The sequence below is a fragment of the Myiozetetes cayanensis genome, unplaced genomic scaffold (assembly GCF_022539395.1).
Source record: "Myiozetetes cayanensis isolate MyiCay16 unplaced genomic scaffold, myiCay2020 scf2-11, whole genome shotgun sequence".
Taxonomy (NCBI): Eukaryota; Metazoa; Chordata; class Aves; order Passeriformes; family Tyrannidae; genus Myiozetetes; species Myiozetetes cayanensis.
In genome coordinates this window covers 40,940,128-41,083,530 of record NW_026087411.1, presented here as the reverse complement: position 1 = coordinate 41,083,530, position 143,403 = coordinate 40,940,128, and the positions used below count along the sequence as shown (strand labels likewise).

The window sequence follows — 143,403 nt, the reverse complement described above, 5'->3', positions numbered from 1 at the left end:
AAGTCACTGCACTCCATTCCTCCCTGAGGAATAAGCAAGGATCAATTCAATTTGCAATCTGAAAAGCAAATATCCCTTACTCTCCAATTTAGGCATAGGAAGAAAGTATTGAATTCTGCTTTGCTGACTCTAGAAGGAAAAGAGATTTCTCTCTCTCTCCTTTGTTATTTAATTCCGAGGTGGGTTAGGTAGAATCAGAGGCTAAAGCAGTAAGATTTATTTATGGTTGTGAACATCATTTGTCCCCAGTGACATCAAGCAGTAGGACCTATGGTTTACTGAGATGTGGCCCCACTGGCTGTTTCAAACCACCTGCCTCACTGTTTCCTGTGTCCCATGTTTGAGTAAACCCCTGAAAACTGCAAGACCAATTTAGATGAATCCACACAATTTGATCAGGTTTTATCAGGCATCTTGGAGTTGTTCTGTGAATGTTCAAAGAAATCACCCAATGACCCAGACCTCAGGGTCCTATGCAAATTTTGTATAGCTGGGCTTGCTTGCATTCATCTTCTCTCTAAGCCTTGTGCCCAGAAACTGGGTCATGGCATCACTGGTCATGGACAATTAGACTTCCTTAGCAAAAGAAGTTAAGTTTAGTTTTGCACCAGGGACATGAATGGGGACTTTGCAGAAAACTTCACTGAGCTGTATTATGAACTCAGAGGTTTTTGATCTGGCAATTGAAGGATAGATCTACCCCAGTGCATCCAAAGGAGTGATATCCTTTTTCACCAGAGGTATCACAGTGCGCTTAGTCTGGGCTACATGCTATAGCAACGGGTGATGATTGCTCCCTTTCTGGCCCCCATCTCCAGGGTGGCTGCAGCCAGCCTATGAATTTCTGTGTCCATGGGGCCTGTGGGAAGATGCAGAGAAATGAATTTCTCTCTTGAAATCACAGCCATCTACAGAAAGGGACTGTGCAATTGTTTGTGCCTTGAGGAGTACAAAAAGGGCCCAGAACTGAGATCTGGTGCTGGGGGCTGCTGCCACCACAGGAACAACAACCAGTGGTAGCAGACAATAGCCTTTGTCTGCTAACAACAGCTAGTAACAGCGATGGGGGCAAGCAGCTCCCGCTTCTTGTCTTGCTTTCATTTTAGGAATGCAGAGCAAACGAGATCCTTTTAAGGGGAGTGAGGAGGACACAATAGCATGGGAAATAAAGTGATTCAAAATTCTCAGTGTCACTCCGTAATTCTACTTTTTAATGGCGTAAGTAAACTGACAGTAAAACCCCAGATTCCCACCAGAACCCTCAGCTTATTGCTTCTAGACAGCTCTTTCCACCACCTCTGAAAAAGTGGGTACCTTTTGTAACCTGGAGCATGTCCATGAACCACCTTGTAGTCTGGCTCAAGGTGGATTCTTCAGGTGACTTTGCTGGTGTGACAGGCTCCCAGGCCACAAGAGCTGGATGTGTTAGCATGTTTGTGAAAGGTGACTGAAGCTTTGTTAAAAATCCTCTTTCAAATCCATTTTCACTCACAAGTCTATGAGAAATCATGGATCTGACCTCCGGGAAGTTGCACAATGGGTGATATGGGAGGCAATAACTAACGGAGGAGAAAGGTGACATTTGCTCTAATATACTATCAGTGCTATTTCAGGCAATGCAGGAGCCTGCTGGTAGCAAAGCAACCTTATTTGCATAATAATCTGTGTGCTCCACACTTCTATCAGAATCATTTATTGCTTAATTGGATGTAGTAAAAATGAAGGTATCAGCAGGTTGCATCGTTAGTTTTCCAGCCACTTACTCCCTGTGGTGCCAGTCACAGCCCTCACTATCCTGCAAGGAGAAAATGCCAATGTAAAAAGGTTCTGTGTGGGGAATTCAAGCCAATTCATTCAGAGGGTCCAGGGTTCAGTGGAAGGGGGTAAACAAAAGGGCAGCCTCAACCTTTGCTCAAAAGTCATCCCTGATATAAGGTTTGATTCCTCCTGTCCTTTTTATATAGCTTGTGCTTGCACTTTGACTCTTCTGCACCTCTTGTGGGGTTGACTAAATGGACACCAGGAAATACAAAATAGTTTCTTTAATGAGCTTCTTAACAACTCTTCCCGCTCTGTTTTCATGAGTACAGAGAGACAGACAGCTTTCCTCATAAGCAGACCTGCTAAAGCTAGGAGTCTGTTCAGACTGTGGCTTTGCCCAGTACTTCCTCCACAACCTCAAGAAATCCCTTAAGCTAGTTGGGCCTCTTTCTCCCATCTCTAACCCATGGAAGCTGAAATGTTTTACCATGTTCCCTCTAATAAAGAGCCATGAAATCTACAAATGGAAGCTGCTGGGAGTGTATAATTTTGAGGCCAATCCAGCCCTATATTGCAGGAAAGCTTGCAATCTGTTTCTCCAAACGGAAACTAATCCGTGCTATTGTTTTTTGGATTCATCTTTCTTTTCAAAACATGACCACAAAACTTCAAGTGAATTTGAACCTAATCCTCAAAAAAGGGCATGTTTGCACAGCTGAGCAGAGACCCCACTGAAGATTAGTGGCATGTTTCAAGCGGACTACAAGCACAGACCGGGGACTTGTCTCATCCATGAAAAACACCTGCTTCTTTGAGGTTCCTCTGCCTGCTGTGAGAAGAGGGGTAGGCAGCAACTCTGACTAGAAAAGCGTGACTCAGGAAAGCTTTTTTCTGCTCCTGTAGCTGATTTCCACATGTGTTGTATATTACAAAGGATATGAGTTTGATGTTTTCTTGTTCCTGATATAAAATGAAATTTTTATGTATTATTTTTATTGGACTCAGCAGATCCCTGGTTTTCAGTCAGGGTCCTGTTGCATTAGACACAGTACAAGACAGGACTCAAGAGCTTATTGTATCCATAAGAGGAATGAATGAAGGATACCCCTTTGATTTCAGTGTGGGTTTTAATGTCCTGCTAAGGAGCACAGTCAAGATTTGTAGCTAGGAAAACCATACACAGAAGGCTTAACCCAACAAACAGGAGAGGTAGTCCAGTGCATTCCAGGAACTGTTTTCCATGATGTTTTCAGAAGGTGCCATGTCGAAGAAAAGCAGCAGCTTCAGATAGTGCCCGGCAAGCAGTTCTGGGGCAAAGATGGGCTAAAAGAGTCAGGTCAGAGCACTTAAATTCCTGAGGCACCACCATTTGTAGATCCCATAAACCATGCTCTTGCTGCTGTAACTGCAGAAGCCATTTGCCTGCTCTCACAAGCTCGGGCCCTTTCTATGCTCACAGCCAGATGGACTTTGGTGTTTAGGGGGCTGTGAGGGCTGTGCTGCTGGAACAGTGGAGTTTGCCCACAGGCCCCATGAGAAATAAAGCAGTGGGATAGTTGTTGTTTGGGATGTATAAGAGCAGGGAACACTCCCTAATGCACAGATTTTTAAAAAGTTTCAGATGCATTTTTTCAGTGATAAACACATGCTGTTTCCTTCAGCAGCAAATGCCTGCAAGGTTCTTGAGAGGGCTGGTCACCGTTGTGGCTGCCAAATAGGACCAGGGGTTTAGGAAACCTACTTGGAAGATACCTTGTGTTTCATTTATCATTTCTTGCTTTTTTTACCCGGTGGTTCAGAGAGTTTAGTCCCCAGTTGTAACTACTGTGATCTGTGATCAGCTGGTGCACCTCCAGTCTTCTGGGAAAGGATTTCTAATGAGGATGGAGGCCCTGGGGCTACGATGTGAAGCAGAGACTGCTGCAGCACAGCAGAGTAGATAAGATCAATAGGAAATGTAGATTTGCAACATGTTGGAAATATGACAGCTTCCACACACACCCTGGGGAAAAGATTTTTGTGTCTTTTAAAGGAGTGGCAGAAAGACTACATCTCATACCAATATGTATTTATATATGTAGGTATGTGCACAGGAGTGAGAAGGAATCTGCCACCTCACTTCTAAAATATTTGCTGAGGATTGTGGAAATCTTTACCGGGTTGGTCCAACTAAACCAACTTTGTTTTCCTGCAGGAGATGTACACTGTACAAATCCACGTCAAAAGAAGACATGATAAGGAGTGGGAAGCAGCTTAAAGCCGGTGCAGTGCTGCAGAGCCCATGGCCACCAGCATGCCAGGTCTCTGCAGGGCAGCGTCCCAGCTCACTCCCTGGGCCAGCAGCTGCTGCTGTGGCTCCTGGTGGCTGCTGGATCAGTCAGAGAGAAGTGTTTTAGTCTACCCTGCCACTTGTAGTTCCCCAGCAGTTTACAGAGCACTTGGCAAACGAGAAGTTGTGAAACAGCAAAGTATGAACAAGAAGTGAGGTGCAAGTATTTAACAGCCAGGACAAACGACTGCTGAAAGCATTCACTGAAGGATGGTGTAAAGCTGCCACCTGTAAATTTCAAGAGTAGATCTTCTAAATCATCAATTCAGTCACACATGACTCAAGCTACCGGAGTGAAAACTGAAGTGAAATTCCTGTTTTATGCAGATGGACTGACTATGTCTCTCCTGGGCTGAAAGAGTCTATTGCTGTAATGTACCAGAAGGTACCTGAGGAGTAATTCAAGTGTTGGCATCTTATCACCTGGTCTATCAGCATCTGCCTTCTGTCTGCCTGGTGAGTTAGGTGCAAGAAATATCATGATCTATTTGAAATGTATTTAAAGTCATGCACATGCACTCTGTAACCCCCTGCAATGAATTTATTCCTGCTGGGAGGGAAGCCGAACTCTGCTCAAATGCTGAATGCAAGAAACAATTGCCTCATTAGAAAAAGTGTTCCCTTCTCACCACAGTCCCATAGCAGGAGGGCCTGAGATCCTGTAAACCCCCACCTGACTGCAGCTCCAGCCCAATTCCACATGCACAAGGAGGTTTGATTATCCACTTGGAGATACTCCTCTGGAAAACCTGGTTCAGGGAAATGCGCTATGACTGACACTGAAAAATCCCATATACTCTGAGATCAGAGCGTGCCTCTGAAGACATGCTGGTTTCAGTATGTTGTGGGGTGAGAGGGACAGAGCAAGTGACTTGTATCTTTCCCTGATGTGAGCTGCAGATAACCTGACACATCTCAAAGTCAGTGACCACCTTTTCACTCCTGCTTTGGGTGTGCTGTTGTGACACACCCAGTCACCACATTGCTGGATGAATAGTCCATACTCCCCTCACTCCAGCTGAAGTCATGGTGTTAGCCTGGACACCCTGTGAGAGGGTCACCTTTGCCTGAAAGGAAGAGCTGGGGTAGCTCAGCTCTGTCAGGAGCCCAACATCCTCCTGTGCTTGGGGTGTGAAAAGTTGGTTCTGTAATTAACAGCAGACGACAAAATTGTCGTGATTATGTTATCACCAGCAAAAGAACTAATGATTTGTCCTGTAACCCACATAACCAGCTCCAGCGTGAAAACTAGTGCTGCCAGCTGCCTGGCACAACTCTCCTCTCCTGGAACTGAGAACAGCATTCCCGGCAATGCTAGGCTCCTCTACGGCTCCCAGCCAGCCACCCGAGCAGGGCACTCACACTTGGCAAGCACTCTACACATGTCTGTCACATTTCTTAGCAGGAGCTGCCGTGATGTGTCCTGCAGCCCTGCAAGCCGAATACTAAATGCATCAGACAGTGCATTTGTAGCTAAAAATATCGCTGAGCAATTTGCCTGAGAAAGGAGCCTGTTCTCCCTGGCTGTCAGCCAGACAACTTTGCCTTGATTGCTGCAGCTCAGGCTGTCTTGTGCAGTCCTTGTGTAAAACTGTTTCAAATATTATAGTGTGATAACGTTGGTGGTAGAGTTTAATCTCCCAGAGAATGGAAGCCGTGGATGCTAAATCCTGGCACAGCAGAATAAGTCCAAAGTGCATTCCTTCACTGAAATTATGAAAGTGTGACTGTCAGCCCATCCTTACACACTTATGTTGAAGTTTATGGTGTTAAGCAGATTCTCATACCACAATTCTCTTTGAGAACGTCTGTGATTGAGGAAGTAGCAAGTGAAATCTCCATTCATTCATCAGATTACTGTATGGTCATCACTTGTCTCCTAAATAGCTAATAATTACAATGCATGGCACTTTGGCAGTATTTTTTATCCAAAAGTTTCAAACACTTCAATAAAGCCCTCTAACACAGCTGAGAAGCAGGACCAGGAATGCACTTTCCCAGTTAATCATTAATGAGATTTCAGTGCATGATATATAGAGGTTAAAAATAACATTTTGTGAATATAATACATGATCTTTATAATAGAGGTAGAAATAATCTTATTCACTGCTGGGCAAAGAACCTACACTAGAACAAGTGTGAGGCTGCAACCCCGCTGTTTCCTGCCTCTCCAAAGCAATGGGACCAAAGCTGTGTAAGCATCTCAGTAGAATTAGGGAAAACTCGCTGCTTGTATAAGCTCTCAGGCACAGAAAGAGAGAGTTTTTTACCTGCAAGCCACCTCCAGTGAGCCCCATTGACTTTCCCTATTGCTCCCCTGTTCTTCCATGCCTGATTGGCCAGGAAGCGGTGGGCAGTGCAGGGACATGACAGAGCAGCCCTGGAAAGCTGGATGGCCGAAGATCCTTTGAGACTTTCTGACTCCCAGAATATTTAAGGTAACATGTGAAGGCAAAGAAGACAGGACAGATTGTATTGCCAGTGCAGTGCTGTCAGCTCTCGTCATGAGTTGTAGCCCATTTTCCTCCAAGTCCTGTTTTGCCATGGGAATGGGTTATACAAATCTCTCCTTGCTACTAGAAACAGCAGCACAGATCTAGCTCACCCTGCAAAATAAGAAGCACAGAAATTGCAGACTCCTAATACCTCCACAGCTGAAAAGTCAATTGAAAGGACACCTCACTGTATGATTTTCAAGTAGTCTTGTGATAGTTTAGGAGTGTGACTTATGTTTTTTTTAAATACACATTGGCAATCCAGCTTTCATTACCAAGATGAAGGCAGATTTAATGTGCAAATTAACTCACAGGTGCACTGAAATTATTTTTCTTTACCCTGACCTCAGTGCCCATGCAGATATAAATCCCCAACTGTGAATCAATGGTACTTAATGTTCTTCCATAACCAGGCTGCAGCTTATCTCCTGCTGCAAGAGCAGCAGCATCCAAGGTGCAGTGGTTTGCATTTGTCTCAAGAAAAATTACCAGTTCGGGAAGCAGTGAGCCGACTGACTGGGTTAAGTGTACTCTTGGTGGAGTGAGTTAATGTTTGATGGACAGGTGATGGAGTAGGCTAATATTTGAACCTCTGGAGATTTAACTTCAAACGCCCGCCGGGATTTGAGTCAGCTCTGATCTGTTGTGGCCAGCTGCCACGTCAAAGGACTTCTACACAACCAAACAGACTTCAGTCAGGCTGGCAGGCTCTCTAGCCATCCCACATGGCTTGTAGAGGGCACTGTGTCCCCAGTGACCTCACAGTTCTGTCCCAAAAACCAGCAGATTGTCCCAAGGTTGCTGTAACAAAAAATGTGCAAGTGAATTGGCTCCAACATGTGGGAAAGGGGCAGATCCAGCAATGCTGGGAATGAGCTGGAGTCCTGGATGTTCTGCTTCAGTGCTCTATTTCTAAAGTATTTTCTCAAATTGGAGGAGGAAGTTTGAAGTAAGAGTTCAGATACATCTTCCAAGGAAGGAATTAGCAGAACTGCATGGGAAAGTCTGCAAAGTACTTAAGAGCAGAAAGGACTTTGGGATGGCAGTATTATATTGGTTTTTCTCATGATTTGTGTTTTGAGAATAAAAGATGTCTTTAAACAAACATTTATAAGTGTACAAGGTTTCTCTCTGAATTTGCATTTGTTTGATCTATATTTCTCTGCTTCAGCACAAAACCAATCTAGTTTATTCCACATTCTACACTCCATCTCTCTAGCTTTGATGAACTTCAGTCAGAACTAGCAAGCAAAGCTCCAGCTCACAGAGGTCTGTTTGCTCAGCCCAAATGATCATAAAACAGGGACATGCCTTCCAGGCCTTAGCCTCTTCTGGCCTTTCTGTAGTAGGAGAGCATGCCAGCTCACCAGCCTCTTACTCTGCTCTTCATATTCTCCTTGTATGGAGAGAGATCCAGGATCTGCAGAGGACCTTTCACAGCTCTCAGCAGGGCACATTGATGGAAAAGAATCCATTAAAAAAAGCTGGAATGGGGGGTGGTTTATGCTGGAGTAAAAAGGATGGGTTTGAGGTTTTGCTGTTCTAATGGTGATGCTGCATTTAAATGTGGCTTACTTAGAGAGCAGCATATGACCCATGTGTACCTTGTCACATCCAATAGATCTCATGCGAAAAGCTGAAAGCTCTCAATAGCAGCTGGGCCCCAGGGACCATCACAAGGCTGAGCTGTGTGAATTAAATAACCAAGAGCAAAACCCACAGCTCCTCTGACAGAGCCAGAACTCTTGCCAAGAGTGTGGGGCTGCCCCAACCCTGCCCCTCTCTTTCAGCATGCATGGAACCAGACCTTCCCAATATGACTTTCAATGCTCCAGTGACTCCAGAGGAACTACAATAGTTTAAACCAACACTGTGTCTGGCCTTTTGTCTTAAATCTCCCACCCAGACTTGATTTTACAGACACTCAGGGTCGTGGCAGAGTCCTCATCTATCACAGTCAGGTTACTTCCCTCCTATCCTAAATCAAACAAGCCAACCTGAGGGCAGCTCTTTTGTGGAAGGCTTTCTGGGCTGGTTTCACCCTCTTCCCTCCCTAATTGCTCATTAATGCACGTAAATGATTTAACCAAATAGAGGCTAGAGTTTCCCGTAGGAAGGGAAGTTTGTTGGGAGAGGGGACAATCTCACAGATGGATTTACCTGTATTTGATTCTGGGTAAATATTTATTCTTCTTTCCCTTTTCTGCACCCTGCTCACCCACGGGAACAATGACAGATTCTGCCTGGCCACAGGGTAGCAGGGAAATATTATTACGTCCATTTTACAGATACATAAGTGGAGCAAAGGTGACTTAATCTGAAACTGGGGAAAGTCAGCGGTGTTTTTACCACTACTTCCAAGGGACTTTGAACAGGAGCAGCTGGAGTAAACAGCCAGCGCCAGTCAGACGGGGGGCAGGAGCCGAGCTCTGGGGCTGCATCACCAGGCATCCCAGGGAGTGCCACCATACTCCCTCACAGGATCGACCACCACTGGCCTGAGCCATAGTTCCTCTCTGGAGGCTGATTTCATCCCCTCTGACTTACCTTGGGGAGGTGCTGGGAAGTTTCATTTATTCCCATTTGTAAAGCGGATTTAGAATGCTGCCTACAATGAATTCTTTGTAGCAAGAGCTATGGCATTCAGCAAGACAAAGAGGGCAAAACAATCCTGTGCCTTTTTTTTTTTCTTGCCTGTTTTGTTTTTGGTTTGGGCTTTTTTTTTGTATTTTTGCAAAAGGGAAAAATCAGTGTTAGGTTTTTATCACAAGACAACAGACTACAGCCACCCTTTTTTCCTGGAATAATAATAGTAATAATACATTACCCTAGGTTAGTCAGTAGTTTTCAGTAATCCGCAAGACATGCACTGTTGACCTCTGAGGTAATTTTGGATCGTGCTCAAGCCAAATAAAGGCAGATTTGTGGTTGCAGGTGAGAGATCCTCTGAAAAACCATGAAAGTAACCACAATGTCCTCTAGTGTGATCTGAACTCAGCCTGGCCTTCATCGGTTCTTCTGGCACTTGTCCAGAAGTAAGACAGATTAATGATTTAAAGGCATTACTCTATGATATGATGCAACTCAGAACAGCGTGGCGGCTTTGAGAAGATAGTTTGTAGTAAGCACCCAGGCAGTAAATCATGGACCACCACTCCTGGATGGTACCTTGCTCTTTGGAGGATGTTATGGGCTTGACCGGAACCATTCATGGCATGAATGTGTCCCATGATTACAGGGGCAAAGGAATGTGCCCTTCTACAGGGCAGAATATGCTACACATCATTTTCTGCCTCCTGAAGGAACAGAAAAATGGTGGCTTTGGTGGAATGATGAAAATAGTCAAGGGAGAGAGTGGTGAACCCGTGAGGGTGGTGGCAGTGCCCATGTCCGTGCCATGACATGGCATGCTGCATGCCCAGAGAGCTGTTTGCAGCTCTGGCAGCAGTGACTGTATGGCCTTGGCCTCTGCATGGTGCCTTCTGTCATCTTCCCAGCCACTGCTTTTTGGGTTCATTAGATATATCTACCAGGAGCCCACTTACCCACACTGTAATCCTTTGTCTGAGTAAGGCCTGAACACCTGTGTTAATCCTGAGCTTGTATAGAAAATATTCCCCAGCCTGTTATGACTACAGGTCTGCCTGAGCTCTAATAAATCAGCAAGGCTCCAGTGGAGTAACACAGAGCTTGAGGGAGTGCTGGGTGGGGAAATGTATATAAAAGGCAGTCCTGATCTTCCTTTAGCAACCATTAATTACAGCCAGTGATGGGAATAGGAAACAGCAGTCGTGCTGGGACACTGCTGTGTGCAACTCAGTCAGAAGCAGGCTGAAACCTGAAGACAGAGAGGATAGGCTCTGTGTAATGGACTGGGGAGATACATAAAGTTTAAAAACAATCTCCACTTGAAATTAAGGGTTAATGCTTGTTTAAGCATTTGGCCTGTGAAGTGACATCAGTAGGCACAAGCCCCATCACTTTATGGCAGAGGCATGGGGAGAGAACACATGGGGGCACATTAGTATATAGTGCCAGCCCTGAGGAGCAACAGATTGGCACTGGCCAAGCAGCACCTCACCACTTCCACTTGTAGAGGCACTCGTGTTAAACAGCAGTCAGCAGGGACTTTGTTAAGGAAAGCAAGTTTCCTGGCACTACAGTTGTGGTGAGTCATCAGGAGTAGACAAGGGTGCTGAGCTGAGGTGGGTGTTGGGTCAGGGAGCAGGGAGGCAATGAGGAGTCAGGGCTGCTCTGCAGCTGGTTGTTTGAAAAGAAAGCTTGGGAAATCTCGGGAAAGATCTTTTTCTATTTATTAAGCAGCTTGCAAAGCAGCTTAGTCAGTGCCTCTATAGCAACTTGACACCAGCAGCACTGTGACAGCAATTATTAACAGCGGAGGAGAGGTAGAGCAGTGTGGCAGATTTGAATAGCGCTCTTATGAAAGTGCTTTCAAATCGGTGGTCAAACCATGGCCTCTGCTTCATTTAAGCGACAGCTGCCAGTGCATTTCCTCCCTCAACAAATAACTTTCTTCTCCATGAGGTCTAAGTCAAGGAATCTTCACTGCCCAGCTGGAACAAGTCAGGAGCACAGGTACAGCCTGTCCTGATGGCTGAGTGGTAGCTCCTTGTTGTGCCACGATGCTTTCTTGGCAAACTGCCTTCCTTCCACCGGGGTCACCGTGCTCCCGCCAGCACTGAAACGTAGCCGTGCAATGGCAGAGCAGAGACATCCAGCTCCAGATCCTGGCGTTATCCTGTGATTGCTCTTCCTGACATTCATTCAGGCCAGGCACAGAGGTTCATCTGGCCAATTTGGTACTGGTGAATGTGCTATCAGTTCGAGGCAACTTGGTACTTTGTCTAGTATGGAGGGTTTGGCTCTCCCCCTGGCTCAGTAAATTTCCGTGTTGGCTTTGTATGATGTGACTCCTCTATGGCTGGAGTGCTCCCACTGTCTCTGGACCTCCTTCCTGACCATTTCTGCACAGCACGAGACACCAGTGCTGAGGTGGCTGCCTTAGGAGAATTTGGAGCCTGGAACCTCCTGAGGTCTTTGAGAAGATTTATCCTTAAAATATCTCTGGGCTAAGAAGGTGTTAGGACCTATCTCTCCCATCTGCTTTTTCATGTAAGACCAAGACGTGCCAAAATCCGCTGAGAGGACTGTAGAGGAAAAGCCAGGAAAGATGCCTGCAGCTATCCCTCAGGCTCCTGCACACATAATGTTTCACAGATGTGAAGTCATGAGTATGGTCATAAACATTTTGAGACACACCTGCCAAATAGTTCTAGAGTTTTCTAATGAGAAGAAATCTTATGTAAATGTCAAGGGAAAAAAATCAGGAAGATCCTCGTTTTATGTGTGGATCCAGCAAATTTTCTTTCTCTCTCTCTGTGATGAGCACAGACTGTCATCTTCACTCTCTCCTATAAGCTCACTAACATTTACTTAGCTATGTAAAGCATGAATTATGGGAATATAAAAAAGTATGTTCCTGTCACACACATGCTCTACCATTCTTTTTTTCATTGCCTCTTCCTATCACACAAATGGGAGTTAAAACAGACAGATGCACAGACTTCCATGCTCTCATTTCTCTATTTTTAGATCCACATTATGACACCTTGGTCTGTGAGTTATGCTGGATTTGCCTTACTCTCTGAGCTAAGACTCTCAGCACGGGTGGCTCACCCTGGCCTACACACACACACACACACACACACTTCTTGTCCTTTCCTACAGAGAGAAAGAGCAGTGAGGGAGCTGCCAATAGGCAATGGGATAGCTCCCATCTCCTCGCATGGCTGGTGGCCCCAGTCCCAACAAGGCTCCCACATGCCTACTTTGTATCTCCACTCTGTGCAAGTCTCTCTCTAATGGTCTTACCCTGGTGCCTCACCCCCCCAGAACTGTACACTTAATTGTGGCAGTATCTGGGTTCAGAGACCTAGCCTGCTGTAAGCAGGCAGACGTCTGCCCCTAAGAACTCATCTCTTGGCACAACTCCCCGTGTCATACTGTGATGGAGAGAGGGCTCCTGCATAATCCCCAATAGCTCTGTCCACCTTTTAATGTGTTTTTAATCACAACAGAGTAACCATCATGCCAGTGGTGGCTGAAGGGCATAGGACTCCTTAATCTTCCTGGTGTTAGAATTACTCATCTGTTAAACAGGGACAGTTTCTGCAAAGAGGCATCCTCCTGGAGCCCTTCCCCTGGGTGAGCTCGCACTATGCTGAAGACCAGCACAGGGCTTGGGGTCAGGGGGACCCCATCGGTGGGCATTTAAGTGTCACTGAGGCCTTCTGCCGACTAAATGTCTTTCATTATAATATCAGCAAAAACGCCCTGAGATGTTTTAACCTCAGCTGAAGTGTTTTACAACCTGCTGGGCAGATAAATGGGAAAATAAAAGGTATAATAGGAAAATACAAGGTATGCTGCAGCAGGACAGTGTAGCATTGTAATTAAATGGTAGTTCAGTAACACTACATCAGTTTATAGGAATAAAAGAAAAATCTCTCTAACCTATGCTCTTCTTGTGTTAGCATAGCTACACAGGAAACTATATAGTGCTGCTGATACAGCTTATCTCCATCAAAGAACAGGTTTGGACTATACCAGCAGGACAATCTGGATTTTGTTTGCCAGGATGGAGCTGTATGTTCACTGGAATGGCCCAGCAAGCCCTTTTCACCATAGACAAGCCCTTAGTCTGCTACCTCTCATGTTGTAAGGGTGAGTAGCCTTAACATATAACCTCTCCCTTCCTCATGTGCAAAGCTGTGCTGCAAGGAGGGGTATGAGAAAAAAGGTGGTTGTGAACCATTTCCAGCACCAAACACCTAGTCTGAAATTAAAGACTTTTCCTTCTACAGAGAAGTTTTGAGTTTTTTCACCCTTTTACTGTGTCCTGTCTACTACTTAATGCTCTGTTCTCCAAGTGGTGCCTTTCAGGGAGGCTTAGAGATCATCCAGCCTTGGCTGGTAGCCTGACCTGCTGAAGTTCTGCTAATTGTGCCCATCCAGGCTGCATCCCCCTTCCCAGAGGGGCTTGGAGACTCAAGCAGTGAGTGCACAGCTGTCCCACACCTTGCTCTGGGGGAGAGGAGCCAACCCAGGAGCTGCTGCCCAGATGCCCCAGGTCAAGGTGGGCAGAGTGCTTTAGGGAAACTTATCTGATTTGCTGGAGGTGCACAGAAGGGAATCTACACTCCTCCAGACAGTATTCCCCTGCTCCATCTCCCACCTGTCCACCTGGTCACAGGTAGAGGCTGAAGCCCTTTCAGTCTCTGTGTCCTTGCTCACCCACAGGTGAACCTCAGTGTAAGCCTGGTGCTATGGAGGAACATACCTCCCACTCCTCACCCTCGCTCAAAGGCAGGGAGGCAGCCCCCACAGTGGTCCTGTTCTGACAAGGAAGCAGTGTCTAGACACAGATCAGTCAAACTGCTAAAGCACAAGACCAGACACTCGAAAACCACAAAAAAAAAAAAGAAAAAAAAAGAAAAATAGAAAAAAAGCTCCCCAGCTCTGTCCACCGTTGGTTCCTGTGAGATTTCAGACAAGGAAGGGAACTTCTTTAGGTCTTTGTCTTCCTCACCTGTCTAGTATGGGATAATATTTCCCTTTCTGGCAAGGCTATGGTCAGAGTTAATTAGCATTTGAAAAGTGCTTTGAAATGGAAGATGCATTTAGAAAACTGAAGTGTTATTGCAGCAATTGAGTGAGTGGCTCTCAGGGTAGGGAAGTATTTGACTTCTTTTTCCCTGTGGACAGAATAGCCTGGATAATACTGGGATTTCTTCAGATTTATTAATTATCCAAGCATCTAGTACATATCAGATATCTAAAACAGAACTCGGTTTGGATATTTATTCCATGAAATATTGGATTGTGGATACATGAAATCGAAGCTACGTTGTCCACACAAACAAATCACATGACACTGGGGCTCTTCCCCTACTGGCACCAGCTCTCCTGGCATGACCACTCGAGAACGGGCATTTAAAATCTGTTTTTCATGACTCCTCACGCAGGATTTTGAAATATACTCTATGTATGCCAGTAAAACAAGCTCTTGCAAGAGTCTCCAGCAAGCAAAGTGAGGCCCCTGAAACAAGCACATGTTAAAAAAATGAATGAGCTTTGTTTGCTCAGGCCATGATTCTGCAGAGTATTTTAAAGTATTCATTAGTAGTCTCCTGATTAATCCTAGTGAAATGAGTAAAACTCTTTCTGGGCAGAACCAGGCAGATGTTTAAATACCCTGATGAATACAGCTTCCAATTATTATTTCATCAACTCGTGTGCTCTTGTTCTGTATTTTAAAGACTTCCCCTGTATGCTCTAACACACTGCTGAATCTAGGTTGGAAAAGCACTACCTCTGTTACCTATGAAGCACACATTAGTCTATTAAAAAATGTGTTACTATTCCAAGAGACCTCCAGTAAATTTAAAAAAAAAAAAAAAAAAAAAAAAAAAAAAAAAAAAAAAGAAAAGAAAAAGAAAAGAAAGAAAATAAAAGGTTATGGGACGTATTTCCAAAACCCTGCTGTGCTGGGTTGTAGGGTTGGCAGTTCTTAGCTTCATGTATCCCATTAATTTCAGTTGAAATTACCTGTCCACCTATACAACTGTGGCACCGTATTCTGAAAATCCACTCCAAAAGAGAGTGGATTCTGCTTTGTTTTGGAAACAGAGTCGTTCCTGTGTAGACACAGGGGCTGGGACTGACATAAAGTTCACACATCCTGAGCCCAGCTTGTTTTGATTCTGTGGAGTTGAGTGGTGCTACCCCAAGTGATTCCTGCATGTACACAAGGCAAATCGTGCATATTTTATATGAATAAGAATGTGATTCAAGTATCTAGCAGATCTTACTTGGAGAGAAGAATCCAGGTTAAATCAATCTACTAATCCAAACCAAGGGGTTTCTTTTCTTTGGCTGAGCCATACAAAATCAATCACCAGGCAGTCTGAATCAACAGACTCCACCTCATTTGAGAGAGGTACTGCAGATGGGGTCATCAGGAGATACTTAGACTGATTACCTAACTGCTGGTCCCCTCGCTGGCTCTGTGCGTGTCTTTTTCGAGGCTTGGGGCAAGGCCCCCACCATAACCAGACATGGGTGAAGCAACATGCTTTGCAGCCACCAGTCCACAGCCACAGCCTGCACCCTGCACTTGTGTGGTGCTGCACAGCACAGAGGCCAGGAGGAAGACCAAGTCAGGGCTCTGGACAGGTTAGTGTGGTGGTCGGCAGGGTCACTCCCCCAGATTTCAGTCCCTGAAATATTGACTGCAAAGGGACCTACAAAGGCAAGCCCAGGGCTATGGCTGTATACCCCAGGGAAGGTGAAAGCCATGGACACTGTACCACAGCTACCTGCAGTAGCTGCCTACACTCATGGCTTATATCATCACACAGGTAGATGAGAGGCTCCTTAGCTGCCTGAGCCGTTTGACCTATCAGCAAGTGGATGCAGATGGGCATTCACCACAGAATAATGCACAACATGGCAAATACAGCTTGGGAGACTCATGTTCTCAGCCCCTAAGCCTTTGCCTGTCTTCATCTCCTTTCCCCACTAGTTCTCTTCTGGATTTCTGTGGAGTTAGCACTGCTATCTGCTGAACTGTATCTAGGGCCGGTGGCAGTAGAGACGCTGTCCTGTGTGAGGAGGGACAAATGCCATCACCTGTATGTGTCAGAGCAATGAAGTCCGTAGGGCAAAAAGCAGTGTCACCTGCTATGAATCATAGCCTGGGAGGTGCCCAGGGTAGCAGTGGCCAATTCCTGCATTGGCTCTGCCATGGGAAGGCATCTGCACCATCCTGAATCTGCTTGGAGCAGGTAGCACAGCACAGGGAGGTCACATGGTTCCCATCTCAAGCGTCATCATTGAAACCACTTTTTTATTTTTCTTTCTGCTGTCTGATGTTGGACCTAAGTCCCTGTGAAATGGCCTCTCTGCCTAACCATGCTGCAGTGCTGAGCTGGACAGAAAGTGATGTGAACACCAAAGCAAAGCAGTATGAATGGATGCTCCTGGGGCAGCTCCATGCCTGTTTAACACAGCCTCTCATCTTAGGGACACATACCTCCCACTTCACTCTCAGATGCCAAGCGAGGGAGTCCCAGTGTAAACCCATTGCTCCTCTGTTCCTCTGATTCATGGTTTGGGTTGTACATGCCAGGGTGTGTTTTATTCCCTCTCCTTACAAAGCTTTCTCCCACTAGTAGTGACAGGAGTGCAAGTCAGTGTGGTCCACAGGAGGCCCAGCTGTTTGCTGTTAATGTTTAATGACAGCTCTGCAAGCTGGAGATATTCTCAGACTCTATTTCAGCTGGTCAGGTTTCATACAAACTGTTTTCAGCAAACACTGTAAGTCTACAGAGCATTAAGTTACTGAGGAACACTGGGCCAGATTCAGAGGAGACTTAAGGAAAACTTGGTATGATTTAGCACTTCCGAAGTCTTTCCTGCATCCAGACTTAATATTTTTCACATACGCAAATCTCACTGTCTCTTGCTGTGGCATTTGTGTGGTAGCAAATATGTATGCAAAGTCCACACCAAAGCTTCAGGGCTGAACAGGATGCAGACGCCTTCCAGACAGGTTACTACTCTGTCAGCACAGTCCTGCACCAAGAATAGTGTCAGATGGTTTCCTAGAGTAAATTAATGCAGCTCCATTATGTTAGGCCAACTGATATCAGCAGAGAATTCAGACAGCTAATTTTTAACCTTCTCCAATTTCTCTTTGGCTCATGAAACTCGTTTCCTGCCCCAGTCCCTCTGACAGTCCCCTGGTTCTCCTCCAAGCATCTATCCAGTGGACAAAAAAAGCTAAATGTGAAGTATAGGAAGGTCAAAGCTTAGGATCATGCAAATAGGATCTGAGTAACATTAATGATCCAAAACGGTACTAATTATATGCCCAGTCAGGAGAAACAGTGGGTCAGAACAGAAATTTGGACCCTTAGACTAAACTGCCTTCATCTAAATCTCATTGTGAGCCAAGAGGTATTACAGGTCAGGGAGAACATGCTGCCTCCACTCTCCACTCCCACCCTGATCAAGGACTGACCTGAGATGCATGTATTTTCTGTGGATATTATTGGCAACTCACATCCAAGAAAGACAATTGTAACTGCGTGGAAATTTTGAAGTATAAGATATGGCTATGGTTGCCTTGATGTTCTGTGAAGACCTTGAAAAACCTTGTAAAGGTCAGTGCTTTGACTTCCCAAAGAAGGTGATCTTGTACAAAGACTTAGGAAATTCTCTTGGCATGCATCGGTGGGTTCACCACAGGGGTAGCTGCATTTGCCAGCTGTGAACTTGGGAACTGTGAAGGCACCAGGCCAGTGCCTTTTGGGTGCAAGGACAAAATGGAAAGAAGCCTGTCTGAGTCATAAAGACAAGTCTGAACCCTTTATTCTCTTCTACCTTCCCTCTTTAAAACCCTGAAGACTATTAAATGTCTGCTGAGGTCTATTCCATCTCCAGCGGAGGATGGGGCTGAATGGTGACCATCTGATTATGACAGGAGGATATCAGGGCAGGGACAAACCCCAGCCTGGCAGGCTGCCTGCAACCTCAAGTACTCCTGGCCTTATGTTGCTCAGAGAGCCAGAACCTTCCCTGTGCTCTTCATTGTCACTAACAGGGACAGGGTCATCTTTCCCACATCCCTTGCTGAGCTGCTTCCAGTGATGAGGAAAGAGAATTCTTCTGCATGTGTGCAGAACCATGCTGCACTATTACAGAATGAAGCTGTGCACGGAGATTGCTTGTCCTGCTTGCTCTGGGATGTGCTGGGAGCATGCAAGATGGCCTCATCCCTGCTCTTTATGGAGCAAGCTGTGAAGGTGAATTTCTATCTGCTGGAGCCCAACCCTTCAAAAGCCAGGGACTGTTTGAACACAGGGTTCATAGGATAAAACCAGTGCCTAGTGCTGATTTTAGGTCACAGCAAGGGAGAGGCAAGCAAGCATGGTGCAGAAGGTAGGAGCTGGCTGGGGTGGGCAATGGGAGGCTGGCACTGTGGGAGAGCTTCTGTTGATGACGGTGTTAGGATGTACTTTTGGCCACAGGTGAAGGTGTCGATTTCTGTTGAAGATGCAGAAGATGTGCCTAAAATGTGCTGCTACTTCTTTTCCCTTCCCTCAGTCCTGTCTGAAAGCATCCCTTTAGCAGGAACAAGATGCTCTGTTAAACTAGGAGCGTTATCAGTGGCCCCTGTAAGAAACCACAATAATCTGTAAGGCAATGTGCAGCTCTGATGTGCAAATGGGACTTAGGGAAGCCTCACTAACAGGAGAATGCAGTCAGCATTTAAGCTGAGTTTCAAACTGATCATAACGCTTCACTTGACAAATATCTCGGTTTGAACTTCTTTAAGCCTTCAGGGTTTTAAGAAGAGAATGTCAGTCTCCTGCAGAATAAGTCCTTAATATTTTGGGCTTTCCTTTAGGAAGAGGAAAAAAGCTCTAAGCAGAGAAGAATCCAAAAAGAATATCTGATTTCATTGCTTTCATCGTACACCACTACATATCATTTCTTTTCTCTCAGAAGCCAGGGGCATATCTTCTCTAAATATTTAACTGCTTTCTTTCTAAGGCCATGTCTTCATGTCAGCACGCTGATTTGTGTAGTAGACGTACCCGCCTTACTTTGGATCTAATATATTTAATACATCCAGACTTTAATAGCAGACTAATAAAATCAAGGTCTAATAGTTACAGTGTGAGGTCAGGGTAGCCTGCAACATCTACTGGGAATTTCTTCCAGCCATTGCTCTGCACCGAGCCAGTCACACTAGCGCCACACCACACGGTACTGCAGGTCTTGCAGTGGAACTGGGGACAAGTGGGTTTTACCAGATGTAGAATTTTGGCTACAGTTTAGCCTCATGGCTCATTAATGCCTTTCCAAAATGGAACCACCTCCGACAGGTCTCTCTCTCTTGCCTCCATATTCACCCACCAGTCAACACACACAAGCAGAGGCTGTGCTGTTTCCATCCCTGAAGGCTTTCAAGCCCCCTCTCTTTCAAGCCCTGAGCAACCTGACCTGACCTCAAAGCTGGCCTGGCTTAGAGCAGGGCTTGGTTTAAAGAATCCTGAGGTGTCCCAACCAGAATTATTCTGTGATCCCATGATTCTAGCTCAGAGATGCCCTTCTTGACATCTTGAATGGCTCTGTTCAGCTGTGTACAAGCAGCAACTACTAGGCTTTTTAGTCTGAGCATTTTCTACCTCAGCATCAGAAACCAAAGGAATGATTATATCAAAGACATTTTTTCCTCCCCTCACTTTCTCACAGTCAGCTAGTACTGATGTCTCCATCCTAGAAAGGAAACTGAGGCACACTCAGGTGTCATAAGATGGCTCTCACTGAGGAAGTAAAACAAAGTTTAAGTTGACAGATGGCAACACTCATGATGATTCTTTCTAGTCTGATCAATACTTTGGGTGGCCTTTGCTGTATGTTAATTGAAATTGAACAGAGATTCCTGTTCAAAAGGACTCTTCAACATTTTGAATGCAAATCCTGGTGCACACCCCACTTTCTTCAGAATCTCTGATCATATCAGCCATCTTCCTGCTGCCCTGAAAAAACAAAGTTTTAAAATGCTTCTTTCAATTTTTTTTACCCTCTTCTCTTCCCTAAATTGTATCTATCTTGCTGTACATGTTGCTGCATAGATAGTCTGAAAGACTCAGTCTTCCAATATGTGTGGCACAACCTACCAAAGAAGTAGAGGATGGGGGCTTGGAAGTTATAGCTGTCTTCCCACTCTTGCTTCCTGGTTTTGTGTGATCTCATTTACAGCAGTCCTTCCCTCTGCTTCCCTCTGTAGAAGGTGGAAACAAGTAACAACCTCTCAGTGATACTAGGGTGTGAACATCTCATGCCCTGAGCTGGAAGGCGCAAAAGAAAAGCAAAGCACTCTTCATTGTAACAGCCCCATGGCCTTACCTCCTCTTCCCCTGAGAGGACAAATCTAGCATTGCTAAACGTTCTGCCTTTCCTCCACCCCCTACATGACTCTGGCTGTGCTCAACTGGATATTGTCTACTTCAGTAGGCTCCCCTCTGTGGCAGCCAAAGACACGCACCTCCTCCAAAGGCAGTCACAAACCAGCCATGGCACTTTGCTAGCCTTTATTTTCTTTTGCTAGGCACTCTTTCAGAAACTTTGGGCAACACTTAGCAGTTAGCTAGTAAGTGTCCTGGCCTTTCTGCCTTCACCAGCTTCCACAGACAAGCTGCTACAGCCAACACTCTCTGAAGTGCTTGTGCTGCCACCAGCACTGTCCTTTGAGCTCAGCTGCCAATACTTCATTTCTGAAGGGAAGAAGGAACAAAGACTTCCATGATCATCTAGTTAACATAGGAGAAGCATTTCAGAAACCTTACTAGCCATGTTTTCAGTTGTTTCCTTGAAATCTAAGAACCTGTTCGCTTAGCTCTTTGTTAAATGGGACTGGGGTCCTCTTGGGAAATTTGCCTGTGGTGTCTGCCCAGACTTTGTAGTAGAATTGTCTGAAATGTCTTTACATGTGAGTGACATCTACATGTAAGCCAGATACCCTGGGCTCAGTTAAAAGAGATAAACAGGCATTTACAGGAAACAATTCATCTTCTCCTGTGGTAGATACCTAAAATAGCCCACAGCAATCACAAAATGATTGCTTCCCTCCACAGACTATAGATTTAATCTGGAAAAGCAGCCCGACACTGGATTTCAGTTGGCTGGTGCTTTTTGAGCTGCTCTATCTCATTTTAGACATTCACACAGGCAGACAGGCATGTACATATATGTACAGGAGCCTGCAGGAGAAAAATGCCCTTCCAGCCTGTCTCCTGCACACCAGACAAAGGACCTTGGATTCACTGTCTTGTTACCAACACGATGAGGGTTGCTACTTTCAGATTGGTTGGAATAATTTTCCTCCATTGCACCCTATATTTATATCTTACATGTTAACATAAATGGTCCATGCTGGAATAGCTGAAAACCAAGATTTTGGCCCACAGTGCAACACAACAAAGAAATTATTAATAAAGTAATAATTGATTTTATTAAAAAGTAAATAAATCAACTGGGTTTCATGGCATCATGGCAAATGCCAGATCAATGTGTAGGAGTATCATTCCTGTTCTGCAGATAACTACCCCAACCTGGAAATGCGTGCAAGATGTCACGTTACAACTGTTACATCATCAGGAAAAAATCTCAATGGCTGATCATTGCCTGAGGGAGATGTCAGTCTTCCCAGCTTCTGTGCAGAGAGAAGTCTTACAGGAATTAACTCTTTCTTAGGTGACGAACACAGCTAGATTTTACCAGTATTTTTCCCACCTTGTTTGCCCAAAGTGAATCATTATTCTCTTACTTTCTATTTCTGTCTTTCATTCCAGTCATAAACTGTGACTTTGCAGTGACAGCTGTCTATCACATTCACTGTGTGACTGAGGACTTCTCCTCCTCCACCTTGCTAGCATATTTCTGCTGCACACTGGTTGGTCACCACACACGGTCATTCCCATAGAAGACAATAAATGTTATTTGCTAAACACATGCCAGGTAGGCTCCCTGTTGTCTGGAGAGCAGCCCATTTTCTTCCAGGAAGAAATACTCCCTGTGCATCACCAAAGTGGCCCATCCTGTGGTAATACCCAAGGCAGTGTGAACATACATCTGCTTTCCCTTAAATATGTTCTGGGGGATGCAATGATAAAAGGGTTTTTACCAACTCAGAGATCACACACTATGGGTAGTTACTGCTGATGTTAAGGACTAGTGCTGCAGGGGTCAATTCCCCCTGCAGCCCCATGCCTGGACAGGCCAGACCATTCCCAGCAACAAATTCCCCCCCTGTCCAAAGGAGATGGAAGTGATAGTGCCTTTCTCCAGCTCCATAAAAATGTCATTTCTAAGTCAAGAGAACAATGGATAGAATATATTTCCTTCTCCTTGGTGTTTTATACATAGAGATGCTGTTCTCAGTCTTCAGCAGGTGCCAAGGCATGGGAGCTGCTCTTCATGCTGGATTGCTGTGGTTTGTGCCTGGTAACTGGAGTCTCAACAGTCCCTGCTATTAATGCAGGCTCTATCCTGTTGAAAGTTAGCCCCTATGCCTTGGGCCAGGCTCACAATGAGCAGGAGGAGGTGTCCTGTAAAACAGAATTGCCTTTAATCTCTTCCCTCCCACCTGCATTTGTTCTTTGTTGTTTGGATCCCTCTTGCTCTCTCAGTCAGGTAGGACACAAATTCCTAAGTACCTTGCTTCGTTTTACTGCTTTTTTTCCTGATGCAGAACTTTGCTGCTACATCTCTTTTTCTCTCCAAACCCTCCCAGCTGCCTGTTTTATGGGCAATACAGTCTACCTCCCCATCTACATACACTACTGAGTCTCTTCTTAAGTTATATTAAAGCTGGGGTCTATATCCAGAAACCCACTGCTTCCCAGTTACCCAGTTTGGCACTGCCATTCTTTTTGCCCCTGTATCTCACTGAGAGGCCCAGTAAACTTGTGCTTACTTCCTCTGAAAGACTTCCTCTCTTTTGTCATCTTAATCACATGCCCTCCTGTACACAAGTTCTTGAAGACACCACCTTGATTTTTCCTTCTTGTGCATTCAAATACCAATTCTCCCATCAGAACTCACATACGTGCCTCCTCTCAACTTCCTAGCTGCTACCTCCTTCCAAGTTGTGCCACGCTGTAGTCACTGAGAAGAATCTGGAGGGGCTGATTTCCCTTCCCGATCATGGTCACATCTTTCTTTCTTTTTCTTACTTTTCTTTATTTTTTTTTTCCTTTATTTTTATTTCTTTTATTTTATTTTTTTCTTTCCCTTTCTTTTTCTTCTTTCCTTTCTCTCTTTCTCTTTCTTTCTTCCTTTCTCTCTTTCTTCCTTTCTCCCTTCCTTTTTCTTTCTTCCTTTCTCTCTTTCTCTTTCTCTCTTTCTTCCTTTCTCTTTCTTTCTTTCTTTTTCTTTTTCTTCCTCTTTCTCCCTCCCTCACTGCCTTCTTTCTTTCCTTCCTTCTTTCTCTCAAATTCAATTATTTTATTCCCTTTAATGCTCTGCATGCTCCAAACAAATGACTTACTTTCCTCCAGAGGAACTAAAGCCCCTTCTGCCCAGCACAAAATACATACTGTGCTGCCCCTGAATGTCTCAATTCAAGAAGCTTTGAGCTCCCATTGTTTGCAGTTCACAGAGTTCACCTGCATTTTAGTCTCCTCATCTATTAAAGAAAACAAAGTGGAGAGGAGAGAGAAGGAGAAATACGGCTGTAAAAGCAGCAGTTGGTCAGAGAACCCTCGTGTTCCTGGTACCAGTTGTGGGCCAATCAATCAGTCTCAAATAGCCCACTGGAGAATAACTGCCCAACTTACCCAAATTTATTTTCTTTAATAACAGAATCCTCCTGTGACCCTGCAGTTATTGCTGACACAAAGCAAGGCCTGCTTGAGCCTGATATCTGCTCCCTTGCTCCCTGCTGTGTGCAGAGCAATGGAGCCATCGTCCCCTTGTTTTCTGCAGATAGCAGCTTTAAATCACTGACAGCCACTTCTGTCTGTGAGGGCCGGGAGAGACTTTCCTGCACAGGTCACTCACTTGCGACTTGTGTGTGTTCACCCTTGTGTGCTCAGGCTTGGTAAAATAAAGATCAATACGCCTGGGAATGTCTGCTTATTGCTTGAGTGCTTGGCTCTGCAAGGGCTGTGAACACTCTCCAAGGTGATGGAGGGAATGGATGATTACACAGATACTCACTGCTGGTGTGCCCCAAGCAGACAGACATTGAGATTACACAACGGAAGATGGAAACTTCGGGATTGTAGGCCAGGTCTGTATTGTGGGCAGAGTCTCAGGGCACAACATCCTGTGTAACGCATTTATTGGAAAATGTGATCCTTCTTTTGGGGGTGTTCAAAATCCTTGTGAGAAACACGGAAGCAAGTTTTTGGAATTCTGAGAGAGGAATCCTACTCAGCCCTCCAGGTTCAACTATAAGGCAAGTCTTTAGAAGGTAAATGCAAACTCTTTAAAGTGTAAATGAAATTTTCTTAGAGGTGAAATAAAATCCACATTGGTCTTTATGTTAAAAAACAAAAGGTGTCTATAGAACATTTATAAAAAACTTATAGAATGAAATCTGCATTTTTCAAAGACTCGCAGGTTTTTCTCTGTATTTTACAAACTCAGGGGAGACACTTCTACAGATTTTATGCCACATTTGAACCCTGCAGTGCAACCTCAGAGCAGGAGTCCAAGTGCTGCTCTACCTTCTTACAAAGATTTGGTCATCCTGGAGGAGCCTTCTGCTGCTAGTTGGAAGGCTCAAGGCACTCTGCCACTAACACAGCAGCACCCACAGGCTTTCCCTCAGGAAATCCCAGGTGCTGAGTATAGGATACACACACTGCCTCTGCTATTGCCAAGGCAGGACACAGCTCCTATGAAATGCATTTCCAGGGTGCCTCGCACTGCATGCCTTGCTTACCTACCAAGGTACGAGAGTGAAGTCCAGATGTTTCATACCAAGGGCTGCCCCAGATACACAGCATCCCTTCCCCAGCAAACAGCTGGGTGTGCTTGGGACTACCCGCTCTCTTCAGCTGCACAGCTTGGAGCTGGACAGGGATGGGGAGTCTGTATGTCCCAGAGCCCTCCCTATCTTCATGCACCCCTCTGCTCAGAGCCACCCTGGTGGGAAGACCTTGTTCCTGGGGCAAGGCTGAGGCAATGTCCTGCCTGCCTGGGCACCCTGAGAAAGGATAGGGCACCCTCAGCAATGCTGCTTGGATGTTCCCATTGCTCCTACCTCCCTGCCAAAAGTCTCTTCCTGTGGAAACAAAAGCCTGCATTACCACCAACCATACAGAAGTTTCACTGGGATGAATTAGGGCAGAGGCTGTCATGGCTGCAGTGCTGCCTGTCACTGAAAGGGAAAATTCACATATTCCTCTGTACAACTGATCTTTCTGCTGGAAGTAGAGTACCCCAGATCAAACTCTGATTTCAGTTCCCATCTCTGAGAACAGATCTGCTGCCCAAGGATGGAGAGAGATCATGTCACCCACTGAAGGAAAAAGAGAGTTTTGACCCTTGACTTCTCTCATTCAGTGATACGGAAGGCCCAGGATACATTTTCTGGGCATTTAGGTATAAAGAAAATCTCATCTTATGGTCCACTGAAAGCAGGATTTATAAAATCAAAACATGGGTCAGCTTGGATGCCTCCCTTCAGTGAGGGTTTTAAAATCCTTCCCCTTTAAAAAGCTGCATTTTTTTCTAAAGCTCAAGGACTAATTACAAGAGGAAATTTCTTCACTGTGCCTGTACTGGAGAGCAGATTCTGGGAAAGGAAAATGCACTCCAAAACTGTAGGAATGCCCGCAAGGCAAAGTTTCTATCCAAATCCAAATCTTTGCAAGGTCCAGGAGAGGACGTGTATTCCCTGGGAGGGGAGAACAGGGCCAGCCTCTGCCCTGCCAAGGTTAAGCAAGACCTGGAGAGAGAAGAGAGAAAAAGCTGGAACTTAAGGAAGGGAGATCACTGTGGGTGCTGGGTAAGCCTGTAATGAGGGAACACCGTGTGGTCTACAGGTATTTCAGGTATTTCCAGGTGAGGCAATGCCCTTCCTCTTCTCCTGGCCTGTGTGGGCAGGGTGTGTGCTGCAGCACACCCCAGGGAAGTCCTGGACCACATAGTGCTGCAGCGACTGGGAGTAGCTGGGGCAGCACCCAAAGCAGGGAGCTTGGAACTGGTACATGTCCTCTGTGCAGCCATAACCCAGAGATCCAGGCAATTTAGGTTTGGCACATCCTGTTGGCAGCCTCTCCTAAATAGAGCAGCATAGGGGTCCTTTTGCAAGACACATGAGGAAGCAGGGCTGCCTTTCACTCACCTGGTAGGGCTGCTGCTGCTCAGCCCCGTGCTCTGTCCTCCATGGCTCTGTCCACGGGGTTGTCCTATCATTCCATCTCATATGGAACAATTAATAGACTTCAAGCTAAAACGCTGGCACAGGCTGTGGACAAATGTGTTTTTTCCAGCCATTATCTTGTTTGCACTTGGATGCAAGCCAAAACGTATAAACCTTCCTGGGGACATTAATTGGCTTCTGATTGCCTGTCCCTCAATATGGCAAGGGCTGTTTGGCTTTTCATAGGTTTGCTCAGTCCCCTAATCTTATGTGAAAATTATCTGGCATGAATTCTGCAAGTCAGAATGGCAAAAGTATAATTAATTCCCTCTGTGAAGTGAAAACAGCCAATTTTCCACAGCGTCAGCTTGAATATCAACAAGTCATGGAAATAATATGCAAAAAAGCAGACAAAATTTGCACACACACCAGATAGACTGAATTTTTATGGGGCAGCAGTGCCTTACATGCTGCTGGATAAAAATGTCAATACATACCCGAAGAGCTCTTCATTCCTGTAAGTATTCAGCTGAAAGACTGGACCAGCCCTTAAAGAAAACCTCCTTTTCTGATCAGTAAAAGGAATTTGCTGAGAATGCATGCTTATGTAATTTTTTTTCTATCATTTTGCATATCAGTCCCCCACAGATATCTCAACATAGAATGGTAATGAATTTTCTCTAACCAGGGGTAGGGATTTAAAAGTAAAACATTTCTGAATCCCAAGCCCATCCCTTCTAGTACCTAAGGCTTTCTCTCCTCATAGCAGACTCCGTGTGCTTACATGCTGCCTTCCTTCCCACCTTGTGTTTGATCCCACCTTGCTGGTCAAGAGCTGGGCCCCTGTACCATTAGAAAATCATTTGCACAATCTGCACCTGACTTAAACTCTGACAATTCTAACAGAGGACCTCATTTTTCCTTGATGCCTCAAAACAGAGCAGTCACCACTGTACAGTATGGCTGTCCTGGAAACCTGTTGGATAACATGCATATCTGGAAGCCCACTAAAACAGTCTCTGAGGGCTAGTCCTGACCCTCTGACCACTGGTTGCTCTGTATGGCTGATAACTTGATTTGGAAAGGATGGGTTTCCAAAGGAAAACTGGAGCTGCTGGTGCACCAGGGAAGCTACGCTGCATTACTTCTCATAAAGAGTGGTGTTGAAAAGCACCTCTCAAGTCTCCATCCGTTGTTTTGCTACAGGTGAATTGCAGAGCAAAGATGAAAAGCAAGTTATGCTCACACAGCGTCAAATACAACTTACTAACTGGGCCCTGGTGAATATCCGGAACAGATGTTACAGATATATGTATCACCTCTCCATGACCCTGATGACACTTCCTGTTATATCCTGGGACGGTAGGGAAATTAAATATCAGCACTGATGTCACAAAAGTCAGCATGCACAAACAGTAAACTGAGATGTCTTATCTCTTTTTTTCTTTACCAGCATACTTACTTATAATAATCAGTAGGTAGTGCACGTATAGGGTATATGTTGGAAAATATGGATTCTTGGATGCAAGTACTTCACTATGTATTACATGGACAGGGTTCACAATGTCATTCTTTGTGTTACTGCAAGCTAACAATTTCAAATTAAAATATCTAATAAAGAAGGCCTGTATTCACCAACCATTTTTCTTTCCTTTACCTGTATATAGCCTTACTAGTGGGAATAATAGAGAGAGAACTCCATCTTCTTCCATCACCCATTTTTACGTTACACTTTACACATCCCAGCAGCTTCCTCACCTTCACAGCAACCGACTTCACATGTCTCTGAGCTGAGCAATTCTTAGCAAAAGGCCATGATAGCTCTTTGTGTATGTAAAACATAGCAGAAATATTAAACCAAAGATCAAAGGCAGTTCTGTTCCTCAGATATTTTCCCTGACCCTTTAAACTGGCTGGGTGTAGAATGAGTAATAAGGACCAGACCCTGCCATCAATTAAACAGAGTTAAATCCAGAGTGGGCTGCTGTAAATCAAGTTATTTTAGAGTTACACAATGTAACCAGGAGCAGATCTGCATCTTCAGGCCAAAGAACCAGATCTCAAAGAGAAAACCCCAACTCTCTCCATCTTCGTTTCACCTAAACCTGCTGTCTCTTCACATAAACAGCCCCGTCTGCCTGCTTAGAAAAGCACACAAAGTTAAGGCCTTCGTAAGCTACCCAGTCAGAGCAATCCTACCTCTTAGCACTGCCATTTTGCATCACAGAAAAATCAGGTTTTTATTTAACTAATGTGTCAACATGCAGCCCAAAAGGACTGTACAACATCTAATTTTTATCAGCAGCTATAAAAGGTGGAGGTTTGAATAGCCTGGGTGCAAAGCTTACTGGAGGAGAAATAAAACCAAAAGACCTTAACTGTTAAATAAAATGTATTTGGAAGCACATTTATACAATAAATTCTGTCTCTTCTCTTTCTCCTCACATATGATGCTTCTCTGCCTCACACAAGCCTAATGCCATAATCCTGCTAAATATTTGCAAATTGGCACCACATCGGATTGAGACAAAAGAAGGGGAAAAGCGAAGTGATGCAAGTCATGATATACTTCTTATTACAGCGATAGCATTTCACAAGATTAAAGAGGATTTTCTAGGCAATGGAGACAAATCCAGCCCCAGCTTTATTGAGAAAACGTGGCAGATACTTCACCCGTTAACATGTGGTAGCGCAAACAAAGGAGATTATCTCCTTTTCCAAATGAGCACCATCGATGCTGCCGTTCCATTTATTACGCATTTTCCCACTCAAGTGTTCGCTTTTGAGAGGTAGTGTGCATTGGCTGTGGGGACCTGCATGAGGCAGTGGAATAGTCTTTGAAGCAGAAGCTCCAGCCTGGTTGCAGCACCCAGGGAAATTATTAATCAGCAATATTGCTCTTGGGAGTAACACTGCCAACTAGAATAGGAAGAGGCAAATGGGGAAAGAAAAGCAACACCAAAACCTTCCATCATGGGGATTTTATGGGTCATGTGTCCTGAGAACCTTCACTCTGATCAACCCAGGGAGACAAAGCTATTTGTAAACATCAGATTGGGCTATCTTTTTGCCACCTTGATTGCTAATCATCAGAAACAGAAATGCCTGGGTGAGAAATACAGAGTGTCAGGGAAAATGAATGGGAGCCCATGCAGCAGCCTCTGTTCCCCAATGGAAACACGCCTCTGAAGCCAATAAACTGGACTACAAAGAGAATGGGGGCTTGCATTAAATCAGGACCCTAGGATCTAGCACTCCCCAGCCCCAAACCCCTTTTTATTCTGTCTGTTACAGAAATAACAACTGTCAGGACTGAGAAGAGCCCCAGTAGTCCCAGGGCACTGCTTGGTTGCAGCCCTGACCCTGCCCACTGTCACATCCATTTCTTTCGCTGTGCCACTCTCCCCTCTGTGGTCCTCTGCGTCCAAAGCGTAGGTCAACATTTCAAGCCTCATAAATGTTAAGACTCTCAGCTGTACAGTGAAGTGACACAAAGGACTCATAAGAAAGCTGCTGTGACATGTTGATTCACTTTGAACTGTTGCAGATGGATGAGGGTCTGGGGCTGCTTCCTGGTCAGCCAGTTCTGGCTCACACCGGAAAACTTTACCAGCAAACACATCCCCCAGGCAGAACCACCTGGTCCCAATTAGGATGGATTTGTGGCGCTTTAAAGGGGTTTAGTGGCTGCTTTAGCTGACCCTTCAGATGAAGAACTCAAAAAATCTGGCCTGGATCCCAAACCATAACGGTGCTTCTCAAGGCATCCTTCCATCATCAGGCCTGCTGCCAAGTGCCTCCTGTCCGCTTCTCATCAGTATTTTGATGTTCCTACTTCCAAAAACATTGAATGAATCAGCTGATTTTCTGGATTCACAGGGGTAAAATGCCTGACCATCTCCACAGTCTGCTCCCTACATTGTGACAGTAAGCTCCCAATGCAACAAGGGAAAGTTTCAACTCTTTCAAAATCAGGTTAGAGTCCAACCTGCTTGCTTCTTTTGCATTTTCCTGCTAAATGCATCAGCTACAATAATGTCATACTCCATTATTTCCCTAGCCTGGAGCAACAGTATGTCAAGACTAAATGTTCCCATTGCCTGAAGTCAAGCAACAGCAGATATACATTGCTGAAAGCCTGGGATCACAATCTCCTAGAAGATTAGGAATATTTTAAAATTACTGGGCCAAGTGCTCTCTGTGACCCCACCAGAAACACTGTATTTCCACAAGTGTCTCTAACAACCAAATTTATGATGGGAACATTTTCAATGTACTTTTGATAAAATCTGCTGAGTACCCACTGTAACTGGGCAAATGACACATTTTGCACAAAATATTTATCCAGTGTGTCAAAATCAGTTTTAAGTTATACTTTGAAGAAGGACATGGTGACCTCTCTCTCAAAGTGCATTGGCAGAAGAACATAATTTTGTGCTGCTGCTCTGCCTCCTACCTCAGGCAGCACAAGAATTTGTAGCCTCCTAAGGACATAATGCAACTGGGGATTTGTGCAATCACACTTTAAATAATGATAAAGAAACTTTATTTCCATTGGGTCAGTGATCAGCAAAACTATTGAACAATCTCTGGTGAGCTACCCTGCAAAGTGGCAAAGACTTGTGGCACACCTGAAAATCTTGGCCTAGGGTACTGGAGCCTTATAGTACTGAGGCACAGTAGGAAATTTTCACTATCTGTGTCCTCCAGATGGATGGGATGATGGCAGAAAGCAGTCACTTGACTTTGATACTTAACTTTCATACTAAAATAAAACATCCATAGAAAAAAAATGGATCAGAGGAACCCCTGGGCAGTTTCTCCTTCCCAGTACTACTCTCACAACAAAGATTATTTCCATATGTTCACATGGAGGGTGGATGCTACAATAAAGAGTAGCATAGTGGACCACATGGACAATACAGTCTGTTGGGAAAGTGCCAGTCTTCTGTGAAAGGAAAATCTTCTGGAAAGCTGCTGCAGTTGTAAGGGGTAAAGGCATGTTTGGGGATAAGGGGCGTCCCAGGGACAGGATGGCTGGATTTCCAGAACATTTCCACACCAAAGTTTGTTGAAACACCGCCAATAAAATGTTGGGCAGTACCCCAAAGAGTGCTGAAGAAAAAAACGTGGGATATAGACTTGCCTACATCTCTGCTCTCTGCCCTTTAGCAATGGGTTAGTGGGGTTAGGGGAGACCCAGAGGGACAGCTAATAAAATGATTTAGGGGATGGAGCAACTGTTCTATCAGGAGACACGAATAAAGGCAAGGATTTTTCAGCTGAGGAGGAAAAAAGCAAACACAGGTGGTTTGGTGGTTTACAAAACAGAGAAGGTGGTAGATCGAGTCACACTGCAATTTACCTTGTCACTTGGCCACCTATTTTACCTGTAAGCTGCTCTATACTACTTCCCCAAATGCTGAAGCTAGGGGGTTTGTGATGGATTGAATGGGAGCAAAGAAAAGCAAATAATTATTTACACAATACTTCTCTACTGTGTAATAGATGTGAGATTTCTGGGGCTGGCTATCCTGGGCAGCTGGCATCAGCAAGGGAGAAGGCAAATCCATGAGTAACAGCTCCGTGCAGATACTGAAAAGACTAGGTAGGCATGTACCCACAAATGTCTGTCCTCATTCAACTGCAGGCTTGAGTCAGATGCTAGAAAACGGATTGATTGAAAGCCCGAGGTTTCACATTACTTTGCATTTTCTGCTTGAATCCCTGTGTATCTTCTCCGGTGTCAGCAGCCCAGGTTTTGGCCTCCTTCTGGGTTACCCAGCCTGGATAAACATACGTGCATGTTGAAACTGTTTCCAGGAACGCCTTCCTCTCCCTGCAATCTCTTATCTCCCGGAGGAGATTGTCAGAGGGTACTTCAAAGCCCTTTGAAAATGGCCAGGGCTCTGCCTGTAGCCCAGCAGATACAGGCGCCCTCACCCCAAGAAGTCAATGGCTGCCCCACAGGCAGGCGTTCGGAGCCGCCTTATCACCAACACAACAGCCAGCGCTGGGAGAGACTTCACCCCCTCACTATCACAACCCAGCCTTCAGTCTTTGCAGTATGCCGCCCATTGTCTCCCCAGATTCACCCAGGTGGGTTGAGGCAGATTACGAAAATGAGGGGAAAGAAAGAGGAGTGGTTTTGCTCAGCCCTGAGGACCAGGGAAGCCTGAAGCCTGCTGAGCTTGTAATTAAAATGTGGAAAGGCCATGACAGAGCTCAAAAGATGGAAGAATGGGATGCAGGCAGCAGAAAAATGCTGAGCACCAGGCTTCAGGCAACACGCCGTTTTGAATAAAAAGTAAATGAAAAAATTGCCTATAGAGAGGGGAATGCAAGGAAGAGGCAGCTGTGGAAAGAGCGTGGCAAAGCGGGGCCTATTGTTCAAGCACTGCCCTCAGATAAATCTTGTTCGGTGTTCCTCCACCAAAAGACTGTGAGATGTAGTGAGGCAGAGGAAAGCTGTGCAGCTGTTTTATGGTGTTATTATCCCTGCTGAACTACAGAAGAACAATTGCCTGTCAGGACAAAAGACAGGACAACATGCACGCAGTTCTCACCCCATCAGCAACTTGAAAATGGAAACCCCAAATAAAAAAGTCACATTTCTGCCTGGAACCTGTTTTCTGCTCCTGTTAACAAGTAGCAGCACCTCAAGGGCTGGCATCATTGGAACAAGCTGCCCAGGAAAGTGATGGAGACACCATCCTCGGAGGCATTTAAAAGACATGTAGATGTGGCACTTAGGGATATGGTTTAGTGGTGGATTTGGCAGCACTGGGTTAATGGTTGGACTTCATGATCTTAAAGGTCTTTTCCAACCTAAGTGATTCTGTCACCAGGGTCACAGGCAAGGTGGCCACAGAGGGCCCATGACACACACATGGCCAGGGACATTCCACCATGATAGGAAAAGTAGCAGCTAACTGGACAAAGACCATGCTTTATCCCATGTCATATTTATCCCATCCATATTAACCTCAATAGGCCACTGCTGCTAAAATTACCCTCCCAGTCAGAGAGGCTTTAGAGAGATGTTTGTAGTTAACTGAATAAGCTGTGGACTAGGAGTCAGAAAAATCAGATAGGTACATGGGAGGCTGGTGATGACAACATGCTTTCTGAAAAAGGTGACCAAAATACTTTGCAACAGGTGTTGTGTTGGGATTGCACAAACCAAGTGATTACGCCTGTCCTCTGATGAACAATAACCAAAGAACCCCTACGTGACTTTGTTAGGCAGACACTAGAACCAGCTCCTTCAGATAATTAATACTTATGCACAGAAATGGCAGGCTTAAATTTACACAGGACTTGAAGTGGGTGGGCTGGGCCCAGGGGACCACAAAGAGCAGCAAAACTCTGAGCAGTAGTAGAGGATGAATATTTATCCATCCTAGTGAAGTTAGGAGGAAAGTGCCATACAGAAGCAATGTCATTATAAGCATACCTGCAGCACCAGAAGCTCAACAGGCATCCCTGCTTCAGTCTTTTTCAACCTAAATAAAGCTTTACAAGTCTACAAATCTGCTGACCTAGAGGAAATGATTTCTTTTTTGCCTCCAAATAATAAGACCAGGACCCATCGTAACCGCACAGTCCTAAGGAACAACGGATGTCTCTGGGGACACCCTTGCATTCAGCACGAGCATCTGAATCAGTGTCTGGTGCAGGTCTCCTTGAGCCAGGGGAGCTTCTCAGGAAACCAGTACAGTCTCTTGCAGATCAGCAGGGCTGCTCCTCATCCTTCCTTCTCTAGACACGTTTCCATTGCTGAATTAAAAAACCTGGGACTGAATTTAAAACCCAGCTCCAAGCTGGGGTTTTATGCCCTTTTACATACACATCACTGATTTATCGAGTCTGTTAAAACAGTGTGGAGAAATAAATCGGGAATTCTGAAGAATACTCTGCCTAAGATGGTAAAATTCATTGAATTACTCAACTGCTTGTTCCCCAGGTTATACAGAGGGCTGCACTAAATGGGTAATGAACGACCCTCATCCATTACATCCTCCTGCTGGCCGCCAGCAATATGGGAAGCTAAAGCTTCAGAAGGACCTATTGGATCTTGGGGCCCTGCTGTTGGCCCGAAACCAATCCTGCTCTTTGAAAAACATTAAATACACTGGGACAGGCTGATTGATGCCAAAAGTCCACCTCATCCCACATCCTGTCCCTAGTCAGCACAGATGCTTGGGGAGAGAATGTAAGAACCAAGCAAACAGAGTGATTTTTCCCTATAGTGCAGTGATATTTCCTCCCAGCTTCCAGCTATCCGCAGCTTTGAGATTTCCTAAAGGAAAGGCTGTACTTTTATACCTAACAGCCCTCCTTGGGGCTGTTCATTTCCTCATGCATTACTCTAATTGGGCTTTTAATCTGCTTATGCCTAAAGTAGGTAAAAGTAGTGTCTATTACTCCCCATTGCCCAGGAATCCCTTTGCCAGTTCTCTTGAGGTTTACAATGTCGCAACGCTTTCCTGTGCAGTTGTTTTTCCCCTCTCCTCACCTTGCTGCATGCCAGGGCAACGTTAAAGGCAGAAATTGTCTGTCCAAACCTCTTCTGTCCAAACCTCTGAGCAAATGAATTACTAGAGCTCAGAATGGTTGCTCAATTGTAAGGGCACTTAAGTGCTTCAGCAAAGTTCAGTATTTAAGCATAATACATATGGCAACATTAGATCAGCTGTTCGTGGTCATACAAAAACACCATCTCCTGCAGCAGTTTCTCCCTCTCTGTGGTCAGTAGCTGATGTCTAGAAAGAAAATCAAAAGCAAAGAATGTGGTGAAATTTCCTCACAGACACCCTCTCCCAAAACTGCCATATTTGTCAATGTCTCACCTCTAGTCAATCCTCAATCATACCCTAGAAGTATGTCCAATCGAGAAAATACAGAGGGAGAAATTGTAAAGGTGACTTTTTTCTCCACCAGAAAAAAAAAAAAAAAGTTGAATTTTTCCTAGAGCACTTAAATTTTGCATGTATGAAATAAAATAAAATTCACTCTTAGGAACTTCCATCCATCATGAACCAGCAGCAATTTCAGCACTCCTGGAAAATCTTATGTACAGTGGGCTTACTTCAGAATGACCTTATCAGCCTCATCTCCAGATGCCAGAAAAGCAACGCCCCACAGGTAGCAGAGGAACTTTTCTGCCAGGTCTTGGCAATGGCAGGTTCTGGTCTCTCAGCTAGCACAGCCTCCTTTCCTGCTAAGTTAGCATGCAAAGGTGGGGAGACTCGGTCCCCAGACAGTACATCCCAACTTCACGCTGTCCAGTGCAGAAAGCCCATGGAAGTGGTTCTTTGAAGGCACCAGCAACAGCAGTGGTGATTCAACACCAGGTACTTACCAGAAAGGAGCCTGCTGGCAAGTTGGGTTCTCAGGCAGGGTCACTGTGCTGCAGGTAGAACAAGGTGAACCAGCTTCCCGGCAGTCCCCAGAATCACAGTTAAAAAAGCAGAAAAGAAGCCAAGGCTTTGCTTCAGTGAGGAACCAATAATGGGAAAAGGGAACAATCTCCTTCCTCTAGTTTGTGCAGGTTGTGTGCATTCTGATGATTGAAAACGCATCTGCCTCACAACCCAAGAGACAGGCAGGATGGGAGGGTAACCTGGTATGCCAGCCCAGAGAGCATGTCTGTTCCTCTCAGCTCCCAGAAAACCAGACACAATGGGGAAAGTTTACAAACCTTCGTCCAGAGCAAAGCTCCCTCTCCGGAGCAGTTTCAGAGCAGGACACTGTCTCTGCAGGAACGCTTGGGGAGTCTAGATGCTGCTCCCCACTCAGCTAACACAGTGGCACTGAATTGCAGAAGGCCTCTCTGCCATGGCCACTCAGGTCCTGGGCATGAAAAACCTCAAAGCTCACACGCCTTGGCCCTGGCATGAGGGATAGGACCCAGGAAGGAGTGACAAGACCCTTGGTGCCAAGAGGAAATGGGCTCCGCTCTACCAAAATGCCCTCTGACTCCCTCAGGACATGTGTGGCACAATGTGCAGCAGGTAAAAGACCACATCACCAGTCTTGGTGTTCCCCCAGCTGTCCCCAGCTGTGCTCCTCCTGCTGCTCACCTCACTTTCAGGGGCCAGGCACAACGAGCCTGCCCATGCCTCACAGGGCCACAGCAAGATGCTGCTGTGTTGGCAGGGAGACAGAACGCTGGCTGTCATACCATTTCCACCCAGCCCAGCCTACTGGGGATGGGCAGTGCAGGGAAAAGGCTGTATTTTTTGAGCAGAGGCCTTTTGATGGGGCACTGGGAGTGCAGTCCTAGGTTAGCAGTGCAGTTGCCTCCTTCCTGCTGGGTATCAGCACAGTGCATGTCCAGGGACTGCCCTCCAGCCTCCTTGAGCAGGTAGCAGAGGCAGACACGTACACAGGTCAGAATTTATTTTCAAATACCTCATTTATATCATTCTCACATGAAATATTTCTTTTGGAATATAGCCTACACTTAGAAAACAGAAGAGAGGTTTTTTTATAAGGCACATCAGATTATAAACTACATAGAGACATCTCCCCCTCATTTGCGCTCATAAAATACTGGTAATTTTAAAAGTAATATTTCTAAAACCTAGACCCTGTGTAGCCCCGTGTAGAGAAGTATCCATAAAGTTATTAGACCTCAGTTTACACACACCTAGTAAAGGGCTATAACAAGTTGTATATAAATCACATCTTCAGAAACAGTCACAGCTGGCTATATTTAAAAGTAATGCTACTCCAGACTATGAAACAGGCTGCTTATAAAATATAACCCACTGCTTCCAGTATGGCATGATACCAAGCACTATAATCTGTAGAATAAATTCCGTTATTTTTGCAAATGGAAGCTGCTCAGATTTAAGCCTGTCTGCTCCCCAAAACCACATTTTCGATCAACCGAGACTGTTTTTTACAGACACGCAAAGCACCCAAGAGAAATCTGGCTGGTTTTCTCCAAGATGTCGGTATGACTGCATATCTGAAATTCTGTAAAAGCATTTAAGTAAGAAATACAAAGGCTCAGATGTTAGCTTCATGACCAGTAAACACTAAACCATTACCAACCAGATGAAACCAACTTAAACGCATCCAGCTTCTGTGCTATGGAAACTTTTTCCAGGCTCTTCCAGTGCAGAAGCCAACATATTTTTATTGAATTAGGCCCTAGGTAAAGATTTCCATCCCATTTCAAGTTTTCAGCAATGGAACATTACCCATTCTGCACTCATTCTGCTGTAGAGAAGGAAAAAATATTGCTTGTGGAGCCTATGCCAATTCAGCCCAGAATCCATTCACACAGTGTTATTTTCCTTAATGGGCCAGGAGGTAAACTGTGGTCAGCTTTATCAACTCAAATGGCCTCCACAGTTCCTTATATCAGGCATTGATTCATTTCTGATAAAAAAAGGTTCCGGCCTTCTGTCACTGCAGTTTAGTTTAAGAATAAGGAAAAGGTCACTTCAAGGCTATGGCCAAAGGAGAAAAAAAAGGAATATGATCTAATCTTGAAATATCTAGGGGAAAAGAAAAAGTAGTTGTGGTCACAAAAAGGCAGACAAACAGCACAAACCAAATGTCCTCTGCAGAATAAGTTTAAATACTGATTCTTGCAGAGTTGCATTATCACTCAGGTCTCTCAAACTCGCTACAGCTGCAGTTAGGCTTAGTTCAGTAGAAACCAGATTCAAAGAATGGGTCACACTCAACTCTACATTGATTCCCCAGCTACATTTTAGGCACATTTCAGTTAATCTGTTGAACTGATTTGGGAAAGAAAGAATTATTAGTTATACTTCCAGGGTGGCCTCAGCCAATTTCACAACTATAATCTTGGACAAGATTCAACCACAAGTGACTGTTGCCTTTAGAATGGAAAGACTAATTGGTTGAAAACAGCATCATGAAGAAGATGCAGCAGCCTCAGTTTCTAGAGTCCAGTTTGTTATAAATCCTAATCTGCCTGATTTGTTACTTGTTTAGCAGCCTTAAAACACAGGGAGGGGCATCCTGAAATTCCTGACTGTAGACTTAAAACCAGATGCTGTTCACATGGTGCTGTATGGATATTTGTTACGTCGCTTAAAAAACAAAACAAAACAAACAAACAAAAAACCCCCACAAACAACAGTATTTACATTCCTTTCAACTGAAATAGATGAACTGTCGTCAAGTCTGCAAAAATACAGAGGAAATCGCCACTGCTCGAGGTAGCGAGTTAAAGCTTGGTCATGTTCTTGGGCTTCCACTCGGCTTCCTGGGAAAGGCAGGGGAAGGAGGACAGAAAGGACTTTCACAAAGTCAGGAGGTGACAAATGAGATGTCAGCTCCATAAGGGATTAGGTTCCCTCACCACAAGCTGAAGGTATACTCTTGACCTTTTTAACTATGGCATTTGCGTATAGATTACACCTCTTGCATACCCTTTTTAAAGTGATCCCTAAGAGTGTTGGCTTGGGAAGACACAGAGAAGGGAGCAGGAGTGGGGTTTTAAAGCTACAAATGTCAGTTAGGAGGCACAGTGTTATTTTTCCCTTTGATCGTCCATGTACAGAGCTCTATCCTTCCACCGTTACTTGTGCGTTCCTCCTGCGAAGCCCTGGTAGTGAAGGCCTCTGGTGTGTGCTCCTCCCAGTCAATCCCATACACCTTACAAAGACAAGAAGTTGAATCCTTTGGACAAATCCTTCTATGCTCACAGACATACGATGCCTTTTTTCCTTAATGGGAAGTTTTAGTCACAAAACTGGATGCCAGACCTGATTTATAGCAATTATTCAACTAAGAATCCTTCTGCAACCCTCAAAAGGGCAACTGAGATATCCAGTAGCAACATATACACATACATACAGATCTACACTATACACTCGGGATGACACAAATTGAGATTTCAGCTAATATAGCCTCTATTCGATTTCCTCAGAGCAGCACTCAGGTCCTTGCAACCCCTATACGAAACAGCAGTATTTTTTCCACCAGGATTTGGAGAGGTTTTTCATCTTGTCTGGAGTCCTACACTTGGATTTCTTTGGTTGCTGCTGGGTATCCGAGTACTGAATACCAGCCACAATGGCTGCATCAAAGACCTCCTTGAGGTTTTTCTGAGTCAAAGCAGAGCACTCGATGTAGGACGTGGCTTTTATTTCCTCGGCACAGAGCTTCGCAGCCTCCTCCGAGACCGGCTTTTCTTTGCACTTGTCCAGCTCAATGAGGACTTTGACATCCTCCCGGAGGTCCGACTGTGTCCCAACCAGGATAATGGGTGCCTTGGGGCAGTGGCATCGAATTTCAGGAACCCACTTCTCACTCACATTCTGGAAGGATGAAGGGCTCACCACACTGAAGCACAGCAAGAAGATGTCCGTGTTGGTGTAGCACAGAGGCCTGAGCTTGTCAAATTCATCCTGCATGGAATAAAATTGCATTAGCACCCCACAGAAAGAGCAGCTCTAGCCTACTTTGGGGAAGCTGAGGATCACCTGCCACTGCCCCCCCGAAAAGCACCTCAAAATGAGCACCCAGAGTACCCAACAAGGTGTGTTACAAACAGAAGTTGCCTGTACTCAGCCTGAGGTCTCATGGCTGCCAGCCAGCAGGCACTCTGCCACTGCTGGGCACACAGGACTAAGGTGGTGGCTTCCCTGCGTACCTGAGATATTCTGATTCATGCCAGAGGTTATTTCAAGTGCTTAAATATTTCCTTTGCTCTTTGTACAAAGGCCTTCTGCCCTACTTCAGCAAAGAAGCAAAGCTGCGGGAAGCAGGTTACAGCACAGAAAGCCAAAAATTGAAGAGAGAGAGTACTTTCTCCGGGGCCACCTCTTATAGGGGTGAGTCAGTGAGCAGCTCTGATGAAGAGCACCCATGTACCTCAAAGTTGCTCTGCTGACACACCAGAGAGCAGGCATGTGGCAGCAGGTACCTTTCTGGGTACCTTGCCTGGAGTTGGCTTTTAAACTGGTAACTACTTAACAACATCCTACAGGATATGGGAATGATTTCCCTGCCATTGTGCCCAGGGATTTAAATCTGAAGGGAGCAATAATGGTTTACAATGTGCAGGCTTAACATGCCAATTACATAGAGTAAGAGCTTTACCTTTCCCTCCCACCCATGCCACATCAAACAAACTGCAATCAGGCCTCCCAGCACTACCTTTCTGTGTTTTTGTGGTTTTTTTTCCTTTTAGTACAAACTCCAGCAAAGCACGGCCCTTTTTCAGCTTCAAAATCTAGCCACAAGAAAGCCAACATGGTAACAAAGGCATCCTGATCCTCAGGGAAGAATGCAGCTAGAAGAAAGGGTTAACTCCAGGCAGGCTGCTTTTATGCTGACAGCAGGATAAAAGCAGGGTAACACTAGCAGTCTGAACAGGTAGGATTTGCCTCAGCAGCAGTGACATTTTAATTAAAATGGACCATTTTCTCAGAAGCTTGGAATTGAAAGTGCACAGAAACGTAGAGCTGAAAACATCTCTTCTGGTACCAGCAGTTTACTGTTGAATTTCAAGTTCCATGATAATTTCTGAGAGGTGAGATTTTGCTTTAAAGCCTCCGGAGGCCCAAGATAAGCAGTTTAAAGACCCTTGGAAGCCTCAGAAGTCCTGTTCCACTCAAATGAATTTCTTCTAGCAGTATCTCTGGGAGCGACAGCGATTTATAAAACATGAGTCAAGAAAGTAAGCTTCATTAGCTCTCTTGATTCTCAGGTTAAGCCTCAGAGGAAACGAGGCTCTCACTGCTTGGCTCGAGAAAACCCCCACATTTACTGAGAGATGCTGTGCTGAACAACAGGGCTGTTTGCAGAAAGGTACCTTGCCATATAATTGCCTCTTCTTGCTACATGAGAAAGCTCAAAAGCATTTTAAATTCAATGGGTTTGGAAGCCAAACCCAGATCTTAAGGGTTCCACCAAGATGAAATAGTGCCCTTTATATTCCAAGTACACTCCTGCTGTTTCAATGGCAGACACATGGCCTGCAGAGACTCTACTCCTCTTTGGGCTAGTGAGGAAATAGAAATAGAAGCTGAAATAGAATTTCCCTCTGTCTGGAGTGCTCTTTTAGCTGCAGATTTCAGCAGCCATCTCCCAGCAGCAGTTTCACCAAAGTATCCACCTAGGAATCTTTTACTCAGGACGACTTCTGCCAGTTTAGATAATCCCTTCATTTTAAAGGCAGTGACTCTACCCATTCCAGCTGCCCTTGGGCAGCCATAGCAAACATCTTAAGCATTAATGGCAAGAGGTGCCGGGGTGGCCTGCCCATCCCTCCTGCAGCTTGCAGCTGCATTTCCACAGGCATTGCATATCCACAGGCTGTCACCCGACGGCAATTTCACCTGCCACACTCTGCATATGAACACCCAGAACCAACGATCCTGCCTCTTCAGTAGGACATGAAATTAGGGGACAGTTTTTCTGTTTGACTTTTTATTGGTACATGCAGAATGCTATTTGTAGGATTTTGGCACTGGTTTGTAGGGTGCATGGGAGTCCTATACTGCTGTCGAGGACTGCATAGTCCTTCAAACCTGTTTCCTAAGTAGGACACTCAATTATTACTCATCTAAATGGGTTTGTATGTTAAGGCCACTGAGATTTTCCAGCGTGGTTTTGGTGAAGCTATAGACCTAGGTCCACAAAGCTGCGCAGCATCCTAACTCCCGCTGCCTTCAAATTACAGCGAGGTAGCAAAATATTTTTGCCAACTTTTGGTTATCCAGCCTCGACCCCTTGCAAGCAGTGTTGCACTCTGCTCAGGGTGGTACAAGCCATGGACTTGCAGAAAATATAAGGCAGTAAGAAATGGGCTCTTTTTATGTATCAGGCAAACTAGGAGATGAGAGACATTAGCTACCCTCATCTCTTCAGCTCTCAGATTACAGCAAACCTCAGCTTCACGGCAGCATCACTTTTTAAGAGGGTGAGAATGGCAAATAGGAAGTCTCCACGGACAATACCCAACAGGACTTTTTTCTCCTTTCAGCCTCTGTCCCTTCAAAATCACAATCTATCTCTGGACAGCTAAAGCTGTGGATGCTTTGCATGCGTACATCCTAAACACCCTGATTCTTAAACACAGTTATTAAGCAAAAATAAAGACAACTGCTCAAAGTGACAACTGCTCAAAGAGAAAACCAGGTGGCCGTTGAATCCCCAATATGTTCAGCCTTTCTAGTCAGGCTAAACACAGCAGCAGGTTGAGCCAGCAGAGCAGCAGCCTGTGGCCAGCCCCTACACAGAGGCACAGTATGTCCCCCCTCCCTTCAACAGACACCGGACAAAGCAGGGCGTTAAGCAGCAATGAAAATGATAGCGGATAATAAGATGATCAAACACCGGGAATACTTTCAAATCCATGAAGTCATTTGCAGGACTACTTTGCGCAACAACTTCTCCCCTCCCGCTGTCACTGAAATCAAATAAGTAGCTCCACTGACCTGACCAGCTGTGTCACAGAGCTGAAGTCTCACCGGCTTGCCATCGACAGACACAACAGCTTTGGAGAGAAAGGAGGGAAGGGAAAACTGAGGTGAGTCCAAGTTTGCACGTTTTACATTATAGAAAAATTAAAAAATCAGCTCTCATAGCCTTTTCTTCAATTAGTTTAGATTCAACAACTTAGCAGAGCTGGAAGGGAGTTTGTCGCTAACGCTTGGGCACACACAAGCCCTTCAGGGCTTTCCGATTCATTTCACTACAAGAGATGATGTAGGCGGTGACGGTACCAGCTCTCCGCCAGCAGCGCCAAGAGCTAGCCCAGCAGTCCAGAGTCTTATTCTGCTACAAGGGTTTAGTTTATTCTCCCCCTCGTACACCTTCAGCACGCCCAGGACACAAAAAGACCCCGCTGAACCACAGAGAAACCCCAGAACCTCCCCCTTTGCACGGGCTAGAGAAGGTATTTAACCTGATCTTTAAGCGCTTCCGATACGCCCGAGAGAGCTAAGCTTTACAGCGGAGAGTTCCCAATTAAAGCTCGGCTCTGGCCGCACCGCCAGGCACGACACTCGCTGCCAGCCCGGCTCCGTTACACCGGCGACTGGCTGGTGCTGCTGCTGCCTGCGATGACAGCCTGACAAGCTCCGGTCCTGCCCGGGCAGGTTCCTGCTACCCACAAATAAATAAAGAAATCACCGAAGCTGGACATCACCCCCTCCCAGCAGCCCAGCCACGGCCCCGGGAGAGGCACGACCGGGACGCGTTCCCCGCCGCCCCTCCCGCCGCCTCGGTCCCCGCGGCCGCCCCGGTCACTTACCGGAGAAGTTGTCGAAGGCGGTGGGGATGTACTCGGTGGGGTACCCGTTGGTGGTGTAGCTCACCACCAGGCTTGTCTTGCCCACCGCGCCGTCCCCCACCAGCACGCACTTGATGCTGCGCCGCGGTTCCGACCCCGCTCCGGCCCCGGTTCCGGCCACGGCCGCGGCCCCGGACCCCGCCGCCCGGCAGCGGCCGCCCAGCGCCGCTCCCAGCGCCGCGGCCGCCCGCCCGCTGCGCACCCTCCGCGGGGGCACCGGCGGCACCTCGCAGCCGCCCGGCGGCACCGGCTTGCTGATGTACCCCGCCTCGCCCTCCTGCTGCGGCGGCATCCGCGCGGCCACGCAGAGCCCCGCGGACCGGGGGCGGCGCGCTGCCCGGGGCCGCCGGCCGGGGGGCGGCGAGGCGCGGCGGCGGTGGCGGCGGGCGGACGGTGCAGGGCCCCGGCGGGCCGGCAGGAGCGGCGCGACCGCCGCGAAGCCAGCCCCGGCGCCGGCTGTCTGTCCCCGGGCGCGGGCGGCAGCGGCGGCTCCCGGCGCAGGCGGCGGCTCCCGGTGGCGCTGCTACCGCCTCGCGCCGCGCTCCCGAGTCCCGGCGGCCGGCCCCGCGCCGCCGCGTGACATAGCGCGGCGCTGCGGGGAGGGGCCGGCGCCGCTCGGCCCGGCCCGGCCCGGCACGGCACAGCCCGGCACGGCCCGCCAGGCGGCGCCGCAGCGCCCCGCGCCGCCCGCCCCGACGGCCGCGGGAGCGCCCAGGGGGCGGGCCACTGCCGCGCGGCCTCGCCTCTCATTGGCCCGCTCGCCCAGCCGGGAGGCGCCATTGGCTGGTTTGGCGGCGGGGGCGGTGCCGCTCGCCCCGCGGGCCCCGGCGGTGCGGCCGTGAGGGGCCGTCCTGCAGGGAGGGCGCGTCCCAACCGCGGCGCTCTGGGGCACCGCCCGCCTCGGCAGCGCTTCGCCGCGGCACGGGGGCTTCACCGGAGCCCCGGAGGCTCCTCGGTGCGGGTCTGGGCCCCAGCTGCCTGCGCCCCTCTCCCGCAGGGGCGGAGCGGATCGCACTTAGCAGGGCGAGAGAGCCGTGCGGTTGCGGCGGGGTGCTCTCGGCGTGTTTGCTCCGTGAGCTCCCACCCGCGCGCGTGTGGAACGATAACATGGGCCGCGTGCCGTGGGAAAGGGGCGCTTCATTTTTAGCACCGTTGAAATAAGTTGGCCGTGGGAGGTTTTGCAGTCGAACACTGGAAATGAAAGGCTGATGAATGGCTTGGCTCTGCCCTAAATTGGGAAAGTTATTAACACATTTCTTCTGGGAACCTTAGCAGCACTGTACAAACCGTGCACTGTACATGAACCGTGCCACCTGGAGTATCTGGGATACCTCCCTTGGCAGGCATCCAGCGCGGATGTCTTAGACAACTTACCCAAATTAGTGCTGATAAGTCTATGGCAGGGTGGGGATTTCAGTTTACCATTTTCAGCATCTGAGTTCCCACTGCGCCCTACTGTTTCCCTCACTGAAATGGAAGCCTGTGTGAGGCAGCTGGTTTAGTACTGCAGCACATGCTACCTCTGCCCATCATGCCCCATCTGTCTGTCTCAGGGTAAGTGGGGGAGCTGGAAGTGTCAGGCCTGTGGGGATGTCATCTTCCAGCTTCAGTGAAAGCTGGAGCTGTGTGGTCTGACCACTGAAGGCTCTGCAAAGGCTCATGCCTCATGGAAGTAATTGCTCTGTACAGCTGATCTTGTTTTCCTGAGTGCCCTGGCTTCTTCCACTGGAAGCGTCACTGTGGCTCTCCATAGGGTTGTGGCACTTGTGCACTTGGACGTTTTGGGCATTCCAAAGCAGGGCCAGACCCAAGGTTCTCCATGGATGAAGGCAGCTGGGAAGACCCCAGGTTGGATGCCCTGTGCATGCAATTGAAGGTGTGGGGAAGGAACATTGCCCTGGAGCCACGCACCAGGGCAGTAGCACCCACTCCCTGCAAGGAGCACAGCTGGGCAGGGATGGAGCACAGCAGCCAGCAGAGCACAGGGACTCAGTGTGATCCTCATACTCAAGACCCATAGGGGTCATTGACCCTCTCATGGGACACTGTAGTCCTACAGAATTACATTCCCCTAAATTAACAAAAATGGTGCTACCACATATGACATTAGCCCCAGAGAGTCATCACAGTGCACCCGTCTACAACCAAGAAGCTTTTCCCCATTGGGTGCTTTCACACTTTTATCCCTCTGTGATGAAGCCTGAGGGTGAGGAGATCACCCAGACAGCTGAGGTCTGCCAGGAGTGACAGGTAGAAGGATTGCAGTGCCTGCGCTCAGGCATATACTAAAATAACAGAAATGGCTTAATTCATACCTTTGGTTATTTTGGTGCAAGTCCTCGTGGGGATGCTGAGGTTAGAACAAAAGCATTCTATTTTTATTTAGTGTAATTATAGCTTGTCTACTTAGAAAAGCTGAATTGCTTTAACAATACTATTGCAGCTAACTCCCCAGAGTATGGATGCAGTTGTGCCAGGATAATGCTAATATAGCTTATTCTTGTTGGGAAAGGGGAAAACATTATGTGTGCAGATGCAGGTTCGCTTTCAAACAGCTGCAGCTGTTTGAAAGGTTACCACCAGGGCAGCCTGTTGCCACGCTTGTTCCTGGGGCTCCTCCCTCATAGCAGAGCCTTAAAGGCAAGTGTGCTCCATGGCCATCTGGCTGCAAAATTACAGTGTTTAATTCAGTATTAGGCACCTTCAGCCCAGCAGGTGTTCCACTGAAAGGCATGAGAAGATTCTGCATGGCTGCTCTGCTGTAATGGTGAGGGAGCTCAGAGCTACCTGTAGTGTGGTAACAGCTTGAGCAGTGATGCTGTTTCAACAGTGAACCACGCAGCTTAGTATAAGCGTGGTACAGGCGACAGTCACATCCCTGACCAAAATCAGGTACCAATCCCTGTACCATAAATTGTTACAGGTCCTTCTTCTCCTTCAATGGAGGCAAAAGGAAAGTGGATGAATGGCACAGACTTGTGTCCCTTCTTCTAAATTGAAAACAAATCACTTTTTAGTGAAACTCTGAAGGTAGCAAGGATCTGCACAAGACAAGGAACAGTATCTTCACTCATTTCTGGAGAACTACATGGTGCATGGAGGCTGGATGCTATTATTTCTGGTGCATTTCCTCCCTACTCCTCTGTGCAGGGGCAAGAACCACATTTGCAGCCCAGTATCTCCTCCTTATTCTGCATGGTTCTGCAAGTGTATGTATAGGTGCATCTCTACACAAGACAAGGTAATGCTAATGAAAGACACGTACAATGGGAAGAGGTACAGCTTTTAAGACTGTAGTTCCCACTGAGCAGCACCCAAGAAAGTTGTCTCCCACACACATTAGCTTTGATAGAAAGGCCCCTTGTGCCTGAGGAGCAGAGCTGTCATGAGGAGTCTCCATCTCTGTGCCAACATGCTTGTACCCTTCTCCTGTTAGAGCCCAGCAGTTGGTAGTTTTCTATCTCTAGAAATCCAGGGGAACTTTCCACCTCGGGGAACAAGAAATTGGAGAAAACTCAACAGACCAGACGAGGTTCATACCACATTTATTCAAGGAAAGAAATAAAAGGAGTACCATAATTACATTTTAACTACATTTTACTCTTAGTGGCATCCCATAAATCATCTACCTTGTTGGAATAGCCTATGGAATAGCTGGAAGTCAGCACACAGTAAATACGTTGACAGTAAGTATAGTGAATACTGTTTACTAGTTGGCTTTGGCCATCTTGGGCAATATATCTTGCTGAAGTCGTGGAAGCCGATGGATTTTTGCCCCCTTGGTCCATTTTGTCTATTTTTGGTGAAGAGAAGGTGAGTAGGTGTACTGCAGTCTCTGACACCATGCCGGAATATGGCACAACTGAGGACACAGGGAGGCACGAGCAATGTCACCTCTTATCTGCAGTGGCAAATGGCGAATTCATGTCCTGTCTGAGACACTGAGAACTCATTAAGAGAAAAGATGCACAACCACAAGGAAAAATGCTGTAGGTGGGAAATGAGAGGGCGGGCGATATGCACTGGGCGACAATCCATTTGAACGGCATCGAAAGATGGTGTGAGAAAGCCCTTCATGCAATGTTGCAAGCGAAAAATGCCACATGTACATTTTTAAACACCTTCAGCAGACAAATACAGCCAATGCATTGAGCTAAGTAGGCTCCAGCAAGTGAACTATAACAGCCTGCATTGTTTCTGTGCTCGGGCAGGGGGGTGTGAGTGAATTCAGAGCTGCATGGTTGCCCTATACTGTAATGTACCCTACCCAGTACTGTAGCCTTTTGTGTAAAAGGATGAGCTAACCAGTTGTTTTGCAAAGGGGGGGACCTTTTACACCACAGCAGCAAGTCAGAGCAGCTCCCAGGCTGCCGTGGTGGCGGTGGGCTGAGGGTGCATTGATGGAGGGATGCTGTAACAGATAGCCCCTGTTCCCAAGCTTTTGGCCTCAACCCTATCACATGCACACATCTTACAGGTTTGAACCCAATTGTTTTCAGAGCTCTAATCTGGGGGATAAATAGGCTTAATTCCACATAGGTCAACAGGGTGGCAGTTGTCTGTCTCAGGGCTGAATTTGACACATTATCAGCCAGTTCACAGAAACGCTGTTCCTCTATCCTACGTGCTTGTGTTAGTCAAATATTATTCTTCAAGGAAAATTACAGAGAGAGGAAATTATTTTATCAGGATGTGAAGTAGGTCATTGTTATACCCTGTCTTATCATTTTCCCTGTGATACAAAAACTATGAACTGGATACTGGCCTCGTAGAATGAAAGCTTTCTTTTTTCTTTTCTTGCAGAAACTTGAAAAGCCTGACACTGAAAGAGGCGAGGGAGTGAGGCAGCACGCTCTGAGCATGACGTGATGCACTGCTGCTTGTTCCAGGGAAGGGTATGGCCTGATCTGCGCGGCTGTCACCAAGATCCTATTCTTTAATGAGAAGAGCAACCCTGAGGTCTGGAAAAAAAACACCATCTCTGATGCACCCCTTCATTTTCCAAAAATCAGGATCCTGGTGACTTGGTGGAGTGGGTCAGTGGCATGTGAGGTGGTGAGAAAAGAAAGGGGAAGGAAAAGGAGGGAGGGAGAGAGCAGGGAAAGGACAGAAACCTGGGAAAGAAGGGGCAATTTATACAAAGGAGTGCTCTGTCTCTAGAGAAGTGTCTTTGAGGCTGTTCTTTGAGAACTGTGAGGGAAAAGGGCTAGAGAACTACAAGATACTGCTGCTTTTATTATATATTTGATCTGTAGTTTTAAAAAATTGTATTTTGCCAGGGCTTTTTTAATAACATTTTCATGCCCAAAGTATAGATTTCAGGGAAGTTTTCACTACCTGGCAAAAGGGATCAGTAAGTGGCACACATTACTAAAACAATAAGCTCTCACCACCCTGCCAGCTAAGTTTTGATTGAGAAGAGGCTATCAAAAACTCACAGGCAAAACCAATTGTTGAGATAAACATGGGGAAAACCCCACAAAACCAAAACAAAGCACAATTGCTTCAAGCCTCCCAAATTCCTATTTAATTCAGAAAACAAATTAACCCTAACCTCCTATCTGCCGTGCCTCTGCAGGGAAACCACAGTGGGAGGTGAGCCCTTTATCTCGCTTTCAAAATCCTTTTTGGCTGATCTGGGGTCAGGTGCTGAGAAGCACTGCATGTCCTGATTTTGTGTGACAGTCACCAATTTGCCAGCTTCTCCTGTAAGCCCCTCATTGCCCTAGGACTGCCCCACACTCCTCTGAGTGCACCAGAGGTGGGAGCTCTTCCCAGGGCTCTCCGTGCTGACTCTGAGCAGGGACCAAGCAGTCGCCCCAGCAGGTCACCTGGGCACCGCTGGAGACACACTGGGTAAGGTCTAGGTGGTGGCAGATAAATGTCTTGGTAAGAAAAATAACAAAGTTACCAGTTTTGACAAACGTCTGAATGAAGGAACTGCCCCTGCCCTGTGGTATATTGCATTTCACTGCTCTTCTTTTCACTAGGATTTATAACCTGCCGTGCTATTTCTGCCACAGGAGCCCCTGTTTACAGACAATCTGGAGAGAGGGAGGAAATCCAAGGACTAAATGGGAGGAGAAGAAAACATGTTGGACAATGTGCTGCACACTGGTGGGACTGGTGTGTGACAGAGGAGAGAGCTGAGAAGAGAAACGACAGCCCAGTTTGGACACACATCACTGAGGAGCTGGAGCAGAGCAGCTAGCACTCAAAGCTGGCATGGTTTCTGCAGCACGGGTGCTCTTTACTAGACCACCTATCAATGCATGTGTGAATTCCCTTACTAGTTTTACTAGCTGCCATAACCCCACCAGTTCCAAAGGTGGACTCTCAAAACAGCTGTCAAAATCCTAGCTTCCTAATGGGAGACCTCACTTTTGTTAACAGTGCTGGGAGGTGAGGGGAACAGAGAGACCTGTCTGCTCTGCCAGCAATGCTCCCAGGCTTGCCTCTGCACCCAGCCTCCCCAGTGAAGCTTGGCCTAGCCAAGAGATCTGTGCTGATCTGCTTTTGTGGACAGTTTGTCCCATGCATTTTTAGCTGGTTACTCTTTAAGTCTGAAAAACAACAATTGGTCCTAGTGTTATCTCTTTTGGAGCCTGCCACTTCCTCTTGGTATCAAACTTGGAAGAACCCCACGGCTACTGCTGAAAAGCTTTTTCCCTTTCCACATTTAAAGATCTTTTCTGAAAGCGGTTGCTAGGATCTCCTTGGTGGGGATTAAAAGGCTTGGAACAAGCCAGCCCAAGTGTCAGTTTTATTGAAAGTGAACAGGGTGGTCTTCTGTGATAACTGCCCGACTTTGAGGGCAGGCATCTCAGGAAAGCATCCACAGCTGGCTCCGGGGCAGCTTAGCAGAGAGGGAAAGCCATGGCTTTTTCTGTACTGCATGGTTAACATAAGGCAGGAAACTAAAGACCACGATGCACTTAGTGCAGAGCAAACGCTGCCATCCAAATCAGCACCATCCTGGCTCAGGTGGTTGTATGTGGAGGCTCCCAGGTGCCTCCCTGATCCCCAACTTATCTGGGCCAGCTCAGTGCCAAGTCAGTCCCACCTGCCTGGTGCTGCCAGCCACAGCTGGGGAGGAGCAGGCACTTCTCAGCATGCTCTGCTCTACCCCACCAGAAATCTGCTTCGATAGAGAACTGTGAGCAGGTTTGGGATATTGGAAAGCAGTTATGCAGGCATTATGTTTTTCTTCTCAGGGACAAGGATGAAAACCTTCGATTCTCAGGTTTTCAGGCTAGCACTTTTCAGCCGTAATAGGTATACATAAATCAGAAGCCAGCCACAATTAAATGTAAGAGATTTTTTCTCTTTCAGGCATCCTGTCTCTACTTGGGAGTCCTTCACTAGCATACAAGGCTGGGTGCAGGAAGTTGCCATTCTAGTCCATTTGAGCTGGATTTTGAAAGAAAAAGTTGCCAGAACAGTACCACCAGCATGGCTCTGAAAGGCAATGGTTTACTATCACATAGCAATGTTTTCACTAGCCTAGTTTAAAACTAATTTTCTGAGCAGAATGAGGTTCCAAGGGCTCCTTTGCTGGATAACCTTGACAGACTAGTGTCCTCTCTTAAATGGGAATTTATGTGCCTGAAAACGTGGCTCAACAGGGAAACTTCTGCTGAGTGAAAACTGAGCCTCAGTTTATCGGCGTTTGAGAAAGTACTTTGTAGGTGTCTGCAAGTCCTTAGACTAAAAATGTGAATAAGGGTAAAGCATTACTGGTAGATAATGTGATCCTGTCTTTGAACCTGCTTCTCCATCTGCTTTATGGATCTCCATATCTTTGACGGAGAGTGTTAGAGCAAGAAGGACAAAAATGCTGAACCTCTTTCAGCTTCGGTAGTTCAAGAGAAGGGTTTTTGTGGAGAAGTGCCCTAGGGGCTTTGAGCACCAGCCTCTGTTAGCTGCAAATACAAGCCACTAAAAAGCACCAGAGCTTTCCCACTGAAGTAAAGGCATCGGGAAGAGGAGATTAATAGGTTGCCAGCTGTGTCGGCGTGATAAGCCAAGCAAGAACCCAGATGCTTTCAGTCGAAAATGGATTGAGACCTCAGCAGGGGCACATGGCAAATCAGCCAGAAGCTACACATGGAAAACTGAGCAAGGCAGTGTGGGTAAACATTTCTTATCTTCACTTTACGTCAATAGAAATGGCATTGTAAAAGAGGCAGCAAAGTATTTGCTGGAGAGGAGGAGGGAAAAGTCCACAAGCTTTCTTGGCTGTACATGTAGGTTTTAAAATGCTACTGTTTTCCTAGGAAACCTGTCACTGAAAACAAACAACTATCAAAAATCACCCAGCAAGTTCTTCCAGAAGGCTGGCTGATTGCTTGTTTTGGTAGATTTAGCTGAGCTGTGCTGGCAGGAATCTGCCTGCCACTGCTGTTGTGCTCCAAAGGCAGTCGGGAAAGTACAACTCCTTAAACCAATCTAAAGCACAGCTGTCATAATCACCCCATCTAGTCTGATTTGCCACAAAACAGGACTTGTGGGAGAGGCAGACCTCAGAAATCTGGAGTTTCTGCAAGGTGATGCTGTCTGCAGCCATCTCCCTGTTTCCCACAGTTCTTGCTTCTACAGCAGCCCAGCCCAATTACCTTCATAGGCTTTTTCTTTGCTTTCTGGTTTTATTGTTTTCTTTAAGGCTAATTAACAGAAAGGTGACTGAGGCCCAGGTTTCTTGTGTGGATTTTTTTTTTGTGCTGGTGGTGTTGCTTTTCATTTTGCTGAGTTTCCCTTTTGCTTTTAAACAATTATATGCAAGAAAAGCACCTTTCCTACCAGAGGCAGTACTGAGTGAGGAGAAGACTCAGCAAGCAGAATAATAATAACTAAGGTAGGGCCATGAGTAGGTTTCGCCTCCTCCTCCCTGTTTTGCAGCACCACCCTGAGAAGGTAAAGGGCCCTCACTGCACCTCTGCTGTCAGCACCCTGGAGCAGGGAAAAGCACAAATATTTCCACCCCATAGGAGGTGTGCAGGTGTCAGTAAGAGGTGAACTGGGATAAACACAGATAAAGCCTCACAAGCTGGATCCTTATGTCCTCTGGATCCACCCCTGCCCTGTGAAACCTTCAGCTGGCCTCTAGCTGGGTTATGGCCAGAGGTGGGCTCACTGCATCTGGGTGTCTTGGGGCAGGGCCATCCATCACGTGCTGGTGGGGAGCTGTGGCTCCCAACACTTTCTCCTCCTGCCACAAATCCTCACACCCACATGTGCATGGCTTTGCAGGGACTTTAACCTTGTGCCTGGGAGCTAGCCCTGGAATTCTGAGGGTACTCTGTCAAAAGGTCTGGTTGTGACTTCGGGTATCAAAATAATGGTGTTGCTTATAAAAAAAACCTTCAAAATATGATTGTTGATAAACCCATGCATTTTCATATAATGCATAATTAATGAACACAGATGCTCTCTAGTTGCAGTCCCTGACATCATAGTGGTGGACATGGTCTAGGAACAGAGACAGATGACCCAGTAGCTGAATAACTGATCATCTCCCTCAGAACACAGGTATGGGGAAAATTAATGGCAAAAATAGAAAACGGAAAATTCATGATGCTCAACTGCTTTCTGTTTTTCTCAGCAGGGGAACTTCAGGCAATGTGTCTGTAAAGCACCGAGCACCTTCCACTCTTCCTGACCCCACCAATTTTCTCTGCACAAACCATCCATATGGATTTGTCATGTGGCCTCTGAGAGACCCTGAGGCCTTGTACATCCCAGTAAGTCAAAGCATATGGGGTGGAGGAGCCGCATCCCTGCCTAAGCTTCTGCAAGTCCCTAAGGGTCAAGTTAAGTGCAAGCCTGATCCTGTTGTCTGGACCAGGCTTGCCCAGTGCATGTTTAACTGTCCAGCCTCAGCAGGCTGGGTTTCCTCTCAGCTGCAGGGCTCAAAGGAGATGGCCCCTGTCTCACCCCATGTGGTCCTGGGCAGCTCAGCATCCCCACCAGGCCAGGGGCACATCTTCGTGGCTGGCTCATCTTCACCTGCCCGAGGGGCTTCAAGCCCTGGGGCTGGGGCAGGAGGTTGAGAAACAAGAAGGCTGAGGGACTGAAAGACTTCTCTGGAGCCATGTAGTCCTTTCAGCATTTCCATGAGTTTATTTTTCCTCTCAGACCCAGGGGCTTATCAGCACTTCCCTGCCCCACAGGGATGTTGGGATGAGCTAATCCATTAAAAGCTGTGCAGTGCTGAGACACCAAGTCTACAGCCACACAAATTAATAAGATGGGCCAAGGAATGTTTTCCACCTCCAAGACCCATTGGCATGCCCTGCCATTCCCAAAGGGATGTACTCCTGTCCCCCCAGAGCAGGAGAACTGTGCCCAAACCACCTGCCGAGAACCACTCCAGCTCCTGAAATATGCCTGGGCATTGGCAGCAAACTCATGCAAGGGCAGTGCCAACCATTTAATTGCATGGGCAACTGCCTGGGCCTGTGCCCTACCTCTACTTTATTAATTTATTAGTACCTTGCTGCTAGCCTGCACTTGTACAGACAGAGAGTTTGCCTTTAGCAAGGACAATAAAGTGCCTGTGAGGGAAAAGTCCAAAGTGTTTCATTGGTTTTAGTAGAAAAAGGTGCTTTCTCCTCTGGGTTTCCATCTCTTTTCTCCTGGTCACTGTGGAGCTGGGTTTGGTTGATTCAGACAGTGAGATTTTTTTTGTGCAGTGCCTAGCAGAGGGAGCCTTGGTGGCCGTGTATCACTGCCATCCCAGCGGATCATGCTGTTGCTGTTATAAACATAATACAGCCAGGTTTAAGACAGGGATGTAATGCTCTGAGTGGCCAGCTTACTGAAGGGAACAAAGAAATGATTATAGGGCTAGAGAAAAAGTAAGGGGGAAAAAACTAAAAGAAAACAAAGAGCCATTGACAAGAGACAAATTAGTTAGCTCTCGAGTGTCCTTCTCCATCTGATAAAACAAAAATGTCCAGAGCAACAATTAACAAAAAAAAATATGCAGAGTAGAATATCTCTGTTTAGCTCCAGGTACTGACTGTACACAAGACTCTTTCTTTTTGGTTGTTGTTCTCATGTTTTGGGTTATCTTGAGCCTTGGTTAGTGCAGAGCTGGTTGCATGTGTGTATGTGTATGTATGGTGCAGTCCCCACAGGTTTGAGAGCTGTCTTTTGTGAAGGAAGGGAAGCCCCACTGAAGGGCAGCAAAGGAGCAAAGCAGGCGCAGAGGATACAGGAATGTGCTTTGGCTGCTCCTAAGGAAACACAGCTCAGGGGTAGGAATTAGTGCTGGAAAAGGACTCAGAACTAGAGGCAAATCCAGCAGGTGGTTAAGGTTGGGAAGACAGCACTAAATAAAACCAAGAAAAGGAAAGCTGAGGAGAGTGCTGCTCCTGGGCTGCTCTGGGGTACATTGCTCATGGCTGGCTCACTGGCAGGCAGCGAGGTGGGGGAAGGATGGGCTGTGCCCACGAGAGGGTGGTATGAACAACAGGGAGCTGAATGATGTTTGGTTTTGCCTCATCAAAGAGAAAGGGAATAATCCGTTCTCCATGGCATGTGGAGGTAAATAAAGAAATACGTAGTGAGCTCAAACTGCAGCACAGAAAGCTCAATACAGATAGCAAGACAATGTTGTGGACAATTGCATATTGCAGTTGCCTCCAGGGACTGAGGCATCTCCAGAAAGGTAAGACACCCAGGGCTGTCAGGAATGGTTAGGGACAGCTGATTTTGTTTCTAGGCAGCTGGGGTGCAGTGGTGTTTCCTGACAGTTGCTCTTCCAACCATACTTTTGGAAAACAATCCAAAGGCTGTCAAGTGCTATGGCTCCGTGGTGATTTTCACTGACAACAGAAAGGAAACTAGACAAAGGCTAGGATGCATTTCAGTGTTCTTGCTCTCTTACTGTAATATTTGTTTACATGTGTGGAAGCAGATGTACCTGTTCCATTCACTTTTTCTCCATTCACTTCACTGACCACCTCCTCTTGTCCTATGAATCGTTGGTCTGTCCCTGAAGTGCAGCCTATAAACCGTAGGACTGGATAACCTTATGGGAGCTGTTTTGGGTCCCTTCCCTGTGTGAGTGTGACCAACTGCCCAGTGCCAGGCACTGTCCCAGGGGACTGTTCATCTCTGTGGGTGAGGTACAAACTGGTGTTGGGTTCAGAGCAAAGCCCGGCCCATCTCATGCTGCCGGCTGCTGCTCAAAAGCCTGCGAAATGAATAGTCAAGACCTGTCAGATATACAGCTAGATGCTGTTAAGTGCTCTTTGTCATGGATGCTAGATTGCTTTCTATCAGAGATAGATCACAGAAACAAGAAATGACTCTTGCCTCTTACAGTTTTGTGTTTGGAAGCAGTTGTTCTTAGCTATGTTATATCATTTACCTATATCACACCATCTCTGGTCTCATTGGAAGTCTCTACTTCGTTTGCAGTGACTCCTCTTTCCTTCCCTGCTAGAGTGGCAGACTCACCTACTAACCTCAAAATTGGTCTGAATTCCTTCTACTTTCCACAGCAGCTAGTGGCACCACAGGTTACACAGTCAAAGTTTGCCCAACAATCTTGTTGCCGTAGTACGAAGCAGAAAGGAAAAGACCTATCTTTACCTTTACTGCATTAGCTTTTGTAGTTCAAATAATTAAAATTTCTTTTGTCACTAAACTGCGGGAACACAAATTGAAGATGCAGAAATAAAAACATCATTTTTTTCCTGATGCACTGAGAACTGGATTCTGCAAACCCCCATGCAGCTTGCTTCCCTGTTAACCGAAGCGTAAATGTTCTTGTGTTCAGGGCCTCTCTCCCCTGACTGGAGCCCTTCTGCATGGCTTGTCCTTCAAAAGCTGAGTGACAATAAGAAATTGTCCTACTTAAACAAGGGACCTATTTCACCTTCTCACCACACTCATAAAAAAATGGCGATGCTAAATACTCTTAAAGATCAAAGGCCCAGTATGCAAAACAGATCCTGTACACCAAACTGATGGGCTTCTCAGGCTTTTGTTGCTATGGTGCTATTTTCTTGACAAGTTAAAATATCCCTTGTCAGTCTCCATGGCAGCCTAGAGGGAGAAGTAACCATCAAAAAATAACTGAATATTTTCTTTGACTACAGCCACTGAGTGGTTAATTTTTTTTAAGCTTTAATAACCCTTGACTTCAAGTTTGGCTATTAACCCACCAACTGATCATTAACTATATAGACTGAATGACTGATGTCCAGAGGATTGGTGTAAAGCAGGATTAGTTTTTAGATTTTTTTTTTTTTTTTTTGGAAGGACTCTAATATCTCCCACCACCAGACAGACAACCTTTTGATTCCCCCTTAAGACTCTGGGGCTGAGCAGAGAGGTACTTGCAGGTTATCTGCATAGAAACACACTGCTCAGAGCTGATAAACTCACTGACGCTCTATCCTGCTTTCCAATTTAACTCAAGCCTTGCTGAGCAGCAGGAGTAACCTGAATGAATTGCTGGGGGTCACAGCTTGATGTCTTTAATCAACATTCCCAGCTTAATCAATGGGACTTTAGGTAGACTGAAACACAAATCTGAATATTTCTGGTATTTACCCTGGTGCTTGTCCTTTTCCTAACAGGACAGCTAGTTATGAATAAATGCAATGTTGCTGCAGAAATGATCAAATGTCAATTGGACTTCTCTTTTTTTACCCTATTCATCTTTAAAATGCCTACAGCTGAAACTTTCTAGTGGCAATTTGCTTAGGCCATTTAGATAATAATGTGCTAATAAACGAAAGGAGCATTCTTTTTTCATGAATAAACTATTCTGACTCACAGTCCATGTCCTAAGCCACAAGACCATCCTGTCTTTATGACCTGAGATCCATAAGACCTAAGGAGCTGACTCTGACTCAGCAGAGGAGGGCTGGGATTGGACTGTGTTTGCTATGTGTATCTTTCTTCCAAACACAACGCAGCCAGAAGTAAGTTAGGAAAAAGCCTCTGGCCCTGATTTCTCTTTGGGGTTTTGATTGCTCCCTTTGGTATGAGAGTGAATTAAGTTCGGATTTATAAATAGCAGCCTAACCACCCCTGTGCTGACAGGCACAAATGTCAGGAAATATGTAGTTAGTTCCACCGGTGCGGCATCTTTGAACTTTAATTTTAAGTACCTCTGTCATACCAAGGGGAAGCAGAACAACACATCTGGAAATAAAAGGTTCCTGTTAGACTTTCGCACTAACTATTTCCAGCTTTTTTCCAGATAGGAGTTTTCAGTAAAATGTTTTCTAATTAAAAAATACTGATTCCTCAAAACTATTGTTCTTCTCGTGAGAGCTACAAAAGAAACACGACCAGTACATTTCTCAAATAAAAATAGTAAGGAAAAAAATTATGAATATCAAAGCATCACTTTTTTTCATTATTGACATTTAAAAAATATTTTCTTTATCCAAATGTCTTCTACAATGTAAATAATTATACTTTTAAGTGTTACTTAAAAAAAAAAATCTTGAAAGCTCTGAAATTAAGTATTTCCATTGACTCAAACTGCATTTCTATTGTTTGCTTGCAAATATTTTCCATGGCTTCATTTTTGATCCCATTTTCTGACTTGAGAGACTTTTTCCATTTCAAGCACCTGCTCTCAGCTGAAAATAATAACCAGATATTTTGTGCTTGAATAAAAAGTAGAAAGAAGTTCCAGCTAAGACAGGCCACATGTGCCTTTGGAATATGTTTACAGAGGAGCAGCACACCTGTGCTATGGCTTCAGTTATAATAGCAAGACTCTGCTGTAAGTCAGCCAGGTGAGGAGTGCTCCATCAGACTATACCCTCCTGTAAGGAGTTGCTAGCATGACGTTCAGCAGGACAACAAAGTGGAGAGGAATAGACAAAAACTGTGAGACAGTAATTTTTCTGCATATGTTTATTGAATTTTCCATTTGCAGAGGTGCAATCACGTTGATTCACAGCTGGCAGGATAAATGTCCCAGCATAACAAAAGCACCAGGTTTTCCAGCATTCATTTCTAATGCTAAAATCCTGCAGAAAAATCTGTTACTGTGCATAGGGAGGGACTGTTCCTGATGGAGGCAAAGCTCACAGTGAAGTACCAGCTGCAGCATTGGAGCCAAGAAGTTGCAGAGGCAGCTGCTGTTTGCCTTTCCCCACGTAGCATTCCTGCCTCCAGCCCTGCAGAGCAGTGGGACCAGGAGTGCACCAGTGACGCTGGCTGCATCCTGCACACATGTAAAGCTGCCTCCTCAGGCTGTGGCAAGCTAACACTGGAGAGGTTTTTCCAGCTCCCAGGAATGAAATAGCACCTCTGCCAATACAGTTCATAGCAGAGCCTCAGGAAAAAAAAGCCCTAGTATAACTACAACCATCTCCACAATCACAGTTGTCATTGCCCCTGAGGGCAGAAACCACAAAAAAGCCTAGACCCGAAGCAGCAGCACTGTGCCAGATGCACTTGCTCTGTGCCCGAGGCTGGGCTGCTGAGCTGCTTGGGCTGAGCTGCTGGCTGTGGGGCTGCCAGGAGGCTGAGCTGCAGAGCTGTGCAGCTTTGGGGCTGCTGCGCAACTTGGATGTGGCACTGGATGATGGGCTGGGTGGATGGGTGGTAGGGATTGCTGGACTCCCGGGCTGTAGGGCTGCACGATGCTGGGATGTGGGGATGCTGAAATGCAGGCATCTGGCGCTGGGTGTTAGGCTGGGTGTCTGCAGGGCTACAAAAATGGACATTTGGGTGCAGATCGTCTAGTGTTCTTGGTTGTGCGACTGCTGGGACACCGACCTGGGGAGATATGAGGCTGCTGGGTGGTGGGCACAGGGAAATGTTGGGCTGGAGGGCTGTGTGTGGGCTGGATCCAAGGCCGCAGGGGTGCTGAGTGGAGGGGTGGCAGGACTGCAGAGCGGCGTGCAACTCTGCGAAGCTGGATGCTGGCCTGTGACAAGTGCGGGGGAGGTGGGGATGGGCTGGGCTGGGCGCGGGGCGGCGGCGATCCCGGGATGCGGGTCTGGGATGCGGGTTGCGGCGGCGGCGGTCGCCCCCTGCTGGTGGTCCCACCGCGGGGCCCTGTAGCCGGTTCATCCCCTCCTTGGCCGTAGCAGCTGCCTGAATTCACAAGGATGTTCACAGTATTTTTTTTGTTTGGTTTGGGTTTTTTGTTTTAATTTTTTTTTTCCCCTCCCTTTGTGCCTAGAGCTCACAACAGGAGCCTGCATGCCCCATGTGCGGTGTCCTGTGGTGCCATCAAGTTACTGATTTATTCCATTAGCCACAGCTTAGAGATCACAGCTTCACACTCTGAGGCTGGTTGTCCGCTGGCTGAAGTCACTCACAGGACATCAAACCCTGGCATCATCCTTGTTTGCAGCTTGCTATGGCCATGTGCATCGCAGAGCTGTGAGCAGGACTGGCACCCAGTGTCCTCAGCACCCCTCAGGTCCAAGCAGCACAGCATCCCCACTAAGCAGCACGACAAAATTGTGCTTACAGGTACCTAATGGACCTAACTCTCCTTCCACCAGGGACAGCCGGGACACATACACTGCAAGCTCCTTAGCCACCCATAGTGGGGTTATTTTTCATTCCCTTATTGGCTACTTTTGCTTCCTACCCTAAAACACCTCCACGATCAGGCCTGCCCTGGTATAAGTACAAACAGGCTATGCTGCACTCGTTTCTTCATCTCCTCCTGGATGAATGAAATGGTTACTCAGATGGTTAACTACTAATCAAATACAGGCAATACCAGCCCCTAGGACACTGCATGTGGTACAGCGAGTTTCCTGGAGCTGTCCTGTGCCACTTGTGCAGTGCTGGCAGCACAACTAGACCTCAGGGGGTGAGACCTGGCACAGCATGTTTCTCAGCTCTCACATGCTCCATGGACCACTTCTGGAGTTTTTTTTTTGAAGCAAGAAAAACCTGATGCTTGAACTGCTCACAAACAGCAGGAAGAAAACACACTAGGTTTTACCCAGTTTTAATTTGCAGACCCCAGTATTTTCCAACAGAGGTGCAGTCCATCTGTCACAAGGCAACTGTCAATAGGGTTGATTTCCTTAGTTCCCCTCCCCTGCAGATAACCCTCAGGGCCTGCAGACAATAGGTTGCAAACTGTTGGCATTGATAGATTATCTTCCTCCCCTTCCATGCAGCCTGGAAAATTGCTTGCTTGTCTCTTATTTAAACAAATTAAATATTCCAACCCCAAACAATGCTAGAGCTAATAATGGAAAGAGGAACCAGTTTAGGATCTGAGTCTCCTACTTCCTGATTCTTTCCATCCCCACCCCTCTGCTCTGGCACCCACTTCTTAGACTTTAATTTAATAACAAAGTGCACAGATGTGTCGGGGAGGGTGTGTGCATTCAGACTCGCGGTGTTAACCAGAACATCTGAGCAGGGCAAGGGACAAAAAAAATCATTCCAAAGGTATCAGTGTTTCAAACTGTGGCCTTGATGCAGGGTTTGAGCTGGCAAGTTGGGGAATTAGAGTCTTTTCTGCATCAGGAACACCAAAAAAAAGAGATCACTTTCTGCCTTTCCTACTCCTGAGAGGCTCTCCCAGGGATGGGAGCCGGTCATAGAAAGAACCAAACACGTATTTCTGCAGCACCAGCACGAATACAGATACACAGAGCAAGAACACATTTAGTGCTGCAGACTCCTGGAGGCAAGCTTGGCTTGCAGCTCCCATATATGTGTGCCAAGGTACTCGTGTGCTGCAGTACAGGCGTGTTCAAACCCTTGCACCGCAAAATACTGGAGCTATTTTAAGGATGGGAAAGCATCTGGCCAGTAAACAAGCTTTGTGTGTTTGGGCCTGGCTCTTTGTAAAGCCTTGTTTCTTCCAGAATATTGGAAGTAATGAAAGTGCCTGCAGTAAAATACCTGATAAGCGTCTCCTCCTCTGTAGAGAGGGTAAGTGCATGTCATTTTCCAATTAGCTCTTGCTCTGAGCAATTATGTTGATCAAATAATTGAACAAGTGACAGGAATGTGAATTCTGGAGACAGTTAATTTCATTCATCTGCCAGTTTTATAGCCTGACTTGCATGAACACATAAACCAGGCTAATGTGTTATTTATAACTTTGAAAATACAATTATAATAGTCAAACATGAAGAGTTGTGTGTGCAGAGAGGAAGGTTTCTGCTAGTAAATTATAATAACAGCATGATGAGGGAGTTTGTTCTTTCTCGCCATCACGTTGGACAGGAAGGATGTGAGGCTTGTGTTTGAAGGAGTGAACAGGGTTGGTGTCAGCAAGAGCAGGTGGAGCAACGGCCCTGACCTGAGTGGGGGGCAGAGGGGCAGCTGAAGCCTTACCTTCCTGTTCTGTGAGACATCGAGTATGCGCTGCCCCAGGGACTGTCAGTGAGCTCTAAACATCCCCCCAGCTCCCCATACACTTCTCTCCGAGCACCATTTTTGGGAGAGAAGCAGCACTGCGATCCTGTGTATGAAGGTGGGTGCAAAAGAGACCAACTAGGTGTTTCCCACTCAGGATTGGTCTTGGGCGAGCATCGTGGTGCTCTGGAAAAAGCTCCAGTCGAGTGTCCTCCACAACAAGGTACCTGTAATAACCCTTGTGAACCTGGTCCCAATTTCCATTAAAAGCATCAATTCTGCTTGCAAGTTTTCTTCAGGAAAAATAATAATAATAAAATTTAAAAAAAAAAAAAAGCCATTTAATTTTCTTCTTAAAGCTATCTTTAGATTGCCTTAACTTATTGTACCTTTTATCTGAACCCCCAGTAGCAACCTGGCCTAACATCCAACAGGAACTAATTAGCAGAGATATACAGTAATAAAAGTAGTGCACAGGCATGAGCCACCACCTCAAAGGAGTATTACCTGGTTGAGTGCTGCAGTGGATGCAAGGAGGAAATCTGTGCAATTAATTGCTTCCTGATTAAAGGCATTTGCAGTCTGGCCCTTAAATCTTCAAGGCCTAAAAACACATGCTGAGTAAAATACGGAATTTGCACACAGTAGTCAAAAACACTGCCCTAGACAGCAGGACTCAGTGCTATAATTTTGGTTGGAAATAAATGCTTTCCTGTCTAAGCATCCCCAAGTCAAGTACATAGAAAGTGCTCCAGTCAAAGCTAAAGGGCCACAGAAGGACTCGTGTGGGTTTAAAACAGTTTCTAAAACAGCTTACTTGAAACCTTACCATTTTCCTGTGAGGACACAATCTTACTGGCATTAATTTCACAGAGCAGGAGGCAGCAGAGGCAGAAACCCCAGGAAGTCTGAGGCTGAAAGGCTATTTAAATGGTAATAAACTTCAGGGGACAACAAAAAGTCGTGACTGATTACAGGCGCACCAGGAGAGGGGGCTATCTGGTGTGAAGACGGTGGGTGGTGGTGGCACAGGGGCTGTCTGCTCACTACACACATCACTTGTCGCCAAGCAAACAAGATGGGGTTTAATCCCACTAGGAGGGATGAGACCTATTTCAGGCCAGTGGACAGCAGGAAGAAAATGCTCACTGTGGAAGGTTCTGGGGCTGGGTAGTGAGGGAGGATGGTGTGTGGCAGGAGTTTGGGACTATACAAGGCAGCACTGGTGCCACATCTCAAAACAGCAGCTGATCTGGCCTCTCTGTGCACCCTTCACTAAGTATTATAGTTTTCCCAAGGGCATTTCCTCCACCCTAACACTGTACCACATATTACAGCCAGTCAGATGAAGCAACTTCATTTTAGCATGTTCAACTCTATTATTGCTGCCTCCTGGAAAGTTGCAGCAGTAGTGACTTATGGAGCCACTAAGAAGGGGCAGGCTTTGTTTGGGACAATAATTTGTCACACTAGAGTTGAGGTGTCCCAAAAACACACACTTTGTTTGCTCATGCACTGTCACTTCTTAGACTAGTGTTGCCCCCCGCCCCCATTGCTGCTTTGTCAGTTGGTTTTTCTAAATTCGAAAGAAATTTACTGATGCTGCACTCATGAAAAGCACTTCAGCATCTAATTACCTCTGACTATAGGAGTGGGACTCTCAAATTCAGGGGAATATACTGTGCTCTCCAGTGTGTACTAAAGTCAGAGGCATAAAGATTACAGATATTTTCTTGCAGTCCTCCCAGTCCCCCTCCTCCTTAGTGACATTGTTATTGGTGAGAGCAAGCAGGGAGTTTTGTAGCCTAAATTACATTAAGACATGCACAGACGAACCAAACATGCACTTTGGCCTCCTTCCTCCACAAAGCCAATCTGGCACCTCTGCTGGAGAAGTTATATTGTGGAGTGGGAAAACAAACAATCTTGCCAATTGTTAGTGAGAGGAAAAAAAACAGAATGGGAGCTGCTTATCAGAGACCTCCATTTTGAGACAAAAATTCACCGAATCCTGAGGAAGGAAGGATTCTCTGCAGAGCTTCAAGTACTCCCCTGACAACCCCATCCTGCAGGAGCTGGGGCTGGGAGCTAGGCCCCTTCCTATTGTGAATACTGGGTAGGAAGAACTGAAAATGAACATAACGGGAATCCCCAGACTGCAACAGTGCTACAAAGCATAATTAAAACAAAACAAAGCAAAACACATTAGTCTGAACAAATCAGACTGGCACAGACTGTTGTCTATGAATTGTGATTTTTAGGAGAAGTAAGAATGACTGAAAACCCAGGGAACTCAAAGACCAGAAGTGTGGAAAAATTTGAGGCAAAGTTTTTCCTCACTCCAGTTAGATTGGGAGGGTGTTTGAAGTTCAGATCTTAATTTCGCCCAAGTTTGCAGGTGTTTAGATTCACATACCTCACATCACAAAGAATTTGACTCTCTCACCTTCGTGAGCATTTTAATTTTGTCTGGATCAGCTTTCTGGAAGGACAGAGAAAGAACTATGTGTTGTTCAATTAGCTGATGAGTTGTAGGCTTTTTTTTTTTTTTTAAATAACTTAAAATCATCATTAATCCAAGCATCTCCAAGGATTTCCCAAGCAGCAATGAAGTTAGCATTACCTGCTCTTCTCCCTGGTTTACCTTCCTAGTGCAATACATTCAATACTCACACATCAACCTATTAGCACATCTGAATAAGATTTCCAGCAGCTGCAGGGCCAAGTTATATTTGGGGTAATCTAAGACAATTCCTCAGAGCCCAGCTCCTGCCATGACATGAGGAGATTAATTTCTCAGCTTTCATACCTGCTTTTAGCTCTTGTACTGGTTTACAAATTGAATGCAATCCTCTCTGCTTGCCTGTACAGCAGGTGCCTGTTTTCCCTGTGCCGAGGTGATGCTCACCAATGCAGAGTTCTTGTGGGACCCCCGCTGGTCACCCTGACACATCACAGCTCGCTTCAAGTAACTTGGGGAGCAGGTTCTGTCCAATCTCTCGTATTATCTTCTGCTTGTGAGGGAAGTGGGATGCTCAGACCATCGAAAGGAATCCAGCTACTGCATGGGGAGGGAGAGAGAATAAATACCACAGGGCCACAGAAGGGTGACCAGAAACTGCCTTAAAACTGCCCTCATCAGTCACATAAACCATGGGGAAGAGTAATACTGCTCACAGGTCAGCGCAGACCAGGCGTACTTTCTCTCTGCTGCATCAAACAGAGCACATCTGTAGCATAGAATCTAGTTCAGCTTGTAATCCTGAAGTTGAGAACTGTATTACAGGGCACATTGAGGCCACTAAAGCTTTATTAGCAAAGTTTCCTAAATACACAAGAGGTAAAAACTCTGTGTCCAGGGTGGCTCAATCAGATTCTGATCTACTACTCCAGTCATCCATTCCCTTGAAATGATAAAGAGCACAAATCTATTTTCCCCACAATTTGCGATGTTTCACCATTACCTTTCAGAATTTGTATGGATTGAATGCATATCACAATCCTTCAATGTGTGAGGAAGAAGATATGGCAACTCACAAAGGCTGTGCTCACAAAGCTGCTTAACAGATAAGCCCTGTCCTGCATTTGATTTTCTTCAGAGAAAATACACTGAAGACTCTGCAGAACTATTAACATTTTTAAGTAAAAAGTAACCCAATTAAATTGTACAAGTTGTGCAGCTAAGGGAATATAACAAGTGTGTAAGTTATGAAGATTGGTGGTGGGGACCTTCCATGTTAAAGTGCTGGAATGCAAAGCTGTGCTGGGAGCATGAGGTCTCACATGAATTTCAGTCCAATATTGAAGTAAAACAACAAGAGGACACACAGGCTTGACTTTGAGTAGTCATTAAGCTGAATGTCTTACAACTGAAGCTGGGATAAGCGACTTTTCACATCTCTGAAGGGGCTTGAGGTCTAGCAGAGTGTTTCTCAGGCAGAAGAAAAGTCACATGTTGGTACATACCTTTAGGAAAAGTAGAAAGGTGAGGTACTCTGCAGAATGCCTGCCAATGGTAAAGAAACACAGTAGGAAAACATGAAGAATTAAAAAATGAACAGTACAAGAATTAGAAAATGCAAAAGAAAAGCACTACCAAGGAAGGAAAAAGAGCTGACCCTAACATCTGAACCATTCACTGCAGCATCTTCATCCCCCAGCATGCGACCAAAACATGCCAAGAAAACACTGCAAGGCAGCACAGCTTTAATGCCTGTGCCTGCCCGCGGCTCGCTGAGGTTTCAGTGCACAAAGCTCCACCTAGCGAGGAGATCGGCTGTACTGCACATTCAGCATTCAAGTTAAGTGTGGATGGACTCCAGCCACAAAATAATGTCTGGGAGATAACAAACACTAAAGGGGTATGCTGCCTTGGTGTTGGTAATGCCTCACACACCCGAAGTCCCATTAGACTGAAGTACAGCCTCTACTCAATTTGAATCAGATACGATGTGGAGAAAACATTTTCTTCCAACTTCACCTCACTCAAGTGACTTTGTAAGAACGTAACTGAAGTGACATCACCTGTCTTTCATCACTTCGACTGACCTGGAGCTCTTTGACCTCACTGGAAATTTATTAAGTGAACTCCAACTGTGAACTGTCCTCTTTTTGATGATGATAAAATAAAACCAGAAACACACCACTACTGCTATATGTCTGAAAGTTTTAATACATGGTCTTCATTGTTCAGAAAAGTTATTGCATTAAATCCTAATACATAAATTCACCTGAATTGAGAAAAAAAATCTTCATTTTACACATCACAATTTTTTCACAGCAGCTAAAGGAAACCAGATTTTATATGAAGTTGTGTAAAAAAAAATAAATCAACAACTTAGTTATTTCTCAAATCAACAAAACATCATATTACTTTTCTGTTAATTGAATTAACATACAAAACACATTTCCTTTAATTGCACACCATTTTCTTCACGTTATTGTTTTTCTTTTATTATGACTTCAATAGATTCACAAGTTACAGAATATCAGTGCTACCTAGTGCAGTTTATACAAATCCACGTGTGTTTGAACTGTGACAGGCACAAGAACATGATACATGATGACCCAAATGAAATGCCAGATTCCCCGATCCATTAAAACCATGGATGGCATGGTTTTAATGGATCCATGGATGACAGTAAAGACAAAATCAGTGGGCTCTGTGTGCCATAAACAGATTGATGAAGGGCTCACTGACAGAGGCATAACAGAGCACGTGGCAGAATTACATTCTACACTTTGTCCTCTGATGAGAGTAAGACCAGCTTGCAATAAAAGCATGAATAGGGCTCTTCTCCTACACAATCTTATGCCAATGCTGGGAATCAGGAAACTGTCATTCAGCTTCTCATGTAAAATCCTCAAGCATCGCCATAGTCAGTCTTTAGTCCCAGATCTTACCCTTCTCTTACACACACACACAAAGGCTCATCTGTATTTATTCTGCTTTCTTCTGCTGTAAAGAAAATAATGAAATATACCTGTGTTCTCAGAAAAAAAAAAAAAGCCATTTCTTCTCCCTCTCCTCCAAAACACCCATCACCACAGAGAGCTCTCACTTATAATCCACTTGAAAGTATTTCTCAGATTAAGTTAGGCCAGGTTGCTACCTTGGCTCACTTTCAATAGATGACAGGGATTGACTGTATCACTTTGCTATACTTCACTAGGTTATGGTACCAAAAATAGTTCACTGGTGAAATGACGCCTGTGGGGCTCTCTCTTGGACATAACATGTTCACAAAAGCTCTGACTCTCACTGTCCCTTCCCTTTAAAACAAAACTAGAGCTATTTCAGTGGGTTTCAACCAGTTTTAGTTAAGAGCAATGAGTTAAGCTACCCTTTAGAAACATTTTGTATGACATCCACGATTTGCCAGCAAATGGCCCACACACTGAAAAGCAAGTGAGCAGGGGCAGTAGGATGGTTTGCAAAATCTGACAGTTCAAAAGGCATTCAAAGAGCAAGAGAACAAAAACCAGCCATTGAAGTGAAAACTGCATTGAACTGGCACTAGGAAAATAGGCAGAAATGAAGAAGCTACAGAATAAGCAGTTATGCAGATTGTTTTACTAGTGACATCTGTTGTTTGTTCGGGCAGTCACAAGGCATTCATTAACACAATACAAATTGCAAAAGGTTTAATTCAAAAGTGCTAGAGGAATAGGACACTCAATTATTCCAGTTAAGAACACTTACTGAGGGACTAGGACAAGGTTATTTAGCTGTAACGTGACTTTCTCACAAATAAGAAAGTTTGTACCAAAGGGGAAGAAGTTTACACAGCTCAGAAGTTGATGCTGACAGCTTTCTAAAGCCAGCCTTGACACAAGACTTGGCTTATTTTATTTTCACAGACACATACTACACCAGCCAGCCATCACCATTCAATTGGAACATACGAGCATTTGTATAAACTTCCCCCATTAACTTTAGAGTTCCCAACCAAATTCTTGTGATTTCTGCAAAAAAGGTAGTTCTCACTGGTTATTGCTGTATTACAGGAAATGATACTAGCCTTTGCAGCAGGCCCTGTATTTTGGAGTTCACATCATTTGCCAAAGGCCTCAATACAGTCTCTTCATCAGGTGCTGCTTCTGTACAGCAAAACTAGCATTCTGTATCTTCCAAACAAAACAATACCTTCAGACTCTCTCCTTGCCCTGCAAGTCTCAAGAAGATTTAAGCCTCTTCACTGTGGTTTCTACCAGCAGATAAAGGCCCATAATGAATTTATGACAGCACCTCAAGCAACAGTGCACACTTCATTCAATGGACATGACCTCAGCGAAATCCATGAGAAAACATGGAAGAGGAACACAGAGAGTAAGAGACGCAGCTTATTCTCACTCCTCTTGAAGGGAACAAATGGTTCTGACAGTAGGTTTGTTTTCCGAGAGCTGTAATTTAAGCTGACAGGCAAGCTTATTAAAATAAGCCCCTTCACCCAAACACCAAAACCTATACTGAAAACATTTTTAATTTAGATCTGCCTCTGAAATGAATGAAGAAAATCTGAATGTTACAGAAACTGAAAAGTCTGCATTGTTATCACACAAATCACACTGTGCAAATCCATGTCATTTATCTGCAGTGCTGAGTCACATCTGGATGGTGGACGTGCCTCACTGAATACCACACCCTGGGAATGCTCCAGCACTTCCCCTCCTACCAGCACTCTGCCTTAAAAAAGAATTCTTACAGTGACATGATGAGAATTGATATTTTCCTGCCATATGCTGTCCATATATTTAAGACTTTCACAGACAAGTAGCCAAAAATTGCGTGTTATAGTTACTTCCCAAGTCACAAACACTACAGAAGCCCTTCTTACAGGATACGCCATCCGAGGACATGTGACCTCGACCTTCTCACTTCCCTGGCCCCCATCCACCAAGTAAAGCATTGCATGCTTGCAGGCATTGATTCCAAGTCTTCAGCTTCTGGAATGCAGCAGTTAACAGCTCTGCATTTTTCAGGGACTCAAAAAACCCCCACTTAGTTCATATATTCAAGGTACAACATTTTCAGTAAGTGCTTCCACGGCCTGTCCACAGGAACAGTTAGGTCACTTCACACCACAGAGGTGGTACTTTCCGGATTTACGCGCATCAATCTTGAAGCATTTCTCAGATCCTGTAGCTGCTTGGCTGGCTTTCCAACTCCTTCCTCAAATCTTTTTTCCACAACAGGAAGGACAGTTTCATACAGGAAAGAGGCGTTCTGCCTAATGAATGCCTTTTTCTCAGGGTCCTGTTCACACCGTAAACTGTAATCAACATGCTGGACAGCCACCAGGATGATTTCCACGAGACTCTCCAAAAGAACCATATGCAGCTCTGGAAAGTAAAGCTTTAAAGCTTCCTCCAAGAAGGCCATAGTCTGCTTAGTGAAAGCTACTACAGTGTAACTAAGGTTGACCCAGCAGTCATCACCTGTGTATTGGTCAAAATTGCCCACCCCACAGCTCCTCATCTCCTCCCTGAGCTTCCCCAGTGCCTCTGGAGTCATCAGGTTCATCTTCCTCCACATCTCCTCGGAGTTGCGGTGCTTGGTGGCCTCGATGATGATATCCTTGTAGCTCTGTAAAGCGCCTTTGATATCCTTCACCAGAAGGGCGTGAATGATAAAGGTGAGATCCAATCCAATCTCGCTAAGCTGCTTGCAGTGCTCTTTAGCTACCTTGGGTATTGATGAAAAGCAAAGGATGTTATTAGTGTGCAGGTCCCTTTTATGTCTTACCAGTTTATCAAATTTATCATGGTCAGAAAAGTGAGAAGTACTATTCATACTTCACTTGTTTCTTGATGCTTTAAGAATCTCCTTATTAATGAGAAAGTAATAACTGAAAGATAAACCCTGGCTGCCAAAAATACTCTGCACAATTACATTATGACCCACCCACACATCCATAACCTGAAAAACTTGGTCTTGCAAAAAAATATGGAAACGTACTCCAGGACACCCTTGGAAAACAAAGAGGAAGTGTTGATGTACTTATAATTCAAATGTAGCTCACCTAAACTTTAGAACCTCCTACTGGTTTTAAAGGCAAATTAAGAATAAACACATGTTGCGTTTCCAATACAGGCAAGGTTTTTCTTGCTGTGTATTTTTAATCTTAATGCCTTCCTCTGTTAAACTGAAAAAAACCAAACCAAACTCAAACGAATATTAGCCTTTCAAGACAGGAAACATCTCTGGAGACCCGCATGAGAGTTAATAACTAAACTCAGGTTAGACAAGAGGATTTAAAGTTCTGCAGCCTTTGTTTTGACTCTCGTGTCCCACCACCCTCTTTGGACCCTCTTACCTTGACACACTCTGCCGCAGTTGACAAACTCTCTTTGCTATCAAATACTTGCTTGCTGAAGGCATCGACAAACATCCTCATGGAAGAGCGGGCCCACACAACGAAGGCCGAGTAGCAGCCGTTGTTGCCAGCAAAGTCCGTCTCAAACTCTCTGGCCGTCTCTAGAAGGCTGGTGAAGAAGACGTGGCAGAGCTTGTGGATGTAGAGCAGCGTGGCGCCCTCGATGCGCAGCTGTCGGATGGCCGTCTGCACGGCGGCTGCCCGGTTCTTCAGGAAGAGCTCGCAGGCCTTGGTGGACTGTCCCAGGCGAATGAGCTGGGACACGGCTCGGCGGGTGGCCCGCGGCCCCCCTCGCAGCGACCGGTCTGGGGACAGCTCGAACACCAGCACGTCTGTGAGCTGCCGGACCCGCTCGTCCACCTTGGCCCGCAGCTCCTTCACGGGCTGGCTCACAGGCTTGTCCGCCAGGTACTCGTTGAGTTTATCCAAGAGGTCCACTGCCCCCTCGAAGTCCCGCTGCGCAATGCAGACGTCCAGGTCCTCAGGCAGCTCCTGGATCCACTCGAGTGAGAGGTCTACAACCTCCTCCTCAGCAGAGGGCTCTTCCTCCTCCTCTTCCTCCTCATCCTCATCGAAGGGGTTGGTGGATTCGGGGGGCGTTGGGGCAGGCCGGGGCAGGGCCTCCTGCTCCAGGCGCCGCTTCTCGCTGAGGGCCCGGTTGCGCTTGGTCTCCTCCAGCACCTCCAGCCACTCCTTCTTGATCTTGGCGTTTTCGGCCTGGAAGATGCGGCTCTCGGGGAACATGAGCAGCTTGAACATGTCCTTCATGGGCGGGTTGTCCTTGACGTTGACCACGGCCAGCCCGTCGAGGGGGTACAGGGCGTCGTATCGGTAGGCGCCGCGCCGGTTGGGCAGCGCGGTGGCCACGAGCAGGCAGTCGTTCATGAGGAAGGCGTGGACCCGCTGGATCTGCGCCATGTGGTCCGCGTCGTACTCCACCAGGTCCCCGTTGTACACCAGGTACTTGCCAGGGCTCTCGGGCAGCAGGTCGCGGCAGCCCTCCACCTTCTCCAGGAGGGTGGTGAGGGTGCGCTGCCGCCCCTCCTCGCTGGCCGCCGCGTCCTTGGCCGACAGCGGCAGGAAGGGGTCGGCGGCGGCGGCGCGGCGGGCGCCCAGCGCGGGGTCGTCGCGGTCGGCCTGGAGGAGCAGGGCCTGTGTGACGGCCTCCATGATGCCCTTCTGCTCGGTGAGGATGTGGCTGAGCTGGTACATCTCGCTCTCCAGGTAGCTGATCTCCCGCGCCGTCTCGATGAACTGCCGGTAGTTCTGGTACACGTTGCGCTTCAGGCTCTGCGCGGTCTCCTCGCTCAGCGCCTGGATGCGCTGCCGGTGCTCCTGCAGGTCCCGGTCGCCGTCCGACTGCTGCGACAGCTGCTTCACGTACTCGCCCGCCGCGAAGCCGCCCGACTCCAGCTGCCGCCGCAGGCGGCTCCCGCCGCCGCCGCCGCCCTCGCCCAGCGACAGCGCCATGGCCATGGCCCCGCCGCTCCCGCCGCCCGGCACCTGCCCAGCCGCCGCCGCCTCCGGGGGGAGCGCCGCGCGGCACAGCCCGGCCCGGCCCGGGAGAGGCCGCCGGGGATGACGCGCCGGGAAGGGGCCGAGAATGCGCTGGGACGGGGCCGCCCTCGGACGCGGTCGGGAGCGGACGGCCCGGCGCGTGCGCGCTGGGGGAGGACCGGGCGGCATTCCATGGATCGCCGCTGCGCGTGCGCCGGAACTCCGTTGTTTGCCGGCGCATGACTGAACCAGCATGGCGGAGCCTGTGACCGGGGTGGAGGATGGGGATTTCTTGTTGGCGCTCAAGCTCCAGAGGGAGTGGGAAGAGGAGGATAAAGCAGCGGCAGCGGAGGAGGAGGCGGCTGCAGCAGCAGCAGCAGCAAAGCGCGCCGATGTCCCGCCGTGCCGCGCGTCCTCCCGCCCGCTGTCGGTGGTGGACGAGGCGTGGGAGCTGCTGGACCCCAGCCCCGACGTGCACGCCCTGTTCGTGCACTTCAACCAGACGCTCTTCTGGAGGAAGCTGGAGGCTGTCACGGTGTCCTGGAGCCCCCGCATGACCAGGTGCGGCGCCGGGGGCGGGTGGCGGTGCGGTGACGCCGCTGCGTGTCGGGAGCTGCCCGCCCTACCTCCGGCGGGCCCCGGCGGCTCCCGCTGCGGGATCAGAGCTGTGGGAAGAGGCCGTCACCTGTCGAGCAGCCGTGGGTGTCGCCGCATGGCTGGGCGTCTCGGGGAAGGGAGGAAGAGCTGTCATTTGGCACTGCGTGCTGCTCCTGCTTGTGCCGCCGTAGGCGCGCGGTGCTTCTCCTCGCAGATGCTTGGATGTCCCGCATCCCTGGCATAGCTGGCACAGCAGGACATGGGTGGGTCGCTGTCACTGTGTGGTTTGCCTTTCATCTGTCGTCCCCGGCATCCATCAGTGGCTTTTCCCGGGGTGCAGGCAAGCCCGGAGAGATGTTGAAGTGGAAGAAATCACTTTGTCTTACGCTGTGTGTGTGGAAACTTCGCTCGTGTTGCGGCCCTGGTTCTCAGTGTTTGCGATAGTTTTACAGCACAGCAGGAAGGCAAATATGAACGAGTAACGGTATATCAGCAAAACTTAGAATAGATTAGTAAGGGGAACATACAAGAATCTGAGACTAAACAAAACCAGAAAGCTTTGAGGTGCCTGGTGCAGTTCTACAGAAGGTGGACTTGCTGGTGGCTGGAGTTCTGCCCTGTCTTATCCTCTGCTGGCTGCAGTATCCTTTAGACACTTGAAAATCGTTGGATATTGAACTGGTGGAGGACTAACGCAGTAACACACCAAAAAAAAAAAAAAAAAAAAAAAAAGAAAGTGTTTTCTGCTGGATTAGCACACAGAAGTGATGGTTTAGTATGAGTCAAAAATTTAGGGAGGGTGAGGAGTGAAATTGAAGCAACCAGCAGTTAAATCAGTGTTTGCTGCTGTGAATCTCCAGCCTTCATTTAGTGCATTTCACTCCATCCCGAGTTCCAAAGGAAACAGTCCTCTGCCTCCTAAACAGGTTTTTGTACTGTGAGATACTTGTTAGGTTTTTTTCTTTGTGTAATGATGCTGAATTTTTCAAGTAACTACTAGAAGCTGGTTTTTTCATATTCTGAATGACCTAGCACGTGTTGGAAGGGGATGACACTTTAACTTAAATTCTCCATTTTCTTCATGTACTACAGAAACAAGTAGATTTTCATGTTATCTTCCTGTGTCTCTTTTCAGCTCTGCTGGCATCTGTAGTTATCACGAAAAAAGTGGATTGTGTTCCATTCGTCTGAGTGAGCCACTACTAAAGTTAAGACCAAGGAAGGATCTTGTTGAGGTATTTGAAGATTGGTCATGAATCTGCACATCAAATTTACTGTGTCTCCCCCTGCCTTGCTCCATATGAACATTTTACATTTCTTAGAGAGATTCTTACAGACAGTAACTTATAGATCATAAAATAGTGGTGGCTTTACTGTTATATTTGTGTGGCATGTGTTGCAATGTCATGGTAGTATTTAGTTTTATGTTTCTAAATGAATGACTCCAAGTAGGAGTCTAAAGTCACTTGTTTATTTCACTGACTTTATAAAGAGAAAGACACCAAGTTTTTAACTCCTGTATTTTCCTTTAGTATTCAAAACAAAACACGGACTGTAGTTTTGAAAGGGTCAACAGCAGAAAATATGGGTATATTTTATATGTGATAGTTAACATGACTTTGTGTTGCTTGTTGTGCTTCTGTCAGAACTGCTTCTCTGACCTGGCTGAACATTCAGATTTGCCTAATGAACAGAAATGCTGTAGAGTTTCAGCTTTCTCACAAGTGGCTCTTTTTTTGGATTGTAGAGGGAATAATCTGTGACTTAAATTTGAGGATTATTTCTTCTGTTTGGAATGTCACTTATTGTACAAATATTCTCCAGTATGTTTTGGTAGTATGGGAATTTGGTTTGACAGGTCAAAGTATTATGTTTTTGTGACCCAGACTGAACATGTGAATGCTCAAAGATAAGATCAGTACCACAATCAATGTAGAGGGCTAAAATACTTGCAGCCTAATTTTGGAACTATCCGTAATGCTTTTCAGTAAATATCTAATGATTTGCATCATTTCAGACACTGTTGCATGAAATGATCCATGCCCTGCTCTTTGTTACTCATAACTACAAAGATCGTGAATCTCATGGGCCAGAGTTCTGCAAACACATGCGTCGCATTAATCACTTGACTGGAGCCCATGTCACGGTAAGCATAATCCTCTTAACCTGATTTAATAGAGCCTTCTTCCTGATTTGGTGTTTCAGTTGCCCAGTGTTGTCTGAGTAATATGCTTGTTCTTGCCAAACACTTCACACTGGGTACCAGTACAAATTTGCTTCCAAGTGTGTGCCAGTTCCATAGTTATTTTGTTGGGGACAGTGGTGGGAGCAGGTTGAGGACGATGTGGGGAGTTGTTAGTTGTATGATTTTCAGGTATACTCTCTGTAAGTATTTTTCTTTAAGCTTTTATGGTAAACTTGAAACAGCTTAATGATAGCAGGGATAGAATAGCTCCGTGTTCGGAGTAGTATCTGTGGAAGAGCAGTTTGTTTTAGTTCAGATTTATATCAGTAGAGGCTAATGATATTTATGTTGGTGATACTTTAAAATAATGTGTCTGTTAAGATCAATTAAAGTAGTAACTGAAGGGAGAATATTGGTATCGTTTGCAATGCATTCTAAACAGTTGGTCACTCAGGGTGAAATTGTAGATAGATTTCCAAAGTGATTTTGTTGCAGTTCAAACAAGATAGCTGGGACATATTCCTACACGTCTTGCTCTTTTAACTGGTAATGTAAAAACCACAGCAGGAGTGGAAAAAAAATGGAATGGTAATGGATTTTAAAAAAAAAATACTGTAAGCTACTGATATAAAAATAGAAACCTTCTGAATGGCCATTTTATTGTTTTGGTTTGTGTGGTTTTTTCACTTAGATTTATCATAACTTTTATGATGAGGTCGATGTGTACCGCCAGCACTGGTGGCGATGCAACGGCCCCTGTCAAAACAGAGGACCTTACTTTGGGTACGTGAAGCGCTCGATGAACAGAGCACCCTCCGCACACGACCTCTGGTGGGATGACCATCAGAAGACATGCGGGGGCACGTTCACAAAAGTGAAAGAGCCAGAGAACTTCTCAAAGAAATCAAAGCATAAAACTGAGACAGCAAAACTTCCACATTTCAAGTCAAAGAACAAAGGTATTTTATTATTTCTTTTCCTTTTCCAAACTGATTTTTTTCCAAATGTTTTTCTTGGAACATTTATGGACCAACCACTACATAAGCTTTGTTTACATGTTAGTGTTATCTAGCAAAGAACAGGACCTGGGTTTTTTGTGCATTTCTAGGCTCCTTCTTAATTGTCTGCAAAAAGTTGAGTTTGATGCACTGTTTTCAAGTAGCAGGTCGACGTATGAAGCACGTCAAATATTAAGCCCATGATTTTTAAACGGAAAAGTTAGTAATTTTTTTATCTTATTTTGCAGGCAAGACACAAATGCATGGTACTCAAGATCTGATGCCTTTTAGTGGAATGGGTTACCGGCTTGGAGGAGGAGACAGTGTACTTTCAGAAAAAGACACAAATGCCAGCAGCAGCATTGGAAACAGTGAAGCACATGGTTCACAGCATCATTCACCAGTAAGGACAAGACCAATCCCTAAAAATGAGATAAAATTTGAAAATTTACCCCGTAGTGGCATCTTTCCACTTCATACCGATGATGAAACTAAGAAGATCAACTTGGCTTTAAAGCACGAGTTTCCTAAACCCTCTGTTGCTAACACAGAAGATTACGAGAACTACAGTGGATTGCCTGCTAGAATGGCTCGTGTGAGGGAATTAAAATCAAACCAAGGCTCTGCAAATAACAAGAGAGCTCTGCCATCTCCCGACCGGCCAGCCAAACAAATTTGTCTGGAGCAGACAACAACAGCTCAGGTTGCATCTGAGAAAAAAAGCTTAGAATGTATTAATACATCACAGCGATGGCCAAAAATGGAAGACAGAACTGCCTTTGAAAAGTACTTCATTAAAAAAGGAGGTAGTGATGTCACTTCAAGTATAAGTACACCTATGAAAACCAAAGCTGAATTTACACAGTCCTCTGCAAGTTATAGCAATCCTGTGAAGCAGGATAAAAATGTCAGTTTTTATGTCAATTGTCCTGTCTGCGAAACTGAAGTTTTGGAATCTAAAATAAATGAACACCTTGATTCTTGTCTTGCGTGAAACAGCAGAAAGCTGTCTCAGAAAGATAAATCAGGGCCAACAATTATTGCTTGAAAGTTACTTGCTCAGAGTTTGCTTAGCTGTGGTTACATTCCTGTGTGCCTGTTCTGAAATGGAATTTAAACTGTTACTGAGCCCCATATCCTGATGCTAGTAAGTAAAAACTATGAGGAATACTGCTGGCATTACTGGTAAAGACTGTTCCTGGACATGCCATAAAACCCTTCATGATTTTTTTCAGTTAAATTTCCAGACTTTACAGGTCAGATTAGGATTAAAACATTACATTACTTGACAGTCTTTATTTTGCTCCTTTTGGAAGCCAGCCAGTTTGGTGGTTAGTACCTAAGAGGCCAGTCAGTTGAGCACTAAAGCCATTATGCAAGTTAGGAATGCCTGACACATGTTTTCTGTGTAAGCTTCCTGAAACATTAATAGTTCTCTTGTTGCACTAAAGTATTTAACGGGTTAAACATTAAAGAGCTTGATACCTTACCTGTAAAACTGTAAATATGTTTGCTTAAACGTAAAATTGTTTTAGAATGGTTTTTAAGCAAAATTGTTTTATGTCTTGCTGCTGTCATTTTAAATGGCTGTATCAGCCTGGTTTGTGCGTTTACTTGCTGCTTTCTTAACTCTTTTAAAACAATTTATATTTTTAAAAATATTGCCATGACAGAAGTTTAATGTAAATAGTTTTGTTCTTGCACTCTAAATAAATTGTTACTAAATTTTAAATTTCCATTAAGCCTGGCCATTTTGTACTACTTACCAGTGGGTTCTTCTGTGTATCTGATAACAGTCTGGTTTAATAGAGCCCTTCTGAATTAACACTTTTCCTTCTTAAATTTCCCTATAAAAACAGGCGCTGGTGAATACGTATTGCATCAAATTCTGCTTTTCTAACCTCTTTCTAAAACAGTTTCACTTCAGTTGCACTGCTGTGAAAAATTTTACAAATACTGATTCTAAAGCTTGATTTGCCATGTTAATTTTCCATACTTCCATCTTAAAACTGCAGCATCTATCATTGTATCCAGTGAGACTTGACATTTACAAGGATGGGACTGCCCAGAAGGGTTTCTACTGTCATATGTTTTTAAGATGAGGACGAGATTTACACCACAAAGGGTCTTTCACATCATGAAGCATTTTTGAGAGATATTCCATTATGATTGTTCTCATCAGTTTCCTCATTTGTCTTTCCTCCTGTGACTGATAAGAGTAAAGGAGAAGGAAGGATTGTAGGTATTGTTAAGTGTGGTTTGTTTTTTTCCCCTGGTGTCTTCTTTTACTTCTAAATTGTTCATTTGGACAACAAATAGAAAACAAATGTGGGATTTGACCTGGGGAATTTAGTGAATAATATAGCCTGTTGAGGTAGGGAGAGGGCAACTCAAGCTATAGGCAAGTTCTGTCTCTAGTATACAAATGTCCTAAAATAGATCTGTTGTCCAAACAATTGAGCAGTTCTGGACCAGCTGTGGAAAAACAGCACCTCTGCTCACGTATGTTTTTACAAGGAAGTGTTCTAATGCCAAGGTCCCTTTTATCCAGAAAGAAAACCTCTGCAGTTGCCATTGCAGGCTATTAGTAATGTGTCATGGCTGCCTTCTTTTGGGGTATGTTACTACAAATGCTGTTTCTGTAAAATGTTGTTCTTGAATACAGTGTTCTACCCACAGTGGTAACAATGACTACCAGTATGGTTTTAAAATATGCTGCTCAGTTTGGGTCAAAGGTGGGAAATTTCGTCTTCTCTATCAGTTGACTTTGTCCAGAGTGAGTTTGGATACTGCCTAGAACAACACAAGCTGGTAATGTCTTGGACAAACATGCTTCATTGAAGTGCAGCATCAAGTTGCCTGACTGGAAATTTGAGAAACAAGTTAATAGACTTGATTTCTGGGTCAAAGCAGGTTTGAAAGAGGGCCAAGTGCGTGCGTGCTGTTTGTCAACAAGTCGTTCTGCAAACTAAAGGCAGAAGCCATCTCATTTTGTGGTGATCTACTGGAATTGCTCTGAATGATTCAGAGAAGAGTTCTAGAGGTTAAACTACCTAAGTGTGGGGGTTACTTAGCTCTTTCCTTATTGTAAGAGACTGCTTTTGAGTTGCCTTCAAACTGGTTATGACGCAAGAAATCTCGAAGGTCAAATATTTTCAAGCATTTTTTACTTTATGGAAATGTTACCTAGGAATTTTTCATAAAACTTGTATTCTAATGAAGCATGGGGCAGAGTTTTTCTCTGGACTACTGCAATGTCTTAGTATCTTGCAAGAAGATGCGTAATAGAAATAGTCTGCTTTACAACATGTTTTAAAAGCATTCTTCTATTCTTCAGCATCTCCAGTAGTTGAGTCACTGTTTGTTTTCTCTTAGGATATCTGGGTCACCTGGGATGCATATTCTCAGAGCAAGTTCAACCCTAATGCCCATACATAAGCTGATGAATGGGCTATTTACGTCTAGGTGGAAGCATGCCAGGCAGGGCAGGTGCTGCTGCCCAGACTCTGTAATCAGGAATTAGTTACCTGAGCCCCCCCTTCTAGGAACATTTTCCAAGAAAACAACCATAGAAATATTGTCAGTTTGGAACAGGCTGTGGTACTTGCCTGTGACCCAGTGTTAATAATGAAGGACACCAGGTAATAACCTAGTACAGAATCAAAGGCTAGAGAGGGCTTAGTCATAAGTGGACAAGTAGTGAATAATTCCTGAGGTGCAGGCTTCTCTTGCTGCAGCAGGAGGATGTGCCACAGACTAAATGGTTTGGGGGGGTTTTTTTCTTCTTCCTTATGTGTTCTTCTGGAGCTCCTCAATTCTGTAGCATTTTCCATACACACCGCATCTTTCTACATCCTTCAAGTAAAGCAAGTTGTGCTGTACTGAAGGGTAACAGCAAGACAGAATAAAGGGTGAGTTTCTGAGGAAAAAGCCAGGTGGACATTTCCTCTAAGTGGTTGGAGCAATTCCTGGTGGTGGTGGTATGATGCAGACTACTCTGGCTGAAGAATGTTAAGAAACTGCCACCACAGCAGTTTGCTTCATCACATGATCGTCCTAGAACACCATGTCCATGCTGTCGCATTTTGCCACCTTAAATTGAATGGCCGCTAAAAGGTTGGACTGGTTGACTTCCTGAGGTTATACCTGACCTACATCCCCCCTGTGAGCATGATTGTTGCTGCTGGGCATGGTGAAGGCAGCAGTGAAACAGCTGCTCTCCAGCAGCTGCTTCTTCCCAGTTGGCTGGCATTCATCACTTTTACCCTCCAGATTGAAATGCCCAAATTCCTACTTGCATCTGGATTATTGCAACTGTCTTGAAGTCTTGCACTTAAAGAAACTTTTTCCACGTGAATGTAAAGACTCTACATAAAATTACCCTTGAAGTGTATTTTATGGGTGGACAGGCCATGAAAGAGACTTGCATTTCACTACATGTGCGTGTTTTCATATACTCGTATCTGGGGAAAAAAATGCCAAGACCCCGGGCTGTGTGGAGCTTTAGGATTCTTCAACAGGCCGTTAGGTGGCACTCCTTGCATGTAAGGAATAGTTACTTCCTCTCCGACCTATGCGGGGAGAGAGCTCCGAGGGCGGGATTAGCAGGCTCGTATTTCACCTACACCTGCACTCCAGGCTGACCACGGATCAGCAGGAACTCTGTCTGAACCACAAACTAGTTAAAGGTGGAGGAAGGAGAGGGAGGGAGGGAGGGAATATCTGCAACTAGATGGAAGATGAGAAGTAAATTCACAACTAACTAGGTGTTCTATGAGTGATGCTTCTTGCTTTGCTGCAAGAGGGACTTGGAAGATGCAAGAGTAGCTCCTTTCTCTAATTCAGGGCTCATGAGAAACCCCAAAGGCATCCTTTTGTGGGCTACAGTTACTGCATCGCTTCTATCCATTGCAGTCACAAAACTAATTTTCTGTCACCATTTGGCATCAACCCAGCTCTGCAAGAGAGGCAGGACAGAGTTTTAGAAAGTCAGAGAGGCTGATAAAACCCAAAACTTAACTCTTGTGCCTTGGCTAAGCTAGGGAGCCGGAGAGATGTGACAGGCTCAGGGAAGAATAGTCTACCAAAGGTGTGAAAGCTTAAAATGGGGCTCAGCCATGGCCTTAATTCCTGTGTTTCCTTTTAGCTTCTGCCAGGCCAGGCTGCTTTAAGACTAGATTAAATTTCTAAGCAGGTGCAGCAACTTGGCCTGAATAGCTCACACTATTTCTGTTCCATCTATCCTGTATTTTTCACATCATTTCACCTGCTTTTATTCCATAGTAAGTCTTAGACATGACATTTCCTAAGCTGCATAACAAAGAATGTTTGAAGGGGCAAACCCCAACAAGCCAAGTATCTGGCTCCACCACTGCTTAATTTAGAAGCAGTGATTATTTTTCTTTAACTGATGTCAACCTCTGGATCATGATTTCTGTGTTCATTGCAAGTACCTTCTCTTCAGAGATCTGTTACTAGTGGCATAGAAAGTCTGGGGTAAGATCTGGGCTAGTAGCTCAGTAAGCCCTGGTACTGAGTTATAGGAACATGGTTTAGCTGAGGATTTTAATGTTTCTCGTGGCTTCATTAAGCAACTTACCAGTGGCAGGAACAGCCATAGGGCCTCTCTGCTCTTACTCCACTTCCTCCCAAGTACTTCACTCCCCTGCCTCTGCCTTCCCACTGGCACTGGTGTCTTCCCAGAAGCATCCCAGTAATGATCGCGCTTTCTTCCCCAGAAGATCTGCTTGGTGGTTGTGCTGCCACTGGTTTGTGAGCAGTTTTTGATTCACCAGGAGGGTGTGGGTTGTGTTTGGAGGGAGGCACAAAGCTAAAAAGCTGTGCCAACGACTTGCTCGGAGGGTGCCCACCTGTAGATGTCAGGGCAGCCTCTGCAGCGCTTGCCTGCAGCCAGTGTGGGGTGGGACACGGCCTGCCCGCTGCACCACCAGCAAGACAAACTCCCTGCCATGTGACAGGAGCACACGGCTTGGCACAGGCTGCTCCAGGTAACGTGTCTGTGGAAGGACACGGCACAAATCCTGGGCTGTTCTGGCAGATGGCAAACGGAAACACACCCAAAGGGAAGAGTCATCCTGAGGATAAATCAACATACCAGAGGCTTCAGAAAGGACAGCACCTGTACCAGGTGGAGTATGGATAGCTGTTAGTAATGGACTTCAGTCTTAAAACCGATGTCTTCCTCAGGATATGCTGCTAAGGAACCGTTGGGTTATTTCATTTGCATTTAGCAGTGCCTACATGGGAAATTTAATTTAAACATGAGAAAACACTTTATTGCAGTGAGGGTGGCTGAACATGGGAACAGGTTGCCTGCAGAGGTTGTGGAGTCTCCATCCTTTGAAGATACTCAAACCCCAGCTGGACATGGTTTTGGGCAGCCAGATCTGAGTGACCCTGGTCAAGGGCAGGGGAGCTGGACCACACCACCTCCAAGAGCCTCTTCCCACTTACACAGCCCTGGGTTTCTGCCTAAAATCAGCAAGAGCACTTTAGGACAAAGTGAAATCACAGCTGAAGGAAATTAAGATCCACCTGCTTGCCCTTGCCCTGGCACAGCCCAGGAGTGCTCACACCATCTCTAACCCTCTGTTGACTTCCAGCCACGCATTTCTTCCTCTCCCTATAAGGTTTGGCGTGGGAAGCTCTCATCACTGCCATCACCCAGACCATGGGGATGAGGGATAAATTCCCCATCCCATGCACCAGAGACTGGGGATTTCAGGTGGGAGCCAAGCACATGCCCCAACACAAGGACAGGTACAAGGAAGCTCTGCCCTGCCAAGACTAATTGCTGAATCCTTGCCAAGTCACTCAAGGAAGGGAGGATTATCAGCCCTGCAGACAGCATGAATTAAAACTCAGACTTAATTAACTTCTGAATGTACCTAAAAGAGATTTAGAATGCAGGAAAAGCATCCTATGAGAGGAAATAGGAGGTATTTCAGGCACTGCAAACCCCTAAAAGACTATTCAAGCTACCAGACAACATTTCCCACACAGTTTGGCAATTAAGACAACACCCAACTGCTAACATCTGGGCTAACACTTGGGTCATGAAATGCAGTTATGCTGAAGCAGACACATGTCCCAAGTGGTAAGCAATGCCGTGACCCTAGAGCTGTTTGCGAGGCATCGTGGACATAAGCACTGGACACAAGCTTGTCTAATTCCACAAGGAACGAGGAGACCTCAGTTTGGAGGAAAACACTGAAAATTTTTTGCCTTAATGCTGCCTTCCTCTTAATACCTGTACAGGATGCAGAATGTTATCTTCACTGAGACTTCTGCAGTGGCACATTCCCACCCTAAACCAATGCTTTGCATCCTCCGCTGTGCAGGCACTGAACCATGCAGAGGGTCACAGTCAGTCCATGCATGCCCTGCAGCAGGTAATGAGGGAAACACTGCCTCAACTTCTTCAGGAACAGGAGAGGGATTGGAGGTCTCTGTTGTTGGGCAGGCATTATCACTCGGCTATGAGTTGTTACAGGATGGTTTGATCCCAGCCCTGAGTGTATTTTTACATGTGGCTGTGGATTTGTGTTGAAGTGATGCCATTTTCTGGGGACTGAGAAGTAGATGTCCTCTCTGTGAATCCTGCACCAGTTTTCAGTCTCCTTCTCTCTACTTTTTTCCAACAGAAAGACTATCCGAGCCTGACGTGAAGCTGCTCTTGGGTGGTTGTTGCATGGTTAAGATATGCTGAACTGAGTGCCAAGGTGAAGGGTACATGCCATGAACTGCCACAGTTCAGCTGTGTCCTGTATAACCCTGCTACCTCTGCCAAAAGGGAGGAGCACGCTCAGCAATTCAAGGTTAGTTGGCCTCCCTGGGATGGTCAGCAGCTTGGCACACTGAGCTTTTGTCAGGCAGTACCAATTCAGGGCGCAGCCCAAGGCTACACTGCTGGGCAAGACTTGATAATCACTCCTCTTGAGGCATATTGTGCAACCTCAGCCAAGACCTTGGGTAGCCCCGGACCGCCTGGAAAGGCAGCCGCTTCACACATAAAAAAATCCCAAACATTTTCCTCAGCCAAGTATGTTATAATTTAATCCAACCCACACCCAAGGGGCAGAGCAGAAGAGCCTGCAGCTCGGCTGACAGCAGGTGTGACAATGCTTGGGGAGCCATGGAAGGATGCAAAGGTATGGGATTAGCAGGGAGCCAGAGAGGCCCCCCTGCACATGCAGGAACAGAAATGACAAGGGGAGCTTGGAAGCAGAGCTGTTGTTCTCCAGGCACTCTTGCATGAGGAAACTTGAGCAAATTTTCAAACCTACTGCAAGCACTGCAGGTGTAACCCCCCACCTCCCACTTGCCCTGCTCCTCCATCCCTTCACCAGTGGCTGTTTAGTCCTAGATAAAGCTGAGTACCTAAAACGGAGCTTACACCATCGTAACGAAGAGCAAAAAAAAAAGCCTTCCAACCAGAATACACCACCTTTGATTGCTACAGCTTAAAATAACCTTTGTTTGTGCTGCACAATGTCCTCCACCTGCAAAGGGCCACGTGTCTCTCTGTCACTGCTGGGACGTGCAGGACGCGTTTCTCCGCTCTGAGGCGTGTCCTGGTCCTGGCCAGGACACCGAGGGGCCGCACTCCCTCTCCCTTCCAGCCGGCCCCACAGGCAGGAGCCTGAGGCATTTCTGCATCCCGCTCCCGGCGCTGGGGTCACAGCCCGGACGCAGGCAGGCCCCCCCCTCCTCTCCGGGGTTTGTATAAGCCCCGGGTTTACCGTAAAGGACGTGCCCTGCCCGCTCATGTCATTGCATAACCTTCCACGGTTGCGAAGTCGCAGAACTCTCAGCTACACACAGTCCTTTCCTACTGTGCTATTTTAAATAAAGGGGATTAAAAAAAAAAGAGAAATAAAATCAAAGCTAAAATGTTCTCATAGTGCAGGTGGGAAAAAATACTCAAAGGAGTTTAGAAATTGCTACCTACACCCACTGAAGAGTTCTTCTAGATATAACAAATATTTAGGACCAAAGAGAGTTAACTTACAGTTTCTGCTTGTTCATTAAAATACGACTGTGCAGAACACGTGCCCAGCACCACGTTACTTACTATTATGTTGTGGCTGGGGAAGGGGAAGTTAAGGGAAAATAAATATGCCTAATGTGACAGCTCAAACCTCGCTCTTTGCTATCGGGAACACCATCAGCTGGACTCTAATCTCAGAAAACAGATTGTTATTACCCACGGCCCTTTGGCAAACATTACTGGTGTCCACAATCGTATTTTCCCTCCAGAAATATATTCTCCTTGATGTCAAAGTAAAACAGTTCTTCTGAAGTATCTTTCAGTTCCAGTAACCCATGGTACAGCACCCACCAACAGCCAAAGATTGCATTTTCCAGGTCTAGGGGTGGTTATGTTTAGTCTGTTGCTGTAGTGGTTGGTTGGATTTTTTTGACACATTCCCTATATCTTACTGCATGAAAAAGCTTCTGAGGATTGCAACAGCAATTAAATCAAGCTCCAAAATTTGTTTTCTTCTGTTCAGGTCTACCACCATGTCTTCTGCATGATGCAATCTTTATTAATAAATTTATAAAGTTTGCTTACATAAAGCAATGTAAGCAATTTACAATGGAAGTGACTTGCCATAAGATAGTTTTGATAATTTTTTTGCTTGGCGTGTGGTTGACCCTTGCTTTCTTCAGGTAGTGAAATACCAGCTCACAGCCCAACAGAATATTTGGGTATTAGGCTTTTTATTTGTGAGTAGGAGTCAAATCTCTACATTTCAGTTATTCTGGATTCATATTTTATTTAAAAGCAAAAATAAAATTGAACCACATCAGCCCTTGAAACAAACCCAGGAGAGGAACTGGTTCCATGCTGGCAAACCACACTGACACGTACAGGCCCACAAGGAGTGCTGGATCCACATGGTGAATATTCAGAGATGAAATTTTACTTCCCGTCTCCAACAGCATTTGAAAGAAATACTAGTTTTCAGTGCAGACACTGCCCTGAAGCAGTGTGCCTTGCACCACAAGTTGCCTGTGTGTGACCCTGGCAAGTGTTAACTCACCCGTGTGTTTTACATCCCTCCCCACTGAGATGTGAGACATACCCTGCAAATTTTAGCCATGTGAAGAGGCTGGTACTGGGCTTGTAGGCTGAATGAGCCCCACCTCTGCAAGCATTTATCACCATTTTATATACAATGTAGTTACAGTAAATTCTCCACAAGAACCCATAAACTACTGACAACAGAAGCTTGATCCCAAACTGCACATTTAATAAGGAGAAAACCCCAAAATCCAGCAACTTACAACTGGAATACAGACAAGGAAACCAGCTCCTTGTTCAAGTTATGAACACCTCATCTTTTGCAATGCACATCCATGAAGAGGAAGAATAGATGAGATGCATCAACATCTGTCTTTCCTGAGGCAAACGCATTGTGTATTCTTTCTCCCCACTCTTCATGTCCCTACCAAAGCAGACACCTATAGCATATTTTCCCTTTGCATGTCCCATACTCCTTACTGGACCTTGAAACCTGCTCCTGCTAGCTTCTATCCACCCCCAACAGACAAGGTCAAGCAACTCTGATGCAGCAGACATTCCAGAGTGAACACAGATCCTGAACAAACAGGCTTAAATGCATTTGCAGTAATTATTTACATTCAAGCTTTACTTTAAATGTGAAAAAACCCAAACAACCTGATGGCTGGAGGCCCAGAGATCCATACCTCTACTCCCATTCCCCCCAAGCAGATGACATCCAAATACAGGTAAGAGCCATGAATTTCTTCGAAGTCTTTGCTGGTCCACACTCATAAATTCCCACTAGGTATTTGCAAGTGCATGCAGCTATCTGCATGCCTGCAGGCAAGGTTCACATGCTAGACTCCTGGAGTTTTGAGACTTTTCGAGTTTGCTATTGTCACTTGGCATTCTCATCTCTTTTTCGAAGCATTTGGTATGCACAGAAATGGTCCTTTTCGGTCTGATTGTATCAATCAGTATGTGAGAGATGTGGTCTTTCCACTTCTGACCTTAGAGTGGTCAGCACAGCCAGATGTTTTACATTAAATACAGACTGTCAGGTGGCTCCCTCTCAGATTTGCAAGCGCCTTTTTTGAGAAATGCTCAAGAGAAACAATTCATCTTTCCCCAGTGCAGTGTTTGACTTTACTTTCCAAAACAATTCCCTCCATATTGTGCTCAACGATGGGATAATAAAAAAAAAAAAAACAAAACAAAAAACCACAAACTAAAAAAACCATCCAAAACCAACCAACCAACCAAAAAACCAAAACAAAAAACAGGTCTACACAGCATGGTTGCAAAGGCTTCTTCCTTGTTCAATGTAAAACAAAGATAGGGGAGAGGTTACTTTCACGAGAAGAGGTAAGAAGTTATACACCACTGAAGCATAGAAAAAGCTTCAAAGCCCTTTGGGATCATGGCTACTGCACTTAGGTTTCACCCTAACACACCGGCAAGAACCATCACCTCAGAGCAGAACTGAGCACAACTGGTACCCAGGCACCATGAAAGGTGCACTAAGGCTGGGGACTCATCTGGAAATCCAGGCAACTTGTCCTGAACTAGCAGAACACAGACAAGCACATGCAGGGGAGCTTGACAAGAGTTGGCAGTGGCAGAAGCACAGCCAGTCAAATGCTTCCTTGATTACCACAGTTATTGTAAAGTTCATCAGAAAGTGGAAGGAAATTGTGTAGTATCTCATACAGGTTCTCATCTGGAGACTACAATTCTCCTGTCATCTTTGAACGGCACGTAATTCTCTGGGAGCCACGTAAAACTGAGGAGCTCTCATTAAACCCTGCAAACCCTGTTTTAAAAGGACTTTAATTTTCCACCTAACATATCTGTCAAAAGTGGTGAAAAAACTAGATCTGACCCTACGTCCATCACCAGTCTTCAGAAATCCTAGGCACAGTCCTGTTTTTGAGGGAGGAAATCACCAGGAAAATGATCACCACACCCAGGTAACTGTAGGCAGTCTGGAGAAAAAATAAAACCAGATCCTTCTCCAGAGCAGAAATAGCTCTCTGATTTAAAAAACCCCACAAACCTACAACAACAGAAGAACTGAAACAAACAAAAAAATCCCTACCAAAACACCCACAACAAAACAAAACACCCTTCACAAACCAACCAAAATTCCACATAGCCCTTTATCAGGGGGCATTTATAATTATAATTTATAGTTTTAAAAGTTACAAAGATTACAAATAACCACATAGCTTTCAAGAACCTTTATACATCATCTTTTTTAATTAGATTAGCTTTACAAGCAACTTGAGAGCTCTTTCATAATGAACACTGCTTTTGAAATTACACAACTTTATAGGCAACCTGTAAATGAATCCTGAATTTCTTCGCCTGCTATAGATAAAGGTCTCATATTTCACAGCCAGCTAACATCATGAATAAAAATAGCATTATGAAGCTTTATTTTTAACCAGGACTAGACACATACAGATCATAAGACAGTTTAAAAAATAGTTTTAAAACAAGGACCTGCTTGGTGATGCTCAAGACTGAATATTCAACCGACATGAAACGAACAGTTTCTGAAGGACATGGAAGAAATGGCTGACCTGATTTGTTGACCCTGTTGTAATGACTTACATGGAGTGAAAAATTAAGCACTTTTTAAACCTGTCCGGCAAGCACAAACCTACAGTGTGATTAGAATTTGATACGCTGTTTAACTGCAGCAGTTTGAATTACAGAGGGACTGAAATGAGTTTAAAGGCTTATGCTTACATTTCTAAAATAAAAACAAACAAACCTCTGTTAAAAGTAGCACTAAAGAAGATGAAGTAGAAGAGGCGACTTTTTTGCTTGTTTCATTAGTAACCTAAATGCACTGCAGACCAGACAGTAATGAAGATTTGCACTCCTTGGCCAGGTTGGCAGAGGCACTTACAGTAAAGTTATCCTGTCTGTTTTTCTGGGAAGAAAAGAGGAAAGAGGAAGAGAACTGTACAGGGCAAGAATTTACTAAAAAAAGGAAAAGCGAAATCAAAACAAAACCAGGATTTCTGTTGGTTCTCCTAAATGATATACCAATACTGAATTTTTCCCCCTTTCTGTCAGTTTGTTACTAAACAATTAGCTTTTTCATGTTTTACATGAACAATAGTAATGTTTTTAATAAAAAATTACTGAGCTTTCCATAGAAAAGGTCTCTAATTGAATACAAACTATACAGATGCTAAAACTGTCACAAGTTGTAATATATACAGAAATATTTCTGTACACTCACATTGTTTTGGCTAAGTAAGGAAATAAGGGACAGACAGAAAACTGCAGTGGGTAAGCTGATCAACTCCCAAACTCCTGTAAATATGAATGCTGTTCTTGATAGATTTGCTTTTGTTTTCTCAAGCTTTTAAAGCTCAGGAAAAATTAAGGAAAGAAAAAAAAAATCAGTGTCCAAAATATCAACTTCTTAAAAATAAGAATATCAAAGTTTCTACACATCTCATTTTTACTCTGTGATGCTCCCTCTCCTTGATAAAATGAAAACAATGTAAAAGAAAGTAAATGTTTTCTTACTAAATATATACCTCAGTATTTGTCAAAGGGCCGTGCCTTTTTGGGGAAATCCTTCAGCACAGTGAAAACTTAAAGATGTATTGCACAAGGAGCCTACAGAGTGATGCACTTCAGCTTCAGTGTGCTGACCATTTCCTTGATACTATATAATAGATCAAGGTGTCAACTTACAGACTGCATGGGACACAAACATTTGAAAAGGAAATTAAAAAAAGGGAATTTTAGATATTCCATTAACTTATATACAAAGGAAAGAGGGGTGGCAAGTATTTTTTAGAAAAGGGAGAAAGCTCAAAAATTTCTGTCAAGTAAGTAAGGAGGTTCTGGGTACCTCTAATAGCCTAGGAAAGCCCTTGTATATTCTTGTAACTTGATGGTATTTACCAGGTCCCCAAAGCCAATGACAGCAACCGATAGTGTCAAGTTCACTTAGTGCCAGTCACTTAAAAAATAAAAAAAAAAAAAAAAAAAAGAAGAAACCTAACAAAAATAAACTATAACAAAGAAGAAACAGAAACTTCCCCTCTGTGGATTCAACATACAAAACCACAAACTGAATGTTACTAACAGCGAGATTTGCTTCTGTTAATAAGGTTCAAGAGAACATAGTCAAAAAAACAATACAGCAGCAATCTTTAAAAGTTAAGATTAGTGTGAGATATGATATAAAACAATCAGGTTTTTAGCTGGTAATTAAAGTGCTCCTTTTCTGACTTAAGGTGTAAAGAAAATTAAAGTGATTATCAGTTACTGGCAACCCTTACATTAAATTAGGTCTTTCATGGCAGAGGAGAACAGTATGAACAGTTTTACAAAAATAGATCCATGTTATTTTGGAGAATACTGTTATTTTTTTCCTTTTTTTTTTTCAGTTTTTCTTTTTTTTTTTTAAGACTCAATTTTGATAAACTGTACCTGGTCATACAAAAATTACCCAAAATTCAAACTTTTACCATATAAAAAAAGGGAGAGATGAAATGGATTCAGCTGGATGACAGGTCTGGCAAAATATAAGAATGGACAAATTCTATGTAGGGCACTTATTTATGTCCAGATGCATATGCTGTTTCTTACTGATTGCTTATCTTCTTCACATAAGCAGTCACAGGCCTGGAGTCACAATCACATAGTACAATGCTTCAGCAGTCAAAGAACCTTCTATTTGATGCAACATTGAAACACTGTTTGCTTCCTTATTAAGATGTTGGTTTGTTGTTGATTTTCCTTTATCTTGTTATTCACATTCAAAAGTTAATAGATAGCATCAAGATTTATCAGGGAGAATAGCACAGGGAGTTGCTAAATCAAAGGCTTATAAAACGTCTTTCCCAACTGAGTCAGAAGGTTTATTAAGTTCAACCCTCACACCTTTTTCACCTGCAGAAATATGAAAAGAAAATCAGTATTATTTTTCAGGATTTGTCAAAGTACAGTCTTTACAATTGCTACATTCACTGTCCAGATTAGTTTTAAGAGAGTACTTCGAAGATGGTCTAGTACAAATGATCTAGCAAGACAGCTATCTTTGTATAAATGCTCTGTATTCTATGCTGTGTGAAGTTAACGAGCCGTGGCTACTCTTCCTATTTGGCTGCTCACACAGAAAACTGTATACTTCACATCATACATGCAGTTCTGAAGCTCATCACCTCGGACCTTATAAAGGTAAACTTTAAGAACGGACAATTAACAATCTGAAGATACTGCCCATTATTCTGTATCAGAATATTCAGAGCTTCTTGGTATTTACCTTAATAAAAAATCTCTGAGGGATTTTTAAAATGCAACATTCCATTTGACCACCAACCGACACCTTTTCTGTCCTTTTTCTAAAACTTTACCTATTCAGGTTGCCCCAAATAAAGTTTGACTACCAAAACATTAACAGACACAATATCCCATATGCAAGAAAAAAACACATATTCTGCATGGTTTTAGTTAGACTGACACTAATCCAAAAATGAAGTTTTTTATTTTATTCTATAATTTTATATATTATTGTCACTAGAAAATAAAAAGCATCTTGCACAACTCTTGCTGCAGACACAGAGAGCAAAGAACACAATTTTAATTGCAAATGAAAACCAAACCCACAACAATATGATAATATAAACCAATTACAGGGCAAATCCATACTGAAGGAAGATGAGGAATTTCTTCACTAAAGGGTGATTAAAAAAATAGAATGGACTGCCCAGGAAGGGGATGGGGTCACGATCCCTGGAGGGATCGTGAGATTTCAGAAAAGATGGGACGTGGCACTGAGCGCCATGTTCCAGTGGACCTGGTGGTGTTCAGTCAAAGGTCGGATTCGATGACCCCAGAGATCTTTTCTAACTTAATTGATTCTGTGGTTCTGTGACATTTAAACAACCCAGCCTTCCTTCCTTAAGTGCCAGCAGTTTAGGGGGACCCTGGAGAGAGATGGGGGCAGAGGAGGGAGCACCTTCCCTTCAAGTGCAAGCCCACCCAAACCACTTCCCTGCACTCTCTCTCAAAGGGCAGCAGCTGAAGCTGTGCAGAGGCAACAGCACAGCTCTGATTCAGTAAAGTGGCTCCAGGAGCTGCACAGTCACACACTTGTGACATGAAGGCCAGCTTAAGAGATAGAAAGGCTTCCTGTGGAGACAGGCAGGCATTATCTGTCACTCCTGACTGCCTAGGAAGTCACTGTGCCTTGCCAGGCGTGTGCCCCGGAGCAATGGGACATCCTACCTGGCTGGAGCTGAGGGGCTTTCCCTTCACAAGCCAGGCAGGAGCTGCACTGCTCTTACCACTCCCAAAAGTCACCGGCTGCACCAAGGGGGACTGAACTGAACTGCAGCTTTCACAACTGCTACACAGCTCTGGGGCTACTTAGGACTTCAGACACCTAACAGCACTGCATGGCAACCTCATTTGGAAATGATCGGCACATATCTTCAGTATCATTGGTTTCAGAGCTCTTGACAAAACTCCGCGTATGTGTGCACTTCTGGTACACCTAATTTTGGTTTATTTTTAAACTACTGTAACAAACACAAAATTGTGATGGCAATTACAAGCATGGCAGAAGTTCTAGGCCATTTCTCCTTATAATGCTAATTTGAACAGGAAAATTAGATCAACTTCCTCTTGGGGAAGAAGCCAGAAAAGGAAAACAGATGCTAGATATGTGAAATTGGAAATGGAGGAAGTAACTCCATTCTTTGATTCCAGATTTTAATTTTAGGCTTTTGTTTTTCCAATCTAAAATTCTAGTCAAGTGAAGTTGTATTCACTTGTTGAATCACTACGGTTGATCAAAAATATTTCTGAGGCTCTCAGTTCTGCAGGATTTATTCTCTGCACCTATTAGGGAGACAAGACTAGGGGGAAGCTGTATCCCCCATGTAAAAATGCTGAGCAGCCTCAGGTCTCAGAGAAAGTGTAAGCAGGACAGGCACTGACCTGGATTTCTTCCCCAGTCTCTGCCTGGGAGTTCAACCCTTGGGTCACCCTTCCCTGTAAAACCCAATTCTTGAGTTATGCCAATTTCTCCCTCTTTTTGTGTACGGGGTGGATCAAGGAGATGAGGCTAGACTACTTAGCTATTCATTCACCAAGAAGAAACAACAGAGAAGATATTAACAAGAGATTACCTGTTAGATATTTTACTTTAGCTCGTGCTCTTTCATCTGCATCAAAATACCACACTGTTATTGCGTACCTGGGGAAATCGAAGGAAAAAGAACAGTGAGGCACTTGACATGAAACACAACATAAATGAGATGATACTTCTGCAGTCTGACAAAATACAATTTACAGAAAGCAAGTGGTTTTTCTGGGATTTTTTTTCCTGTTAGTAGATATTGTCTGAACAGTCATTCAAGGGGTGACACTGACACTCTAAGTTTACACTTCTTTTTTCCTGATAAGTTTGCTATTACAGTTCTTGCCCAGCACACATAATGAAGTCTCTGCCTGTATCACCTTGCCCTGTGATCTCATCTTTTTACTAGGTCAAGTCCATCACTGAGTTACACTGCAAAAACCTTTTTTTGGACATTTGGCACAAGGAACAATTAACTACCACGGGTCGTCTGTTTTTCCAATGCCCGTAGAGGATTTAAATACAAAATGCCAGCTATTGAGAAAACACTTTAAGGAGCTTTTGTAAATGGCATTTCACCCTCTGACTCTGCCAGCAGCACAAAGGGGGAGGGGAGAGCGGTACAGCTTCTTGAAAAGCTGCAACAGGATGCACCGAAGGCAGTTTCAAGTTACTTCTCCCAAAGGTACTTTGTTATTTCACAGCTCCAGTCAACATTCAGTCCTCTGGCCATCCAAACGTGTTAGAACATGGGCAACAGGAAGCCTGAATCAACAACTCCAATGCTACCTATTAATGCTATCTGGAAATGTTACTCATCACATGTGAGGCAGTGAATGTGGGTACCTTTAGCATCATCCACTGCTCTGCACTGAGGGACAAAGGAGATACCAAGTTTCCCCTATGCCTCAGACTGGGAGCAACTCCTCTAATACTCAAAAGATTTATGTATCCATGGTTGTTTCTGCCCCATAACTCTCTCCCAATTCCCAAACTAGCACATGGCAGCTTAGTTTGAAATTACTGTTTTCTGACAGGTCGATCCCAGCAAGAGGGGACATAAAGCTGAAGTATTTAGTCAATCTTCCAGTAACACAGGAAGGTGCTGGGGACAAAGGGAAGGGAGAAGAGTGTAAAGCCACTACAGAGAAATAATGAAGATAACATCCTTTGGCTAAGTTGAGATCTGCTCCTGGCTCTGTGTGCTCCCACTCAGTTTGGCCAAGCACACACTCAGCAACTTCTAGTGTTTCCAGTCCTCCCTCCTTTCTCCAAAGTAAGAGATAAGGCATCAGTACAAACTCAGCAGCACAGTGGAAGCCTAATCATTCACCCATAGGAAAAAAATAAACAACCCACCTTTTTGTCAGGTCATAATTCACAGTGTCCCTCATTTCTCATTAGGATTTGCTCATTTCTTGATAAAACAGGCATCATGCAGTAGAGAGTCCATTAGTCCTACCTTGTAGCAAAGGCTGGCTGTACTTCATGAGGGTTGCGGCGATCAGACCAGAAGAATAGCAGTCTATCAAATTTGGGTTCAATATCAGCGAATTGGGCTTTACCTTCCGGAAATATCCGAAGGATGCCTCCACTTACCTACAAATCAAATATTTAAAAGCAATGCTTGAGAACGTCGTCTCATTGTATTTAAAGGTACCAAATACCACATTTGAAAATATTTCAGACACTTGGAACTGAAACAAAAGTCTTTGTCAGGTGCTACAGAAATTATGAATCTATGGCTTTTCTGTCAATGCATTTAATAAAATGCTTTATACATTTTTCATTGAGTAATTTCAGAATGCTTGCAAATATTAAACCTCCATTCATGTTTAAGTAAAAGCTGTGGGCTTAGATTGAGGTTTTTTTTAGCTGCGTTACCTACTTGCAAAAAAATAGATAAGACTGACTGATATTACACAGTAATATATATAGACTATATACCTATCAGTCTATATACTATACATATATAGTCTATAGATATGTATCTCTATATTGAGGTAAAAATATCGCAATATAGATGAGTGAAAAATTGTATTTCACATCTGAGTTTTACTCTTTCCCATTAAAGAGATTATTTCATTTAACAGCAGCACAAATTTACATAACGTTTCTGTAATTAAAATGAGGAAGGAGTAGGAAACTTCAAACTAAAACCTGAATCTGTATTACTGATGGTCAATTTAAATCTCTTCCAGGTTTTGAAAACATTTGGGCATAACTATGTATGTCTAGAAAACAGTCAAGCAGGTGGGGTTAAATACCTAAGTCATGCTAACATCCTCCTATTTATGGTATTGATGTTGTTAAATCTAACTACAGATGGCCATCATAGGCCTTCATGTCATAAGAGTCATAACAGTGCAAGTACCAACAAGGCAAACTGATATAAATGACTGTTTTCTAACTGTGTTCTCAATCAGCAAACAAATGACAATTTAGATACATTTGCCCTCCTAAAAAAAGTTTGAGCTTCTTCTTCAATAAACAATGTACCTGGCAGTCTATTAATCTGTAATTTAAAACAGATTTTGCAGGAAGTGAAATACCTTTCTTCTTAAATAAAATATCCAGCTAGTAAATTTTTCACAGTTATTGTGAAAATGCAATTTGCTTGACTTCTACACTCTGGTATGTATTCATTGTTTTTCCAGGAGAGAAACTATAAATCAACTAGAAATGCCCCAGAGCTGCATTTTAAGATGCTCAGTACAACCAGTGAACTTACATGCAAAGATATTATCACGGCAAAAAACGACTGGTAATTTATTTCCTAATTGAAGGAGCCAGTTTGACATGTCAAAGAGCATGTCAGAAACAGAAAGCTTGAAGTGCATCCATTTGACTCAACTCTCTGATCTACCAGTTCATGCAAGTATGTTATGAGGGGGAAAAAAAAAAAATACAAACTCTCAGCTGCAGCCTGTGTTATCCATGCCTGTGTTATCTATATCTGCTAAATGCAATTCACAGAAACTGACTGCTTTTATGTGCTCTTCCACGTGCTACTTCCTAAGTATAATAGAAGTATCGGTAGTTTTATCTTTTTCTGCACACAAGAATAAACGTCTCCATAGTTAATTGCACAGTTAAAGCTGTCTTTGCATTACTCTTTCACGCTTTCAATACAGCCACTTAGCTACATCCATTTTTTTCAAATCTACCAAGTCCCACTGAATTGCTAGAAAAATCCTTATTAAAAATTTACTTCATCATACTCACTTGTAGTAAACTCTTAGACCACTTGAACTGTGCTGTAAGTCTGTTCTGCTCTCTGTATCTATAAAAATACAAAGGCTTGTGCTGCTTTGAATTACACTGATATAGGAATGACTGTAACACTTGGATTATTTGAAAATGCTCCCGAGCTACAGCATCTCTCTCTTTATAAGCATACTCCATTAAGCAATCTAGTTGCACAAACAGTAAATTCACGACTCAACAGGATTGTAAGGACAAATAAACCAAAGGCAGTTTCATATACTCCTTATTTAGTCTTTGTGTATAGGAGAGGCATTTACTACTTTCCTTCAATCATACTGTCAAAAAGGTCCTGCTGGCATAATTCAAAACCTTGAAAATTAAACATTTTATCTCTATCTGCTCTCACTAACAACAGAATCAGAGGGGGCAAAGGATTCCCACAGCTAACATAACGTAAGAACACAACTAAGGCACAGAAATAAGGACATGAAAAAATATGCCTGTAGCAAAAGTGCATCAGCAAGTATATCTAAAACAACAAAAAAAATTGTTTAGAAAGAAATTATTGCATACCTTGGCATCCCAGTCCTTATTAAGATAATATATACATGTAACACATCTTCCATCTCCATTTGGATTATCAACATGGCGCACATATCCTGTTCCATTGCCTGGATAACAAGCCACCATAGCCTGGAGTCAAAGAAACAAATACAACAATAATTTTATCCATGTGCGTGTGAAAGCTCTATTTTATCTATATTAATTCTTAAGTAATTAATACACAAGCAACAGAAAAATTAAACTAGAAATACTGGGCAAAGAATTTTTTTTTAGTTGTGTTTTCTTTCTAGTTAAAAACTGGTTTTGAACACAGATGTCAACAACAAAGGAATGAAAGACACTGAGAGGAACACTTAATTAAGGCATGGAATTAAGGTGGGGCTACTCCCATGTTGTGACTAATCCTTCAGATTTCCCTCCCTTGAATCAAATAGAAGAGACAAAAATGTCTTGTATATAATTAAGTAGCATGTGCTTCTCCTTGTGATAAGTTTTCCAGACTCAAGTTCAGAGAGAGTTACCTATTTGTCCTTTTTTTTTTCCCCTGTGTTTCCAATTCAAAGAATTTCTCCTCAAAAAACGCTGTCAAACTTTATTTTTAGGAGACTTTTAGACAAGACTAATAGCCCATCTTACTCGATCACTCCAAGTGCATTCTTGGGTTTGTGTTTTGTCCTGTACTTAGGAGGTCTTTGAACCTTTGTTGAAACAAGCCTACGTGTACAACAAAAACATCCTTTTTAGTCAAGAAGTGAGAAATTGAAAACAGACACCGAACAGAAATCTGCAATAACCTTCTGACATCAAACGATTCCCAGGGCAGTAGTGTATTAAACTTCCCATGCTGCACTTAGCTCAGCTGACTTGAAAGACCCCTGGAAGATGGTTTCTGAGTCTTCAGACATGTGAAACAAACTGGGCCTGGCTAACCAGACAGCCTGATTAGTTTGATTAGCTATTGGAGCACACGGCTGGTTCCTTCTATAGCACATCACTCCACCTTTATGCATTTGCTGGAAACAGCAATTACTTCAGCTGTTGGAAAGAGATCAGAACGAAGTTTTCCAGATCAAGACACCACTGCCACCACAGTACTCAGACGTCTGCAGTGACAATATCCTGTGTGCAAGAAATTGTAACATGAATTAAAACAAAACAAAACAAAACACAAAACAAAAAAAAGTGTGTTTCTACTAACACTGCTAACCTCAATGACTGACTGCTGTCCGAAAAAACTAAAAACTTCTAAAAACAAACATTCCTTTCTAGATTTAGCCTGGTTAACTTAGAATTCTAAGACAGACCTCTGGATTGCAAACTCTTTTCATCTCTCAGGCAAAATATAAAAAATACTTTCCCAATAAAGTGTTAACTATGAAAATGTAACCAATATATTGAAGTAATTCAAATCAACTGTTTTAGTGCATTTTTTGCTTTATACTAATAATTTTAACTTTTGCCATCCCCTTTTAAAATCTCACAAATAAAGCTTTCCACAATTTGCATTACTTGCAAGTGTTGAGGAATATATTCAGAGCAGTAAACTGTGCTTTGAGGAGGCTAAAAAATAGTTTAAAGTACTTGCAGTTCAATTAGTAAAATATCCGTATATCACATGTAAATAGAATGGATTTTACTGTCTGGGGCTTAGATAGCAGCAATCATTTTAAAATCTTTATTTCCATATATACTCTACTAATGGTAGCAGCAAGTTTTGGAAGCTCTCTCTAGGCAGGAATCAGAACATTATTTGCCAAGTTGTAACACCATGGTTACAAAGATGCCCAAGAATTAAGCCCAACTTCCTTCACATCAGTTGGAAGAGACTACACTGTATGAAAAGTACTCAAAACTACAAAATTCAAATATACTTCTTATTTTGAGATTAGGCTCTTCAGCATCTCCATCTCTTTACCATAATCATAATGCAGTCACCATTACAGGCCTCTCATAATGAAAACCTATTACTCATAGCAAGAATGGGATCTAATATTTGGGAAAGTCATGACACAGCAGTTTTGCTGCAGGAAGATAAAGCCACAAAAATCAAAACAGTGAGTGAGAGATACCAAATAACGTAATAATGTTCTGTAATTTCCTTTCTTAGGAAGAAAAAAAAGGAACAAAACAAAAGCAAAGCTGGGCTGGAAGAAGGTATTTGGATTCCACTGAAAGCAAACACTTTTGAAAAAAGTCCCATGTACCACAGAAAGATCCAACCAAGCTCTCACGGAGCACAAACAGTGCTGAAAGCAGAGCCAGGTCCAATCCTGTAACAGCATTCCTACTAACAGGGAAGTTTTACTTTAAGGGGTTTTGCTGAGATGTATCATGCAAATGAAACCCTGTCATTAACTGTTCCTCAATATCTGTGTGAAACACCAATTAAAACTTATTCAGAACAAGGAGAACTTTGAAACCAAGTAGCTAGAACAATGTCCATTCTCACTGAAATCACAAGGATTTAGATTCGGATATGAAAAGGTCTTCAGGCATGTAAAAGACCTACATATATGTCACAGAGATGAAAAAACTCTACTACTAAAATTTTAGGAAAGTTCTCAGGTCTCTCTGGCCAATACAGTTTTCTTTCCAAAGGCAGTTGGTTGCAGTCTGCCTCTCAAAAAGGTAATTTGCAGGTATAGAAGCACAGATTTGCATCCTACTGCTATAGTTTCCTTTATGAGGTCCTGAAACAGGTATTTGTTCTTTTTGCTGAACGGAAGGCAATAAAAGAATATTTAACATCAACACTGCTGAAGAAAAAGAGGACCAGCAGCACTTTTTTCTTGGTAAACACCAATTGTCACCAGCATCACATAGAGAGCAGCTGTATTCAATGTCAGAAGTATTTCATACAATTGAGTCTAAAATACTTTAATTGTTTAAAAAGAGCTCTTGTTTTCAACTTAAGAGTCTGAAATTTCTGCTATCATCAACTGCAAGAGACGAGAAACAGTTTTGCTGTGATAACTTATCTAATATGTATTTGTTGTAACAGTAGGAATGACTCAGACTTCAGCAGCAAATTGGAAAGCAAACAAATTCGGGACTGGGCGGGTGTAGCATAATATACATTGCTTTTGCCAGTTAGTGTGACAATTCCCTCTCCCCAATTAACCTATGATAAGGAAAGGTACAAAATGTAACAATTTATCAGTCGTGGGAAATAATATTGCTTTGTGCAACCATATAAAGCAAGTTCATGTCAAACTGTCATGTGCTGCAATGATTACCCACGTGGAAAGGACAAAGAAGTGATCCATGTAAATTACAAAGCCACATACTTTTGTTGTTGCTTTAACATTTTACAGTACAAATAAGCAGGCAGATATATGTCAAACAGAGAAAAAGAATTTGTGTCTGTGGTTGGTTTTTTTTTCCAAACACTGTTAATGGCCATCAATAGAGGCAGGCATTTGAGACCAGGAAGTCCAAATCCTTAACATTTTAGGCTATGAACAATAAATTGCTAGCTCTCTGAAACAGAGTTACCTGTCTCATCAGTTCCCCCATAAAAGTAATCAATTAATTCAAGTCAAGGTATGACTTGCATTTTCTTAATAGAAAATGAGATCTCCCCTTTTGTGCTTCTTGGGTATTACAATTTTTAAGCATTAAACTTCATTTCTGCAAACAATATATTTAAGCCACATGCTGGATTTGTTGACCCACAGGATTCCTTTGAAAACACTTTAATATTAACCTCCTTTAACCCCGCAACACTTTTTTTAAGGCTGAGCACTCATGTCAAGCACATGAGTGCTGTCCTAAGATACCCTCTGGAATTCATGAGTAATCAAGAGAGCATGAAAGTGATATCTGCCCAACCTGCATCTATCAAATCTGAAGTACTCACATGCTAAAGAAGCTGCTGATTCACATACAGATGTTCTACTTGCAAATGTTTTAACTCTGGAAAATGAGGCCATTGGCCCAAACTGAGCACACTGTTAACAGAAGTAGTAATGGAAACCAGATTTTTTGCTAAGCATCAGCACCCCCAGCGTGCCAGCTGTTACTTTAACAGTTAAATGCACAAAGGTAACATCAGAAGGAACAAAACATAGTTCATATGGTTTTGTTCACTATGTAAAGATGCACCCAGCTAAGACACTCAACCTGAGAGGTACAGCACACCACTGCAGCTGAAAACATGATTTCATTTGGGACTAGCCTCAGCCTCCTTTCACAGATAAGTATGACAGCCTCGCTCATCTATAAAGAACAAAGACTTGCAGGTAAACAAATTGAAGTTTGCTCCTTTATCCACTCCATTTCTTTCACAGCTGGATACGTGCAAGTTTAGGTATCATTCCTTAAAAAACAAGAATGCAATAATAGCAAACTCTTAGGAAAGAGAGGAAAATACTAGTAACATGAGAATGTAAAACTCCTTGAGGGAAAAAAATGCCAAACATATAACGGAGACGACATGTGTTCTGACATAATTATTTATTAATGTAAAATAACTTCATTGTTTAGCTCATATTACAGAAAGCTGCATCAATCAAGGAGATGACACTTTTGCTGCTTTGCTGAAGGAACTGCAAATCTCAGTGAGCAAAACAAGATGTCTAAATGCAAGACCAATGACTTCCTACCAAAATTTATCAGATGTGCCCACAAAGACTTCACTGGAAATGCTTGGTGTGTGTCATCTGACAGATCATTCAAAGAAAGAAAAACCACACACACCATTGGAATGAAGAACCAAAGAAAAATAATGAAAAAAAAATCTGACTCATCCCTGTTTTTTCCATTTGTGGTGTACTTCTAGTACAAAAATTTGTTCATCTGTGACAAACAACAGTTCTGAAGAAAATAAATTTCACTTTAAGCTCACATCAGGCTATGATTTTTCACAAGTTGAACAAAGTAACAGTCAAATTGAAAGAACAAAAGACTGTTTTAGTACAACCTTGTGTGAGAAGCATCAACATTACTGACTTAATACATGCTAACGTGGTACAACTTGGCTTGGATTCGTAACTCCTCTGCAAATTCTTCACAAGCACAGATAGAAATTTGCAACAGAGAGAAAATATCAGCAGGGAGGAACTCCTGTCAGCCTCACACAAAACAGAAGAATCTAAAAAGATGTAAAATAAACTCTTTGGGACACAGCTAATCCAAGTATTGCCATACTAACTTCCATCTGAGTAAAACCTCATGATGATATCCTCCATGATTTAGTAAGCAAGTCTAGAAAACCAAGTTTTCATACAAGTCAACACTGTGAAACTAGAGAAGTTGGAGAGAAATATCAACTCCTGCAAAGATTTCTCATTAAAAATTCATGCTTTGCAGTCATCATCTTGTGGAGAACCTGCAAGAGGAAAGCAAACTACTATTTAGCAGCTTAAAAATCAAACAAGGCAGTAGCTCACACATCCCCAAGAGTGGATAGGAATCTCTAAGCGAATTAGAAACTAACAAAAAAAACAGACTGACATGTTGCAGCAGCTTTGCATGATTATCTATAAGCCCTGCCTCCTAACACTGAAGTTACCACTACAGTCATTCAAGTCGCCCACATGAGCCATTATTTTCTGTCGCATTATTCTCTGCAGATCTGGTAAATACCTAACTGGAGATCGAAGGAAAAAAACCCAAACAAAACACAAACCAGCAAAAAAACCAATAAACCCCGACTACACCACAAGCCAGCTATTTGGGTCATCTTCTGGCAAGCACAGAGCAAGCTGCTCTTCTAGGGAAAAACAACTGAAGGCAAGGATGACAAACACAGGTCACCCTCTCCTTGTGGTTGCTAGAGTTTTAGCAGAAAGTTGGAAAGGCTGGCAAAGGGAGGGCAACCTGAACTGAGAACAGAGATGAAAAACAAACTCAGATAGGAGAGAGGAAAAATTTGAGAGTTGACATAGCTGCTTACACTATTAATAGAATCAGCACACAGCTATGTACATGGATTACATCTTCCATGACCTTCTAGGGAGTTCAGAAACTAAAAGTAACCCGACCTACCTCCCTCCTTCCCAGGCTCTTCAATGCAATGGCCAATACAAGATTTCTACTTGCTTTGGATAGAAATACATTTCATAAGCATACAAAATCAAGTAACATAACATACCATACCATCAAAAGTTTGGCACAACATATTAATACTTTAACTACATTGCTTATTTCTAACTTGGCCATCAGATGCTGCCTTCTCAGACCAAAGTTCTGAAAAAGCTTTGCCAACACAGTCGCAGCAAGTTCTTCAACTTCTCTTAAAGTCACTGTTTTACTCCTGTCTTCATTTTCCCATGACATTACCCTGCTCACAACACTCACTTCAAACATCCTAGTAAACTGACACAAGCCAGAAGGCATTAGCTTTCATGCTGGTTCAGTGGCCACATTCAACCCAGCTCTCTAGGGCCAGAAGATCCACATGAAGTTTGGATCGAAACACCTTGAGTGTAACCATGGTGCCACACTCAGCAAACCAGCTCAGGTATTTTTCACTGTAGCAAGGTAAAGTTCAGTACTTCCCCTTTACCACTCAATTCTAATTGCACTCAACAGAGGGATCACACAAAGCTGACTTCCAAATATCACTCCTTTAATCCATGCATGCACATACGCTCCAAGAAATTCTCTTGAATTGCTGAAGAAATGTGCATACAAGTCTAGATGATTTATCAGTTCTTACATGTAGGACAGAAAAAAACCAAACCAGAACTGTAGTTGTTTAAGTCTGATATTCAGGAAATTACTGTCCCTACACTTTGGTGAATATATCTCGCAAATAAAAAATAAGATAGAGAAGCTCTCATGAAGCCATCAGGCAAGAGGCATTAACATGGAGGGAGATTGTAGAGATTCTCAAGAAGGGGACAGAAAAAGGCACATTCCCTGCATGGAAGCTTTGACTGAGCCTTGTGGAGAGCAGGGCAATCGAAGAAACACATCTCCAAAGGTGAACCGATAAACAACTGAAACCAGTGCAGACAGACATAACAGGAAGATCTAAAACACACTTCCTAACTCCCAGCTGAGGTCCTGCAGCCCTCACCGCTACTAAACTGAGACAGAAATGTTTAAACATTAACAAGGTTTTCTGCTCTCTTATACCTGAGCTTGTAAAGTTACAAGTCTCAAATCTCCAAAGGCAAAGAGATGGCTGAGTCAGCTCACAAACTGCAGGGGGGGAAAGTATAGACTGTATTTTCTGTAACAGTTAGGACACTGGCACTTTCCAGGCTGCTAGCCAAGTCAGATGGGACATGCCTATTCTCAAAATTGTGCCAGTTTAACCAAAAGGTGCTGTTTTAAAACTGAATCAGTGAAAACACCCCTCCAGTCCTTCAATCTTACGAAGGCCTCGTTTCCATTAACTTAATCTAACTGCTTATCAAGAAAATAAATTAGGAAAATTAAAATGAGGTTCATATCTAAAAAAGTACACAGAGAGCTTGCACTAGCTTAAATAGGGTACTAAAAAAAAAAAAAGTAAAGTTTATCTAACATATCTCTGAATATAGACAATGTCTTCCTTCGAGCCTAAGTCACCTGCATTCCCTTAAAAAAAAAAAAAAAAAGAAAAGAAGAAAAAAACTTAATAACAGCACATCCAAGATATGTCAGTGCTTCAAAGTACCAACAAGCTCCCTTATGGTTCAACATAACATATTCTTGTAGTTTTGATATCAAAGTCTACTGCAACCTTAAAAAGATCAACAACATAAAACAAAATAACCCAAAAGAATCCCTCAGATTCTTATGAGGGATTCTGAAGCCTCCCAAAGAAGGTAGATGAAAAGCACTGTCAGCAGGGGCAGAAAGTTCTCTCTTAAAAGCTCAGGAGCAAACACACCACTTTGTAGGTAGGAAAGGTTTAAAGCATACTTTGATTTTGTGTCAGCCTAAATATGTCTACATTATGATTAAATAAGTTGACCAATACATTTCAGATTCAAACAACTGTTAAATAAAGTTAAATACGTTTGTAGAATTGGCAGGCCTCCACAGCTTACTCCCCATTCCCTCCAAGAGAAGCAGACTCATGACTCACTGTTTTGGCGCTGTACAAAAATTTGAGAGAAGTCAGTCAACACCAATTTTAAGAGTCTGGTTTTAATTTAACATCATAAATGCTTTGAAACGCATAACACCATTTAGAAAATAAGTACTTTGAAACTTTTTTCTCCAACGTGGGGCAGAACTTTCTGCTCTCATACGAGACTGCTCAACTTACTACTCTCATCACTGCCCATTCAGAAAGGGCACAGAGAATCAACATCTTTAAGAACTAAAAATAACACTAAAGCAAATTACAACAGTGCACTAAAATAGTAAGAAGTTAAGTCTCATTCAGTTGCATCACTTAAAATATATTGTGACAGCAGTTTTTGCACACCAGATTTCCAGAGCCAGCCACATGACATCAGCAGGCACACTGATATGTAACACATGAAGAAGCATGGTTACCTATTTTAAGATTTTTACATAGGATCAGTAAATTTCTTCAGCCATGTGAGATCTACTGGATAACTGAACTTTCAAAAATGACTGGACTCTATCTTAAGAGGTCTTTTTCAACCTTAATGATGCTGTGATATGTTACCTTAAAAATAAAGCATGCACACCAGCCCAAACTTCAAGGCTGGAGACAATATACTTAATACCAGGAGAGGCTGGGGAGGAAGAAACACTAAGAATTAAGGGTGAACAAGAGGTGGTTATTTTTTGGTTTTATTAAAAAAAAAAACAACCTCATTGTGAAAGTGAATGCCTGAGAAATTTGCCATTTAAGGAATATCACTCATCATCACTATCATCCTTCCTCCAAAACTATACACACTGAGAAGCCTGGAACTTCTTTCCTACAGAAGACAAGAACATGTACATGATCATTTTGCTAAATACTAGGAGGGAGATTAATTTCTTACTTAAAACTGCAATTTTGTTTCTGCTTTAAAGAGCCACATAAACAGTATGCTGAGGAAAATGATTTTTAAAACAGTTCTTAAGGATATTTTCAAGGGGACGCACGGCCACAGAATTCCAAACTTCACATCATACACTGTAACATTCACTTCTACTGTTACAGTCCAGACAATTATTTGAAATTATTTATAGATTACAAAAAAAACAAACTATACACTGAAATGCTAATAGACATTTATTTATAGACACTGATTTAATTTATATTAACACTGCACAGAAGTATGACTAAGGTCTAAAGCCAAATAGTTACAAATAGTCTGTAATAAGCTTTCAAGCCACCTAAAATTTAAATGCAAAAAATGCTGACTCTGCCCATACTACTTTTTATGGGCTTTCACACATAAACTGTCTCCATCCAAGCCTTTCTTTACAATCCCACCACAGCCCTGTAATCAGGCCTCTCTCCCAGCTGGTAAAAACAACACTTAGGGTTTTTTTGGTTTGACCAGATCACCCAGTATGTCCAGTTCAAATGCAAGCAGGCATTATACAAATCTACTGGTATTCCAGCTGTCTCAGATTCCCACCAGTGCCTCCTGGGCAAAGCCTTCAGAACAGCTGAGGCCACACAGAACTACAGGCTGATCACAAACACCAGGAGCAGGACTGCTGACGTTGGCACACAAGTTTGGAAAAGTGGCTCCCAAATCCATGCCTTCCCTGTACCTCCCAGCAGAGCCAGCCATGACATTTCAGGTTAAGGAGGCATTGTGCTGAAACAGGGAGGCTGACCTCCTGGAACTCATGGAGGAGGGCAGCTCAGGAATGCAATGTATTTGCCCTAGGAGTATGTGACCATGTGAGCACAAGAAAGATCTGAATGTACCCAACACCGAATCCAAGCAGCAAAAAACACACAAGGAAACTGCCCGTGCTCGCCTAGCCGATACAAAAGCCCCACTGTCTTCTTCAACGCCAATTCAGCTGACCCTACAGCAAGTGTACGCTCATGGCAGCAACAAGATCATTTCTAGGTTAGGAGACCTCCTGCAGCGTTCCCTGGTGCTGCTTCAACAGGCTTTTTCCAAGTCTCCCCATCATCACAACCACTTATGCTCCAAGAGACCAGCGTGATGCAAAGATACATCACTCTCATGGCCTTGGGAAAAATAAAACATGCTGAATTACCAACTGTGATGTGGTTAAAATGGACCCATCTAGTTGGTTCCAAGTTAGGAAACTGCTATGAAAACAACTAATTCAATCAAAAAAGTTACCTCTTTGTCACTATTTCAATAACAAAAATAATATTTCATATATTCATCAAAAAATTCACCCTTCCTAAAAGGCAAGTAGGCTTCTCCACAGATCAGCCCTTTCCTATGAATAACAACTAAGTTAATGCTAACTGACGGGGCCCTGTCAATCAATATGGTTATGACTGTCTATAACTCAAGAACTGTTCTTAAGTTAGACTTCAGATGCTAACTTCAAACCCCAAATTTCCCACTCTAAAAATCAGAAGGTGGTGGAACCAAACTCCACAAAAAGTGATGATGTAAGCAGAAAATCCTGACAGGTACAAGAAAGCCTTTCTGAAACAACTTGTCACTGAGACCTTACTTCCCTTTTCCAAGGCATCCAGAAGAGCACAGAACCAGGACTTCTCTCCCCAAATGCTCACATAGAAAGTTAGAAATCTGAACACCAGCTGTGTTAGCATGCAGCCAGCCCTTACATACTTTTAAACCTTCTTAAAAGCACTGCATTTAACATAAAAGGGAAGCACACTGTTCCACACCCCACCAAGAAATAATGGATTTCAAGACAGGATGTGCACACCTCATTCTTTTGTGTTTCTACAGAAAGTTTTATCTGTATGTCCCTAAAAATCCAATCAGCAGAAACTTTTCTGGTAAACCAAAGGACAGTTAGGGCTTTGCAATCTACCGTACTTAAGAGTGGGGAGAGATTGCAGGGATTAACAACAGTAGCCCAGATCAGAGGTGTCACATCACTGTTCCACGGGACGTATTTATGCAACCTACATGCAAGATTTGCAGAGCTTAAGTAAAGCCTGTTCCAAACTTAATGTTGTGTTAATTAAAAAAGAAAAACAAACAAAAAATATAATGGATGACAAAGTGTTTGCCTTAGTCTGCAAATACCACAAAACAACTCAAGGATATGAACTCATCATCACCTCAAGCAACAGCAGTGGAAATTACTGACAGACATACAATGTACAGTGAAACAAAGGGAAGATGAATAAAGAAGCAGGCACCAGAAGGAACAGCAACACTGACAAAAGTCTGCATTACTGGAAGGGGGAAAATAATGCTGAATATCACAGGAACCAAGGAACAAGTGGAACAGCAATCAATCCCAAAAATCCTAGATTCCAGATTTCAGGATTGGCAGAAATAGATCTTTCAAGTAAAGACTGTATTTTAAAATGAAATTTCTACATAATTACTGAGAACAAAAAAAGATCTTCTAAAACATATATCTAGTACTGTGCACTAACACTGGATAGCAGTTTCTAAATAGAGGACTGCATTTCAAGAAGTTATCTGTAGGCAGCCAACTGATTTACTAATTTCCACTGTGTGTAGTAGATGGCCCTGTATCTTTATACTAGAGACACTACAGATCCCAAAACTCATTTTGTTTCCTCTCTATCTCACAACTCTTCTGATATGGGCAACCAAAGAAGAAGAAAGCCAATTTTGAAGCCACAGAAAGGCTGAAGGAAAAGAACACGGAGGAAGAGGAGGAGTGGATAAGGACCTGTGGACAGCGGATGCACTTGCCAACCATGCGCTGCAGCAACGAAGGGAGCAAGTTCCACAGCACGGGTTTTAATTGCGACTGCCCTGCTACTAACCCCATGAAATGAGCTGCAAGCACTAATGACTGAGACAACCCAGCAGGCCTCAGCTGTAATTGCTTCTGTGCGCTTCCGGCCCCTTAATGAACCACACTACAAAACACCTTGGACATTGGAGGTTAATCTCAGCACACAGAATTGCAAGCAAACACCAGAAAAAAGCTTCTGCTCCACGCACAGCACAGCACTATCGTACTCATATCCACCCACTACGGGCAGAAGGCTGCTCACATCATCTGTCTTCCAGATAAAATGTTCACATGGAGTGTCTTGCAAAAAGCTAACTCTCTCTGAATGACAGTTCTGCCCTCAAGCCTATCTACTGACTTATCTCCCCACTTGGCACACACACAAATCAGTAAAAAAAATATATTTTATCCCCAGGATCAACGCAAGCAATGCTATACAGCTACCATGAGAACAACTGAAAGTTACTCCAGAAAACAAGAATCTACTTACTCTGTAAAGGTAACCTTAATTAAGAGTTCCCAAGCCAAGACAGCCCTTCCTTGAAGATGAAGGCTAGATGACAAAAAAAAGTTTAAGAGACTTTTCAAAGGAAAAAATCTCAAAGGGACTCAACTTTCTCATTGCTGGCCAATTCTGTTCCCCACTGAGCCCCTGAAAAATTCCATCACTCCCTCTAGAAAGCTGTTCCCAGAAGGCGGGTGGGAGAGTGAAGGCAGGGGGAAAGGGCACTGGAATTTTCACTCTTCAAAGGCATGTTTTCTCTGGGGTTTTAATATGGAGCTATTACAAACTGAACTGTAGAAACTGAAATCTCAGTGGTCAGGAAGGATCCTTTAATACTAGCTTTGTCTTTCAATGGGTGTGTTCCTTCAAAGTAGCAGGATCTGAGTGTAGAAAGAGTAAAAGACACAGTAAAAAGTTGAAATCTGCAAAATTCTAGTTGCTAAAGGAGAAGATTAAACTAAAAATAAAGCTAGTTGATAGCACCTTCACCTGTATTTCTTGTCCTGCATGTTTACAAATAAAGCTATAGGACTAAAAAGGTAAAAATACTATATGTTTAGCTTATGACCTCTTACAATATAATTTTGGCATAGCCTTGGCTCATGAGGGAGGCCACTCCCATTTTCTATTTTCACTAAGGAAAATGACAAAGTCAGGACTCCAGTATAGGAACTCCTGTGTTGTTCTTGAGTCTGTGCCAGGTGTTAGGAGGCCTTCGGGAGTCACTACATGTCATTTTCTCCAAGCTATAATGGAGATTTAATAAAATTTTACTCGAGGCATTAACTTTAATGCAAACATTACAAATTTTTAAGTATAAAGCACTTCAAGCATGTATCTTACTTTCAAGGCATTTCAAAGTAACGGAACAAGCAAAGCAAAGAGCACTAAGAGAGTAAAGTGCAATTGCAATTTCACTACAGCAAACTAACCTTCTCTCAGTGAAAAATGAGGAGCTATCACCAGGATCCCCACAGGACTTGTACTTTTCATATGTGACCTGGGAAAAAGAGGTGAGCAGCAGAATGACAGTGTTTACATGCAGTAATATGCTGCATAGCTCATCCTAGCCCTGGCTGCAGAAAGGTACACAGAAAGGTGCAAAATGATACTGTATGCTTGGACAGCAAAACAGCAGGTGAAATTCAGGAGAGAGTAACTGCAAAGGAAACACCCCTTGGGGAAAAAAAGAAAAGCTTACTTATAAGGTGATGTTTTCTAAATTGGATAGCATCACTTTAGGAAAAAAAATGTAGTAAACACAGGCTGTTTTCCTAAGAACATCATCTCAGCACAGCAGAGGAGGCAACTAAAGTGTCATACATCACTAAACAAGGAAAGGTGACATCACCGTGCCAGCATACAAACTCATTATATTCTTGTACATTAAATACTGTGATTCTGCTTGCCATACCTTATTAGCAGAACCAGAAAAGCTGCACAGAAGAGCAGCAGGAATGACCAGAATAGTGGAACAGTACCCATTGGATAAACACTAAAAAGACTACAATTCTTCAGTTTAGGAGGGAAAGCATGTCAGCTGAAAAAATGCATGGAAGCAAATGCCGGATTTTTTTAAAAAACGTGACAAGTAAAACTACTGGGAAATGAGTTTTCAAAATACAGAGTCCAGGAGACACTGAAACCACCATCAGTAGGTTTTAAACAAAAGGAAGTTCCTTTTCCACCTAATCAAACTGCAGGACTCGCTGTTACAGGATGTTGCAGAGGCCAAAAGTACAAATGGCTTTTAAAACAAGATTACATAAATTAATGGCAAATATGTCCATCCATCTGCACGTATTACAAGCAGTGGTCTAGATGCAACCTCTCGCTCAGAGCTCCTGAACTGATAGAGGTGGGTGGTACATAAGAGCATCAGTTTATATACACTTCGAAGCTTTATAGGCACACCAATTATTATTTACAACAAATACGAAACACTATGAACATAGATGACAAATACTTGTGTGAAATGGAGACATCTGACAAGGAAGAACTCCCACAGAACAAACACGAGAAAGCAACTTGCTAGAACATGCAACTAATTATACAGAGTACAAAAAGTGAGTAAAGCGGGTCTTTGAGCAGAGTGGGTCTTCACCATTTGAACAGTAACAACAACTGGGTTTAGTTGTTTGTTTTTGTTTTTTTTTTTAATAGTAAGACTGGATACTGCTCAGAAACACATGGCTTTAACCTACAATTGAGGGATGGTCTAGCATCTGTTTCACACAGAAGGTCAGTTCAGATGAGCACAACTCCATCTGGCCTCCATTCACAACTAGATATATGGCACGGGTGGTCAAACTGGCACCTCCCGAGAGGCACGTGGCTCTTATCTTCCGAGCGCAGTCCTTGCAGAGGAGTCCACTGACAGGATGCTGCAACTGCTGAATACCTGGTAGAGAACAGCAACTGAGGGAAGCCTAGCCCTCTGCACCCCTGCTGGGGCAGCCCGCCTCTCTCAGCACCCCTTCTTCTCTCCCTCAACAGAAAATGAACCCACCACCGCAGAACAAGGTCTCCAGGGGAGCACAGGTGGGATGGAAGTAGGCAGGAGCAGCAAGTTCATGTGGGGAATACAGATGAAAGAAAATGACTAGAAGGTAGATGGGGGGTGAGGATTGTAACTTGAGAGCCTCAGGGTTTTGATTTATTCAACAGCCTGAATAAAATATATGAGCCTGACTCTTACCTCTTCAAATGTTCCCTTCTCATTCTTCTCTGAAACTTTTTTAATCAAGTGGGTGGCATTTTTCTTAAGTAAAACTGAAATGTATTGAAAATAATATTGTCCAGATGTTTGTAATAAATTTGCTACATAAATAAAAATATGTGACATATTAAAGCAAAGCATTTTTGGTAGTCTGTGGCTTTGAAACAGCATATTTCACTTTTCTGTCTGTCTTGCAAAGAAAGGATAACTATCCCTGCTGCATTATGCCCTCTCAGTACAGAAGTGGTCCCAAAATCATATATAAATTTAAAAAGAATTTCCTAATTTTGGAGAGAAAGTATGAGCTCCCTATAGATAATTGATTTTCATTTCTTAAACCTCTTCTTAAATCAGTCTTGTGAAGTGTATGCATGCTTTGCAAGCTATGCTAGGAAAGAGCTATGCTATGAGTATATGCACCTGTGAACTGAAACACAGGCAACCTGGGAGAAATCAGGAAGGAGACAGCTGCACACACTCAGTACAAGTGACCACCTGAATGACCAAAAGAGATCCAAGGCAGGAATATTTCAAACAGTTGGATTACTGACATATTCAACCACAGTGATTCTTTAGGGAGCAAACAACCACTAACAGGAAGACAGACTTCTGCCCACTTCACTCAGAGATGCAATAAGCAGAACTTACCCTGACAGTGCCAGTTCTGGAAAAAAGTGTTTTAACAGATTGCAAAAACTGTCTTTTTTAGTATCTCCTCCACTCCAAACTGCAGTATTTTTTTTTCCACAGGAGGGCTGAGGTTGGCAGGCACCTCTGGAGATCATATGGTCTAGAGCCCTTGCTCACCCACAGCAGGCTGGGTGAGCAGTAATCAGGTTTTGAATATCTCCAAGCATAAATAGTCCCAGCTCTCCCAGCCTCTCACCATATGATCTGAAAAATTAAATCCACCACTATGAAGAGTGGCACTGAGCGGCTGATGAGCTGTCATATAGGGGGTTAAAGGAGACACAAATAAGGTTTAGCCAAACAGAGGTACGATTAAGCCAGCATCTATTTCACTGGGCATCATGAAGTATGCCAGCTGAAACTGAGTCAGTTTAAGATGCCCTTATCAACTGGCCACAGTTTCCTTTCTCACAGCAGCAAGGCTGCATGCCAGCTGCCTGAACAACAACGCAGCAACCACTGAAACTGGAAGGGTCTGATGCCTTCTGCAGAGCACAGACCACACACTGTCCAAATACAGCAGAAGCTGTTGAGGGATCTTGGCATCCACAGCGAAGTTTAGCTGCTTGAACAGATGCTTGAACAGGACAGAGAGCAGTAACAAGAAAGATATGTTATTATCTAACTATAAACTGCTTTGGCAACCTCTCACGTTACATCCCTGAATTTTTTCACAGGGCTGAGAACTTAAACATATGAGGATTTCAGCCTCAAAATTAGTATAGACCAAGTTTTTAATCTACAGCAATTTAAATTCCACATTACCACAACAGTCAGGTTAATCTATTATTGTAATTTTTTTTTGTTTAATTTGACTAGTAACTTCAGGACTGTTCTAACTACATAGCTGCAGCCTTCTGACCTACGCAAGCAGGAAGATAACAGACCCTGGCCCACCAGAAGGTCAGCAAGCCACAGCAAGACTGTGCCCAGCAGAGAAACCTACAACCTCTGCCAATTCAACCAGAATTTCAAGCTCTCAACAGAACAAAGTAATGTGAACTGATAATATAAGGTCTTCCTGTAAACATATTTAAAATATCTCTATATAAGAAGAAAATCAAACAGACAAAAAAAAAAAAAAAAAAAAAAACAAAACCAAAAACAACCCCCCCCCCAAAAAAACCCCAAAAATACAAAAAAACCCCAACACCCAACAAACAAAAAACAAATTAAGCAAATTCACGTAAACCTCTCAAGTCTTCAGCCAGTTTATTGCATTTTATAACTTTATTGTCATCTGACAACCAACGTAACAATTCCTCCACCCTGTTCGGATCAAAAGGAAAAACAGCTTCCTGAACTCCCTCACTGTGTTCACCTTTGTATCATTTTCAACATGTTTGTTTTTGCTGAAACAAGGCAAGGCAGTCTCGGGCTCTGCTGTCACAGCTGCACGCTGGGACCACATAGCAGCATTTTGTCAAAAGTTGTACATAATTTGTAGAGTCCAGAATGCCTTCATGGTCAAACTATGCACTCTAAGCTGCTCTGACCCTACATTAATGTGTAAAATTAATCCTTGGGCATTAAATAACCTTTTTCTTTAGGCCTCATTAATTACCCTACAGGTATGGACTTCACCTCTTTTGTTAGAGCACTATGCGCATAACGTATCCATAACCACCCTACCTCCACACACAGCGACCACAAAGACGTGCAGGCACGCACATTTCTACCCAATTCCTATTTATAACATCAAATGCTAACAAAAATACTCTCGAGCAGTTTTAAGTTAAATACCAAAGAACAAGAAAGTCTTCAAGTGTAAGCAGCTGTTACGTGCATAAAAGCATTGCTCTATTTTTGACAGACGCTGTACTGGAACACCGAGTGGATTCGTTTTTGACCTGAAGCTTATGACTGCCACTTACCAGCTAATTCTGGCACAAGCCTGCTCTGAAAATATGCCTGACCACCCATCATTTACCAACAATCTTCAGAAACTGGAAGGAGTTTACAAGGATTTAATAAGCACCAAATGACTTTTTCAGGTCTCAAAGACTAGCATTAGTCCTCCTTTTGAGGGGTCTAAGTCACATATGTAGAAGAGAAAAGGGTATCATAAATAATGACCATTAAACTCAGTAGTCAAATAACTTCACTCTGCTATTCACTGAAAATGATTTCAAACTATTTTCTTAGTGCAGTGTAAAAAATATGACAATGAATTACAGATCTTGAATTGATATATTCTGAGTAAGCTTATTTCCAAAAAACACTTGTACAGTCCTTGCACTGTCTACAGTCACGCCCTTACTGAAAAGTAACAAAATATATCAGCACAAGAGCCAGGGAGCCCCATAAGTGTTCCAATGAAGAATTAATGAACCAACCCACTCACAACAGCCCCAAAATTAATTTTTGAACTGAAAAAAAGTGCTGTCATTGTACAAGAGCTCTCCAAGGAGCCTAAAGAAAAGCGATTTAGTCTCCGGATGGGCAAGAAGAAATTTCTGCTATATACAGAGTATCCGTTTCCCTTTTATAACAAGTTTCCTTTCTGCTGCAGCAGAAAGGCTTCATTTAAGCTCCAAGTACACTACGTACATAACTCGAGGTACAAACATACACTCCAGCACTCTGTACAGAACAAGACAGTAGCAACTATAAAGACAACATCCTGCAAAATTCCAATAGCAACCTAGTCTATTCAACCTAAAAGCTGTCAGATATTAACCAAGACAGTCTAAACACAACTGAATTACAAATACCATGTACATGGTAAATATCACATAAGAGAATAACATGCTGCTGGTTTTTTTTCAGGAAATAGCTGGCAACCTATTCAGAAATTAAGCATCATTTAGAAAAAGGGAAAAACATCTCTCAGTCAAGGTTACTGATACAACTAATGCAGAGATCTGAGAACTGCTGTTCAGACAGTCCTATGACTTGGCAGGACATCACTTCCAAGGAATTTCAGTCCAAGAGGCCACAGCGGAGGGAAGACAGCTCTTCCTCTCGAGCTGTACAGCTATGATGAGAAGCATCCCGCTTGATTTTTTGGCCAGTATTAAACTGAGCCCATTCTGTGCAGAAAAGACAGCACAGAACATCAAAGCAGCTAAACGGTCAGAAAATCATTGATATCACTGACAGGAAAAAATTAATTACCCACAGCGTACTGAAATCACTGATGTGCACAAACTACAATGTTACAGGTTCCTTATCTCCAGAACAGTTAACAACTCAAAAATGAACTCTAGTTAGTCAAAAATGACTGAGAAAGAACAAGCAACAAACCAACCCAGAATTTCACAGAGCCATCCTAATGCACGGGTCAATAGAGAGGAAACAGGACATGAACTGTGAAATAGTACTGAAAGTGCCTATTTGAGACAGAGCTCCTGAAAAAGAAGAAGTCGACGGGGCACAAGAGGATGGGGCTGAGCAGGGTCCTTCCTTACCAGCAGCAAACAGCAGCAAGCCGCAGCACACTGTTCATTGCAGGAGATGACAGTCCAGCTCTGCCTTGAAACAAAGAATTCAAGAATGTTTTTGGTGCTAATAAAACTCTAGAATAATGTACAGGGACAGCAATATGCATAAGAGTAGGTCGATTTTGAAGCTGCAGGGTGTGTGGGGAAATCAGTTTTGATTTGGAGAAAATACGTGTTTCCACTGTACACAGAATCATAGACTCAACTGGGTTGGAAAATATCTCTGAGATCATAAAGTCCAACCCTTGGTCCAACACTGCTGTGGTTACTAGACCGTTCCATAGTCAGTAAGCTCTCTTTTTTCCCCTAATTTCCTTCAAAATTTCCCTGTTCATCCAGGCTGGCAGTCTTCCCCACCAGCTTGCCTTTTGGCACACTGGGACAGCCTGCTCCTGTGCATTCGAGATTTGCTTCTTGAAGCATGTCCATCCCTCCTGGACCCCTTTGTTTTCAGTGGCTGTTTCCCAATGTACCCTCTGAACCAGTCTTCTGAGTAGGTCAAAATCTGCCCTGTGGAAGTCCAGGGTAGAAGTTTTATTGATGGCCCTCTCTGCACCCCCTAATCCCATGTACATGCTACATGGGATCACCTGGTGCGTTGACCAGCAAAGTTTCTATATACAACTGTCACAAGGAAGACTCTTGGAGGACAGAAGAATGCATTTCTGACATCAAGAACTGAGTCTCACACTGTACAGAGAGGAACAAAGAAAAGAAAGGTTAAGAAAGAACAAAATAGACAGCTAGCAAAGATTTCTTAAACTGCGCTCAAATCTTCAAGGGCAAATGTTGGGAGAATCAGACTCCAAGAGCTAAACTAAGGCTGTAGTTTGGCAAACACTTTAAACTGGCATAAATTTGCTGTGCTGCTGAAAGAAAGTCTCACCATCTGCCAGTCCCCTGTGCCAGCACAAACATCCGAACACTGAACCAGGAGCACTTCTTTTGCCAATTTATTTTTCAGATGGATCAGTTCCTCAAACCAGTTCACAGGATGGCCATGTAAACACTTGTGCTGGCAAAGAGGAGTGACTGCTTCTCCAGCAGTGCCAGCTGAAAGTGTTCACTGAACCAGAGCCTAACACACAGAGAAGTTCCTGGCAGTCACAGGTGGTGCTCCCCACCCTTGGACATGCTATATTCATATCTCACTTTGAAGTTAAAATCAACACACAGCTGCCCCTCAGAAATTAGCATACCTTTGTAATTTTCTCTAGTAGGAGAACCAACCAGAATCTCAGCAACATTCAAGTTGGCTGTAAATAAGAGTCTTTCTGGATTCTGCTGTGCTTCTCAATCAAATGATCACTTTCAAGAGAGACCCCAGACAGTCTTCCAATGATCTGTTCCATCTGGGATCCAGAATGCTAGTACATGAAGAACAACAAATGAAAACTATACTCATTGCGTGTCAGGGCTCTACTCCAACAGGATTATAAGAACTGTGTGTGGGCTGTTGTGTAGCCATGAATCACCATACAATCCTTCGCTGACCAAGACACTTATCTAGAAGAGAACACCATCACCAACAGCAATATTGCTGTGAGGAATAAGGATGAGCGCTGGTCATATTCTATTCAAGGTCAAGCAACTCAAGCGAGTAGTGGGAGACTGCAAGAGAGCTGGTCACACCTTCCCACAGCTCAGTGGTAGATTCAAACCCATACGGTCATTCACTAGGAACCAATTAGATCAGTAAGTTTTCTACCAAGAAATATATTCAAGGTGTGGTAGTGAAATGAATCTTCAGAATGATACAGAAGGATCTCTGTAACAGCACATGCCACAAGCAAATTGAGGGGAAGCCCCCCACTCTACAGACATTCCTAAGATCTTGGGTTCTCCTGTCAGAGCAGGACTCAATCTGAGCTGCAACAAATGCACACACCCACCCCTGCACTCACTTTCCTTTTCTTCTACCAGTATTTTGCCACCATTGTTGCTTTCCAGTACCTGCTTGGTTGTCAAGTCCTTATTCTCTATCTCTTGCAGAACAAGATATAGAAGAAAGAACATCCATAAATCTTGCTTTTCCTTGGTAACATTAATCCAACATGTTTGTGGAAAAGATGCAATATAAATAAGTCACAAGAGCATACAGCCTCTTCTTTCTACTTTATACAAAAATTAACAGTAGGGTATGAGAAATTCACTCACTCTTGAAGAATTATTTTCTGAAGAAGCATTACTAACTTTAAAAGAATATAATTTAATAGGGCACAGTCAGATTAGTCTGAATCCAAAGTCCTCCACCTCTTCAGAAACTCCAGGATGCTCCAGTGTGCAGCATCACACTGAAAACTGATGAGCACAAAGGAATTATGAACAGCAGTTAAAGTACTTCGAATCAGGTCAATTTATTTTGAGATTGGATGTGGGGAGAGAGTAAAAGATAAGCAATCACAAGAAAAAGCAGAAAAGCAAGCTTGCATGATGTGTAACAAATAAAGCAAATTTTTAAGCTACTGGTAGCTGAGAAGCAATGTGTGTCACTGACCTACCGGTAAAGACACGAGAGCATTAAAACGCACCAATTTGAACCTTCTGACAGGTTTCAAGGGGTAGGAATGAAGAAAAAACTAAAGGGATGTAACAAGGCCTGTCAAACTGTCTATTCAAACTCCTTTCAATAAAAGGTTTGGGTTAGGGTTTAGGAGATGGATGGCACTGGTGTAACAGGGGGCAGAAACAGGAATAGCTGACAGATCAGAGGTCCAGTTATATGGTGATTATTAGGAATCCAGTCCATGACTAGGAAGTCCCACTATTATTGCAAGACCAGTAAAGGATGTAAGCTTCAGATCAGCAGAAGTCACAAGAGAGGAAAGAGAAACTTAGCAAAAAAACCATAAAGCTGCCCCCTCCCTTAACCCCTTCTCAGCCTCTGTGTGGAGAAGGAGGAAAAACCTTCTCACCTCGGTGAGAAAAACGACATTCCTTTTCCTGACTTAGATGAGCACACTTGTACCTCCACTATGTAAAACAGGACAGGCAGGAAACAGAAATACATGCACATAAAGGCAAAAAGGAGAATTAATATTTTGTGAAGAGATGAAAGAAGAAAAAAATAGAAAATAACAGGAAGTAGGAGAAAGACACTACAGCTCACCTATGCAAGTATGCACCACCATCTGCTAGAGAAAAGAAGAAACAGAGTATGGGAAGAAAGAGAACAAAAGCAAGGAATGCAGTAAGTCAGGACTTCCAAGATGAGTAAATAGTTAGCCATTCTCTTATACATGCTGCTATACCCTCCACACGCCTCCAAGGTACTTGGTTAGTTTATACCTACTGCTATATAGATACCTTCCAGCTGGAGTGTCATCTGCTGACAGTCAGGACTAAGCAGAACCACATCAGCTTAAGCAGATTAGTTCTAGGTAGCCCAGTTAGTCTATCAGAGACTTTCAACGGTAAAACTTCAGGTTTCTCACACTTGACATTTGACCGTATTTCATGTCCTTCACCTTAAGAGACTGGCCATGCTGAATGTAAATCAGTTCGAGTTAGATTCTATTAAAACAACATCGCATTTTCCCTGACAGTTAGGTAGGTTTACAAGCTAAGAGAGGCAGAGTGCACATCTCAAATCCATTTCTTTTCTCCCTTTCATATACTGCTTTTAGACACTTTATAGAAATGATGGCAAGTTCAATGCCAACAACATCAACAAGTATACAAGTTATTTCAAGTGATACTCCAGGTATCATCTGCTTTTGTTAATTCCGCTCTCGTGAGGTGATTCTATGAGGGTGACAGACAGTTTTTATTCTGCTTTGTTGAAATTTTAGGGAACTGAGCTTTCCTGTGCACTGAAAGCACTGATTTATGTGGGGAAATAAATGAGGGAAGGTGAGAAGACAGAAAGTAATGCATTTCTGTACTACCAAGGAGCAAAGTATTGCACCTTTACTGATCTGACTCCTGCACCTGTTCTGATGCCCCAAATACAGAGGGATTTCATCAGTGACTGAAAACCAAGGGGGGCTAAACAATCCCACTGCTTTGCCATTGCTCCACAAAGGCATGCCACCTGAAGAGTTTTTTCTCTGTCTTTCACAATTAGCAACAGCAGAGAGTAAAATACAGTAGTCCAGGAAGTGAACACATGATTCAGGATTGCAACTATAAAGCCCTTTTCTAAAACCCTGGCACATATTCTTTACAGAAGCACACCACTGCACACAAAAACAGATGTGGTATTCCTCTCGGCTGCATAAAAATGAAACCCAGCAAAATCAGTGATATTTTTAGAGTGCAAATTTGAAGCCTTGAAGAGATTTAAGACTGTTCGAAACATAAGTTGGCTTAGAAAAGTCCCACAGGAATCTGTGAGGACTCTAGATCATGCTCCTATTAAAAAGTTTTAGCACAGAACTCGTTTAATTGAAGGTACGCAAAGAGAGCATTTAAAATAAATTAAAAAAAAATCCCCACCCACTTTTCTTTATCACGGGAGTTTCCCGTGCCCCGAACAAATCCAGGGCTGTTTTTTGCCTTCCAGTTTCTCCCTTCCTCCCGCAGCTTCCTACCAGCTGAGATTCTGCAGCTGCAGCAACAACAGTCCATCTGTGACAGTGCAAGCACCTCGGCGGGATAGCTCCTACCAATTCACTGGGTTCCTTATGTTTTAATAGAGGTAGCAAAGTGTGATGGGGCTTCACCCCTCTTTTATTTTTTTTTAAACTGAAAAGATACTAATGAATATTCATTACTAGTTTTCTACCAAGGGCCAGAATTTTATTTAAAGGACTGGAAGGGAATTGCAAATTAGGCCAATACAATGGGAGATTTTGACTCAGTTCTCTCTCAAAACAGAGCTAAAGAGTAAGATTCTTTGCGGAAAAGAGACTTGATGACAGTAAAATAAAAAAAATCTCAGCCCAAAGCCGCCCTGCTTCTCACGGCTGTGATTTTGCAGCCCACAGAAGCACCACTGCCAGAGGGCCGCACTTTAACTCGTGGGTTCATTGTGCCACTGGGCAACTCACTCACTGATGCGGATCTCCCACACACATTTTTAAGTCCAGCAGCACCAGGCAGGTCACATTCTGGGCCAAGGCTTAGCAAAACCCGGCCCATTCACGCGAGCCTGCAAAAGCTGTGCACAGGCTGTTCCACGCTCCCCAGCCAGCGCTGCTGCCGGGACGCTTTGCAGCCGGGGCCCAGCACACGCTGACCCGGCTTCCCGGAGCCCACCAGAGCGCTGTTATCCACTTCTTCGGGAGACCACAGGAAAACTTGCATTTCAGTACTCATCGCCCAGCAGATAAGCTTCCACAGGGATATAAATGAGACTGCCTTTTTTTCCTGCTCTGGAAAAGCGAAGAGGCAAACAAACCCTTTCACACGTTCCCGGTAGAGAGCAATCCCCCGGGCTGACCGCGGGACAGCAGCCGCCCACCGCGGAGGCTGCGGGCCGGGCCCGCTGGGGCTGGGCGAGTCACAGAATTGTCAGGGTTGGAAGGGACCTCTGGAGATCATCTAGTCCAACCCCACTGCCAAGGCAGGATCACCTACAGCAAGTAGTTTGTTGAATGACTCCAGACAGCGAGACTCCACGAGCTCCCTGGGCAGTCTGCTTCAGTGCTCTGCCACCCTCCAGGTAAAGAAGTTCTTCCTCATGTTGAGGTGGAACTTCTTGTGTTTTAAGTTTATGGCCATTGCTCCTCACCCTGTCGCTGGGCATCTCTGAAAACAGCCTGGCACCATCCTCTTGGCACCTGCCTTTGAGATACTTATAAGCATTAATAAGATCCCCTCTCACTTAGTCGAGTGTACTCTAGACTAAACAGGCCCAGCTCCCGCCGTCTCTTAAGGGGATGCTCCAGCCGCCTGATCATCTCTGTGGCCCTCCACTGGACCCTCTCCAGCAGCTCCTTGTCTTTCTTGTACAGAGGAGCCCACAAGCGGACACAGTAGCCCAGAACTGGACAAGGCTCACAAGTACGAGTCGGCTCCAGGGAACGGAGCAGCAGCGGGCGCGCGGGCACACGCACAGCCCCGCACAGACAGACGGACGGACGGACGGACGGACGTGCGCACCCGCACACAGCCGCACACGTGCTCGCACACACGGCCGCGCCCGGGAAGCGCCGGCTCCGCCGACCCGCTCCCGGCCCCCGCCGCAACTCCCCCGCTGCAGGGGCCGAGGGGGCTGTCAGCGGCGGTCCCGGCTCCCTCCCTCCCGTACTCACTTTCGTCCTGCCGTTGATTTTGTAGTTGCCCAGCTTGCCGTTGCAGTGCCGGATGAGATCGTCCATGCTGTTCATGAGGAGCCGGATGGTCTGGCAGCCCGGCTCCTTGCCCTCCACCCAGGTGATCTTGTCCCCGCGGATGTCCTTGGAGGAGTCGCTCTTCTGGCTGACGAGCTGCCCGTCGGTGAAGCGGCCGGTGTGGTGGAGGGCCCGCACCTCCTCGGCCACCAGCCCGCCCAGCTCCTTGCCGAGGAAGTCGTCCACCACGCAGATGCCGTGCTTGTTCATGCAGGGCACGATGTACTCCAGCGCCAGCCGCTGCGGCACCAGCGACTTCGTCTGCCCGTTGGGGCGCAGCGCGGCCCCGCCGGGCCCCGCCTGCACGCCGCCCGGGTACAGGTTCGACTTGTCCCGGTACAGCAGCACCGCCTCCCCGGAGGGCGACGGGGACTGGGCCACGGCCGGGGCCTCCGCCTCACCGCCGGCAGCTGCGGCGGCGGCGACGTGGTTGTTGGTCAGCGGGGCGGACTCGGCGGGGGCGTCCGGGGACGGCGGCGCTGCGCCCTTGCCGGCCCCCGCCCGCCCGCCGCCGCCGCCCGCCGCGGCCCCGCCGTGGGCGCGAGGCGGCTGGGGGTGCCCGCCGCGGGGCTCGGTAGCGCCCCCTGCCGCGCCCGCCGCCGCCGCGCCTCCGCCGCGGCAGATGAGCTTGTGCTTCTTCCAGTCCTGGCGCTGGTGCTCCTTGCTGCAGTAGAAGGAGCTGCGGCAGCGCCCGCACCGCAGCAGGTTCTCCATCTTCCCGCACAGTTCGCAGTACTGCCGATCGCGCTCGCTGCTGCTGCTGTTGCTGCTGCCGCTGTTGCTGCTGCCGCCGCCGCTGCTGCTGCTGCTGCCGCCGCTGCTCTCGCCCTGGCCGGCGCCGCCGCCGCTGTCATTCGCCATGGCGCTGGTGCCGCCGCCGCCGCAGCCCCGCTCGGCCGCCGGGTTATGTTATGTAAGGAGGCGGGCGGGAGCGGCGCTAACGCGGGCCCCCGTCCGGCCGCGCGGGGAGGGAGCGCTCACTGCATCATGGCCGCCCGGCTCCGGCTCCACTGCGGGTCCCGCCGCCCTCCGCCTCCGCCGGCCCGCGGCCTCCTCCGGGGCGGCAGGGGCGCGGGGCCCGCGCCGCCCTCCTGCGCCGCGAACGCCGCTTAGCGCCGCCTCATCGCCGCCCCGCCAGCGGCGGAGCGGCCGAGGGGGACCGGGGTGGCGCGGTGCGGGGCTGCCTTCCGCTCCCCGCCGGCCTCTCTCCCCGGTGCAGCGCGGGCCGGCGCGGCCGCCGCCTCTCCCCGCCGCGCCTCCGCCGCTGTGCCGGGGCGAGGAGGAGGAGGCGCCACTCCAGCGGCCCGCTGTGCACGTACGCCACTTCCAGCCCGCCAGCGCCGCCGGCGCGTCAGGCGGGCGGGGCCGGGCGGGCGGGGCCGGGCCGGGGCGGCCGCGGCCTCCGCACCGCTGCGGAGGGGCTGAGCGGCATCTCCGCGGGCGCGGGGCCCGCCGCCGGGAGAAGGGACAGGCCTCTCCCCTCCCTCCGACCAGCGCGGCCTTCCCGGCAGGGACGGGACTGCTGGGAATTGTCATCGTCCTGGGCTGCTTGGGACCCGCCGCCGTCTCTGGCCGGGCAGCGGGTCGCTAGTCCGCGGTCCCCTGTCCCCGGTAGCGAGCTACCCCGGTGCCCCTCGGGGGTGCGTCCCCGTCGCAGGTGAGGCGGGGTCACCGAGGAGCAGGGGGTGACATGGAAGCCGGGCGCTGTCGCCTTGAATGACAGGCAGGATGGCGGCGGCAACAGTGGAGGGCCAGGTTTTGTCAGTCCCTTAGGACTATAAATATCCCTGCTGGATAGCTGGCAGAGCGGGAGGGACGTGCGCTGGGTCCCTCATAACACGTGGCTTGTGTCCCACCTAACTCGGTGGTAATGAGGGCCAGAGCCAGGCTGATAAGGAAAAGTAAAAAGCATGGAGAAGGAGCAAGTGATGTGTCTGCTGAAAGGAGGAGAACCCGGGAGCTGGGACCCGTCCTTTGATGAACATGGCAAAGCCCCTGACAGGAAAAAGGAAGATGGTTTGGCAGAGCGTGCTGGTGGAAGGACAAAAGTCCCAACACAGTCATGCTGGGTGTCAGAAGCCACATGGGGACCTGGAGTCCTCTGAGGTGATGTGTAAGCTCCAATCGATCTGCTTAACTGTGTCTTTGCTTGCTTGTGGTCTATGTTGTGAAAGTGGAGCATATTTTGCAATTTCCTGCCCAACATGGTGATCAGTGCTTCAGAGCCTTGTGGTAAGCCGGAACAAAGATTCCTCCTGGATGGGTTCTCCTGCCCATCTTCTCAGAGAACAATTTGGAGAACAGACAGCAAGTTGGAGAACAGATAGCAAGTCTCTGCTCCCTGGGCTGGGCTGGTGAAACACAGTGCCTGCCATTGTTCTGCACTGCCTGTGAGTTAAGGAAATCCACTCTAAAACCCAAGAAGTGTAAAATACACGAGCCAGTATCCAGATCTGGAGGTAGAAAGGTGAAATGAATCCTCTGGTTGGTAACCCAGAGGCTGCTGCAAGCTTTCACATAACTTGGAATAAGTGATTTTTTTCTTTGTCACTGTAGAAAAGAAATACTAATGCTTTTGCTCCTCACAGGCTGTTGTGAGGTTTAAGACCATAATATACTTGTATTATAGTGAGATGGCTTTATGTATGCAGTTTAAATGATTTGGTTCTTATCATCTCTCCTGTAGAACTGGATTTAAAATTAATTGGCATAGCAGTAGGACTTGGAGGAATGTTAGACACTGAATGTACTATGTGAAAGATGTAGAAGGAGTAAGAAAGTGTGCCAAGGCTACCAGTGCCTGTGATACGTGCATGAAAAACGAGAAGGAAAACCGGGATGAATTATTAGAAAGGCAAAAGGAGTACTGAGAGGACAAGGTCATGAAAGCCCAGTGGATGAAATTTCAAGGTGAATATGATCAACAAGCTCCAAGGCCGAATTAACAACAACAACAAAAAAGGTGCTGAATGAACTGGAAAAGCTGGGTACTAAAAACAAAGTTTCAGATTAGTAATTTCTTTGTTCATTACTCTAAAAGGAAAGAAAATGAAGTGGTAAAGGCAGAAGGAGTGGATTAAAAGCAAATTTTAAGTCCAGAGCATAAAGTGGGCAGATTTTTAATGTAGATTTAATGAGAGTTTTCCTTTAACTACAGGTATATGAGGTATGTCAGAAATACTAGGTTTAGGCATTACTCTAAGTTGCTTTAAGCTGAAACTAACTCATCTGATTTCCTCAGACTTGCAGTAGCCTTAAACTGGGCTGAATGAGAAGAGAATCAAGGCTGTTATTTTCAAAAACTTCAGAAATGCAAACAATGACATTCTGCCTGACAGAAACTGAAGAGTTAAAGACCTTCTGCATTTGTTGTGTACTCCTTCAGCAAACATAATGGACGTTAAAATCACAGACTCAAAACTCAGTCATCCGACTATGAAAACTAAGAAAATGACCAAGGTATAAGTATGGTGCCTGGCTAAAATCTAATGATAGTTATTAATTTACAGGCTCATTTGGCTTCAAAAATCTTTTGTTCTTTCTCTCTCTATTCCATGTGTCTTGGGACACAATTAAAGATCTTAGTTTTTGCATTTGCTAATATGCTAAGCTACTTCAGGTTGTCTTGACATAATACTGTTTGACAGCATTGTCAAAAGAAATACCAAGTTCAGTAAAATCCATCTTTGGGTTTTTGAAGCATTTGCCATATTTTATGATTACAGCACTTTGCCAGTGTCACAAAACAATTTAATGGACGTCGTTTTACAGTGACAGAGCTGTGTGGAAGAATGGTGGTGGTAACGAAACTCTGGAAGACAATGAGTATTTATATTACAATAGTGTCTGCAACATGCTAGAAATGTTTTCCAGGCATATAAAGACTATTCATTGCCAAAGGGCTTGTTCCTTAAAAGACAGTGTAAGGACAAAGCATGACAAAAAGCAACATGCAGTATACAAAGCAGAATGACCAACAGGATTGTTGCCAGAACTGAGGGGGATGGGACTTCCTCCTCTTTCTTTTCTGCTGGTTACTCTTCACTTGCTCCCTAACGTGGCCTTTCCAAGATAGCTAATTTCTCGTCTGTGTCAGTGAATGTTGGAAAAGAACTTTACTGATGATTAGGTAATGATGAGACATACTGCTTTGCAGAGAATGCAGGTGAAAAGTCTTTAAAATTAAATACCATCGTAATGAGGATGTTGTGGGATAAACTCAGTGCTAGTTCATAGTTTTTTATCACCGCTTAGATATGGATCTGATATGCTTATTAGAAAGGGGGAGAAAAACGTTGGTCAATGAATAACTTCTCTGTTTTTATTAAGTAGTAGTAATAGCTGTGTTTATACCATGCTTTAGATATCTGGCGTACTGCAGCGGTGAGGTTGTATAAGCAACTGAAAAAGAACCTTTGAAGCCCATGGAGAAGGGGAATGCAGAATAACAAGATTAGAGAAGGTTACAAAATCAGCTTAGAAATAAAGTTCAAATGAAAGTTCAAATGATAGTCTCATCTTCGGACAGTTTTGCTGTGACCTGGAAAAAGTCCCTGTGATTCCAAGCTAAGTTTTTCACTGCTGCCAGAAGGCCAGCTGGAAAATACATGTGGTAGGTGGCAGTGAGACAGATGCGTGTCCACAACAGTGTCATAGTTAAAATTCGGAACTTGGGTGCTTGTAGCATTTGCTCTCTTCTACCCAGGCTATTCCACCATGTTCTTCATCCTGACTGCTGATATTCCACTTAAACCATTTTTCACTGATGGCAAACAGTGCCATTTTTCAAGCTTGCTTTTCATACTAGGAAGTGAACTGTAACAGGTTTGTAGCTTTTCCAAATAAAACGAGAGAACTGTTTGTCTGAGTGGGATTCTCTGTTAAACTCACTTCCTTTCTAATGAGGACAAACTGTACAAAATACATCCACAAGGATATGCAAGTGCTCCTTTGTTAAGTAGGGACTCTTTTCCTGAGGTATGCAAAGGCTTAGTGTGGTTTATTCATCTCCCAAAAACCTCCCCTGTCCCCTGTTTCTGCAAAGAAGGAAAGTGGGGGGAGGGATGGGCGGTCACCTGTTAGAGGTGATCCAGGAGATGTGCCTGTCATCCCAGAGGAGCACATGACCCAGCACAAATCACTTGGCCAGCACACCCTCAGAAATTTTCAAGATCCAGGCTTTAGCTTTTTGATATGCCAAGAACTTGGTATTTTCCCGCCACAGTAAGAAGTGGCACCCAGCCCTTGGGGCAATGGAGAACTGGGCTCTGAGCCCTGAAAATAGTCTGCAGTACCCTGGAACGCCTCTCATCCCACTTAGTGCTTGTTAATGCCATTGCAGAGTTTCTCTGAAAGTTTTTGCTGAAATTAAAGTAATAGAATAATTTGGTTGTTTGTCACTGAATATCATAATGATCTAATGTCTAAAAGAGAAAACCTTTCATTATAATCTGAGATTATATGGGTTGGGCTAAATATAAGGGGAAGTATTCTCAATTACTTTATGTAAACTAGTGTTTAATAGTGTGTTTAATGTTGCAGGATTCCTCCAGGCTCTTCAACTGAAATTATTTTTGCTGTCCCTGAATCTGTCTGAAATTGTATGCATTCTCATATCTGGGAATATAGCCTATTTTTATTACACCAAAAATATGGTTAGGGTTTATCCAGAGAGATTTATACATATTAAAATGTTTGTCTACTGTAATAATTTTATTCACATTTAAGGAAAATTAATTATGCTAGTGCAGTACAAAGCATTGTCTTTTTTATTTCTTTTTTAACTGAAAATGCTGCTTCCAAATGTCTGTATCTGTAAAGCTATGGAAATGCAGAACAGCTTAGAAAGTGCTCAAGACTGACTCATTCCAGTTTTGTTTTCATTTTAAACTTTGTACCATGAAAAGTTCAAAAGTTTTTTTTCACATTGTTTGTGAGGTTTCTCCAGAGGGAGTTTTCTGGCTCTGGTTAGAAAAGAACTCCCTGTCTTGCTAAAGATTGACAATTATGTACATTTTTGGCCTCTAACTTTAGCAAGCCAGCAGACCCTCAGGGTGCTTAAAGTCCAGTTATGAACAGAAAGTTACTTTTAAGGAACATTTTTTAAACCTATTTGAAATTCATGCACTGATACAGTCATAAGCAGTTTGGGGGTGGGGGAGCAAGAAAGAGATTCCTGCTTTATGTCTGCGTAGGTCAAATTTATCTGAACTGCTCCAGAAGCTTTTCTTGATTTTGGTGCGGACAAGTCTTCCAAAGTGAGAGCAGGGGACTCCAACATAAAGAAAGTCCAGCTCATGAAAAGACCTTTTCATTCTGCATCTGATATGTGCTTCCTACCCCTCTGTCATCATGATTCAGCACTGTGACATGCTGAAAGATCATTAAGGTGGAAACAATGCCGAGCAGTCTTAGGATGATGTACACGCACCATGATTATTTTGCACGTACCTGATTTATTGCACATCATATTTTCTCTTTCCTTGTCTTTCAGCTTCCAGGCACGTAGTTCTTACTTCTGCCAGTGCCTGATCTTGTATTCAGAAAAAAGAACAGGGATGCCCTGGGGTGTAAGCAAGGACAGTTTGCCCTGTGCCCCTTGGTTTGGGAAGCTTGAGAGTACCTTAGCTCATGCATTGCAAAATATCCTGCTATTTAATGAGTTACAGTCTCCACTTGTTTTTTCCTGATTACCTAGAAACTATTATCCAGAGCTCAAGAGAGGAACTCATGAACTATTCCTTAGAAAATGAAGATGTATTTGTTAGTAGACTGGACATTTTATCTTTGGTTGAAGATGCAGTTTCCTTTTCCTTTCTCCAGATGCCTAGCACAATTTCTGATATCCCTAAATTCTTCTTATTGAGGCAGTTGTACCAGTAGGGAAGAGACCCTAAGAAAATGAGATTTTAAGGAAGCTTAAAACATTTGCTGCTATGAAAGGAGATACCTGTCTTAGTAATTTAAGAGAGGAAGAAAAAGGTAATAGTGAGTGAGGTTTTGGTGTTATTGCTCAATAACACTTAGTGGCTTAATTTTTTTTTTTTTTTGGTAAGGCAATTTCTTGAGAAGAATAGGAACCGGCCTCATTTTTTGTTTGTTTTCTGAGTGAACAGTGCTGTCCTCCTTCTTTTCTTGAACAATGAGGATAAAATATTATAGTGTGCGCTTTGATAAAACTATTAAGATAGTACATCTGTCCTGAAGAGCTCACCTTTTCCAGGGCTGGCTACAGACATGCACATGAGCATTGTGAGCCTGAACCCTGAAGAACCACCGCAATCTCAGTGGACTCAGTACAGTTCAGCACCATGCTCTCTGTCACTCCTCATTCCTCATTCTGCCATTATAGTGCCTGTGTGTTCCTGTGCTTCCCTCTGATGCATACCAGGATGCAATGCTGCCAGTGCCCTCCTCAGTGTCTACCCCATCCCAAGGGCTTTGGGATGCCTATTCTTGTGTTTCCATCCTTCCAAAGACACAGGCTTTGTGCTTGAGACTCTGTGCTCTTCTGTTTGCCTTCCTCTTATGCCCTGCAATGCTGCTTTGGTTGCAGTGGCTAGATTTAAGACACAGTGTTGAGTTGCTGCCCACCAGAAGGGGTGGTTCTGCTCCCTCCAGAGCCTCGCTCCTTGGCACCACTCTTATCAAGCCCTTTGGTGAGTCAGTTCAAGAGAATAGTTTTCTGTTGGATTAACAAGTTGGATTGGCTTTCCAAGTGGTTTGATGTGGTGCAAGAGAGGGTGTGGACCAGCAGGGCCAGGAGTCAGGGAAGGAAAAGCAGGACCACCCAAGTCAGAACGGTAAGCTGACTCAGTCATGTAACGTAACTTCGCTCTTATTTACTTCATATGATGTAACTTGACCCATTTCTACTTTCTCCCTGAGTGAAAAGAAGTTTTTCATTTTGAAACTGCATTGAGAGAATCAGCAGATCCACAGTACAGGATATTCTGTACCAAGCCAGGATAATGGCTAGCATCAGCTGACTCTGCTATCTGAGGATGCAAGGAGAGGTGTTCAAGCTATTGATGGTATGAACCGCATGCCAAGGATTCAGATTTTGTAAGTTTTTGTTTGTTTGTTTGTTTCAGGTTGCAGTAGTTGAAAGGTTCTGGCTGTTGATTAAAATAGTTCTTGATGTTTTAGAACTGAAAAAATATGGTATTAAAAATTGTGATGTTTATGCACACTCATTATGATGGTGTTCTGTGTCTTCTTCCTGTGTTAACAAACACAACCCTCTGTGCAAATACTCTTAGGCTTACACCAGAGTAAGATATTTCATCACGTTTTAAAGCACGTCCCAAGCAACCTATACCAAGGACGGGTATTTAGTAAACCAGGAATGCTAGTAGTGGATATACAGTAATTTATATTCCTATATTATTATGAAAAATTGTCGCCTTCCAATGCATGATCTAAACTGACACTATTCGATTTATCTCTTTCAATGGGCATTCAGACGACACAATGCTGTTAATGAATCCACTGAAACATAATGTTGGAATTGTATGATGGAGAGCTTTTACAAAGCAGTACCTAACTATTAGATGCTGGAAAATTAAAATTACCAGGAGTTTGTGCAAGCACACAGCTGAATTTGTGTTATTAACATCTTTGGTTTGTGCTTGGAGAGATAGTATGTGCTACAGAGCTGTAATTAGGGCTGGGTTGTGTCCGAGCCTTGCTATCGTGCTGCATCAGTTTGTCACTGTTAGAATTGCTATCCCTGAACCTGTTCCTTGCTCACCCAGTTAGCTAATTAGTGACCTAGAGATAAGGTGGCATTTATTAGTAGTAGAAGAAATGGCTTTTCATTTTTATGCAGAAGCAAAAAACAGGTCAACAAGCAATTTGCACATTCTTCACTCACAATGCAATGGAAGATGATTATGCTTATCTTGTCAGGAGGTGGATTTCACTTTTTTCCTTACTATTTCATTAGACTTACGTTCTCCCTGGAATTGTTCTCTATTTTTTTGTTGTTGTTTAAGGTTTGTTGTGGTGTTTGTTCACTTCTTTGTTTTGGGGGTTGTGTGTGTATGCTCAGACTGTTGGTAATGGTGGGACCATGTTCATGAGTTTTCATTAAAAAGCAGATTCCTAAAAAGGATTCCTCAGATTAGAGCTTCCTCACTGTGTGATGGAGTTTAAACTGGAGGGGATAGGCAGACAAGAGACAGAGACTATCCTCACCTATTTACCAAATGATGCAAATGGTTGTTGAAATTTGTATGGGAGGCAACGCTCCTCCCTTTGTGCAAACACATCCTCCAATAAAAGCCGTGTGCTGTGGGCAAAAGCAGTCAAGGGTTGCTGATTTTCTCTTAGCAGTGTGAGAGGCCAAACATGGCTAGCTCATACACACACAGAGACTCGCATTTGTGGATGTGCCCACTCTGTGTATCCAGCCTGACTCCTACCTTACTTTAGCTACGGTGACCATTTCTCCACTAGTTTAAGAAATATTCTATATTTCATTTGTGACATGAGTAAAAGAAATGCTGAATCGTATCTTTGTGGAGCAACGCTCAGCAGTGCATTTGCTAATGGAACCTTATTTTTGATTTTAAAACATTGGCCTCAGTCTTCTAAGAAAAAACTGCAACACAACACTAAAACACTTCTTCCTCTCCATTATCTCAAAATAGTCTTCAATTGCAGACCTGTGACAAAAATCAATTGAGAATATGGGTTCATGTTAGAGAATCTGCCCTAAACTTCTGGTTTTGCATTTGTAATCCAGATGTGGGCAAGACATGTCAGGAAGAAAACTTCCTCAGAGGTTTATAAATGCCAGTGTATACCATCAAATGCTTGCCTGGTGCACTACATACTATACTGCAAAGGTTTATTGCTTGCTAAATGCAAGGTAAAGCTCTGAAGCAAGGTGCAACCTCATTTCCCTTTGTAAGCCTTCAGAACAGCTAAATGGGAGCTCTTCCAGAAAACTCTCTGGAAACTTTCATCTGGCCTCAGTGCTCTATAAATAGAGGAGGTCTTCATCCCTGAGGAGGTTTTGCAATGTTGTTCTGCGGGGGAGTGCCGAGCTCCGATGGGGGCAGAGAGTTATGGAGCAGTGTGGTGGGACCAGGAAAGGGAACAGGATCTCATTGAATGTGAGATGAGGTCTGAGGACAGCTTGAGAGGAGAAAAATAAGATGTAAGGCTCTTCCAAAAAACATGTGCGCAGGGAGAAATTCCCTTAGATGTTGCGTAGAAACTACTGCCAGCAGTGTGGAAAAGGCAGCCACAGTGACTGTCAGCCGCAAATGACAAAGAAACATACCTGCCTCAGTCCGTCAAGAAACACTCCTGGAGAGGTGATCTTTCACTCTCCACAACCATTGAAGAAATGATTTCACTGGGATCAATGAAAACAGCAATACACCCTGTAATTATTTAATTGCTCTGATGGACTGTCATGAGTGAGATAATATGTGACAGAGTGATCACAAACATAACTCTGGACTAAGTCCCAAGAGCAAAACACTTGGAATTTTGTTTCTAAAAAGTATGTAAATATAGAAGAAAACCATCTGACTGTTGCAGAACCTAGAAGAATCTGTCCTAACACTCTTCATTTTCATTAATGTACATCCCTTGATTGTGATGGCAGATTGAAAAGCATTGTCTTCCAAAATTTAACTACTGTGTATTTTCCAAGATTTGGCTACAGTTTAAATGTGTGTGGGGGAAATGTGTTGGGGTCAAGTTTCATGTTTTACTTTCAAAAGAAATAACTTTAAAACTTGGGATGGGAAAAGGAAAATTTCACTCTGACTTCTGATAGCTCAGTGTCATGGTAATATTAATGTCTTGTTTACCATACATTTGAAAGAGGAATACTCCACTACTTGTTTGGCTACTTTTGGGGTAAAAAAACCTGAAAATATAAAAAAGAGGCTTAATTTTGGCTAAGCATAGTAATTTGGAGTCAACAAGGCTATTGGGAGACAATATTCTGCCTACAGAAAATGAAAAATGAGAGCAAACCATTTTCCCTCTCACAGACTGCATATTGAACACACTGGTCTATAGATAAGTTATTATTTGACCTCAAAGACCTTTGATAGGCAATCTTTAAATGTTTTTACTCCTGCCAGCAGAGTTTCAGAGTTAAGAGAAATCTTAATTTTGTTGATAATAAAAATAATATAGAAATAATAATATAGGAACACCAAGCCAATGCTCTACAAGTTTATCATTCCTCTGCCTTCCTGAAAGTGTCATCCAGTTACAATCTCTTTAAAGGTGAGGGAGATGTGTTTTTCATTCCAAAATAGTACTTACTGCTTTCAGCATGCTAAGGTTTTATGGTAGCTTTTTAAAATCAGATCTTAGACAGGAAAAGATGAATGATACAATGTGCTAATTATAAGGTAAATTACAAGGAAAAGAAACCTCACAAAACCAAAACTGATGACAAATCACTTGGTCATGCTTGGTTTCTAAGTAATCGTGACAAAATATACAAATGGGAGGGGATTTCAAATAGTGACGTGCATTAGCTCCAAAACACTTCCCTTTGCTTTTTTATTCCAGTGAGCACAATCATCCTTGCCTATCCTAGCCTACTTCAACTGAATTGTCTACGAATCGTCTACTGCAATCTCAAAGGCCAAAGTGGAAAGAGAGTTTTCTTCATGTAAACAAACCTGTTTACACACACATGAGATGAGTGGTCACTCCAATGTTGCTGTAATCCCTCTGAGCCCCTTTATAGATAGTTTAAGGCTGTACTCTTGAAGTGGTGTACACGGAGCTGAGATGTGTACAGTGGTTTTCAGAATATTTCATTAATATTTTCCTAAGTACTGAAATGCATTTTTCATAAATTGGTCTGGCTGTATGCTGTGAGAGTGCCTGAGAAGGAGGGGGGAGGCCAGAACTTGTTTTCAAGTGGTTTATTGACTGTTAAACTCTTATAGCCAGATAAAAGCAGCAGCAAATAACCTGATCTATGTGTTACAACAGTGCACAGTCTCACCTTCTCCCTCCTTGCATCGTATTTCCTATCTAGGTCACTGTTCAGTGCAAAGCTGTTGGTTTACCAGATAATGTTTCCACACTTTGCTCCAGACACAGTGATGACAGGCACGTTTTGAGGCTGCTTATGCAAATCACTAGTTTCTCAAGCCCCCTCCTGGCACATATTTTACCTTCCTCCTTGCTGATTTGATACATGGTATGGCTTGCCCAGCCCTATGGATGGCATTTGCTATACGGGCATCTAAACAGCTTTGTAGATAAAGCCATCTTGCCGTCAGCCTGTCAAACATAAATTCCATCACTGCCCTGCAACTGCTGTGTAATTAAATGTTCTCCTGCTAGGCATACTCTGGTTTAACGAGTTTTATGACTCATGGCAGCAAAGGGAAAGGAGAGTCCCCAAAAACAAGAACGGGCACAAACACCCCCTTGATAATTATCTTATTTAGAGAGAATAAGGTTCTTGCTTTTATAGAGAAGTCAACACCAGGTCTCTTCAGATCCCTTGTCAGAGTATCTCACACTGATGCCCAGTAAGGTACCCAGAGAAAGTGATTTTGCAGTTCTGAATTACATAAAATGTGGTAGTACAGACACTTGCAAGGAAGTGGTTTGTTTGCAGCATATTGGTTTGAGAGTGCTTGAGAAGGAAGGAATAGGTGAGAACTTGCAGATTCTGTGCTCTTATGAGCTCAACCCCAAAGCCATCTACATCACAGGACATGTATTACATGTATGAGGAGAGCATTGCCAGGGCCCAGTAGTCAAGATCTGAGCGTTTAAAGCAGCACCAAAACAATTTCTCCCTAGCTGCAAGCAACTAGGGGCATGAAAATTGCTGTTGTGAGGAGGCAGCTCAGCAGCATCACTGTCTTGTCCTGCTGAGGCAGAGGAGTGCACTCTGCACGGCCGGGACCATCTGCACCTCCTGCTTTCACATCCTGCCGTTCTATCAGGGAGGGACTGTGCCCCAGGCAGCGTGGGCAGGGCAGTGTGACTCTGCTTGCCCCCAGGGCAGACCGTGCAACCTTCTCCATGACTGCCAAGGCAGGGAAGAGGCAACCAAGGACCATGTGGAAATGAAAAGGTTTTGGTCACATCTGGAGTTCCTCTGACCAGACTTGCCCTCTTCGTATAGCTTGCACTGAACACAACAGGTCAAAGTCAGCTTCTGAGTGCATGGGACTAATCACCAGAGGTGCATAAGTCAATCTTTAAACTCCAGGTCTGTTGGCTGAAAAGATTACCACTCGCCCAGCACTCAGGCACACACACACACACACACCCCCGCCAGCTTTCCTTGACCTATTTACTGGCATTGAACTAAATACAGGCAGACCTTGTGTTTCAGCTGCCTGAGTCAGCGTGGATCACTTTGGTTCTTGAGGTCCAAGGGAGCACATACCACCAGTTTTGCTTACAAATGTGAGAGGGTAGTAGTGGTTACAAGGAGAATGGTAACAGCCAGAGTGAAATTAGACTGGGGTACTGACACTTCTACAACAGCTGGAAGAAGACTTGAATCTCCAGCCTATGTCCCTATGGCTGTGTACAGGCTATGACTGCCTAAGCAGGGCTTTGAGAATAGCAGTGCCCTTCCTTCCTCTCCACATGCCACCCTGGGAGGTGCTGCAGCTGACCCAGCAGCATGCCTGCTCCTCCTGTGGCTGCCCTTGTCCTCTCCCAGGACTGAGCACTGTGTGCTCATGTGGGGGCTGGCCAAACTGTGCTGAGCCAGCTCGTGTCCAGTGCTTGCAGCAACACACAGACCAAATGACAGCACTCTGTGCTGTCCCCTAGATGGGACAAGGATCAGCCTCTGCTGTAACCCCTGTGCTTACCTTGTCCTTTCACCTTAAGGTATTCATCTATCTGGGTCCTGTTGCAAATGCAGAATTAAACTCTTAATACCCCTGAGCAGGGATGGAGGGTTAAATCAGATGAAAGATTAGAGTACCTTAGCAGGATATATGCTTAACTAAGGGTACTGAATCTACAACTAAGGTCTGAAATGCCACCAGGGAGCTGGCTACACCCCTGGTGCCAAGATTTGCCAGGCAGCTGCCTGTGTGAGCTGCTGGTCCCTGTTCATAGACATATTGCTGCTCTGTGGGTAGCTTGGTAGCTGCCTGCTCAGGGTGAGGACACCAGCCTCATTTGCTGGGCATCCTAACCCACTGGCAAGACAAAGTGGCACATGAAATACTTTGCAAAACCCTGATGGCCCAAGGCACATGTTTGACCTGCAAAAGGCAGCAGGGTTCACACATGGCCTGCTCCTCCAGACACAGACAACTTCTTGCTTCTCCCATTTTCAGTCCTCCAGGCACTTTTTGAGGTAACCATCACAGCACATGCTTGAGGTGCTGGCAGAAGAGAGAGGCCTGTGCAAGCAAGAAACATGGTCTGTATGTGAAAAGCACGGGAGGTCTGGCATGCAGGACCTTCAGTCTGTACATCCCAGGAAAAATGAAAAAACAGTAAATAAAGCTGTCTGATTGTTTTGGCTCAGGTGACTGGAGATTGAAACTAGGTTGTGTGAATTAGCATAATGTAATTTCCATCACCATCTTTTATAAGCCATAAAGTTCATGCTGTATCTCATATGACTTACAATCTATATAGGCTTCATTTTTGATCTCTTTTTAAACTGTGATATTTCCATGCTATTTTTAGTTTTGCAGACTGTTTTTGGATACAGGATATGGTCTCTTTTTTTTAGCTAGTCTCACAACCAAAATTGTGCCAGACTCTCCTTCTCTTATACCTTGATTGCTGCAACATCCTTTCTCTGGCTGTGAGATATATAAACATTTGTGTCTGCATACATATTCACAGGGCTGCTGCAGAAATTATTATCTTCACTTGCTGTTTTGTCACGCCTTTCCACTGATCTCCTTATCTCAGTAGGAGAAGTACTCAACCCAATTTACGCAAGTCCATTTATACTGTGGCTGATGGTATTACTCTGTACATGCAGATGGACTTCTTTGCAGACACACACAGTGGGTGGAGCGACTTCTCTGTGCCCCAGGTTGCAGCAGGAAGGAGTGCACCCCTCGGGTCTCACTGCAAAAGAGCCGCAGGCCACTGAATCACTGGCAGTGGCTGTTTGTTTCCAGCACTACCTTTCCTGGTGTCCCAAGGCCCTGTTGATGTCTCATTGAGGATATGCACCACCCCTAGGATGGGCAGGAAAGTGAGGAGCCCCGGGGAAACGCAGCTGCAGGGTGCCAGAATAGAGATATTGCCACCCCCAGAGCAAATTCCTGCTATCTGAAGCCTGATTGCTGTGATCTCCAAGTTGCCTCAAGAAACAGGTTTTCAAGGGGAGCCTCTAGGACAAAGAACCCGACTTTCATTAGTATAATCCATGTTGGGCCACTCAGAAGCAATCTGAAAATTCAGGTACCCCAGAGCCCCTTCTTCCCTGGTAGATCCTACATAGACTCTTCCTCTTTCATCAGCTCTCCTGCTGCTGCTGAGATGTGTGAGTTATCTCTGGGGCTTATTTTAAGGAACAGTATGGTACTGATCTGCAGTTTTTCTGAGGTGTATGCCATACATGTGGAAATTCTGCAAAGCTGTTTTCAACAAGCACAGGCTGAGTTTCCCCTAATTTTAAACTATCAAACTCAGCTGCTAGTCTTTGCTTTCAAAGCCTTTCAAGCCTATTTCCATTTCAAGCCATGACAAAATACAAGGTGAAATCCCACCTTCAAGGAGATGCTCCATGTTGCCCCGTACTTAGATTTTATCCCCACAACTTTGTCCTCTCTATAATGCTGCCTTTCACTTTCAGGAGATGCACCAGGGAACATCTGCTTCCTGAAAGTTCCTTAGACTGTCTGCAGCCATCTGGCAATGGCAAGGTTATGGGTGTCCAGCTGCCCCTTGGGCTGGCCAGGCAGTGATACTGCAGTGCTACTGCATTTCTAAATGGGGATGACATTAAGTGGTATTTGCGTACTGCTCAATTTCTCTGCATGCTGCAAACAAGATTAACTCAGATTTTAGAATATAGGCCATGAGTTCATGCAGATGTTTATACAGATTTCTTAGGAAATAAGGATCCCAACCCTGATAAAAATAACAAAACACTCTAGATTATTTTGGTGAATTCTGGCCTCTTACTGTCACACAGAATTTGCCTTCCAGGGCATCAATCTATTTTTGTCTTAAGATAGTAGTTTCTTTATTCCTCAACCATATTCTAATATTCTTATTATCCGAAACAAAAGAGTTTAGACATTTTACCTTGTCTGTGCTAGAAAACAGCAATTCCAAATAAAAACTGGAAGAAATTTAGCAGTGTAAGCCACCTCTCTATCATCCAAAGTAGGGATTTTGCCACTACAAATGAGTGTGCTTATAAAACATTACAGCTCTTACTGCAATTATTATACTAGGAAAACTAGTAGATCCAGACTGCCTACAAAAACATGACTGCAGCAGCCACCAATATCCAGAGCACTTACTACACCAAAGTCAGTCCAGTTGTAACCCTTGAATTCACTGGAAGTTATTTCAAGAATGACTTTGTCCCACTGGACTAGATTTCCTTTCATAACAGGAGTGTAAATTCACATATTCCAGGAAATATGTAAAAAGTAAAATTTTTTTTATGGTTGGGGAGGGACTATGCAGTGACAATGAATCATTTCTGTATTGCTGCAGGAATTCTGCCACTCCAGTAAGTATACAACCTCCCACCAGCGTGCTGTCCTCCTTATGAGGCTTATGAGATTTTACAGCTCCAGGTGGCTGCTTTTTTCCATTCTAGATAGCACAACTAGTCCTCACAGTCAACACAACAGTTAACCAGAACTTTTTTTAGCTTGATAAATATATCTGTGTGAAGGCATTGTGTGGCGTGTGTGAATCCAAGTGGGGCCGAGGTGCGAGCTGGGCAGCAACGCAGCGCAGGGCTGAGGCAGCCGTGTCCTGGGCAGGAGGAGCTCACTCCCTCCCAGCACGTAAGCAGTGGAAGCTTACAGCACGTAGGGTACAGCCATGTAAATCCCTCTCAGCTACATGACTTCCCAGTCCCATGGTTTGGTTTCCATCCAGGGCTCAAGTGGCCTCTTAAGGGGGCATGCCAGGTTACCTGTGAATGGATGGCTTGGGGACATTCTGGGCACCCGGCCCCACACTCAGCCTGGGCTCTTCTTCCTTTATGAGGATTATCTAGGCTCTCCTATCTGCTCTGCTATGCTCTTGCTTTTCTAAGCCTGACAGAGAAGTAAAAGTACCATTTTCCCTCCACCAGGAGAAACGAAGATGTTTCTGGGTATTGAGGCAGCAAGACACGGAATGCTAATGTCAGTCAAGTTTGGATGTCACCACTGGCAAACTAAGCAGCTGGAATGGTGGTGGCTTTGCTAGGTATTTTAGCTTCAGCAGTCCTTGGGAAGTTGGAATGGGAGGGTACAAACTACTGCCTTGCTCCCACCTCTGCTGTGTCACCCTCCTGCAATGGTGTTAGGACAGCACACTCAACTCTTAGGACAGCATGCCCAACTCTCCATGATCTTCTGCCAGCTCCCTGTAACAGTTTGACCATTTCCGTGTCCTCCTGAGTGTAAGCCAGTTCCAATTCTGGCCTTTTTTCCTTAGTGTGGCAAAAGTCAGCTTTCCCACTTTGGCTGGGAAGCCCAGACAAAATGTCTTTGGCTGGTCAGACCTAACCAGGTGCCCTAAAGGGCACCGTTCCCTGGGTCCACTCTACCACACAAGTAGCACACAAGGGATTGGCACGTTTTGGTACCTTCATTTAGGATTAACATTGTCCCGTTTTACTTTTATATTGCAGCAGCCTAGGAAAGTGCCTACAGCCAGCGACTGGACCTCACCTTAAAGAACAGTAACAAATTAAAACTAATTTAATTCAGGCCTTTGCACTTGTCAGTCAGAAGTTTTGCTTGCAGCCGAGTGATGCTCAGACACCATAGGTGATATGGCCAACCCATGCAGTTTCACATGGTTCTAGCTTTGACTCTCACTGCTGTTTCATCCCAGGTTTGCAATGCTGCTCCATTGCCAGAGTGTGTGTAACTCTGCAGGATCAATGGCAAGGAGAGCCCATTTCATAGGCTGGCTTCTGGCAGGTGTTTCACATGTGGTCAGCTCAGGCCATTACTTGGCACTGAATGTGACTCAGAGTGTGTCCCTCACTGCACTGGGCAGTGCGTCTGCGCAAAACCTGTGTAAACCACTACCATTCCTATGTGGAAATTACCCTGCTCAAGCACCAGGGGCTGGGTCACCTGAGGTGTTTTACCTCCATGAAGAATCATGCCTTGGGCTTCTTTTCACCCACCTGCTTGGGTGAAGGAGAGTTTGTTTTAACGTGTAAGGCTGAAAACTTCAGTGGTTTAGGAGTTGCTTCACATACAGCTCAGCTGTCACAGATCAGTAGCAGCCGCCTCCAGTGGAAGGAAAGAGTGGAAAGTGAAGCACAGACACCCTACAGCTGTAAGACTCTACCTGTGTGGCTATGCTTTTGTAAAACAGTGAAGGGTTTATGTATTTCAGTATCTGCCATGTGCACATATTACTGATTTGTTAAAAGCCTGATGGTTATTCCCCTTCATCTGTTGCACCCAACTACTGTTTATCCTAATTTGGTATTTGGAAACATCTTGTCACCCAAATTGCATTAGCAGAAGGTGAAAGTAAACAAGAAGGAAACAAAGACAACGGCATATATTCCATACTGTAGATTACTTGTTCTTTTCCTGTGGAACAACTGTGGATGTTTTCCTTATTTAAAAAAAAAAAAAAAAAAAATAAAAAAATAAAAAAAAAAAAAAAAAAAATAAAAAAAAATAAAAAAAAAAAAAAAAAAAAAAAAGGAAAAAAACCCCAACCAATCCCCAAACCTCTGGCTAACTACCAGCTTCAGCTACACCAGCCATACCCAGCTGTATGCACGTAGCTGAGTGATGCCCTTCCAGAGCAGGGCACATTCCAGTGACTTGGCTCTTTGGGATTAACTGTCCCTTTCATCAAATTGGCTTGAACTACTGTTGCTGTTGATTATGCAATGCAAAATCTTCCTGAGAAAGACTCTCAGGCTATTGATTACAAAAGATAGCCATTTTGACAACCGTAACGTAAAATACAAACCCTCAGAGTTGTGGGCAGTTTTTGCCATAGATAGGAACTGTGTTACTGATCACAGCCAGATATGAAAATATGCACCCTGTGCACTACTTGACGTCGAATATCTGGTGTAGCAAGATGAAAGTTACCACTTTTGCCAACTGGGGGAAAGAGCTCTGCCAGAATGTGGGAGGACGTAATTTATCTAACATCCTACCTAACACTAGAGGCTGAGAGCAACAAGCAGGAGGAGAATTACGACACTTCTGCTTGTGAAACATCATGTCTGAGAAGCAGAAGGGTGTGGATTTATCCCCACCTCATTTTAGGTGTCTAAATGAAGCATCTAAGTCAGGAGCACAGTTGTGCTGGGCACTTCTTCAGAGAGAGAAGTGGTTAAGATTTTAGGAGGGATAAATTGCTTTCTACTGGCACCTCCCTCTCTCTCGACCACAGAACACTACAGAGAGCTATGCTTCTCACCTCCTCAGTGGCTGCAGTGAGGGAACAGGATGGCAGAAATGCTGCCTGAAGGGAAGATACTGGTAGTTGTTTGGGGCTGCTCTTAGGGAAGGGAAGAGGGAAATTCTAAGTGATTGTCTCAGGGCTTCTGTTGCGGGGGGACAGCCACAGCCAGCAGCAGTCACCATGTGCAGCAGATCCTGTTATCTCCTTCCCAGAGCTGTGCTCCAGAGAAAGGTTGTGCTGGTATAGTCCCCATGAGGTAAGAACCTCCTCTGATGCCAACCCCTAAGCTATGCTGATTTACACCAGGATGAAAGTATCCCCCAGAGGTTTTACACTAGTGAAAGGTCAGCCAGACTGGGACATCAGGGCAAACATATAAAGGAGTGGGTCAAATAGCAACTCTTCTCTCTGTGAGCTGGAGCTCTGTTCTAAAGATAGACTCCTGAACTATTTATTGGGACAATTGTCTGTCCCTTTTGCATAGGAACAGGTTTACCTCCAAATGCTATCACCATTAGAATAGGTATTGGACAGTTTTGAGGAGCCCTGGGCTCAGGCCAGGATTGCACTGTGCTAACAGAGAATTTAAAACTCAGCCCTGTCCCAAATCCCCTGCCTTCCACAAGTTTGTTCACTGTGTGTTCCCTATTAATGCTTTCTATGAAAACTGGCCATATCCACTTCCCTAAACCCAGGGGACTCCTGGGTGCCAGCAGTTCTTACATTCACGTGAGCTGCACTAGTGGACAACCTCAGTGAACCTCTTTGATGACCACACGTGCAAAGGAAAAGTCACCTTTAACCTTCCCAGCAGACACTGCTTTCCTGGGATACAGGGGGCACCCTGAAGCTACCCACTCTTTCCTTTCTGACCACAGAAAGCCACTGCCAGCACGAAGAGAGAGCGGAGAGAGGCTGGCTTCAAGAAGTATTTGGAAAAGTTCCAGTTATTGCAAGACCAGTACAACACTGAAAAAAAAAAATGCAGGTGGTTCAGTAAACCTGGCATGGCCAGCAATGACAAAGTGACAAAGGGCATTTTCCTGGTGGTCAGCCTCGAGCTTGGGAAGGAGGGCCATGTCAAAGCAGTGGAGGTGAAAGTCTGCGTCACTATGAATGTATGTAGAAAGCCAGTCCCCAAAAGATAATCAATGGTTTGGGAGGTCTGAGATGCTCCAGATGTATTGGCACAATTGACAGAGC

General features: G+C 44.5%; 4 protein-coding genes and 1 long non-coding RNA gene across 7 annotated transcripts; 2 read left to right on the top strand and 3 right to left on the bottom strand.

Moving 5' to 3' along the window:
* Positions 1–36,941: 36,941 nt before the first annotated feature.
* On the bottom strand, positions 36,942–44,139 carry RHOU (ras homolog family member U). The gene is made up of 3 exons (XM_050314570.1): positions 43,809–44,139; positions 42,991–43,049; positions 36,942–39,954 (listed from the first exon to the last, which is right to left on the bottom strand). Exons 1-3 carry the CDS (start codon positions 44,137–44,139, stop codon positions 39,499–39,501), a joined length of 846 nt encoding a protein of 281 aa, XP_050170527.1. The 3' UTR covers positions 36,942–39,498.
* Positions 42,831–66,895, top strand: LOC126639598 (uncharacterized). 3 transcript variants are annotated; one of them, XR_007628843.1, is made up of 4 exons: positions 42,832–43,082; positions 48,651–48,806; positions 49,871–53,587; positions 65,643–66,895. It is a non-coding gene; the product is annotated as an uncharacterized LOC126639598 (long non-coding RNA). The 3 variants fall into 3 exon arrangements; XR_007628844.1 differs by having other exon boundaries at positions 66,316–66,891; XR_007628842.1 differs by lacking the exon at positions 65,643–66,895 and having other exon boundaries at positions 42,831–43,082; positions 49,871–59,768.
* EXOC8 (exocyst complex component 8) lies at positions 66,818–72,549 on the bottom strand. Its single transcript, XM_050314569.1, has 2 exons — positions 70,988–72,549; positions 66,818–70,356 (listed from the first exon to the last, which is right to left on the bottom strand). The coding sequence occupies exons 1-2, from the start codon at positions 72,521–72,523 to the stop codon at positions 69,748–69,750; spliced, it is 2,145 nt and encodes a 714-aa protein (XP_050170526.1). The 5' UTR covers positions 72,524–72,549; the 3' UTR covers positions 66,818–69,747.
* A 239-nt stretch (positions 72,550–72,788) lies between these two features.
* SPRTN (SprT-like N-terminal domain) lies at positions 72,789–78,620 on the top strand. The gene is made up of 5 exons (XM_050316192.1): positions 72,789–73,105; positions 74,277–74,376; positions 75,159–75,287; positions 76,018–76,285; positions 76,573–78,620. The coding sequence occupies exons 1-5, from the start codon at positions 72,798–72,800 to the stop codon at positions 77,316–77,318; spliced, it is 1,551 nt and encodes a 516-aa protein (XP_050172149.1). The 5' UTR covers positions 72,789–72,797; the 3' UTR covers positions 77,319–78,620.
* Positions 78,621–88,583: 9,963 nt separating this feature from the next.
* Positions 88,584–123,862, bottom strand: EGLN1 (egl-9 family hypoxia inducible factor 1). The gene is made up of 5 exons (XM_050314944.1): positions 122,557–123,862; positions 97,255–97,374; positions 94,937–95,073; positions 93,524–93,591; positions 88,584–91,280 (listed from the first exon to the last, which is right to left on the bottom strand). Exons 1-5 carry the CDS (start codon positions 123,493–123,495, stop codon positions 91,216–91,218), a joined length of 1,329 nt encoding a protein of 442 aa, XP_050170901.1. The 5' UTR covers positions 123,496–123,862; the 3' UTR covers positions 88,584–91,215.
* Between the last annotated feature and the right edge of the window lie 19,541 nt (positions 123,863–143,403).

What these genes read in the sequence shown, in the direction of transcription:
- EGLN1 (XM_050314944.1), bottom strand. Translation starts at nt 123,495, where the DNA reads ATGGCGAATGACAGCGGCGGCGGCGCCGGCCAGGGCGAGAGCAGCGGC. An exon ending in AAATCAACGGCAGGACGAAA is followed by an intron (nt 97,375 to 122,556) that starts GTGAGTACGGGA and finishes CTTTGACTCCAG; the next exon opens with GCTATGGTGGCTTGTTATCC. An exon ending in CAGCCAGCCTTTGCTACAAG is followed by an intron (nt 93,592 to 94,936) that starts GTAGGACTAATG and finishes CGATTTCCCCAG; the next exon opens with GTACGCAATAACAGTGTGGT.
- SPRTN (XM_050316192.1), top strand. Translation starts at nt 72,798, where the DNA reads ATGGCGGAGCCTGTGACCGGGGTGGAGGATGGGGATTTCTTGTTGGCG. An exon ending in CAAGGAAGGATCTTGTTGAG is followed by an intron (nt 74,377 to 75,158) that starts GTATTTGAAGAT and finishes GCATCATTTCAG; the next exon opens with ACACTGTTGCATGAAATGAT. An exon ending in TGACTGGAGCCCATGTCACG is followed by an intron (nt 75,288 to 76,017) that starts GTAAGCATAATC and finishes TTTTTCACTTAG; the next exon opens with ATTTATCATAACTTTTATGA.
- RHOU (XM_050314570.1), bottom strand. Translation starts at nt 44,139, where the DNA reads ATGCCGCCGCAGCAGGAGGGCGAGGCGGGGTACATCAGCAAGCCGGTG. An exon ending in CGCCTTCGACAACTTCTCCG is followed by an intron (nt 43,050 to 43,808) that starts GTAAGTGACCGG and finishes TTCTCTCCAAAG; the next exon opens with CTGTTGTGTCTGTCGATGGC. An exon ending in TCTGTGACACAGCTGGTCAG is followed by an intron (nt 39,955 to 42,990) that starts GTCAGTGGAGCT and finishes TATTCCATGCAG; the next exon opens with GATGAATTTGACAAGCTCAG.
- EXOC8 (XM_050314569.1), bottom strand. Translation starts at nt 72,523, where the DNA reads ATGGCCATGGCGCTGTCGCTGGGCGAGGGCGGCGGCGGCGGCGGGAGC. An exon ending in CTGCGGCAGAGTGTGTCAAG is followed by an intron (nt 70,357 to 70,987) that starts GTAAGAGGGTCC and finishes TCAATACCCAAG; the next exon opens with GTAGCTAAAGAGCACTGCAA.